Genomic DNA, 144,179 nt, shown 5'->3' on the forward strand with positions numbered 1-144,179 from the left:
CCTCATTGATGACCTTTTCCTGTTTTTGTTTTTTTAACTAGTGGAAAGAAATGATAATTAAATTGTCTAGTGGTCCACTGGAAACGAGAAAATGAGTAAAAATATATGTGGACCATACCCTTCATGTTTGGGGTGTGTATCCTGCTTTTGTGGAAGGTCAACTACTTATCAAATACATCGTGCTTGCCATAGTGTGATAAATGACTGTTTGCCGTCTAAAGGTGTGAGTGAGTGAGGCCCTGAATTCTGCACAGTCTGGATTCTGACAGCTGGCAGAGGAAAAAATTAGCCTGGCAGAAAGGTTGAAAAAAAAAGGCCAGTCAATAACAGGAACTCAATCAAACTAGGCTGGTTTCCGGTAAGCTTTGCACTTGGAGCCTGCCTGGCCTGACAGAGGCTGGCTGGCTGAAAGACTGCTTGGCATCAGGTCAGCCCTTGCACTTGGCTCGCTCAGACCGACCGCCACGCTCATTTGTACCTCGTCTGGATGAGGTTTCACTTTAAATTCGGCCGGGCGAAAGAAATGTGCCCGACACTCTGCTACCATGTGCCAAAGAAAGTATGAGCCTCCAGTCAGGTTAGCACCACACAAAGCTTGCTTTTTTTATTCAGCGATTAAAAATAGATTGCATTGAAGTGAATGAAAACCTCAGGCGTTGGTGAAGTAAAACACAACATTGTGAAACTGCTTAATTATTGGATTTAAAGCAAAGGCCAATATCAACATGTTTTAAAAGACATCCAAACAAACAAATGAACATGTAAAACCGCTTTTCCCTCTCTGCCAGTTTATACAGGACTTTGAAATTGGGAAGAAGAAATACAAGTGTTCACAATAACATGGATTACGGCTCCATTTGGTTTTAAATTCAGAGGGTAAAGGAAGCCTCCGACTTAAAGCGGTTGTAAAATTTGGTGTTCGGATGTTTTGCCATTATTGTAGAGGTGGTCCTTTATTGATGACAACTCAACATGAGGTTATATACAATGCTGGCCAAAAGTATTGGCACCCCTGCAATTCTCTCAGATAATGAGAAGAAAATTATTCCAATTACAAATGCTTTGGTAGTAACATCGTCATTTATTTTGCTTGCAATGAAAAAACACAAAAGAGAATGAAAAAAAACATTAAATTATTATCATTTTACACAAAACTCCAAAAATGTGCCGGACAAAAGTATTGGCACCCTCAGACTAATACGTAGCACAATCTTTTAGACAAAATAACTGTAAACAACCGCTTCTGGTATCCATCAATGGGTTTCTTACAATGCTCTGCTGGAATTTTAGAACATTCTTCTTTGGCCAACTGCTCCAGATCTCTGAGATTCGAAGGGTGCCTTCTCCAAACTGCCATTTTCAGATCTCTCCACAGGTGTTGTTGGGATTCAGGTCTGGACTCATTAGTGGCCATTTTAGGTCTCCAGTGCTTTCTCTCAAACCATTTTCTAATGCTTGTTGAAGTGTGTTTGGGTCATTGTCCTGCTGGAAGACCCATGACCTCTTAGGGAGACTTCAGCTTTCTACCACTGGGCCCTACATAATGCTGCAAAATGTGTTGGTAGTCTCCTGACTTCATAATGCCATGCACACGGTCAAGCAGTCCAGTGCCAGAGGCAGCAAAGAAGCCCCAAAACATCAGGGAACCTCCGCCATATTTGACTGTGGGGACCGTGTTCTTTTCTTTGAAGGCCTTGTTTTTTTCCCTGTAAACTCTATGTTGATGCCTTTTCCCAAACAGCTCTACTTGTGTCTCATCTGACCAGAGAACATTCTTCCAAAACATTTTTGGCTCTCTCAGGTAAATTTCCGCAAACTCCAGGCTGGCTTTTTTATGTCTCTGAATCAGAAGTGGGGTCTTCCTGGGTATCCTACCATAGAGTCCCTTTTCATTCAGACACTGACGGATAGTATGGGTTGACACTGTTGTACCCTCAGACTGCAGGACAGTTTGAACTTGTTTGGATGTTAGTCAAAGTTCTTTATCCACTATCTGCACAATCTTTTGTTGAAATCTCTCGTCAGTTTTTCTTTTCCATCCACATCTAAGGAGGTTAGCCTCAGGGCTTTACACTTACTCCTTGGAGATGGACTTGTAGCCTTGAGATTGCCCATGCTTCCTCACAATTGTGCTTCTCAAGTCCTCCGACAGTTCTTTGGTCTTCTTTCTTTTCTCCATGCTCAATGTGGTACACACAAGGACACAAGACCGAGGTTGAGTCAACTTTAATCCATTTTAACTGGCTACAAAAATGTGATTTTGTTATTGCCACCACCTGTTATGTGCCACAGGTAAGTAACAGGTGCTGTTAATTACAAACATTAGAGAAGCATCATATGATTTTTCAAAGGGTGCCAATACTTTTGTCTGAAACAATTTTGGAGTTTTGTGTAAAATGATATTGGTTTAATTTTTTTCCCATTCTCTATTGTGTTTTTTTCATTGCAAGCAAAAATAAATAAATATCTTACTACCCAAGCATTTGTAATTGCAATCAATTTCTGGGAGAAATTGAGCATTATCTGACAGAATTGCAGTGGTGCCAGTACTTTTGGCCAGCAGAGTATCTATGGCCTAGAAGTGTTTTTGATCAAAATATTTACTGTAATTATAACTACTACGACCTATTTGGGAAATCTGTGAAAATATTTTAACAAAGACAAAATGTAGAAATTATGTAGTAATTAATCTTCCAAAAAATCTCAAGTACATATAACAAATTTATTTGAGCAACTGAAATAAATGAATGATTGTCTATCTAATTATTTTATCTAATTTCCTTAGATGAGATTAGCACATTTGCTTGTTTAACAAATATTTTGTGTCAGAGATTACAGTAAACAACATTAAATTATTCATAAGTGTGTTAATGAACTCAATCAGTTCATTGACGGTGATAGGCACCCAATCCATTTGAACTGGGAACAGGTCAAATACCTTCGAAGTCACTATGAATTGCACTGAAATATGATCATTCACTGCCAGCCCTACCAATTCAATTAGATTGAAAAATACTGTATTCAGTGGCCAACTTTTGAACATTGTCAGAGATTGCACGGCCGCTGTCACCACCCAAACCCGCTTTGTTTAGTCTGAGTGTCAGTGGCTATCAGCTCACCACCACCCGGAGACACATTAGCACTGCAAAATCGAAGCAGAAGTGAGAAACATGAGCCCTTCAAGGCCACATTTCACCTGTTAGTCAAACAAATAAACATTTAAGTACACATATCCTGCTCAAAAATGTTTTAAATTTTATTTTATATATTTTATTAACTTTATTTATTTATTTATTTATTTATTTTTAATAATAATTTGCTCCTGTGAATAAAAAGTCCTTTAGATTTTAAACTCAATAAAGGCAAAAACACCAATAAAATCAAGTGGACAGTCAAAGTTTAGAGAGGCATTTTAGTTTTAGTTTGACTGTCACACAAGTCAGTGTAAAACTAAATAAATAAATAAATGATTCACTATTAATAATAAAGAACATAACAGTTGAACATTGGCACTTCAGTTTGATAACAGATGGCATATCACAGCCATTTAAAAACACCTGGCAGTCCTTTTAAATGTGAACAACTCTGCAATATCTCCCTTAAAAATGATTCCGTGCAAGTACCTTGTGGACAATAATTGACTTCCAATGTTTAATAATCTGTAAACCATTTCCCCCCTTTTTTTAAGGCGCTTCAGGTACCTCAATGAAATGACCAGCAGCCACTCAGTCCTTTTAAAGCTCCCCTAGGCATTACGATCATGGCGTGTCATGTTGGTGCCACCCACAGGCCAAAAAAGGCATGTGCACTTTGACACACAAAGTCAACTTGCAGGACTACAAAGAGTTTATAAAGTGATCAGAATGTATCATTGTCAATCAAAAGTGAGTTGCTTATAATCAGTTTTGCATGAAGTAGACATTTATGCAAAACAAACAGGAAATAACCAGAAGTTTATTCTAGTCAGCTTTACTACTCTTTTTGTCCTAGTCAAGTTGCAACCATTTCCATCCCGTCACTTTCTCACACTCTTCAGTCGGCCGTGTTGCAGACTTCAAACTAATTGAATAAGCGGCGACCCTGCGGACGGCCTCTCCGAGGGATTAGGATACGATCTGCAGAGAGCGCTCCTCTGAGGGCAAACACAGCCAATTTACAGCCATTTCATGCTCTGCGCTTCAGCACACTAAAAGATGGAGGCCACACACACACCATCACCCACACGCACACCAGAGAGTCATAGATTAAACACTTTTTTAAATGACTTTTCTCAAAGATGAAGGTAGGCCTTTCACTGAATTAAAGGATTCTGTACGGTCGTTAAAAATGATCATTAGAAGTTTATATACAGTGAAAGCACGAGTTAAACTCAATTTAGCAATTGAAAACTTGAAATGCTCAAGTTTCTTGAGTGAAAGGTGCGATCTTGGAAAATTTCTGCTCCGAAGTTCCGGTTCAGAAAACCTCATGAGTTGCGGTTGAAGTAAGCAATGTGTTCACGAAGTTAAAACAGCAAAATCAAGCCAGAGAAACCCACGGAATATCCGAAAATGGATTCAGCAAGACGTAGATGAGACGTAGATAAGAATGCATGATTGTTCTTATCACTTCCTTCATCATTTGTGAACAAAATTATCACAACCTGTCAGCCTGTGTTGACGTGAGGTATAGATTGATACCCTGGCCACTTGAGTGAACCAAAATGACATGAAATTATTACACATTATATTAAATTTGCCGAATGCAGAAGGGCTGACACGGATTTTGTTGTTACAAGGAAATACTACAAGGTATGTACACATAAACAAAAATAGTATGTCATTCTTTTTTATTGCAGATATTGATTGCAATAAAAAATTTTTGGACAACATGATTCCATTTCTTGTTTTATTTAAAACGATCGGCGCATGTGCAAAACAGGTTAAAAAATCAGAATTTATAAATTAATAGAAAAAATAGAATACGAGAATGTGATATCAGTCAGCAGAGCTCCGGAGCTTTGAGCCGACATTGCGCAGATGCTCGGTGGCTCAGTAATTCCAGCTACAATAGCAATTAAAGTTGCTGCAGTTAAAAAGCTCGTAGTTGGATCTCGGGATCGACCTGGCAGTTGGCTGCGTGGCGAGTCTCCGTCTCCAGCCACAGCCTCTCGGCCGCCCTCGGGGAGAACGCATGTAGTCTTGATATATGTCTATCAATGTGCAGTAAGGCGCATAAACTTATCTTCCCTTGCCTAACAATGTTTTCCAAATGTAAAAAAACGAACAAAAAACTTCATGGTCATCATTCAGTCATCATGGTAATAACAACATCAAAGGCAACAAGTTGTTTCATGCGTAAGATTTTAGCTTTGGTATTTTTTGAGCACCGAACACTTGAAAATGCAGGGTTAGGAAGAACGTACCTTCCGTAACACAGCGGCAACGTGGCTACAAAACACCCGGTTTTTGTTATGGCACGACGCACGAGTTTGGTTCCACATCTGCCTTCATGAACATGTTGTCTTCCCCTGTCGTGATGATGGCAAATGGATGCGGTATTTCCAATTATCTTTTTTAGGAATTTTGATGAGTAATGTTACTCCAGCTCCACTGTTGTTTTGAATGGAGAAATTCTAAAACAGAAGTTGCTAGCAGAATTAAGGAAGTAAAGCGGAAGTACCTCGGAAACTTGTCTAATAAGAATAAAAATGAACTACTCAACATTTTACTCAATTTACTCAATTACAAATTGGTAATGTTTAAAGTATTATGGATTTTCTTTTAAAGAAACACAAACATTGTTTTCTATGAATATATACAGTACGTCTTTTTTCCCCCTCTGGGATTTTGTATTCTACTTTTTTCCATTCAGTAGCAGTGTTGTTTTCGTCGACGATTACTATAAGGAAAATATTTCGTCAATGAACAATTTTTTCATGACAATGATGAGATGAAAAAGAACTAAAAACGTGTTTTGGGAGACTAAAACATACCGAGACTAACGGCAGTTTTCATCTAAAGAGACGACAACGAAACAAAAATGCACAACAGTTTTCGTCACATGTTCACAATGTTTGACATTTTATGTGTAATTAGCTTGCATTGTAGCAGTATTTGGTTGTGTCGCTCATGTGACATGCTGCTGCTCTCCAGTCTCTGTGCTATGCACACACGGTACGATTTGTTTTCTTATTTTGCCAGAGAGAATATGCAATGTTGCTTTAGTCTTTAAGGCCGAGTTATGCTTCTGCAGCAGACCTGCGCCATCAAGGAAAACCCGATTTACAACCCTCCGTCGTAGCCTCTTTTGTTTCTTCACAATTTTCTGACTTCGAGTCACGTCAAAGTGTGTGACGTGGTGGCAATGGCCTGTGATTGGTCCGCTCAGACTGTTGTTTCCGGTTCAGCGCGAAATCACCGCCATTGTCAAACATTATTTTGCTTCACGCAAAAATGGACCAAACCGACGGGAGTATGTTGGCTTCCACCCGAGGCTAGAATTCGTATTGTGACGGCATGTCCGACAGACAGCCTCCGAAAGTCTTCTGCGTCGCCTGCGCCTCAACATTTGTATGATCAAGATTTGTTGTTCAATGTTGATGAGCTGAAGATCCACATTCAAACGTTTTATCTCCGTTAGCATTTTAGCATAGCAGTGTAACCGGAAGAAAACTAGAAGTCGTCAAGAGTCCCCCAAAACCCTACAAACACAATGGCACACTCCTCTAGTTGCTTGATGGTGAATTACAGAGCAACGCTGCAGAAGTATTGAATGCTCATTGACGCCGTAGTCGCTTCGCCGTCACAGCAACGCAGTAGCATAACTCAGGCTTTAAAGGTCTGTGCTGAGTGATCATCACACTATAAATGTAACTCATAGCATTAGCATTGCCTTCATATTAGCATTAGGCCAATGCTAATGGCAAGTGTCCTCTTAAAATCTCGGACAACTTTTTTTACATACAGTTCGTGGCGTCTAGGTGGGTATAATTAACTGAAAATAATGTACTGTTTTCCTGCCGAGTGTGTATTATCACCAAATCGGTGTTGTAGACCCTACAATATGTGCTCATATGTCAATGGTCATTCAAAATAGTTGGAATCGTTTATTCATTTATTTATTTTTTGGAGTCATTTTTTTTTAATTTTACAGGCGAAAACATTTTTAGTAAACGTTAAATACAACTAGACTAAATTAGTCTTGCGCATTCGTCTACAAAAACTAGAAGAAGACAAACACTTTTTGAGATGACTAAAATATGACTAAGACGAATAAATGTTATCGTTCAAAAGACTAAGACAAAAACTAAAATTAAAAGGGCTGGCAAAAACAACACTGTTCAGTCATAATCAACAATAGAACTTGGTTTAGTTGTATCAAAATGTAACAATTTCTCAAAGAAACCTTTTACGTGGACTCACAAACTGGGCTGATCATTTGATGGATAATTGTGGTGCATCGCTGCCATCTGCTGGTTGTTGTGTGGCAGTAAAATTGTTTCTGAGCTTAAAAATCACAGTGATGCCCCAGGTGAAATGTCAATAAACATTAGGATTTAAGTTGACCTATACCATGACGCATGACTAAATTACTCCTTCACTACCACAGATGGAGATAAGCGTCCAATCCATCTGAACTGGGATCACTTGCAGAGGTCAGTCACTTTATTATCTCAATATGCTACATTAATATCTTTGAAAGATTTCTTTCTTCTACAAATGCCCACTTGAGTAGCGTTCGTTGATTTTTATGCGGCCTGTGACGCTTGAGTTTTGAGAGTAAAGAAGCAAGTCAAGCAAAGTGTGTGTGTGTGTATTTTATTACATGCCTCGGTGATCCAGGAAAGGGAAAGCACATGTCTCGTTGAAACATGATCTAATTCGCTTTATCTGCGGACGCCCCGTTTAACCCCTCACATAAAATGAATCATATAAAAGTCCGTCCTAATTCCACGTGTTATATGTTATACAAATGTCTTCTTGTGTGAGCGCAAATCCACGCCTTCAAGTCATTTTACAGCTGCCAAGGAGGAGCCATGAGTTGACCACACGTGTCATTGTGTGGATCTGTTGGGTCGCTTGGGTGCATATTAGGGAAGAGAGACCTCGGACGCCATCCGTGGCGCAAGGATGACAAACCCCTGATGACTTCTTCTCAATCTATGTAAACACACATTTAAGTGCACTGCTTTGATAGTGGACTTTAAAAACCACATTAGTAAAAAAACGTTATTCCGTAATGTGAAGACTTTCAGGCTGCACGATGGACGAGCGGTTAATCTGTCTATTTCAGTTCTGTGGTTCTAGGTTCAAATATGTAATAGATGGATGGACTTTCTACCATACCAGCTGCATTGCAATATATTTCCCCTTTAGCAGTTTTAACCTCTGCACTACATCATGGTTTACTTTCATCTTTTTCCACAAATGAACTAAATCACTTCCCCCTCGGCCGCCAGTGCAAATCTCACCTCATCCGTCTTGATTGCGATAGAGCCAACACAGTCGGAGCCCATCTATGGTAGTTAGCGATGGCTACCTCAAGTAGCAACAAAGACGTGTAATAAAAAGCGCGCACAGGTAAATCACTTCTCAGCCTGTCATCGCTCGCCGCCACAGCAGGGATATTATTGGAAACAGGCGGCGAGCACAACATGTGGATACCCGTGCCTTTATGTCTTTTAACATTAGATTTTTTTTTTTTTTTTTTTTTTGCGTTCAGAACACAATGTTTTATTTGGATCATTTTCAAATTTCAAATTAGAGAAGCAGTGCTTCTCAAGAAAGACCCCAAATGGTTTTTAGGATAGTAATACAAATTTTCCCATGAGTGATGTATGGTCTGTATGCAGTACACGTGCACACACAGTGCAACCTACATGATATATGAAGTTATCTAATGGCTAATTATTAACAGAGGTGGGTAGTAACACGTTACATTTACTCCGTTACATTTACTTGAGTAACCTTTTGCGAATAATGTACTTTTAAGAGTAGTTTTACGAAGCCATACTTTTTACTTGAGTAGATTTGTGAAGAAGAAACGTTACTCTCACTCCGCTACACTAGTCGTTAAATTTTTCCTCTTTATTCGACATATTAAATTTGAGTTTTTTGCCAGAGATGCCAACAGTAGCTCTACGAGTTTCACCAATGAGATGTCGCAACAATAATCACATGACTCCATTATACCATTCAGAAGTGTTGTAACTATTGTGTTACTGATCTGATTAATTTCTTTCAACAGTTAGTTTTAAAGTTAGTTTCCTTAGTGTCTGTGAGTTACTATTATGTTATTGCCTCATAATGTATGTAGAATGAAGAATACTGTAGGCATGTACGAAGAGCATTTTAAATAGAAATATTAGAAAGGTTAGCGCTACGTGTTAGTTTCCATTCTTACCGCTCATAGGTCTTCCTGTTTTGGTCTCGAGTCACACGCGCCAGGTGTTTTGGGGACTGACGTGTGCCAGCGCGGGTACACATTCAAGCCGAGTGCAGCTACTTGCTGAGATATGCGAGGGAATGTTGATGTACGTATGTGCGTCCATGAATGAATGTGTGTATTTTTCCTTCACTCTGGAAGTTTCCAGCGATAGGTCAGAGCCGGTACATGTGCGGCCGTTTCGTAGCTTTGCCGTTGCAACGCTGGGTAGTCCTCACTAGAGATGTCCCGATTGCCGATCGATCGGGTCCAATCACGTCATTTTCAAAGTATCGGAATCGGGAAAAAAATATCGGACATGCCTTTTTGTAATATACAGTATATAAATATTTTTTAATTAAATCGTTTTCTAATTGTATTTAACGTTACAGACATAATATGTTACACTCATCCCGAGTCTTTAGTTTTGGCTTAAGGTAGGGTTATCAAATTTATCCCGATAATGGCGGTAATTAATTGTTTTAAAAATGTATCACGTTAAAATATTTAATGCAAATAATGCATGCGCTGCACGACCCACTCACGCATTGTCACGCTCAATCTGTAATGGCGCCGTTTTACCTATATAGAGAGCTAAAAGACAGCGTAAAATGAGTAGAGTGAATTTTGGAAGCCTTTGGAGCCTTTTTTTTAATTGGCTAAAGCCTTACAATCCCTCTCCCTACGATTAGAAATATCGTGGGAAGCAATGTGGGGAAGCAAGGTAGTAATTGATCTTTTTCTTAACACCCTATGTTATTTCCCAACGCAGAGAAGATATATCAAATAGTAGCACTAGGCACAGTCATGGTTCCACTTCCCATCATGCATTTGGGCATGGCTACAGTATCATTTACTGAAAGCTCAACAAATACACTAGATGGCTATATTTAGTCACAATATACAAAGTCACATTTGTCCTTTAAGAATTACAAGTCTTTCTATCCGTGGATCCCTCTCACAGAAAGAATGCTAATAATGTGAATGCCATCTTGAGGATTTATTGTCATAATAAACAAATACAGTACTTATGTACTGTATGTTGAATGTATATATTCGTCCGAGTTTTATTCATTTTTTTCTTAATGCATTGCCAAAATGTATGTCATCGGGAAAAATTATCGGGAATGATTGGAATTGAATCGGGAGCAAAAAAAAGCAATCGGATCGGGAAATATCGGGATCGGCAGATACTCAAACTAAAATGATCGGGATCAAATCGGGAGCAAAAAAAACATGATCGGAACAACCCTAGTCCTCACTCCCGTATGTCTTTGCAAAGTCGCCGACCATTTTTTACATAATATTCGTGTTGCACATTCATGCCGTGAGTTGACGTGTTTGTTTAGCATCTTTGGGATGTGTTGTAAGTCCGATTGTGTGAAAGTGTTGGGGCCAAATTGACCGTGTGTACACCGTACTTCTGGGTTGTGCGTGCACATCCCAGACTTTTGTGTTTTTTTGCACTGTGCAATTCATTCGTGTGTTGTTGATTACACGGCCGGCCCAGGCCATTTGGGGGCCCTAAGCAAAATAACGCAAAGGGGCCCATATTTTTGGCCCACCATTTCGTCACAGTGTACTGTGAAACCCATACATGCAATCCAAGCCATACGTCCATACTTTGTATATTAATCAGATTGTGTTGCACTGCATACTTCAAACTTCTCACCCCAAATGATTGTCAGTACTTACAATAGATAGCGCCAAACCTTTTTCTAAAAGAGGAAAGAAAGAAGTTAAGGAATAACATATTTTTTTAAGCTTGTAAACAAGTATCAAAACTCACAAAAGTCAAATAAAGCAAACTGTAGTAAACAAAATAGAATATAAATTAAACAATTGCCAGATTGGGGGCCCCCTAGTGATCAGGGGCCCTAAGCAGCTGCATAGTCTGCGTATAGGCTGGGCCGGCCCTGGTTGATTATTGTACAGTCAATTGCCAGCTGCCGGGGTTTAGTTAGTCGGTGGAGTTGATTTCAACAAATTCCATGCAGTTTGTCAGTTATTTGTTAGTTTCAGGGGCTCCAGAGTGGCCTAAACTAGCGTGAGTAAATGGTGTTTGAAATCAACTCCATAAACTAATTAAATCCCCGTTAACTCAAAGACTAAGCCTTATGTGAAAAATTCTGATGTTTCCACTTAAATTCAATTATCGGAAAGTCAATTGCATGCAATGACATTTTTCTGTTGTCATTCTAATGTAAAGGTAGCAAAGGGAGAAAAATTGGTAAAAAGTAACTGATAAATTACTTTTACAGTAACTGAGTTACTTTGATAATAAAGTAATCAGTAAAGTAACTTGATTACTTTTTTGAGGCGTAATCAGTAATCAGTAATTAATTTACTTTTCAAGTACAACAGACAACACTGCCAATCAGACTCAAGCTTGTGATCACGCCTGCCTGTTCAATCGCGTGGCGCCTTTAAAGCACTATGAAAAATTCGGTATTTGACATAGTCGTCAACATGACTCTAGAGAGCAGATTTTAACCTCCCAATTTTTATTTGGCATCAATTGGCCACGGAGAACTGGAGATATTATCCTTATAATTTCATAATAGGAACTTCGAAGGAACAATTCACTAATCAAACTAGGAACTACTTTCTCCACTAGAGGGCACTTATGCTCTTGCGACGAATGATGCTTCATTCCTGTAATTTTTTCTCTCGCCGGAATTCTATATATATACATTTTTTTGTATTTATTTGTCTTAATATTGTTATGTAATGGGATCAGGTGTACAGTAAAATACTAATATATAGACTGTACAGTATATTGTATGGATATACATTATAATATAATAATAAACAGTTCATATAGATAATGATAGTATATGAATATATTAGTATAAAAAAATACCAATGTTTAAAACAAATCTAACATCGTAAGCAGTTACTCACAATGTTACTCATTATTTGAGTATTTTCACCAAATACTTTTTTTTACTTGTACTTGAGTGCATTTTTTTGGATGACTACTTTTACTTTTACTTGAGTAATATTATTTTGAAGTAACACTACTCGGGTAAAATTGTTGGCTAATTTACCCACCTCTGATTATTAAGGAGCTACTACTAAGCAATGTTTTGTTTCACAAGGCACAATCAATTGTTGATTATTGCATGCTGGATCATTACAAATGACTTCATTTGACAAGATAACCAATTAATTAAGCGGCGTGAGGCAGGGAAGAAAAAGTTTCATCGACAAAAATTTATTCAGGACGTCTTTGACTTCCTCCTCCATCTGCTGGCCTAAAAGCGAAGCTCTCACGGTGCTCAAGCTTTCCTGGCTTTCCTCTTCCCACGGCTGCTGACACGGCATTTTCATCCCTCTGTCCTTCCGCCATCCCTCCATCCTCTGGTGTCCTGTTTACTCACTGTGGCTCTGCCACCTCAGAGACAAGCCAGACCACCGAGCTCCTGCGGGCTTGAATGCCCGACGACACATGTCACCATTGAGAACAATGGGGAGTTGGATGTGTTCTACTCAGTTATGTAACCCCAAAAAGTGAGCATTGTGCAGCATTTGCTACAATAAGTAAGCAAGCATTCACTTTTCTTATGAATTTGTGATGAATATTCCTTCCATAGTAAGTAATAAATGATCAAAGGCATGATTACCTCAGCTTATAGAACAATACTAATTTTTTATTACATGATTTTCTTTTTTCTTTTTTAATTCACTTTATTTGTCATAAATCACTGAAGGGTTACAAGTGACAGGGTTGTATATCCGTTCAGCTTATTAACAAGAGTACAACCCTTAGCATAAATTATGGAATCACAAGTCTCAGATGATGCTCATGCAATTGTTTACATTTGTAGAAAAAAAGCAGATCACAAACATGACACAAAACTAAAGTCATTTTGAACAGCATCATTCTGGCTTTAAGAAACTCTACTATAAATCAGTTACCTATTTAGACCAAGCCGAGGAAAAAATTCTGGAATCACTCAATTCTGAGGAAAAGATGGAAACAAGTATGGAAGAAACAACTAAAACAAAAAAACACTTTGTACTTTGTAGCACCACCACTGGCTTACAGTTTCGGACGCATGGACTTGTTGAGCGACAAACAGTACTCTTCATCAATCTGGCTCCAACTTTCTCTGATTGCTTTTTCAAGATTAGCTTTGCAGGTTGGAGCCTTGTCATGGACCATATTTTTCAACTTCCACCACAAGTTTTCAATTGGATTGAGATCTGGACTACAGTGTTTGGAGGCCATGACATTGACCTTATGCGTCTTTCTTGAAGGAAGGCTTTCACATGTTTTTGCTCTATGGCAAGAGTCCAAAATATCAATGTAAAGATTTGCATTGATTGAAGATGTGATGACACTCATCTCCCTAGTGCCTTTCGCTAGCATGCAGCCCTATATGATAAATGACTGTGGAAATTTACATGTTTTCTTCAGGCAGTTGTATTCATAAATCTCACTGGAACGGCACCCAACAAAAGTACCAGCGTTGTCACCTTGGTCAATGCAGATTTGCGATTCATCATTGAATATGACTCATCCAATCATCCATGACTGCTTTTCTTTAGCCCATTGTAACCTTGTTTTTAATGTTTAGGTGTTAATGATTGCTTTCGTTTAGCTTTCCTGTACAGTGGGGTAAATAAGTATTTAGTCAAGTTCTCCTACTTGAAAAGCTTGAGAGGCCTGTAATTGTCAACATGGTTAAACCTCAACCATGAGAGACAGAATGTGGAAAAAAAAAAAAAAAACAGAAAATCACATTGTTTGATTTTTAAAGAATTTATTTCCAAATTACAGTGGAAAATAAGTATTTGGTCACCTACAAACAAGCAAGATTTCTGGCTGTCAAAAATGTCTAACCTCTTCTAACGAGGTCTTACGAGGCGCCATCTGTTACCTGTATCAATGACACCTGTTTTAACTCATTATCAGTATAAAAGACACCTGTCCACAACCTCAATCAGTCACACTTCAAACTCCACTATGGCCAAGACCAAAGATCTGTCGAAGGACACCAGAGACAAAATTGTGGCGTGGCGTCAAAATGATAACAAGAACGGTGAGCAAAAATCCCAGAACCACACGCAGGGACCTAGTGAATGAATTACAGAGAGCTGGGACCACAGTAACAAAGGCTACTATCAGTAACACAATGCACCGGGGACTCAAATCCTGCACTGCCAGACTTGTCCCCCTGCTAAAGAAAGTACACGTCCAGGCCCGTCTGCGGTTCGCTAGAGAGCATTTGGATGATCCAGAAGAGGACTGGGAGAATGTGTTATGGTCAGATGAAACCAAAATAGATCTTTCTGGTAGAAACACAGGTTCTCATGTTTGGAGGAGAAAGAATACTGAATTGCATCCGAAGAACCCCATACCCACTGTGAAGCATGGGGGTGGAAACATCATGCTTTGGGGCTGTTTTTCTGCAAAGGGACCAGGATGACTGATCTGTGTAAAGGAAAGAATGAATTGGGCCATGTATCGAGAGATTTTGAGTGAAAATCTTCTTCCTTCAGCAAGGGCATTGAGGATGAGACGTGGCTGGGTCTTTCAGCATGACAATGATCCCAAACATCGTAAGAAGCATTTCAAGGTCCCGGAATGGCCTAGCTTTTCTCCATATCTCAACCCCATAGAAAATTTGTGGAGGGAGTTGAAAGTCCGTGTTGCCCAACGACAGCCCCAAAACATCACTGCTCTAGAGGAGATCTGCATGCAGGAATAGGCCAAAACAGCAGCAACAGTGTGTGAAAAGCTTGTGAAGAGTTACAGAAAATGTTTGGCCTCTGTTATTGCCAACAAAGGGTACATAACAAAATAATGAGATGAACTTTTGGTATTAACCAAATACTTATTTTCCACCATTACTTGCAAATAAATTCTTTAAACATCAAGCAATGTGATTTTCTGTTTTTTTTTCTCCACATTCTGTCTCTCGTGGTTGAGGTTTACCCATGTTGACAATTACAGGCCTCTCTATTATTTTCAAGTGGGAGAACTTGCACAATTATTGGGTGACTAAATACTTATGTGCCCCACTGTATGTAAATCAAGTTTCCTTATTCAGTTTCTCACCGTTTGGTCACAGACATTGACTCCAGTTAACGATCATTTGTTTCTCATTTATTTTGCTGTGCTTTTGCTGTTTTCAAGACATACTGTTGTGAGTTTTCTGTCTTGACACTTTGATGTCTTCCTTGTCTACCAGTATGCTTGCCTTTAACAATCTTCCCATGTTGTTTGTACTTGGTCGAGATTTTTTTTTATATATTTATTTTTTTAACCTGTCCTATTCAGCTGCTTCAACACAGAGAACAGGAATCTGAATCCTTATGGTCTGAACAGTTTTAATGAATCACATGGGAGCATAATATACTCTCATCGTGGTTGTTCAGTCTGATTTATTCATTAGGAGAAAGCAGCGAACGGGAAGGGGTTGAGGGGAAGCAGGTAGAAGGGAAGAACAAACAACAACAACAAATAAATTTTTACATGCCTATGCTACCTATGAACATAGTGCTGCTATCATTAGCTAATTATTATTACCCGTGGACACCATGTAGGGGCCTGATAACCGAGGAAGAAGAGGAGGGGAAGCAAGTCAAAGGGGACGGGATTAGGCAGGGTGCAGTGTACACAAATCAGCAAAGTGAGGTGTGAAACCCAGTATTTAGTGAATCACAAGTAAGTGTGGATATGTTGATATCCTATTCTATGCTACCTGATTGCTAATCCCGGCAACGACAATCTCTCGACGTGGCAAATTGCACCCAGTCATGCATGACCCCACTCAGATGTTGGTGTTGGTGTTATACTTATATAGCGCTTTTCCACCTTTCAAGGCGCTCAAAGCGCTTTACACTATCTCGCCATGTGATAGTCTTGCAGAAAAAAAACATCTGTGCCCCCATTAACCGGCCGTTGGGGAAGGGATGAGGGTACGCGCCACCGCCTGCCTCACAACCACCCGTCCACCCAGAACCCCAGCCACCACTGCGGCACACCGCGGGACCCCCAAAGCCCACAAGGCTTGGGGCAGGATATGAGTCCCACCTGGAGGAGGCGACACAGCTGGCAATCCGTGCTTTCTTTTGCAACACTTCATGATGATACTTTTTCACTTGTACTTGTGTACATTTTTTGGATGACAACTTTTACTTTTAATTGAGGAATATTATTCTGACGTAACGCTACACTTACTTGAGAAGATTTTACTCAACCCACCTCTGCATTTAAAATGAGTTACATGCGGTAGACTGAGACATTCAATCAAGGCTGACTATTTATATTCTATCCATGGCGGAAAACACTCAGGTGACTTGAAGTTCTGCTGTGAGACCCCCATTTTGGCCAAATTTCAAAACTGTCCGATATGCATGTGTGATACATCATTGGAAAGCTTAAAATCTCAATTTTCTGGAGAAAGAAAACTTTTGAACAGGAGGACATTTAAAAATAATAATAATAAAAAATAAATTAAACAGCAAAACCCCATCTGGAGGCTGAGAGCACACGAGAGCAGAATTACAGACGCCATGACTTTAACGAGATATTATTGCGTACTTACCTTGTTTCGATCCAAAAACTCCATGTAACATGTATCACTGAGTGTCAAGACACAGCTGTGAATGGCCACAGTTGCATTTTGGGGGGATTTTATGGGTGAAAAATGGTAATATAACAAGGGTCGCGATGCAGAAATCGCAGACATCAATGAGTGGTTGAGATTTTCTTTTTCATATATTTACCCTTTTAAACGTTTCAATTTTTCTTTGTTTGGATCAATTATTTATCATCTAACATATGGGAGAAAATGACAATAACAAAAAAAAAAATACAATTAAGCAATAGTTATGAGGCAGATGTCCGTGACTTTTTTTATAGACATCATTTTTTTCATTGTGACAAAATTTGTTTAAAAGTTTAAAATATGCGAGTAAATAATTTTTTTAAGTCGTTTTTTTTTTTTTTTTTTTTTTTAATGAAATACTAGACATTAATTAATGATTCTAAGCTGAAAATGACATTTTGAATAAGAAATATAATAAATTACCTTCGTTTTATGGCTGGCTTGAAACAAAAGCGGTTGCGTGACGTCTGTAAACGGGGGTTTCCAGGTTAAAACGGACAAATTAAAAATTGTTCGGGGGCTTAATGCGCCATGAATCTGCTATGGCAGCATATAAACATATAGTTCTTTCAAACACAACAGTTGGTTTGGCTTAAAAATACAGCAGTTTCTTTTAAAAAGGAGTGCAAGAGCAGAAACTGCTTTTTCAGTCTTGTCTGTGTTTTCCGCCTTATATTAACAACAAATCTATATATTGAAAAAATAAAAGCGAGGACAAATTTGGTCAATTCGTTGTTTTGGAAGACTGTCGGGTGGTGTCAAATCCATCATATTTTGCGACTGACAGCTTTTTTCGTCTTCTACCATGATAAAGTTATGATAAAAGAGTGTGGGACACACATATGGGACACACATTCCATGAATAATTATTATTATTTGAAATATTAGTTTTGTGCAAACAAATCTTACCGTCGTTAAAAGAGACAGCAATGAAACAAACAACACACAAACATTTTATTTGAGTTTCCATTTGAAGTGATGGGACAAGAAAAGAACATAAAAGACTTATTTAATGTTTTTAAAATAATATTTACATGAATTATTTATTTCCTGTGTTTTTTTTATTTTTTTATTTTAGATTTAGTGTGAAGACAAGCAAATTTACTGAAAAAAATCTGCTTTTTTTTTTTTTTTGTGAAGGGTAGGATGTAAAATATCTTCCAATTCAAGAATGACCCATATCATGATATATTTCAGACTATTTACTCAATATAACTAAAAATTGGCAGCAGAACTCAGTGATTAGACGTCAGCTCTAAATGTCTTCTTCCTGCAGATTCTACTGTTGCATTTTCAGTACATTCTGCTTGACTGGAGATTTTCTTACCATCCTGCTCGAGTTTCCTCTTTACAGTAACGAAGGTCATGAGATATGTTGTTTTTGACTGAAAACTGGCAGGTGACAATCGTTCATTCACCAAGTTTCAGGCGCCCTCTGCTGCAAAAAGGCACCTCTTGCAAGATTGAGAATGATGGCATCTATATTTTGTCAGGGTGGTCCTGGCGTTGAACTCTGTGACAGCGAGCCATCGTAAATGTAAGAAAATAGCGACGGCCCCAATTTGGGGGTGGTTAAAGACGTTCCGCTTGGGGTCCGTCTGTCAGCGAGGCAAAGCAGCGCACCCGCCTATTGAAGGCCTCTCTCAAGAAAGCTCACTGCCAGGACATTGTATTCCCTGCAAGAGGCCCGCCACTGCGGAATGATGTAATGCAGGGGTTTTCAACCCAGTCCTCAAGGCACACTGTGGGTCCTGGTTTTTGTTCCAGCCGATCCAGCAGAGACAGTTGAACCAATGAGGCTTCTGCTAAAACAAGCCACACCTGACTGCAATCAACTGATTGCACTTGTAAAACACCAGATTGGGGAAAAAGTGTTGTCATCTTGTTTGGTAAGAATGAAATCCTGCACCCACAGTGTGCCTTAGTGGAATAGGTTGGGGACCCCTGATGTAATGAGTGGTGTACCCAGTGGAGTCAAATAGGTCGTTGTATAATAGGTGTGCTGTGGATAGTTTCGCTGGAGTCGATGGCTATTTGAGGTTAAGGAGGGACTGCTGGAGGAAGTCGAGGGTGCTGAGAAGGCTGGGTGGGGAGGGGGTCCAGGTGTCTGTGTCTTTGCACTAATTTTCTGCTGAGTTTCAAGAAAGTGGTTTCCTGCTTCGGGGCAATCAGAGGCATTTTGGTTGTGGGTCTGCTGAATGCTTATGATGGGTTCTGCTTGTCAGACTCGAGGTCTGCTTAGAGGAAGCCAGTTGGATCATGTGGGGGAGGTTTAAGTGACCAAAACATACTTCTGTCCTGAAATGTCTCTGTGAACAACACCATCACTAGAGCACAGGTTCTCAAGCTTTGGGGTCCACGGACCCCCAAGTAATCCTAACTGCATCTTCTACTTCATGCGCCTTCACTCCCAACTCGTTCGCTGGCATGTTCAATGAAGGCAATGATGATCATTCACTGCCAGCTCCTCCCACTTCAAATAGATTGGACCCTTTTTGCTGCCATTGCACTGATACATAATCATTCAATGCCGACTCTCCAAGGTCAAATGGACTGGACATTTATGGCGGTTAATGCCATCCAATGAGTTAATGCCAATAAAACTATTAATTTTTGTTATCTTTTAACCTAAATTTTCATGAACTGTTGAATCGAAACAAAGTTAACCGAGTTAAACAAAATCAATTTCAGTAATCATCCTCGGTAATTAGCTCAAGAAAGCAGAGGCTATATCATACCTGTCAAGTTGTACGGTTTCGGCATAATTTGTACAAGTGAGCACTGATTTTTAAAAGTGTACGCCGTACGTTCAAAATCTGTACGTTTTTCGTGCATTACGTTTTTTTTTTCTCCATTCGGATTTTGTCACCGTTTCAGCAACGAGACAATGTGCATTACGATGCGTTTCTACGTTGGTTGAATGACGCGAGAAAAGTCAGAGACACTGAGAGAGAAGAGTGTTGTGACGCTGTAGCAAACGCGATGCTAGGCTAGGTGGGTCCAATATTTCCTGACTGTAGCCGACAGCCTACAATTTATGCCTAGATATCAAATGCTTATAGAACTACATACGAAATGACAGACGGCGGCGTTAATAAACAGCCTCCATTTTGAAGTAGTAGACTTCTCAGAATGGTTCTGTTGTAGTGAACCTTCCTAGCGAACTTAAGTAACTTTTTATCTAAAATACTCCTAAATCGGCAAAATCTTGACTTGAATCTATCTTTAAATGATGAAACGGTTTTAAACTTTAACATGTCGAAAGTAGACAGAAGGCAACTAATGCAAAAACGGGAGCAATTTTAACAACTTTAACAGTTGCTTCACAACATTAAATGACATCCAAATACAGCAAAGGTTACAATGGGTTTTTTTTGTTTTGTTTTTTTAATGAAAAGAAAAAACATGAAAGGTAACACCAGTTACTTTGCCAAGTAACTAATTACTGAGTTACTGACTCAATTACTTTTTGGGAGTAGTAATTTGTAACTGATTAATTACTTTTTCAAAGTAAGATTAACAACACTGGTCATAAAGATGAAGTCTGCCGAATGAAAGTGACGAAAGCAGAGATTTCATTCTGCCACTTTGTTGCCGAACACAATTTGCCCGCAACAATTGCTGATCACTTCTCAGGATTATCAAAAGAAATGTTCTCTGACTCAAAGATTGCATCGGTAAGTTAATTTTATCAACTGACCTTTTTAATTTATAATTGGACACACTAACGAACTATCTTCAAGTCAAACTGAATTGCGAGCCGAGGTTCCATGAAGTGCAGCCATCAAGACGTGATAGAAATGGCCAAAAGTGCTGCCTGCAATTATAACAAAAGTCGGTGTTAAATTTTAGTAATCATGATGTAGCTGAAGATATTGATTGTTCTTTGACTGCACCAGGTTATATGTCACAATGTCACCAATAAATTTAGATTATTTTAAAAATTGAGGTTTTTTTTTTTTGTTTGTTTCATATTGCACGCTATATACAATGTTGTAAGATTAGTCACCAATTTGTAAGTGCATACGTCACTATTTGTAACATTGACAGGTATGCTATTGTTAAAAATAAGTGTGTTTCACAAACAAGGTTTTTGTGGAAAACAACAAAAGTGAGCCCAAAAAGTGAGACAAAAGGTGGAACAAGCACTCTAATAAATGTTTGCGTTGGGTCCTTGACAGGCACAGGATATAAGCAAACCATTGTTAGTCACTCCAAGTGGCACCTTATTGGTACAACTTCCTCCTCTTCCACTGGCTTCCAAGCACATGCACTCACATACAGAAACAAAACAAATGCTCAATTACTGCATTCTGCATTTTTATGAAATAAAGAAACACATCTAAATTATGACTGAGACATTTTCAAATATTTGACTTATTGCAATCAAAATCTCTCAATAAACAACCAGTCAACCTTTCACACCATCACAGAAAAGTATCATTTTTTCAGGGGCGTAAACTACTCAGGATACTGAACAGAATTAATAACCAATATATATTAATGATGCACTTTACATATTTCAAAGATTTCAAAATATATTTAATATAAAACAGGTGTTAATAAGAAATATTAGTCATTTAAAAATTTTATCATGTATTTAATATTGTATATATTTTTTAATGTGTGATTTTACATTAATATACATACACTGTATATAAAGCAGTACAGAAGATGAATGAATGAACAAATGAACAAACAAATGAATGTAAACTGTTGTATTTTAAGCCAAAAAAAACTGTTGTTTTTGATAGAACAATATGTCTACATGCTGCCATAGCAGTTTCATGGCGCATTACGCACCCGCACTATTTTTAATTTGTCCGTTTTACCGTGGAGACCCCCGTTTACAGGCACCACGCTACGGCTTTTATTTCAACCCAGCCATAAAAAGAAGGTAAGTAATTATATATTTATCATTTGAAATGTCTGTCATTTTTAGCTTAGAATCATTATTGATGTCTCATATTTAGTTTTAAAAAACACTCGCAAAATTTAAACGTTTAAACAAATTACATCACAATGAAAAAATTTGTGTCTAAATAGGTCACGGATCTCTACCTCATACTAACTATCACTTAAGTGTATTTTTTCTTTTGTTACTGTCGCATTTTCCCTGAAACTTTAGATGATAAATAATCGATCCAAACAAAGAAAAATAAAAAAATAAAGTTTAAAAAGGTAAATATTTGAAAAAGAAAATCTCGACCACTCCCTGATGTCTGCGAATTCTGCATTGCGACCATTATTATATTACCGAGTTTCACTCATAATATCCCCAAAACGTCCTGCTATGACCATTCACAGCTGTTTTGACACTCGGTGAGACATGCTACACGTTTTTTTTTTTTTTTTTTTTTTTTTTTTTAATCGAAACAAGGCAAGTATGCGATAATATCTCGTTAAAATCATGGTGTCTTTAATTATGCTCTCTCATGCTCTCACGTCCAGTTAGGGTTTAGGGGTTTAATTTTTATTTCTTTTTTTATTTTTTTTAATGCCCTCCTGTTTAAAATTTTCCTTCCCCCAGAAAATTGAGATCTTAACCTTCCAATGATGTATCACACATGCGTGAAGGACTATTTTGAAATTTAGTGAAAGTCTCAGTGCAGGACTTCTTTTCCGCCAATAGTATGAGTACTCTGTTGGAAAGTAGTTTTACATTGATTAAAGTATGTAAACATATATTTCAGTCTGTAATAATTAAATGTAGTATAACAAATCATTTTCAACCTACCTGTTATGATATTATTGCTGGCATTGACATATTTAGCCCGTCTCAACTTCATCATCTTTGTCATTCTAAATTGACACAAACATTCACTTTTACATTGTCAGCACACATACAGCATCTACATTGTCAGCACACATAAAGCATGTACGTCGAACTCGCTGTGTGGTCAAATGGATTTGGGCTTAAGAATGCAACGCTCCAATTTGACTATTTTCCTGTTTCCTCTGACTAAAAAGCAAAGTGGGCTCAGACGATGGCAGATGCAACCAGGCCAGACCCACAGCACACTATTATTTGATTTAGGTGTTTTTGTAGGTTTAAGAACAGACTGCAAATATAGCTTTACATTTTAATGAGACCAACTAGCCTATGTGGTTCTGCAGATTGGACTTGAAATTATGTCTAAACACAGTTTTTTCTCCCAGGAATTTAGTAGGCTTCCATACTTAGTAAGTCTTACTCTGTAATTAGTATAAAATTGACATTTTTATCATTGAATCCTATGAAAATAATATGCTCCAACCAATTTGAAAATGTATCCATAGAGGGCGTTTTCACTTCAGCGTGTCCACCAAATTTGTGAAGCATTTTACAGGACTACGGCTGTCCTATGCTGGCATGTGCAGGGGGGGAGTACTTGAGTATTTGCCCCTTTGGCCCTACATGCCCAAAGTGCCCCTTTTGACTGGGCTTTTTTTTTTTTTTTTTTTTTTAATGCATATGTGTGTGCTGGCAAACTGTGCAGGGACACCACCGAGTACTTGAACACCGAAAACACCAAAAAAAAAAAAAGCCTTCTGTGTGCCACTAAGCCAAGAGAGTCTAAGCCGCCACATAACCCTCCCCTGGACATCTGGTGGTTGGAAACAAACAGTGTTACACTTATAACCAGGGGTGCACATAAGTGGTCCGCATGTGCGCATGCGTACTGGACGTAGACAAACGCGCTGGCCCTCAATGGCTTCCATACGCTTTTGCGTACCGATGGCTGACCACTGTATTTGCGGCGGACACAAGAAAATAACTTCTCAAAATGTCGAAGAGGCAGGCCACACTGAGTAATTACTTCCGTGTTCCCCCACCCCCGTCAAAAGACAGACAGATGACAGAGACGTCACCGGAGCTACCGGAAAATAAGGACTTTTGCTGAAAAGTGGCTACAGGAAGTACCATGGCTAGAAGCAAATGATGCTCGCACGGAAATGCGGTACAAAATGTGCCGTGAGAATCCCAATGTCGCCGATAAGAGCAGCGCATTTTATGTAGGGTCAAAGAATTTCAGCCATCCAAACTTTGAAAAGCACGAAAAAAACAGAGCGCATGTGGCAATTAAGCAAACTATCGATGTCAAACAGGACCCCACTCGCCCTATGGACAAGCGGCGGAATAGGGCGGAATGAAGGTAATGAACAGCGACATGCACTGACAAACGTGTTTTTGCTCGCATTTTACAAAGCTAAACATGCACGTTCAATGAGGTCTTTTGAGGAGGACATCCCACTTTTAAAAAGGCTTGGAGTTAATGTGGGAGCCTCATAATGCCCTTTATTTTGAATTGGTGCTTTTTATTTCTTTACATTTCACTTCAAAGTAATGGCAATTTTGTTGTGCCAGTTGATGTTAATCAAGCATTAATTCTTAATATAATTAAGTTAATTGGCTCTAAGTAAAGCTTGTCATAAGTTTATCGCATCAGGCGGGTCGGCTCTCAAGCTCAATAAGGACCAAGTCACATCTCCAGGTCCTCCTCTGAGAACCTGGGCAAAAAAATTATGTGCACCCCTGCTTATAACCCTTGTTTGAGCAAATATTGAAAATTCATACACCAGGTTTATTGTGTTGATTTTTTGAGAATAATACGTAATTTCCTCTCATATAGTTTACTAATTTAATAAATGTAATAACACCCCCCCTCCCCCGCACCCCTTGGCTATTTCGATCCGTCTCTACTCTCAATCATATCTGTCTGTTCTTTTCATAACGATGTCTGAAAAAGAAACATTTCACACTTGATTTTCCCGAACATCACTGAGCTGCTGAAGACATATGGCACTCCTCCAGTGTCCACTGTGACGGTGGAATGTTCTTTCTCAAAACTAAAACAACTGAAGACCAAACTTCACGGACTTTGCTCAAAGGAGTGGTTGTCAGAGCTTCTTTTACTAGCAATTGTGAAGGATATTTCAATCAACAACAATCAACAACAGTGACATGGCCAACAGAAAGTTGCTGTTTTCATAGACTTCATAATATATTGACGGGGCGCGGGGCCGATTAATAGGGGGCCTATCTCCATCAAAGCTGACCCAGTGGAAATACAGACAAAGAGCTTTTTATGTAGAAAATTCTTGTTAATGAATGCTTAAATCCCTGAATTCTTTATAGATATGGACGTTGAAGGGAATAGTATCAGGTGAGGCCTGGGTCCCTCTGTGCTGTAGGATTGCTGTTGACTCATAATAAATTGTCAACTTGTGCTTCGAAGCCTTTTTCCAGCTTTCAAAATGGAGTCGGTACAAGGGGTTAAGACTAAGGTGAGCGCGCGGAGTTTGGCCTTTTGGCCGGGTTGTTGGATTTCCACCAGCACAAGTCCAGTGGTTCAGCTGGCGTGGTTCCGGCAATCTGGCTCAAACGTCAGATTCCTTCAACGTAAAAGTCTCGATCTTTGGTTAAAAACCAAGCAGTTAGCATTTATTTTACGTAAATATGTTGAATGTGCTGCTACTCTTTAAGCCACTGTGGCGCCGCCTTATCACCACAAAGACCTTTTTACGTTGAAAGTTCTTGTGAATAAATGCTTAAATCCCTGAATTCTTTATAGATATGAACGTAAAACAGTCTCGATTCTTGGTTAAAAGCAAAAAAAATGGGCAGTTAGCATTTATTCTACGTAAATATGTCGAATGTGCTGCTAGTCTTTAAGCCACTGTGGTGCCGCCTTATCACCACAAAGAGCTTTTTACGTTGAAAATTATAGTGAATAAATGATTACAATGCCTGAATTCTTTATAGATATGAATGTAAAACAGTCTCGATTCTTGGTTAAAAGCAAAAAGACGGGCAGTTAGCATTTATTCTACGTAAATATTGCGAAATATGAGGCTAATGCCGTAGCGGTTTATTTCTCCAATTTATTTTTTTCACAAGGTTTCAAAATGCATGCATTGTACGAAAAATATTAAAATAACCTTGAATCCACGAACAAATCACTCCTGAGACAATCTTTCCTATTTGTATGCGGTACAGCTTTCATACTTTTTCAACCTGAATCCGGTGTTGGATCGCTGCATATGTTTGACAATAACTGTGACCGACTGAAGCAGTGTGGGGTAGCCCCCTACTTGAAGGCGTGGCACAGTGTCTTGGGAATGTGTCCCGCCAATATCATTATGACGTCTATGCTGTTATAACTATAAGGTAAGATTAATGCTACTATGCAGTGTGTAGTAAGTCCCCCTCCCTCATTCCCTCACTCACATACATATAGAGGTGCTACTGTCCATATTTTTTTTTTATTCACTATTTGCCCGTCCCAATTAAGGTCTGACACAGTCACAGACAGTTATACTGTAAAGCTGGTTAAACTGTAAGTTATGCTGTTGTGAGGTGTGTTAAATTCTTGTTCATGTGCCCCTTTTGGTCAATTAGGACTTGCCCCTCTATTGGTCTCTGCACAGCCCTGGTCCTATGGTGGCACTGCTTTAACTTTTCACATCAGAACACATTTCCCAATGACTTTAGTTAGAACATAAAACTTGTATCTCATTGGATCTTTTTCTATTGCAAATGTCATAAAATTCTTAGTCTACCGATGATTCCTGTGTGAATTCAGATGCATCTTTATACTGTATTTCACAGATGAGGGGGTCGAGTTCATAATTCAGGGATGAGAGATTGTTGTGAACTCTGTAAATCCTGGATGACAGTTTGACGAGATGTCCATTTCTCAAGGTTGAGAGCTCAATGAAGAGTTCACAAGTCATGGATGAGAATTTCAGAATTTCATATGTCATGACTTACATTTCAAGATGTTCATACATCATGAATGACGAGGCGATGATAAGTCAATAAATCATAGATAAAAAGTCGAGGGCGAGTTCATGTGACATGGTTGAGGGCGATCAGTCAGATAAATGGGAACGGAATATTTGGATGGACGTTAAAAAAGAAAGATAGAGGTAAGGATCGTTGAAATGATGTAGTTGGGTATTGATGAACTGACAGTTCGATGAGATGGATGAATGGAAGGAAGGATGGATAACTGATGCAGAGTTGGATGAGTTAATGTAACGCGGACAGTTTTTATTGGGGGAAAAAAACCTTCAATCTTTATTTATTTGCCCCCTGAATTTGACCTTCTTTTCTATTTCGTGGACTGCATGTTGAGTTGCATGGTGGGAAAGCCATCACACTATGACTTCGGGTGGGTCGTGATGCTGCTCCAGTGGCCTTTGGGCTGCCTTGTGCTCCATCTTCCATGGCCTCTCCCTGCTGCACCGCCGTCATGATGCTGCTCATTCATCAAGCAGCGCTGCGAGGGAGGACATACACAGTGGGTGGGACAGGCGAACATGATTACATATAATGTACTGTACTGTTAACATATCCAAAATGTATGACCCATGTGTGCTGAACTGTGATGCTTGAATGTTGTGTGGGCGAGTGATTTGGAGATACAGGGGACCTAATAAAACACAACTGTGAGGATTTTTGGGTGGTGCACTTATAATGGTACAAAAACTGGATCCTGAGGTTAAAGAAGGGTACTACATGATGGGGTGGACGAATGGTTGAAGAGTGTGTCATGGATGAAAGGCAGAGGAGCATATACTACATGACTGATTCATTAACGAGGGGCTCCTGAGCCAAGGAAAAGTTCATGCATCATCAATGAGGGGACCAACAGGAGTTCATACGTCATGGATGAGAGGTTGATGAGGACTCCATACACTATGGATGAGTTAAAAAAAGTCATCCATCTTGGTTGAGATCTTCAGGAGTTTATACATCATAGATAAGAATTCAAGGAGTTCATTTATGGATGGGAGTTTGAGGGTAGTTCATATGTCATGGCTGAATGGTCGAGGGGGAGTTTGCATGTCATAGACAATTCATTAACCATGAATCAGAAGTCAAGGAGTTTGGTGGTTATTAATGGGAATTCAAGTAGGAGGTCATACATCATGATTGAGTTGGACTTAAAACATAATTGCTGAGTGGTTGATAAGGAGTTCATGCATGACAATTGAAAATTTTAAAAGGAGTTTATGTGTCATAGTTGATGTATCACTTTCTCCCCAGTGCCATATATTAAGAGGGTTACGACACTCCCATAGGGATCCATTTTACGATTTTACTCCCGGGTTTTTCGGGTAGTGTAGCCACAGGTAGTTCCAAGCATGGCTTCGACGAGGGCGGACCGCATTCATACGAATGGCTGGCTTCAAAGTATATTCGGAGGTAAGTTGATGGAAAAAACGATCCCTTTTGAATTTTCGACAGTCAGTATTCTAACAGAGGCGCTTTATGATGCATATGTTGAGCTTTATTTGTATGTGCGTGGCGTAATAATGCATATACTGTATTTTATCTTGGTTGACGAGCGATTTTCTCCTACTTTTTAAGCTGAGTCTGCTATCTAGGAATGTATCGCCAGGGATAGATTCATTAAGTCACGACCTGTTTTAAATTGTCAACTCTTTCAGAGGCCGTTTGTGACGTACACACTCATTTGTATTTATGAGTATTGGTAGACGACCGGCTTTCACGTGCTTATTAGCCCGATTTTGTAAGCTTTGAACTAAGGTATCCCCCTCATGAAAGAGTACCAAGTCAATGCATGACAACCTGTATTCTTTACACCAAAATGTTTGACATGATTATATTTCAGAGATGTGTACAGATTGAAAAGAGATGTCAACAAATATTAGACACAATTTTTTAATTAAAAAAACTAATTTTTTTTTTTTTTTTTTTTAGGTTACATTTTCATGATCCACATCAAGCTGTTGTTGGTGACGGCTGGCTGTGGGCACTAAGCCTATTTTTAAATGGCAACAAACACACAACAAAACCTTTTATTTCATGTTTTGATAACTGACCATTGACATCCATTTTTTCTGCTGCTCTTGGTCCTTGGGGAAACCATGCTGCACAACCAACCATCACAGGCCACTGATCTATAAAATGTTAGGTGTAAACAATGAACCATGACACCAGTTTCACCTATAGTTCAATAAATAATTTTTCTAGATTCTTTCTAGATTTTCTTTATCAAAGTTATTGTTATACATTACACCATGGTTGAGGAAAATCATAAAATGTTGTTCCTGTCTTGTAATCATTTTGTGATGCTTGGGTCTAAAATGAAAAATGCCTTTAAAGAGGTACAGGTTTGGTTTTGCTAAAATTAGAGGCTATATTCAAAATTTAGTTAAGTTATGCAGGAAATATTTGTTAAATGCAATTTATTTGTGTTTCAGGTCAACCTAAGTCTATAAATTAAAAAGGAAAATGTACAAACACACATATACAGTGGGGCAAATAAGTATTTAGTCAACCACTAATTGTGCAAGTTCTCCCACTTGAAAATATTAGAGAAGCCTGTCATTCTCAACATGGGTATACCTCAACCATGAGAGACAGAATGTGGGGGGGGGGCGAAACAGAAAATCAAATTGTTTGATTTTTAAAGAATGTATTTGCAAATCATGGTGGAAAATAAGTATTTGGTCAATACCAAAAGTTCATCTCAATACTTTGTTATGTACCCTTTGTTGGCAATAACAGAGGCCAAACGTTTTCTTTAACTCCTCACAAGCTTTTCACACACTGTTGCTGGTATTTTGGCCCATTCCTCCATGCAGATCTCCTCTAGAGCAGTGATGTTTTTGGGGCTGTCGTTGGGCAACACGGACTTTCAACTCCCCCCTCACCCCGTGGAGTCAAAACGATAACAAGAACGGTGAGCAAAAATCCCAGAACCACACAGGGGGACCTAGTGAATGACCTACAGAGAGCTGGGACCACAGTAACAAAGGCTACTATCAGTAAAACAATGCGCCGCCAGGGACTCAAATCCTGCACTGCCAGACGCGTCCCCCTGCTGAAGAAAGTACATGTCCAGGCCCGTCTGCAGTTCGCTAAAGCGCCTTTGGATGACCCAGAAGAGGACTGGGCGAAAGTGTTATGGCCTGGACGTGTATTTTCTGTTTTTTTTTCCCACATTCTATCTCTCATGATTAATGTTTACCCATGTTGACAATTACAAGCCTCTCTAATATTTTCAAGTGGGAGATCTTGCACAATTAGTGGTTGACTAAATACTTATTTGCCCCACTGTATATAAGCAGCAGAAAGTGGAAAATAGAATTTTAAAGTCGTGACCACAAACCCAAACCTTTTGGGAAACAAGTGTTTTTATATGTCAATGCGACGAAACAAACTTGGAACTACCACTTACAACTTGGGAACAAAATATGTTATACATTGTGTTATCTTTAATTTATTACCACATGTAGGTGAATCAAGGAAATCTAGATATTCTCTGGAAAAATAGTATTCTAGTAGTGAAAAAAGAAAAACCTCAATCATCTTGCATTTCAATGTAAAAGTCGATTTCCCTTGCTCATGCTAACAGAAACGTGATATGATCATTCCACAACATGAGAAAGTTCCCTTCTGCGTTACAGTTTACATAGTTTTTCAGTTGTCGCCTGATCACTCCAAATGCAAAACTAGCACTTACAAATATGTCATAATGCAATGACATAATCAAACAAGTACTTAGATACGCGATTTTATCAATTTTTCCATAAATGTCACAATTACCGCTGTCAGTTCCATTCCAAACCACTACAGCGCTGGTTTTGCTTGGAACTACTCACGCCCCACATGAACCACGTGACCACCGGCGGCGAAAAAAAAAGACTGTCACGACTCTCTTTATACGGCTCTGGTCCTTTCCAAATCTCAAGAAATTCATACGTCATGGCTAAGACGCTACGAGTACTAATATAAATGAGTGGCTTGAGTTAGAGTTTGTAATAACGGATGAAGTGCAGTGGACAAGTTCATACGTCATGAATAAACGGTCCAGAAGTAGTTGGTACGTCATGCCTGTGTAGTCAATTTGAAATTCAGACATCATAGCTGAGCGGTCATTTAGGAGTAGACATTTTAGAGGAGTTTATACGCTACAGATGAGGGACTAGGGGTTGGAAAGGCATTCATATATGGTCATTGCTGATTGGCCAGGAAGGAGTTCATACATCATGGTTGACAAATCAGGGAGAAGCTCATTCATCACTGATTGGGGACCAAAGTTCAAGTTCATACTGTACAGAGTTCATATGTCTGGAGAAAGGTATGAAATGATGATGTGATCATCTTAAAATGAAAGAAACTGCAGACATAAGAATAAGATAGTTAAGTCTTGTTTTTAAAAAGCAAGAGCACCAAAACACAAATTGACGACGTGCACACACTGCAGTGGTCGTGATGGATGGCGTCTCTCTTTCAGCTACAGAGACCGCTCAGCAGGGCTGGCAGACCGAACAGAGACCCCATGCTGACATTGGGGTGAGTCAGAGGGAACAGTAAATAGAACCCCAATGGAAAAACGGCCGCCGGCGTGGGAGCGCCTGACCAGCGGCGTGGGCCCGACTTGGAGATGACACACAGGCCGAACTGATGACCCGACTGCAGAGAACCTCTGAGAATGTTGGAATCTTTACTGCGGCTATTTGATTGCACCTAAAAGCGAGGAGTTCAAACATTCCGTGAAAAAAATCTCCACTATGTACAGTACATTCGGCAGATGTATAAAGCTCGAAAAACCAAAGTGAAACTTTCCACATTGGTTGCCATTGACGGCGATTGATATCTAGTCCATTTTAACTGGAAACGCTCGCCAATGCCATTTATTTGAGTTGAATTCTGAATTTTGATTGACGCTGTCGTAAAAGTCAAGTCTTTGTCAGAATCAACATGGAGGGGGAAAAATAGCATTTACGCATACAGGTGTGCCAAGTGTTATGGGCAGCGAGTGCACGTTGGTTTGTTGTCATGTCAGTGTGGGATGACACAGGTCCAACAGCTAACCCAATCCCAACCTTCAAATCAGAACCACCTGCCCTTCTTCAGACTCTCTCTGGTTTTGTGGACCTCTTCGCAGCAAGCAGGCGAACACTCATTGTTTGGACTAACGTCAGTGTCTGCTCCAGGGATCTTACATGAAACGTGGAATCTCACCCTTCCCACACCCTCCTACAGCTCCTCCTGGCCCCTTCTCCTCCCGTCTGCAGCAGGGGCCTCCATCTTTTTTAATTACGTACAGGAAACTCCTGTTACAAAGGACACTTTCTTGGTGGATCTGCAGGGGGAGGCTGTGAGAATTTTTCGTCTTCCAGTGGCCTCTCCGGTGTGTGGGTGGTACAGGCTAAATGGCTTGTACCACCCATAGATTTGGGTCAGCGGTGATATTTTCCCCAATGCCAAGATGCCTGACTGCAACGTCAACGTCTATTCTGCACATCTCTTTTCAATTCGTAATATCGTTTTATACAGCTGGATCAAGATTTCCATGTCAGCAGGGTTTTTTCCCCTGTTCTAGCTCTAAGAGTTTTTTTTTTGCTCTGGTGGTCTCTAACTGACAGGAACTCAAGCACTATTTGTTATTTTTAGGCCCAATAAGTCCATCTGGTTTTGGTTTGGCTCTTGGAGATCGCCCCTGGAGATGTGGATGGAGGAGATGGCGGGGTTAAGCGAGGCGGTAGAGGGGCAGTACGTTCTTTCACTCTCTCTTTTTCTCTCTATCTCCTCCTAAATTGAATTTCTCACCATTCCAAAACTGGACTCGGACCAGGGAGTCCAAGCTTGCAGCTGGCTTACAGGCCTCAGGCTTTTGAAAATAAAATTTGCAAGAAATCAGTATCACCTGTTTTGTCAATACCAAACAAAAAATGTGTATGTGTGTGTGTATACACTTTCTGCACAGGTGAGAAACTTTACAATCAATACGTTATGTTCTCAAGCTTGTAAATAATGATAATAGGAAAAAAATCAATCCAGCATAAACTACTTATTTCCTTCATATCTATATGTATCTTGGATGATGGATGGATGGATGGACGGACGGATAGCCATGCACACCAATTTGACGTAGAGTGCGACGTATGGTCTGAGCACTAACAGGCTGACCCCCACCTCTTCAATCTCTGCAGCAATGCTGACAGCACTCCTGTAACAAGTCACATGACATTTTGGAGGGAAAATGACAAGCAGTACTCAATTTGGACATTTAGGGATGTACTGTACATAGTTCTCATGTGGTGTACTCACTTTTGTTGCCAGGGGTTTAGATATTAATGGCTATATTTTGAGTTATTTTGAGGGGAAAATAAATTAACTCTATTATATTAGCTGCACACAGACCACTTTTCATTGTGTCAAAGTGTCATTTTGTCAGTGTTGTCCCATAAAAAGATATACTTAAATATCTGCAGAAATGCGAGGGGTGTACTCACTTTCGTGATACACTGTACAAGGAATTCGGGGATTTTAGCATTTTTCACAAGAATTTTCACCGGAAAAGCTCTGTTTACATCAGGCGGCCGCTAGCTACATTCACTAACAGACTAGCATTGTTCTTCAACATATTTACGTAAAATTAATGCTTTTTTTTTTTTTTTTTGCCTTTAACCAAGAATCGAGACTGTTTTACGTCCATATCTATAAAGAATTCGGGGATTTAAGCATTTATTCACAAGAATTTTCACCAGAAAAGCTCTGTTTACATCAGGCGGCCACTCGCTACGTTCACTAACAGACTAGCATTGTACTTTGACATATTTACGTAAAATAAATGCTAACTGCACTTTTTTTTTTGCCTTTAACCAAGAATCGAGACTATTTTACGTCCATATCTATGAAGAATTCAGGGATTTAAGAATTTATTCACAAGAATTTTCAACGAAAAAAGCTCATTGTCTGTGATTCCACTCGGTCAACTTTGACGGCCTCGCTAACAGTGCAGGCCCCCTATTTATCGACCCTGCCCACCATGTCCCGTCAACACGTTATGAAGTCAATGAGTCAAAGTTTGTAACTGTATTCGACTATTAAATGTTTTCCTATTAATTATTTATGATATGGCATTATACATTGTTTACTCATTTATTGTGGATTTATGTGTGCGAAAACAAAATTTTGCGGCATGCACGGAGCCTAAAGACACCCTAGCAACACCAGTGGTTACAGCAAAGTTGACAATAAATAGCTGGACACCTCAGAGCGCCTGTGCTATCGAACTTCATCGACACGCAAACTACAACTACGTATGCATATGCAACCCGGCAAAAAATACCTTGATTTTATTGACACGAACACAAATGCCTGCACAACATAATATACTGTAGATGAAGAGAGAGAAATAAATGTTTTGCTGTTGTCGTCACAGACAACTGAAACCTTATTCCAAATGTCATGTAAACACAATATGGGTTCATGCATTCATGTGTGAAGGCTGTCACAAAATAATGTGATCTTGTATGCTCGAATGTCAAGTGGATGTGTAGCAAGAAAAAAAAAAAGTAGAATGTATAACGCATATATCATAGCTATACGTATCACGCAAAGTCAACCAGCAAGTATATGGCGGAAAACACAGACAAGACTGAAAAAGCAGTTTCTGCTCTTGCAGTCCTCTTTAAAATAAACTGCAGTATTTTAAGCCAAAACAAATTTTGTGTTTGATAGAACAATATGTCTATATGCTGCCATAGCAGATTCATGGCCCATTAAGCCCCCGAACTATTTTTAATGTCTGTTTTACCCTGAAAACCCCCGTTTACAGACGTCACGCAACTGCTTTTGTTTACACCTAGCCATAAATAGAAGGTAAGTAATTATATTTATTATTCAAAATGTCTGTCATTTTTAGCTTAGAATCACTAATTGATGTCTAATATTTAGTTTAAAAAAAGAAAACCACTTAAAAAAAAATATTCACTCGCATATTTTAAACTTTTAAACAAAATACGTCACAATGAAAAATTTGGCGTCTGTAAAAAAGTCACTGATATCTACCTCATAACTATCGCTTAATTTTTTTTTTTTTTTTTTTGTTACTGTCGCATTTTCCTCGATATGTTATATGATAAATAATCGATCCAAACAAAGAAAATTTGAAAAATAACGTTTAAAAGGGTAACTACAGTATATGAAAAAGAAAATGTCAACCACTGCTTGTTGTCTGCGATATCTGCTTCGCGACCCTTGTTATATCACCATGTTTCACCCATAAAATCCCCCAAAAATCTGGCTGTGGCCATTCACAGCTGTGTCTTGACACTCGGCGATACATGCTACATGGAGTTTTTGGATCGAAACAAGGTAGGTACGCGATAATATCTCGCTAAAATCGTGGCGTCTTTAATTCTGCTCTAGCGTGCTCTCGCCTCCAGTTAGTGTTTTGCTGTTTAAAATGTTTTTTGTTTTTTTTTTTAATCCCCTCCTGTTCAAAATTTCTCTTCCCCCAGAAAATTGAGATTTTAAGCTTTCCAATGATGTATCACACATGCATACAATTTTGAAATTGTGCCAAATTGGGGGTCTCAGAGCGGAACTTCAAGTCACCTGAGTGTTTTCCACCATATGCAAATCACTGACCTTTTCCAGCGAGTATATGGCATAGACTTCCGTATCATGTAGCCCAGTGATCCCGAGACACAGCCGAAACACAATAAATAATTTCTTAATGACCGCAATGTGGCCTTTGCCGCTTGACTAATCCGAGTAGAGAGTTGTGTATGTCGCCCTCTAGTGGTTGGCCACATTACTGAGGTGTTTGCACACCTATAGCAGTCCTGCATCAGTCAATGTAAACAGCAACGTTAGCTGGTGTTGGCATGTGCTGCTGGCGGCGAGGTCTTTGAACAGCTTTTTCCATTCTGCATAATATATGGCTAAAAGCAAGCAAACGAGGCAATAAAAGCGAATGCACTGAGAGCATCATACCTCGTGGCTAACCGTAAAGCCAAAGCCAAGAAATCTTTTACAATTGGAGAAAAACTCATTATACCTGTGACCAAGGATGTTTGCTGTCAAGTTTTAGGAGGGGCCGCTGTTCAAAAAGGTTGATTCAGCGTTTGGTGTTACGTTTTCCCTGCACTTAATGTTAGTTTTTAACTCCGTTGTGTTATTTTATATGTAATGCAATTTTCTGCCACACATTGCCAATCTGTGAAAAAAAAGCCCACATCACACTGGTCCGTGGTGCAAAAATGGTAGGGGACCACAGATGTAGACTACAACACTGACTTTGAGGTTTCAGTCCATTTCATTCCAAATTTGGAACAGATCACTGTTGTCTGTTACTTTGTAATACAGTACTTCAAATGAATATACTATATTTGATTCCCTCTATTTCATGTCATACAACTTCGACCCCAGTTAACAGGAATCAAACATTAAAGGCTCACAACTTCCATGCAATACGTTACATTCAATTTGCGTCTCCAGAGCATTTTTTGTTATTGTTGCCGTTTCATGAATTCCTCCTTCTCTCTGGGGTGTATTTAATTCTTTGACAACATACAAACTCCTGCGTGTAATCTGAGCTGCGATCTGTTCAAACATGAAGCACATAAACACTTCCTTATAGGCACGAGATGAAAGCGGATGACTAACTCCTGGAAACTAATAAGGAGCATCTGAGGGAGCCTGTTGTGTGTATGTGTGGGTGCGTGATACAATTTATTCACCTGAGCAAATAAACGGTGTGTGTGTGGGGTGGTGATAGTTTCGAAAGGAGGCTTTGACTGAGATACAGTATACTGCCGGAGAAGCAAAAAAAGTTGGAAGAGGTCACAGGAAGGGCAAGAAAATGCCAGAGTTTGGTGAGGTGAATGTGACGATTTCAAGCTACATTGCCACAAAGTATACATTCTGTTCAAGGCACCCGTGTCCTGCAAAAAAAGGACACTAAGGTCTTATTTTATGCTAGCCACAGCATTAGTCAGGGATTGCTGCACACTCAGTGGTGGAGAACCACGGGAAATGTATATTTATTTGTACAGAAATAGAAAAGCATGCAAATGTCCTAGACAATGCATGAGGAAAAAAAAGAGACAATCAGAAACAAATGTCTATCGAAAAAACACTAGGCCAGTGGTTCTTAACCTTGCTAAAGGTACCGAACCCTAAAAGTTTCCCATGTGGACTCACCAAAGCCTTCGGAATTAAATAATAGCATTTTTTTGGTCAAATTCAAAACCAATATGTATCTAAGCTAGCAAGCTAAAAATTTAGCAAATCCCCGTTCAAAATTCTTATTTTTGCAGCATGTTTTATAAACAGGTCAAAGTTTAAGACCACACTGTCCATTGGTCTGTTATATTCCCCCATTCTAAGTGCAAGACAACCTTCCACTGAGCAAACTAGTTCCTCCTTCCATCAATTTGATGACTAGCAGTTAAAAGAAATGGATTAGGCCTGAAAATTGGGAGCAAACCAGTCCAAGACCTGGTCCAAAAAGCCACTTTGCCTAGACTTAATAAGCGTACGAAAATAGATATTTGCGTTTACCTCCGCCGAACCCCTCAGACTTACTCACCAAACCCTTGGGGTTCAATCGAACCCAGGTTAAGAACCACTGCACTAGGCATACATTAAGCATCTAGAAAAAAAATAGCTTCAATGTTTTATTTAAACATTTATTTATTTAACTTTTATTTACCTTAAATGGTTCAGGTTGGAGCTACATTAAAATGACGGTAATTATGCTATTTCTTGGAGTTTGGTGAAACTCAGAAGTGCATGAAAAAATGTCAGATCCACCCATCCGATTTAAATTAAAGTATATAAAGCCACCCCACAACAAGAGGGTTAAGTACACAAACTATTTCAATGATAGATTAGAAAATACTTAGGTTTCGTATGTTTACAACCACAATGAACCTATTAAATCTTTTAAAACCACTCGTATTTGTAACTGCAGGTCTTGTATTTCACCCTATACAATAGTGCAGGTGTGCCAAAGTGTTGCATGTAGTCATGCTTCATATAATAAAGTAAGACACAGGATCAAGTATAGTATCAGTTTAATGGGTGTGTACACTCAACAAAACAGAAAACATGCTGTCATGTCAGAGTAACGTATTGAACTTCAACAATCCACTCATACGTGACATTTAAACAAACCTAAGTGTCATCCAGTTACTCGGCAACAGTAGGTAGATAGTGTGTTTCTTTGTTATACAGTGAACCTTCACAGAAGGCGAATCTATCACGTAGTGGTGACAGTGAAAAACAAGCATTTAATGGCTAAGTGGCACCAAGGTGGCTTGACAGCTCATGCATACAGTACAGTTTTTAGAAAACAGATATGACATAGAATTCAGCTAATAAGACATACAGTATATTTTTAATTACAAAATACAGACTACTGGTGAAACCTACAGAAACTACTCTACTGGTGAATAAATACAAATAATAAAGTGCACATACTAGACACCAACAAGATTCATCAATAAAAAATACAAATGTATCTTAGTTATTAACTACATTATATGTAAAATGGGCATTTGTTACTAAAACGTTTCAAATGAACCACCCTGCACTGTCTTAGTTCTGCATTTTTTGGGCCTTCAAGGAAGCGGCATTTGCGTGAAGATGTTCAGAACACTGAAAACACTCCATTAAAAATGTCACACCAAGAAATGCTCGTGAAGGATGCTGTTATTGCAAACTAAATTAAAGGGTGTCCAAATACCATCCACATATATAGTACTACGTATAAATATCCTTTCACTTTTTATTACACATGCCAAAATCAATCTATTGAATGACCAAATACACCTTTTGTCTCATCCAAAAAGTGTCACACTCGAATCTCAACACAAAAGATTTGTATGTTCTACCCGTCCTTACGAGGGTTTTCTTTGGGTACCATGACTGCCTCCCAAATTTTTAATATGCATGTGATACAGTGTTGTTTTTAGTAGCCCTATTAATTTTCATCTTCGTCTTTTGGATGATAATACTTATTAGTCTTAGTCATATTTTCTCATTTGAAAATATGTTCGTTTTCATCTAGTTTTTAATGAAAACTCATTTCGTTCCGTTTTAGTCGACGTTTACTCAATATTTTCGTCAGTAAAATTCAAATGTTTCACTCCAAAATTAAATTAAAAAAAAGGTTTCCAACTATTTCAAATGAACATTGACAAACGGGCAAATATTGTAGCATTTACAAGGGTCTACAAATCTATCACTAGATAATACACATTCAGCAGGAAAACAGTGAGCTACATTATTTTCAATTAGTTATACTCAACTGGACGCCATGAGCTGTATGTAAAAAAAAAAAAGTCCTAGAGTCTAGGAGGACGCTCACCGTCAGCAATAGCCTAATGTTAACGGGAATGTGAATGCTATGCTAATGCTATGAGTTACATTTAGTGTGAGATCACTTAGCACAGACCTTTAAAGGCTAAAGCAACATTGCATTTTCTCTCTTACCAAGATAAGAAGACAAATATTACCGTGCGTGTCTCAAAACAAGCAATGATGAGACTGGAGAGGACACTAGACTAGAAGGTGAGTTGGGGTGGCGCAGCATGTCACATGAGTGACACAACCAGCCAGGCTAACTAAACTTAAAATGTCACACATTGTGAACATGTGACAGAAACTATGGCGCAAAACTAGCATTTGTGACATTATGTTTTAGAGTCCCAAGAGACATTTTTAGCTTATTATCGTCTCTTCATCGTCATGAAAAAATTGTTTGTCGATGAAATGTTTTCATTACAGTCATCGTTGATGAAAAAAACGCTGCATGTGAAGTACACTGACTACTCTAATTTGCTCAAGTCCATGTGAGGGTTGAACATGACCAACAGTGGGGCCAAGAGCTCCGGCTCACGCAAATCTTACTGTAAGTGCCATAAAAAAAACAATAGATGAATGAATGATGAATGTCAATGTGTGCCTAGTTTTGACGAGTCCTCCCTGTCCTAGCCTAAAGTCAGCTTCGATTATATCCATGACACTCGAAATAAATTGACGGATGGGTGGTAGGGTTATAATATGTTGTGATTTTTTTTTTTCCCAGTTAGTTTATATTACCTTTTAGAGCAAGTTTATTAGATTCTATTATTCTTTTTTGGGTGCTGCTGAGTATTAGCATTTTTTTGCAACCGTTGTTGCATACAGCCTAAGTACAGCTGTTGTAAAAATTAAATAAATGCATTTAAAAGCATTGAATAGTAGAAGCAGAATAGTTAGTTCAGTAACGTTGAAATGTACTTTTAGTTTGTATTTTAAAACCCCTCGTTTTTCACGTTCAATGTTTTTTTTTTTTTGGTTTATTTGTTTGTTTGTTTGTTTTTTGCTTTTGTTTTTTACATTCCAAGCTTTAGTCATTTTTTCAGTTTTGTTAACTATAATAACCTTGACTGATGGATGGGCAGATGGCTAGCCCCTGAAATGGCCACTTTGGACACCCTTTAGAGTGCAATCTATCTGTTTTTGTTGTGTTTTTAATACATCAGGATGATTGTTTAAGGGCTGTATGACAATAAAAAGTGTTTAATCCTATCCATAGAAGCATTTACAAATAAAACAGTCATGTAAAGTGAGTCATTGCAAATCTGTTGACATGACGGTCGCATTATTGGAAGAGGAGGCTTGGTCCAAAATGGCCCGATCGTATCCTGTTGGTGTCCTGACAAGAGAACATATTCTTAAATACAAAGCCACTGACTACTCCTACTGCATATCTAACATAAAATGCTGCTGACTGCACTTGCTGATGTTCAATTTCACTTACATATACAGTACAAAACATTATTGTAGTCTATTGGCCTTCCTAAAGTTGACTGGTGCTTCCCTCTAGTGGACAGTCTTAAAACGTTGCTTAGAGCATTAAACATACAAATGCAAAATACAAAAACTATGTTCTCTTAAAATGTTTGTGTGAGCTTTCCATGGGTATCACAGCTTTCACATTTTTCAAAAGCAGAACAGTAGGTTAATTAAAAGGACTCAAAAGTTTATAGTCTGGATATGTGAATGCTAATGTCCACTGTGACGAGCTGGTGACCAGTCCAGGGTGTACCCAGCACTCACCCGTAACCCTTCGAGTGTTTTATCAATAAATTGTATAATCTCATACTCCCCAATCCTGTTGATAACTATACTTACCTCAACTGTCTGTTGAGGGTACACATGATGACCGACGAGATCGGCACATGGTTTTCTAGAAGAGAAAAAAAAAAGTCTCATTCTTGTTTATTACTCTTAATTGTGCATGAACTGTTAACCCAGAGCACATATGTAACTCATTGGCTACTTATTGCCGGTGCTAGACGTCCAATCCATTTGACTGGGAGAGGCTAGCAACAGATAATTACTTAGTGTGTTATTGGCCATAACCAGAGTGTATTTATGTTTATGTTGTTTATGTATGTTAGGGTTTGTGCTGGTTTTCTCCTAGTGTGACTTGTCCCTCTGATTGCCCATTGATTTCACCTGTCGTGCCTTCTCCTAGTGTACCCTCTAATCTGCATCCTCCTGTGTTACCCAGCTGTTCCTCGTTGTCTCGTTACCCCTTGTCTGCGTGTGTGTGTGTATATAAGCACCCAGTTTCTTGTCGCTCCTTGTTGCGTCATTGTCAATGTACTTGTCCACGTTCATGCCTGCGTCCCCCCCACACACAATTTTTTCTCTGGTGTCTTTCGAAAGCTCTCTGGTCTTGCCCACAGTAGCCGTTGGATTATGACTGACTTTGGGGTGCCCTGGTAACAATAATGAACTACAACGGGGTAGTCGGTTACTCATAGGGTAAAGGTGGACTTTTTTAAGGTAGACTGACAACTCTTTGAGTGTCATAATTATTGCTGATTCTCAGGGGTACAAATACTTATGACCCCCATTAAATTACAAATATATTATTTAAAAAAAACATACAATGTGATTCCTGGATTTTTTTTAGATTATGTATCTGTGAGTGGAAATGCATCTATGATTGAAATTTCAGACCTCTACCTATTTTTTAAGTGGGTAAACTTGCAAAATCACAAGGGGTGTAAATACTTCTGCTCCTCAATATATATACATAGGCTACACTTTTATACCAAATGTCCATCATGGCCTACATGTCCAAAGATCTTTACCGAGTTAATGTTTTGTATTGTATTTTTTAATGCCAATAATAGTCACTTGCCCTTGTTAAAATCATGCAGTGGCTTGTCAGCATCACACAATGTACAGTGGGGCAAATAAGTATTTAGTCAACCACTAATTGTGCAAGTTCTCCCACTTGAAAATATTAGAGAGGCCTGTAATTGTCAACATGGGTAAACCTCAACCATGAGACAGAATGTGGAAAAAAAAAAACAGAAAATCGCATTGCTTGATTTTTAAAGATTTTATTTGCAAATCATGGTGGAAAATAAGTATTTGGTCAATACCAAAAGTTCATGTCAATACTTTGTTATGAACCCTTTGTTGGCAATAACGGAGGCCAAACGTTTTCTGTAACTCCTCACAAGCTTTTCACACACTGTTGCTGGTATTTTGGCCCATTCCTCCATGCAGATCTCCTCTAGAGCAGTGATGTTTTGGGGCTGTCATTCGGCAACACGGACTTTCAACTCACTCCACAGATTTTCTATAGGGTTGAGATCTGGAGACTGGCTAGGCCACTCCAGGACCTTGAAATGATTCTTACTAAGCCACTCCTTTGTTGCCCTGGCAGTGTGTTTGGGATCATTGTCATGCTGAAAGACCTAGCCACGTCTCTTCTTCAATGCCCTTGCTGATGGAAGGAGATTTTCACTCAAAATATCTCGATACATGGCCCCATTCATTCTTTCCTTTACACAGATCAGTCGTCCTGGTCCCTTTGCAGAAAAACAGCCCCAAAGCATGTTTCCACCTCCATGCTTCACAGTGGGTAAGGTGTTCTTCAGATCAAATTCAGTATTCTTTCTTCTCCAAACACGAGAACCTGTGCTTCTACCAAAAAGTTATATTTTGGTTTCATCTGACCATAACACATTCTCCCAGTCCCCTTCTGGATCATCCAAATGCTCTCTAGCCAATCGCAGACGGGCCTGGACGTGTACTTTCTTGAGCAGGAGGACACGTCTGGCAGTGCAGGATTTGAGTCCCTGGTGGTGCATTGTGTTACTGATAGTAGCCTTTGTTACTGTGGTCCCAGCTCTCTGTAGGTCATTCACTAGGTCCCCCCGGGTGGTTCTGAGATTTTTGCTCACCGTTCTTGTTGTCCTTCGACAGCTCTTTGGTCTTGGCCATAGTGTAGTTTGGAGTGTGACTGACTGAGATTGTGGACAGGTGTCTTATACCGATAATGAGTTAAAACAGGTGCCATTAATACAGGTAACTGTTAGGGCCTCTGCCCCTCCTTCCTAATTACAGGTCAGACGGGTGGAGTGGCCACAGCTGTGAGCAGTTACAATCAGCCAGCTTTAAAAGCCCAGTGGACGCACCACCACGTCGCCAGATCAACTTGTCTTTCTTCTCAGTCAGTTGTATCCCGCACCCCTATTATACACATTGATTTTGACTCTCGGCTCATGACCTCTTTGTCTCGCTTCCAGGACCTGATCAGCGCGCCCCTCGTCGGATACCTCAGCTTATCTTCTGACCCGCTAAACCCGACAGCCGCCGACATCCCACGAGAGATTCAACTTGCAACAACTCCTCCTTCCGTCTAAGTAATCATCGTGTGTTCATGAAACTTGGCATCTCCCCACTCACGTTCCCTGTTGTCTGCGTTGGGATCCCCCACCACTTCCGCGATCCTTAACAGTAACGAGTGGAGCCTCGTTAGACCTTGTTAGACCTTGTTAGAAGTTATACCTCTTTGACAGCCAAAAATCTTGCTTGTTTGTAGGTGACCAAATACTTATTTTCCACTCTAATTGGGAAATAAATTATTTAAAAATCAAACAATGTGATTTTCTGGATTTTTTTCCACATTCTGTCTCTCATGGTTGAGGTTTACTCATGTTGACAATTACAGGCCTCTCTAATCTTTTCAAGTAGGAGAACTTGCACAATTGGTGGTTGACTAAATACTTATTTGCCCCACTGTATGCAATCTTGACAGGGCTGTCAACAGACTTGCAGGGGCCCAGGGAAACGAGACCATTATATGTCCCCCCCACCCCGCCCCTGCCACCACCTTGTCACGCCGACATACGCAGTACTTTTAACACTTTGCAAGCAATGACAGTGTAAATTTTCAAATTATTTAATTTGAGATGAACAGTTCAATTTAACAGACCGTAATGTGATATGACAAAATATAAACAAATAATTTCCATGGACAATCGATCTCTCTCCATTGCCTGCTTTCCTTCTGACTCCATACAAAGCCTTACATCATTTTGATCATTCTCTGTAAAAGATAAGTCTTCATTACTACTAATATAACAACAGCATTCGTAATGAATACAGACTGACTGACGCACGTTCCCTACCGATCTGTGGCTGCTGCTCTGAGTGGGACCCGGGATGTGCCCCCTCCTCAGCTCTGACTGTGGGCTGCCTGACAGCTCCCTGTCTCTCCCTGACAGGCTCCTCTGCTGTTCAACTGCTGCTCGTTTGTGCTGTTTCGGTGATGGATTCGTATTAGCGTTTGCTATAATACACAGTGGGTTGTAAACCCAAGATAAATCCAGCCGCCGGGCCCGAGTCTATTCAGCCTCGCGCACATGCTCCCCACAGACTAACATACTAGTATATCGCTGATCTCCCATCACCTTCTTTCTCCTCGGCTCAACGCGAGTAGCATGTCTTGTCATAACGCAGCTCAATAGGCTACAAGGGGCCGGTGACAGACTTGAATCTGGCTTTGGTCACGGTGATCGCGAATGTAAACGTTCAGACAGTGTAGTGTCTCGTTCACCTTTATGATCTTCGTCTTTTTTTTTTCTGCGCATCAGATTTATGACGACTCGTCATGTTTAGTTTATAACAATGTCAGATTTTAATTTCCCGCTTAAGGGCACGTACGTAGTGTACGGCTTGTTGGCGCGAGAACGGGGTCCAACCATTCTCTGCTAAGACAGAGGGTGGGAGGGTTGTGCAAAAAAAGGAAAACATTATATATTTATATTTGAAATATTTAATATGTTTTTCAGTATATATCGAGTAGAACATAATGTTTAATCAGACAATGATTTAAATAAAAAAGAAATATGTGAATCTAAAGTAAAATAAATTAAGGGTCATTCAGGGGCCCCTATGGTCCTTAGGCTGGGGACAACACACCCGGTTAACCCCCCCCTGTCGACGGGCTTGTACCTTGGTATTCAATTTATGATGAAGGCTGGCATCAGAAAGCCAAGGATGTTTTAGGGCGTCGGACGCTCCCATCCTCCAACTGAAGAAATAGGATTTTACACATGAATCACAGTTTAGGAGGCAAAAAGACATTCCGCTGAAAGTGACAGTCTACCTTTTATTAACGACTAGAAGTCTAGTGATGAAATCTTTGGCCTCTTCAGATGTGTCCAAAAACTCTTGCTCTTCAAAGTTCCACTGACAGGCCAAGATGTTGTTGAGCGTCTCATTGTCATCGTCACCCAGAAAAGGACAGAGGCCGCTTAGACTAAGCGGGGACAGACAGGCATGTGTGTTTATTTTTGTTGTACATATCATTACATTCATCAGATGAGGGGCCTATCCCTGCTGTCATCAGGCCAGTGGAACAGAATGAGCTGGCCGGGAGCCAATTACATGGCATATATAGACAAATAAGTACTTAAACACTCCACACTGGAGGACAATTTATTCTATTCATGAAACTTAATATGCTTAATTAGAATGATTTTAAGATTAGAACCAAGAACCTCTCCAAAGTTAGGCAGATGAGCTAACCGGGATTTAATGTGTTTGTATGTGCAACATTAATATTAAAATGAAATTAAAATCTGAGCAAATTTTTCTGTTACCAGGAAGAATTAGTGGTGCCAAGTGATTTGTGCTCTCAAACCCAACTTCTGTCATTCGCTGTCACTGGCAGCAATTGAAATTCAATTCATTTGAACTGGGAGGGCAAACAGTAAATGATCATGTTCCAGTGCCATTGATGGTGATAGATGACGATCACTGCCATCCCTCCAAGCTCAAATGGCTTGGACATTTACCGCCATCAATGTCAGCCAATGTTATGCTCACCCTCCAATAATTTTCAAGTACACACTAGAAATATGGATAAAACGACAAGTGGACGGAACATGATAAGTCACATAATACCATATTGACCCGAATATATGACGGTGTTTTTTGCATTGAAATAAGACTGAAAAAGTGGGGGTCGTCTTATATTCGCGGTCTAGACATAACCATTCACGACACTAGATGGCGCCAGATATCATTGAAGTGATGTTCTGTCATGACAGATCTCAGCTACTCTCAAGTTTAACCAGTTTGCATTATTTTATTGCAGTGTTTTTCCTTATTCAGATTTGTTTCAAGACTACAGTTACAGTTAGACTTTACTTTGATGGTTAATGCAGTTATTGCAATTTTGTTGTTTTATCACAATAGATTGGTTTATTTACATTTCAAAAACCAGAGGCCATTCATTTATGAATGTTGATGCGGGAAAATATTACATTATGTTTTTGTGATGTATGATTGCTTCTGTGACATAGATTGTTACAACTTCTATTGTTTTTCACCGTGTTCCCATAGTTAGGAGACGCGCTTGAGAATCTCACGAGATAACTTGTTTTGCACCATAGTATTATTTTACTACACGCCTGGGTCCCATAGTTACACGCCTGGGTCCCATAGAGATAACTTGTTTTGCACCCGTAATATTTACCATTTGTCGGCATCTGTTGCAGCACAGCTCATTTGTCCCATGTGAAAAGCCCTTTTTCAAGGGGGCTGAACCAAAAGTAGCTTAAATGTTTGTGATTGGACGGGGCCGCGCCGCTCTGGGGCGGAAGTTGGCCTCTCCGCCTCCGAGGGGTGCGTCCTTACAAAACCGGACATTTCCGGGCGACCCGTGAGGTCTACCAGCGGGTCACATACGGATTGTCTGGCCTTTGTCCCTTTGCCGCTTTACTGGAGTGTTGTTGGCTTCCCACTCGTTTGTCACGGTAAGCGATTTTCATTGCTAGGGGACACTTGGTTGTGCTGTAACGTAGGGCGGGGATTCTGGGGTTGACAAACTCAAATCTAGCATCACGTTACCATTTGTTTGCTTGTTTTTTATATCTATTTGCTTGCTCTTGTGGGATTGTAATCAATAAATCTCATTTATTCTGCATTTTCTAATCAATAAACATCGTCTATTGAGCAAAAGTGTGCCTGTTACTGATTCACAGCGAACCTGGAAATTTCGGAAAACAAATGTGATTGCACTTTAGTTTACATATTTAAATGTTCAGATATTAAGATTTGAATGAGGCAAAATAACATGCTTTTTCTCTCAAATATATTGTTATAATCATGTTTCAGATGTACTGTAATTATTTTCTGTATAAAAAAATAATTTGGTGTTCAAAAAGTCTTTTTTTTAAACTGGAGTCTTGAAAAAGAGGGGGTCGTTTTATAATAAGGGCCGTCTGAAATTCGGGCCAATACGGTAATTACTGCAATAATGTGGTTCCGTGTTTTAATTGTAGAATGAAATGAACACAAGTTGTGAGATGGTACTGGAAAAGTTATTATTGTAAAAACCATGCTTCAAAACATTGATTTCAACTAAGTGCAATATAGTGGGTTAGCCATTCGTCTTTTTACTTCATCTAAGGAACATAAGAAGCCTTCGATAAAGATACCCCAGAACCCTGAAAATGTTAAGTGATTGCTTAATGGAGCTGTTTCGACACTTACAGCATGTAGGTGATGACACCAAGGCTCCACATGTCTGTGTTAAATGACACAAAGTCATAATTGATGACTTCAGGGGCCAAAAACTCTGGCGTACCAAAATTGACCCGCAGCTTTTCCCTCGGTTTGTATCTATTTGAGAATAGAAATGTACTATTAAAGTTAAAGAAAATGTCAGCAATATTACAAAAGCAAAAGTGAGCACTTACATCCTAGCAAGGCCAAAGTCGATGATCTTGACTTTATTTGTGACTCTGCTTACACACAGGATGTTTTCTGGCTGCAGTTAAAGAAAAATCTACCTTAGTGTTCATTTAATGAAATCAAGAAGTTTGTATTCACATTACCTTCAAGTCCAAATGGAGGATGTACATTTTGTGCATGTGTTGCAAGCCCTCACAAATCTGCCTGATGAATACTACAGCATCCAACTCCATTAAAGTGTAGTTTTCATCGATGATTCTGTCGAACAGCTCGCCGCCTCCGACGCTGGCAAATCGAGAAAGTGATTGATGACAACCTCTACAAGCATCAAATTAAATAGACTCGAAAGGCACGTAATTACTAGTCGTATGAAAAAGTGTCTGAACCTTTTACAATTTCTCACATTTCTGCATAAAATCACCATCAAATGTAATCTGATCTTTGTCAAAAAGACACACAGATGTAAAAACTGTCTGCTTTAACTAAAAACACCGAAACATTTATAGGTTTTCATATTTTAATGAGGATAGCATGCTAACAATGACAGAAGGGGGAAAATAAGTGAACACTCTGCCTAAGGAGACTTAAAGAGCAATTGAAACCAATTTTACCAAACAATTTAAGTAAGTGTGCCCAATCACTAATGAGTGGGTTAAGGCTGCCCTGCCCACTATAAAACACACACCTGGTAAGAATTGTCTTGATGAGAAGCATTGTCTGATGTGCATCATGGCTCTGTCAAAAGAGCTGTCTGAAGACCTGTGATCAAGGATTGTTGATATGTATAAAGATGGGAAAGGATACAAAACCATCTCTAAAAGTCTGGATGTTCATCATTCGGCAGTCAGAGAAGTTGTCTACAAATGGAGAGAGTTTGGCACTGTTGCTTCTCTCCCAAGGAGTGGCCATCCACTAAAGATGACGCCAAGAGTTCAGCACAGAATACTTAGAGAGGTAAAAAAGAACCTTAGAGTGTCTGCTAAAGACTTACAGAAATCACTGGCACAGTCCAATATACATCAATACAACAATACATCAATACATCAACTATATGTAAAACTATGGCCAAGAATGGTGTTCATGGGAGGACTCCACGGAGGAAGCCACTGCTGTCTAAAAAAAACATTGTTGCTCGTTTAATGTTCACAAAACGGCACTTGGAGAGTATTCTGAGAGAAGAATGGGCCAAGATTAGTCCTGATCGATGTGCCAGACTGATCTGCAGCTACAGGAAGCGTCTGGTTGAAGTTATTGCTTCCAAAGGGGGGGGACAAAATATTAAATGTGATGGTTCACTTACTTGTTTTCCCCTTTCTGTCATTGTTTGCATACTATCCTCATTAAAATATGAAAATCAATAAATGTTTGGGTGGTTTTAGTTAAAGCAGACACCGTTTTTTTCATCTGTGTGATTTTGACAAAGATCAGCTCACATTTGATCATGATTTTATGCAGAAATGTGAGAAATTCCAAAAGGTTCAGACACTTTTTCATATCACTGTACAAGATGGAAACGTACTGTTCAAGTACAAGAATAATGTCGTTCCTGGACTCGTAAGCTGCATATAGTTGGATCAGGTTGGGGTGGTCCAGATTGTTCATGACCTGGATTTCATTCTTCACCACTTCCTGGTTAGGAAACACAGGACAGGAGTCCGAAAAACAAATACACAGAGCAGGAAGCAGGGCGACGGCAGCTGTTCTCAACTATGATGATGCAACACAATGCCTCATCATCATTACTCCTAGGTCAAATATTTCACACCTCGAGGGTAAGGATCCCTTCAGTGTCTCCTGTTATACTAGTGCGTGCTAAAAAATTGTAAATGAGCCTTGCGCTTTTAATATGGCGCACTCGAGTAACCATCTTAGTATCTTGCTGGGCTAATCCATCACAGCGGTGATGGCGTAAGGCAGGGTATTACCTTTTCTTTCTGGGACCTGGCCTTGATGACCTTGGCTGCCAACGTCAGCCCAGATGAGTTTTCAACACATTTGTGCACTTGGCCAAAACGACCCCTTTATAGAAAGGGACGGAAAATGGCATAAGAACTCAACACAGTAACCTCTAGTTTACACTCACTGAGCAATTACTGAGCAAGAAATACCAAATTGATGAATCTCCCACATGTTCATTAAAAATAATGATCTCTGTGCAAACAAACAAGCCTAATTGTGTTACTTCATTATAAAGCAGCTCGCTGGTGCCTCCGCTTTGAAGATGCAGATTAACACTTGGTGATTAACAAGCAGCTGGCACTTGGGATACAGTTTCACATACCACTCAGTCCGACAGTAAAAATAGACGAGAGTTATGAAGCAGACAAGGTGTTGGGAGGGGCAGGTTATACAAGGCTTCATCATGGACAGTGGGAAGTAAGAACCCCACACACAGACCCATAAACATGCCATCATCCTTCATACTGTTTTCAACTCATACTGGATTTGAAGAGCATGTCTCACCCGCCCAGGACCTCCTGCCAGTTGATGGTGTAGAAGTTGCTGATCTGGTTTGGCTTGGCCGACACGATGCGGTGATTAAATGGCGCTGGCGGGGGAGGAGTGGTGTCTGAAGACAGAATCCATGCTCAGAAATCAGCAGAGAACATTCTGTTGTCATTGATTGTCAATCCTTTACATTGAGTTTTTTTTTTTTTTTTTTTTTTTGGTTTCCTGTTCATTTTAGGATTTATACATTTTAACAGTCACCTGCATGTTCCAAGTGATCACGTTCTTAGGTCACCTCGGACTTTCCTTAATTAACTGGTAGTGATAGAGCATGGCAGTCTCGAATCTGTTGCCCCCAAAATGGTCATTGGGCATCCTTTTCCTACCTCTTCCTTTCTTTTTTCTCTTATCACGTTCTTTGGTCCCCCTCCCCCAGTCAGAGATGATTTTGCCAAGTGGAAGAATTCAATTAAAGTGTGTTTTTCATGAGTCAGAGAGAATGAAGTGGAAGATTGAATTACCTCAGCAGAGGTTGAACCGACTAGTTGTGCAATGACAGTTATAGCTCAAATTTGATTTTTCGCCAAGTCACATCTTACCAATGAACTGTCCACCAAGCTCAGACTCACCAATCAAATATTGCTGAACATCCCCAGGCTCATTTTTTTCCTCACTTTTGGCTTGGTTTTCCATCTTCTGTAGCTCCAATCTCTTTTTCAGGTCAAACTGGAACTCAACCCCGTCCGCCCTAAAGACAGCCCAGTCCGCCTGCTCCTGATTCTCCTCCTCAGCACCCTCCTTTTCCTCCTTCATCTCCTTGTCCTCTTCCTCCTGAACTTCCAGGACCTCGGTGTATTCCTCCACCACCAGTTCTTCGGTCTCGAAAGAGTCGGCGGCGGCGCTAACCTCAGGCTCGGTTGCGGGAGAAGCTGTGGTGGCCTCACAATCATCACTGAAGGAACAATATATATGCTCATACATGATGCTTGACTTATGACACAAACTGAGATGTTACCAATTTATTTATTTATTTATTTTTATTATTCCTGCTGCATCAATGCTTCATTTGCTTCTTTTGATGGTGTTATTCCATGAACAGTATTTCCTACCTTGCACCGTGTGCTACAGTGGTAAGAAAAAGTATCTGAACCTTTTGGAATTTCTCACATTTCTGCATAAAATCACCATCAAATGTGATCTGATATTTGTCAGAATCACACAGATGAAAAAAACTGTCTGCTTTAACTAAAACCACCCAAACATTTATGGGTTTTCATAGTTTAATGAGGATAGCATGCAAACAATGACAGAAGGGGGAAAAATAAGTAAGTGAACCCTCTGCCTAAGGAGACATAAAGAGCAATTGAAAACAATTCTTACCTAGCTATCAAGCAATTTAAGTCAGGTGTGTGCCCAATCACTGATGAGTGGTTAAAAGCTGCCCTGCCCACTATAAAACACACACCTGGTAAGAATTGTCTTGATGAGAAGCACTGTCTGATGTGCATCATGGCTTGGTCAAAAGAGCTGAAGACCTGCGATCAAGGATTGTTGACTTGTGTAAAGCTGGGAAAGAATACAAAACCTTCTCTAAAAATATGGATGCTCATCAATCCACAGTCAGCGAAGTTGTCTACAAATGGAGAGAGTTTGGGACTGCTGTTTTTCTCTCAATGTGTGGCCGTCCACCAAAGATGATGCCAAGAGTTCAGTGCAGAATACTCAGAGGTAAAAAATAACCCTAGAGTGTCTGCCAAAGACATACAAAAATCACTGTCATAGTCCAATATTTCTGTGCACACATCAACTACTGTATACGTAAAACTGTGGCCAAGAATAGTGTTAATGGGATGACTCCACGGAGGAAGCCACTGCTGTCTAAAAAAAGCATTCTTGCTCGTTTAATGTTCGCAAAACGGCAGTTGGACACTCCACAGAAGTTTAGGCAAAATATTTTGTGGACTGATGAAACCAAAGTTGAATTGATTGGGAGTAACACAAAACATCAGGTGTGGAGGAAAAAATGAAACAGCTCATCAACATCAACACCTCATCCCCACCGGGAAGCATTGTGGAGGGAGCATCATGATCTGAGGCTGCTTTGCTACTTCAGGGCCTGGACAACTTGCAATTATTAATGGAAAAATGAATTCTAAAGTTTATCAGGATGTTTTGCAGGAAAACCTGAGGCCGTCTGTCAGACAGTTGAAGCTAGAAATAGGATGGATGCTGCAACAAGACAATGATCCAAAACACTGAAGTAAATCAACTTCATAATGGTTTCAGAAGAACAAAATACATGTTCCGGAATGGCCAAGTAAAAGTCCAGACTTGAACCCCATTGAGATGCTGTGGCATGACCTAAAGACAGCGATTCATGCCAGACATCCTAGGAATCTTACTAAACAACAGTAGTTTTTTAGAGAAGAATGGACCAAGATTAGTCCTGATCGATGTGCCAGACTAATCTGCAGCTACAGGAAGCGTCTGGTTGAAGTTATTGTTGCCAAAGCGGGGGCCACAAAATATTAAATATGATGGTTCACTTACTTACTTTTCCCCTTTCTGTCGTTGTTTGCATACTATCCTCATTAAAATATGAAAACCTATAAATGTTTGGGTGGTTTTAGTTAAAGCAGACAGTTTTTTTCATCTGTATGATTTTGACAAAGATCAAATCACATTTGATGGTTATTTAATGCAGAAATGTGAGAAATTTCAAAAGGTTTAGATAGTTTTCATACCACTATATATTGGATTGGATGCTGCCGTTAAAAAACATCCTACCTTGCTGTTTGTTCTTTTGTACTGTCAGACTTGCAGCTTTGTAATTCTTCTTCAAAAGTGATTTCCTCCACCACTTCTTCCACCTCTTCACCCACTGCTTGTTCCCCTTCTTTCTCTATGACTTCCTCCTCCACTAATTCCTCAACAAGCTCCTCAACAAGCTCCTCAACAATGTCCGCATCTTCATCAGAAACCTTTTGCTCAAGATCTTGGAAGCGTTGGCAATCTTCCTGTAGGTTGCCAACTAGACCACTGTCAGGATGTTTATCTGCAGAAATCATGATGTTATGTTGCTGAGGGGACTTCTCTGCATTCTCTCTGTTGAGTTTCTGCACATGTGCAATATCTAATAAACACATAAGAAAACAAGCATTACATTGCAACACTCTGTTGGAACATAGCAAATCAATAAAAACAAACAAACATGCATTTAACTTTTAAGCAGTTAGAACTTTGTAAGAACAATGTACCTTCAGTGTGTGGATGTTTCATTGTATTTTGGGCTTTTGGAGTCAAAAAGGGCCTTTCTGTACCATCTTTACAGCGTTCCTTCAACTGTGAAGTATAATAAAATACATTTACTGACGCTTTAAAATGTGCAGTTTGTCAGTGGATTTTATTTGAAGACGTCTGCAAAATCACACACTGGCACAAAAAGTAATGTCAAAATAAGGAAACTGAAAAGTGTAGTTTACGAATATAGACGCGCAGCTCTCCGTAAATGCCAGTAGACTTACAAAAAAGTTCAAAAATTGCGAGTCCCGTCGAAATGCTTTGGTCCGTGACGCTTTTTCGTGTGAGACGGCTGTATAGAAGGGGGATCACAAAAAGCAGTTTCTCCTATTTTAGCTGTGTTATAGGCAGTTATCGAGTAAAAAAATATGATGGCCGCACTTAGTAGTGTTAAATCGCAAATGAAGACAGATGAGTCACACAGGACAAAGGAGTTCAACCACAACTTTGGAATAGTGATTGATACTGTAGATATGGTAATTTGTAAAAGGCTTTCACTTGTATTCTGCTATCCTGCATTCAACATACGCGTCACCAAACCTTTTCACCTACGGATGGCCTTTGCCAGCTCTCCAAGTCAATTGGACGCCTATCGCCATCCACGGCAGTCAGAGAATTAATCACAATGGCTCATAATATCGGACAGAAGTACGACCACTACGATATTATCCATTATATGATCGATAATATTTATCGATTTTATTTCAGTAGCGTTGGTTTGATCCAGTTCAAATCTTTATCAAATGGGATTGCTTATTTATATTTGCATTTACAATTTTTTCAGTGTTGAATATTTCAAGTCATTGTTGACACAGAGTAATATTTTTGGCACACAACACACTTGTGTGAATGCTTTTCTTTTTCAGTAGTCAATGACAGTGGACTGAGGTGTAGATGAAAAACAACATTAAGGCAGCTCAAAACTAAGCAACTTTTTTTCAGCATCACGGACACTCTAGGGATGTCCAAACTTTTTGCAAAGGGGGCCAGAATTGGTGTGGTAAAAATGTGGGGGGCCGACCTTGGCTGACGTCCTTTACGTACAACAATATATTTAGGCAAATTTTAGCAAGCCATTCCGTGTGTCACATTTGCTTTATTTATTTATTTTTTTTAATTAATAATTTCAACAATCTCGCAACTAGCCTTTGTGGTGTTCTCTTTCCACTCTCGGGCTCTTGTGAAATACTGCAGCTGTAAAATTAAACTAGCTTCAAGTTGCTTGAATTTCTCGGTACGTATCTTCTCTGTAATCTTGTCATACAAGTCAGCGTGTCTTGTTTGGTAATATCGCCTCACATTGAACTCTTTAAAAACAGCGACTGTCTCTTTGCAAATGAGGCAGACACAGTTGTTGCGTCTTTTAATGAAGAAATAGTCCAATTTCCACCTATCCTTGTAGCATCGGCTGTCGCAGTCAACTTTCTTTTTTTTTTGTTGATTGTCGCCATTTTAGAAAATTGGGAATTGGGAAAGGGGTCACCCGGGGTAATGTTGTTTAGAGTGCTGCTGCCTTTTGGTGGGTAAATGAGGAGCAGCATTTAGTGTGTAAGCTACTTCATATGCTGGTAGCAGTACTGCTGACCAATTTATTAAGTCTGTGTGCGGGCCAGACGTTATTGATTTTATGACAGAGGCTGGGGGCCGGATGAAATTTGACCAAGGGCCGCATTTGGCCCCCGGGCCGGATTTTGTACGTGTCTGCTCTAATTGATACGACAGCATGCCTTCAGTTATTTGAAGCAGATGGACCAATGGCAGCAAGCCAGAATTCATATACTATCTTTTGTAGCACTCAGCCACAGAATGCAACGTGTCAGACTGTGACCATGAGCGGAAAATATTACAAGTGACCGTAGGCCAAGGTCCAAATTTCCGCAACTGAAGTAACTCACTAAACACTGGGTTCTCAGGTTGACATGGAAAAACCTGTCTTCAACCCACTGTGGATGGGGGCACACAGGATATATCCGGTGCCTGGTCTCTACGGTGACAGAGACACTTACTGCATACCAAATCACTGATTGGGTGACGCAGGAGTCGGGGAAATTCCTCGACAGAAATTTAGGAATGTCACACCTCAGTGGTAGACAAGGACAGTGTCAAAGTGCTCTGACGACAACAGAAATTCCCTGAAACGTGAGTCACACTCGACACGGTAGCCGCACAGTTAGTATTCCCGATGTACTACTTGTCGCCTTGGATTTATTATGTGCCTTATTTGGCATTATGTTCATATCATGCTCATTATTATGTACAGTGTTGCACCGTGACATAATAAACATTTCAAGCAGGTGACAACCATATCACTTGCTTGTTTCTTGATTACCAAAGCCCTGATAGACATGCACTGATAACATATTTTAGTGCCAGTGAATGCCTCTCCTGATGCCAAAAAAACACTTAGAGATCTTTCAATGAGGTTCATAATTAGCAGCAACTTGAGAACACAAACACAGGCTTAAAACTTGTTTAGATTTTTCCAGCATTTCAGTTGCTCTCCAAGGGAAATTTAAAGTGCAAATTTTGGGAGAATATTACTTGCAGATACAATTTCTCACTTTTGTTGTCATCATAGCAATCCCTACAATTTACAAATGCAATTCATGTTTACTTCATGATTGTAGAGCATTTATTTATTCATTAGAGATATCCTAATAGTTTTTTCTTTGATTCTAAAGGAGAGATTCAAGTTTGGCCAAAATCTATGATTTTCTGGAAAAGCCATCACATCATTGCCAGAGTATCGCACTGTGTTTCAGTTCATTTTCACACCCTTTTCATGCCAAAGTTAAGAATCGTTGTTTGGACTTTCCAAAACAATCATATTATATATATAACATATGTTGACATATTAGTTAAGTCAGAACTATACTGTAAATGCCCAAAGATGCAACATAATAAAATAAGAAAGATTAAGTACAGCGCGTCTTGTTTCGCGTGATAGTGTATTCTAACACCACTGTATGTTATTCTTAACCTGGACACTGATTTGTTGAGACCATTGTAAATCAAGAACACTGAGGGTCAATGCCTGGTTTTAAATGCATGGTAAGAGATTTTACAAGGTCCCTTCATTTCTGTATAAATATAAGTGCAAATAACAGAAAAATGAAGTTCAATACGTCCAAACAATAACTGAAGTTAAATGCATGAGATTACCGAAGAATGCATGGATTCAAACTAGGATTAATGGCTTTAGCTTGCTGACTGACTGACTGAATGCCATTGTAGTTCATTGTGTGCTGATTATGACAGTGTGCATGGTATGCAAAGTACTGTGGCTCTGCAATCATATCCATTTTTACGGTGTCATAGTACGGTCATTTTGAAACAGTCACCAACACCCATGGTTGACAGTATTAGGTATCGATATCTTGTCAACGAACATCAGTGGTGAAGAAGACCAAGTGTTTAAAGAAAGGCCCAGAATTTTAGACTCCTCTCCTCACACTTGTCTGACATCGGACTCCCAATGTGTCAAAGTGATTCTTACAGCCCTTTTAAACCGCACACACTGTGCCCAGAGCCAAAAACTGCTTTTTTAATTCATATGAGGCCGACCACATTTCACCCTTGCCCAGCTCAGAGTTCCACTGGCTCAAGTCATTTGACAGTCAAGCCAAACCCTAATAAAGGTGTGCTTACGAAATTAAGCCCAACAAATTTACCTAGGGTTGCCGCTAGAGTCATTTTCATGTCTTCTCCCAAATCGAGACCTGACCAAATCAGCCAAATGATGTTAGAACCTATGGTTAAACTGTAATGGCTACCAACATACAAGAGGGTATTATTTCATTATTTCTCACCTTCTGTGGCTTTTTGATTGTGTCTGGTGATCTTCTCTTTGCTACTTGCTTTCCTTTGTTACCCTTGTTTGCAACGGGCCCTTTGAACATGAATTGCATAACTTTGGAGCTCTTGACCGTCTCCCCGAGGAAGCTGATCACCTGCTGCATGCTAAGGACCAGTTTCTCCATTCCCTCCAGCTTCTGAGCCTGAATCTCAGACCGCTGGTTCACCGCCGACATGATTGTGCTCATTTCCTGGTATATGTCCTTGACGTCTTTTCCCTGCGACTGGTTGACTTCCCAACTTGGTGTGAGGATCTTCTGGACATTTTCATTCCTTTCATTGGCATTGGACTTGGCATCGAGCTGGTTGAGGACCTTTTCTTGAAGGTGGATGAGCTTGTCCATCTTGCCGCTCAGTGACTCGATGCGGTTCTGGAGGAGGTCAAAGCAGCTGTTGTCGCCCAGCTGTTGGCCTGGCCCCGTTATCTTCATGGAGGAACTCATGGCTCCTTCAGTGAAAAAAATCACGTCAAGACACCAACTCGAGAAAATTGCGGGATCGGTAACGTCCGTGAAACAGACGGGTAGATTTTTGTGACAATCGGAGCCAGCTCTACCCTTCAGTGGTACCGACAGGTGTGCAAACTTGTTGATTAAAACTCCGGAAAAAAGAGGTTTAAAGGAAGAAACTGATCGATTTCAATTATTCACTGCTGCAAAAGGCCAGTGAAGGAACTAAAAAATTGATTGTTGCAACAAACCAACGAAAAACCTATCGTTCTTTCATGCTACATATGTTCATAGTGTGTGCTCCTGTCCACACTACCGGGATTGCAATGAGCCCGTGGCCCTAAATGTAAAACGACAGACTGCGTCAGCATGGGTCAAGTGTTTGGGGAGGGGGCTTGGCACTGCTCGGGCTATGAGACATTTGAGAGCCTATAAGTGCTAAGCCCACAAGCATCACTCGCATGCCCAGTGTCAAAATGGTCACTGTACACACTACTTGAGTGGCACAGGAGGATGATAAAGCTTGTTTGCTGATAACATGAAAAGATAAAAGACACCAAGTGACGGCTTGTAATTCTGTTCATACCCACTGAATACAAGTGCCAGAACAGAACTTTTAATGAAAATAGACATTTAACCCGGAGTGCTGGTAGTGAGTGATTGTCCAATATACCATCTCAATGGCAGGCAATGAGCTAATCAAAACACAGCGCTTAAACTGGCAGGGGTAAAAACAATGTTTTCCTGTTATAGTTATCATTCTAGGATATTAGTCAGCATGTGAACAAGTTAACTTGTTAGGTAGTATGAACAATATGAAATCAAAATGCCATAATCCATCCGTTAGTTGAAAAAGAATTGGACTGAAAGGATGACATAAGCATAAATCTAAATAATAAATCCAACTAAAGTAAAGCATACAGAGCATTCAATATAACATTCAATAACATTCAATACCAATGTAGAGTTAAGTAGCACGAGCTGTATTTTTTTTTCTGTCCCAATATTCTAAGATTTTGACATAAAGTAAATCAAGCAAAGAAAAAAAAAAACCACTGAGCTTAGTAGGCTGAGCACCACCTAAAGATTCAAGACATACATTAGTTTCCTTTACTTTTCATGCATGTGAACAAGAATAACACAAGGAGTCAGTCTCTGAACGAAGCTAAAAAATGTATGTTCCAAACATTAAAAAAAAAAAAACATGTTGCAAGCCAGACACTGTCGGAAGAATGTAATCAGGGACCTGTGAATCAATCCATCTTTAGAGGACGTAGAGTACAGTGAGATGATTGGCCTGCCTGCTGAAAAGGGATAGCTGACACAGATGATTTATTATCAGCCAGCACACTGACAAACACATCCACTGATAACCACCAGGAAAGAGCTAATTTTAACTGCACTCGCAATATGAATGCAATCCACATTCAATAAAATGTTATATACTAGTACATATAATAAAATAATACACATGACAATTAACACTTAATCATTGATGTTTTAGTACACGTTTGCAAAATTTGCAACGAAGGGGACTAAAATTTTACTTCTGCTTTGTGCTTTAACAAGTTTGTCTTCACAGTACACTCAGTTATACTATAACACGAAACACCTGCAATAATTAATAATCTATTTTACTCATCCTTTGTACTATTCATCCTCTTCTGAAGATGGATTTTGCAGTACTTTTATTGTATTTGTCTTTCATTTATTTTTGTCCCTTTCAATGTGAACAAGTTAAACTGGGGGCAGTGCCCTAGCGCCATCTATCAACTCACTGCCACTGGTGCTGGTATATCCAAAGAAACTTGCCTCACAGGTTAGAACTGGATATTGACGTCATAAAGAAAAACCTAACCTACATACTGCAGAAGCCATAGTCTGACTGACTCAAATAATCGTAAATGCTTAATCCCGATAGAATTTAGTGGCAATATGGCTCGCTCAAGCCACCGCGACGACACCTGACAATGCCAGAGATGACGACTGCAGATTTAGCCAGTGACCCTGGCCAAATTTGCCACACTTCAGTAGTCCAAGCCAAGATCCATGGGCTGAGCAAGCTGACAGGGCATGGGAGCTTGGCAGATCAAGATGAGCATGACATTTGATTCTTATTCAATCATTAACAAAGGTACACAGCATATAATCAAAACCCTTACTTTTCTGAACCTGTATTTGTCTTGCTTCTCTAATGCATAGGAACAGCTGTATTTTATATTTCGGTTCACGGGTCAGGCAATTATAAGGGTAGAGCGGGACCCAGAGGGGATGTAAACACAGACTTTTGACAAATATATTTTATGTATCACTCACTAATTACAGCAAAACCATTGCCAAAGAAACTGAGTATCATGATCACATCTCAGAAAACCTCACCTCATTCACTCTCTGTGACAAGCACTCACACGCACGTCCACACACAAACTACACAAAAGCTGAACACATAGTACTGCAGCTGTTCAATCAGTTGGTGAACAGGCAACAGGACTGTGAAATTCCTACATTAAATTCATCATACACTGTCCTCAACTTTAATTCATGTGTCGCCATTATGAACATGCAACCATCATATTTTGCCAAAACAGTAGAAATTGCTAAATCATTTTGAATTTTCTGGTCAATGAATTGTAGCTGCTTCGTGAGGTCTCTTTTAAAAGTACACTGTAAAACACCACCTATAGAATATACTCAATAAAATTGCGGTAACAATTAACACTCAGTTTGATTGATAACGCCACTGTTCAGGCTAAATTTACGTTGAAGTGTGCCTCCCCCAAAAAATGTAATGCCCCCCCGTAATTTCTTTCTGCAGCCGGGTCTGGTTTGATAGTGTAAAATTTTAAACAATTTTTAATGAGTGAATGTTACCTAAATGCGTCAACAATGATATACTCGTATAATCTAGGTAAGGTTTACTTAACCTTTTGAAACCGATTATATCATGTAATACCTATTAAAATTGAGTACTATTTACTCAAGATTTTAGCATATTTTATTGTATATTTCACTGAAAGTTTTTTAATAATATTAATTAAAATATCTACTTAATTATTACTATTATAGGTAAGGATTGTTTTACTCTAAAGCCTAAAGTCATTGCACACAAGAGAAACATTTGATTGGCAACTGTTTTATTGACAATTTGCTCATTAAACATTGAACAAATTGTCTGCACAATATAAATTGCATGCAAATATTTCCTCATAGTATGAGTTTAAGTACAGTACAGTATTAACTAATGAATGAAAAACATGAGCAGGGGTCATTATCTCCGGTACTCGAGGGCAGTCTACTTTCCATGTCTCCCTCCTTGGACACACCTGAATAAAATAAGAAGGATCATTATCGGGCTATCGGATAGCTTGCAGATGAGTTGTTCCTTAATACAGTGGGGCAAATAAGTATTTAGTCAACCACTAATTGTGCAAGTTCTCCCACTTGAAAATATTAGAGAGGCCTGTAATTGTCAACATGGGTAAACCTCTACCATGAGAGACAGAATGTGGGGAAAAAAAACAGAAAATCACATTGTTTGATTTTTAAAGAATTTATTTAAAAATCATGGTGGAAAATAAGTATTTGGTCTATCCCAAAAGTTCATCTCAACACTTTGTTATGTACTCTTTGTTGGCAATAACGGAGGCCAAACGTTTTCTGTAACTCTTCACAAGCTTTTCACACACTGTTGCTGGTATTTTGGCCCATTCCCCCATGCAGATCTCCTTGCAGAGATGTTTTGGGGCTGTGGTTGGGCAACACGGACTTTCAACTCCCTGCTCACCCCGTGGCATCAAAATGATAACAAGAACGGGGAGCAAAAATCTCAGAACCACACGGGGGGACCTAGTGAATGACCACAGTAACAAAGGCTACTATCATTAACACAATGCGCCGCCAGGGACTCAAATCCTACACTTCCAGACGTGTCCCCCTGCTGAAGAAAGTACACATCCAGGCCTGTCTGCGGTTCGCTAGAGAGCATTTGGATGATCCGGAAGAGGACTGGGAGAATGTGTTATGTTCAGATGAAGCCAAAATAGAACTTTTTGGTAGAAACACAGATTCTCTTGTTTAGAGGAAAAAGAATACTGAATTGCACCATACCCACTGTGAAGCATGGGGGTGGAAACATCATGCTTTGGGGCTGTTTTTCTGCAAAGGGACCGGGGCGACTCATCTGTGTAAAGGAAAGAATGAATGGGGCAATGTATCGAGAGATTTTGTGTGAAAATCTCTTTCCATCAGCAAGGGCATTGAAGATGAGACGTGACTGGGTCTTTCATCATTACAATGATCCCAAACAGCCAGGGCGACAAAGGAGTGGCTTCGTAAGAAACATTTCAAGGTCCTGGAGTGGCCTAGCCAGTCTCCAGGTCTCAACCCCATAGAAAAACTGCGGAGGGAGTTGAAAGACCGTGTTGCCCAACAACAGCTCCAAAACATCACTGCTCTAGAGGAGATCTACATGGAGGAATGGGCCAAAATACCAGCAACAGTGTGTGAAAAGCTTGTGAAGAGTTACAGAAAACGTTTGGCCTCCGTTATTGCCAACTAAGGGTACATAACAAAGTATTGAGATGAACTTTTGGTATCGACCAAATACTTATTTTCCACCATGATTTGCAAATAAATTCTTTAAAAATCAAACATTGTTATTTTCTGGGGGGGGGTTCCACATTCTGTCTCTCATGGCTGAGTTTTAACCATGTTGACAATTACAGGCTTCTCTAATATTTTCAAGTGGGAGAACTTACACAATTAGTGGTTGACTAAATACTTATTTTCCCCACTGTACATTTTGGCTAATACGAGTTGTGGTTATTAATAATTAAAATAATAATAAATAGTTGTTATTAATAGTCATTGCTGGATGTTTTAACACCACCGTAGCAGCTTAGCGTCATTGAATGGAAAAAGTATCGCTAGCTTGCTGCTGCTGGCTGTGTGCTCCGGGCGGGTTTAAGGTAGGGTTGCCACCTTTCAGAAATAAGAAATACAGGACACCCCCCTCGCACCCAAAGCTGTACAGGGACATCCCCAAAACTCCTAAAATGCATAGAAATGTATCTATTCATATTTCATATATTTTTCCGTATATGTTCAATACGGAACGCAACGTATAATTCCGAATTACGGATCGTTCCTTATTTCAAGGGACAGGTGGCAACCCTAGTTTAGGGTACTTCCAGTCGGGGACTGGGGGAGGCATGTGCCACACAATTATACTGTAGGGCAAAACATTTGACAATACTGTACGCCGTAACTGTAACGTTAATTAGAAAATAAAGTTAATGGTTCAAATTAAGCCACATTATTACCAGCAAATCATGTTGCTAAGCTCTGAAGAGCATTGTTAGCTAGCTATCAGGAAACCCAGGAATGTCGAACCCGGGAATAAAATATACAAATACATTTACCTCAAGGGTTTCATAATCTAACACACAGCATACCAGGGTTGTTAATGTTTTGGCATTGTCAATTTTAAAAGAAACTAAGTTCAAACGTACCTGCTACTGGACGTTGCCATCCAAGATGGAGTGTATCGTCAAATCAGTTTCAAAGAAGACGCATTGGCGTATGCGCGGACTTGAGCACACACCTAACATTTTTGGGTAGATATTATCTTGTTTGTTCAAGTTGAAGTTTTGACTGATTAAAATTAGGTAAAGGGAGTTCATTTTAACCACTTTCATTTCACTTGCTGACCTAAATCATTTTAGTATAAATTATACAATATACTGTATATGGATCATAATTACTACCAACAAAAATCATTTTTTTCGTTTAGATTGCATTGATGAAGTAGTTTGCTTCCTTGACATCTTTTTTTAAAGTCTTTGTTAATATCAGCTTTTACTCCGAAAGTCATCTTATCTATGTAATCGACTGCATATGCTACTCAACTGCAACTTGAATGGAAATCTCCTTTTTCGGTAATAAGTGTGCGACCTGCTTGAACCTCTGGTATCAGGCTATTTGGCAAATGGTCAATGCGATCAGTTAAAAATGGAGCCTGCCTCTTGGTCAAAGAACAAAATGTCCCAGGGGGCGAAAGGCCACTGATCTGCGTGGCTACTGTCCAGTAGGCCTCGCTCTGGAAGCACCATCTGCCAGCCCTGGCTCTAATTTATCTCGGAAACTTGTGCACTTAAACATGTGCGCGACAATGCTGCAGCCATGAAATGCAATTCCCCACGCTAATGTCTCTCCGGTGTCCTTTGCTATCATCCGTTGTGTTCTCGATATGCTTACATTTTTTTCCATTTCAGAAACAGTTGCAGTCCCGCTTACCATTATTGGAAGCCCTTTATTTCATTTGTTTCTGCATCTCTATTTTCAGGAATAAACAGAATTTGATGTAATCAAGACTTTCTAATTGGAGGTCCAAAGTACTGTAACCAGGGGTGAAAGTGGTTAGAATTTCTTGCCGGAACTCCCCGACGTGAAGGTCGCCACAAAGCAAGAAATTGTATTTATTTATTTATTTATTTTTTTTTTTTTGGGGGGGGGGGGGGGGTCAAAACTACTGAAATACAAAGAAAACCATCTTGGTCAGTTATTTCTATAACACATACAAAAACTGATTTTCATTCAAAATTGTATTTTTTCAATGATTTGCAAAATAAAAGTTAACAAAAACAGCAATAACCCCAACCTCCATCTCCTAATTTTCATTTTCCCTTATTTCCTCACAAACTAAATGCCAAATCTCAATTTTAACGACTTAAGAACTTGGGATGTATATTAAAATTGAAGATAATGTAAACATTTACTTTTTGTTGTGTTTTTTAATAATAAAGATACATACATTAACATACATTAAGAAAAATAAGTACAAATGTCTTTTATTATGCATTATTATATTTTTCTTTTATGCGGAGTGAAATGGACTATATTTTGAAGATCACGCAAACATTGACTTATTAAATCATAAGGAAATTAATAAGTAGCCTAACATAAATGAACAAATATAAGTCCAAAGTGCACATTGACACCTAAGATGTTCTGAACCTCCCCATCAGAGCAAATAACACTAAATAAGATAAATAAGCCTCCTGAACTCTTTGCTTGCTCTTAGACTTAAATCCATTTTCTGTTGCATTGCCCTTTTTTTTTTTTTTTTTTTTTTTTTTTTCTGTGATCACGTGTCAGTATGTCAGCCAATTGAACGGATAAATGAGTCCAGGCGTTTTGCTTTGCTGCGTGCATTCGCACATTGACGTGACTCGTCATCGTCAGACTCAGATAGCTGCAGCAGCTGGGGAAACCTCCATGCCGTCTGTGGAATAAAATAAATAATAAATATCGGTGGAAACGGATCACGCTACACAAGCACTTTATTATGCTTGTTGTTAACACTTGTGTATGTAAATCTGATGTTGGTAGATTGTTTTCTTCTTGGAGATGAAATGTACAGTGGGGAGAACAAGTTTTTTTTTTTTTACATAGCATTTTGACAGTTGCCGTCATATTTTCGGAGTCAAAGCAGTGTATACAGGAACTGCGTTCTGGCCCTGAATCTTATACCGGAACTGCGTTCCGGCCCTGAATCTTATACCGGAACTGCGTTCCTGACCGTTCTGGCCCACTTTCACCCCTGACTATAACAGGATTATTTTTACCAAAATTATGTGTACTCTAACTTCACGGGTGCTAATAATGGTGAGCAGGACTGAATATTGATGGGATGCATTCATTCCCATTCCAAGCCATTAAGATCTACATGTTAATTATAGATACGCTAACTGACCAGTAAACAACAACAAAAACCCACAAAAAAAACAAAAACTTCTAAATACAGATACTTTCAGATATTATTGGACTTAAGAAGTGTTATTGTGTGAATGAAAAACAAAGGCGCATGGCCACAATAAAATTGTTGCAAAGTCTTGGGAACAGCAATGTAGGCAACATTTATTCCATAATTATGGTATCCAATTTCCAGACACATGTGAGGATGCTACACGAGACACTTAAGGTCAATGACAGAATGCGAGAGGTCACATGGGAAGAGCTTAGACACATAGTAGTGTATCTGCTGTGGTAAATGTCATTGTAGAGCTCCAAAATGTCAAAGGACGAATGGAAACAAGAGAAGGGAACAGAAGAGCGGCTTGTCTGTGGTGGCGCCCTCTAAAGGCTTTAACCTAAATAATCTTGTTTAGTGCCTTGCTTAAAACAATGCATGTGTCGAAACTATTCTTGACTAAACCTCTAACCTTTTTATTTTAATTTATATAAAACAAACACATCGATCACTGTGTTAGCCTCTTAAAAGCATCTTTAGTGAGAATCACTAGATGACAGTGAACACATGTTGCAAAATCTTTACGGTAAAATCCCACAAGGCCACACACACTCACTCATGCCAGTGGCCTAGTTAGCTCACCAAGTTACAGTCCTCCAGTTGTTGCGGACAGTATGTCCAGGATAGTTACACACATGCACACAATTTATTGCTTGTGGCTTTGAAAAGGAGTTTGGGAAGATGATATACCACATGTTAAAGTCTGTATGGAAGGAAGCTTGTTGTGACAAGTGATATGGGATCAGTATTCTTTTTTTATTTAGCACATTAACTCATTCACTAACATCAACAGTACTAGAACCCCTTCCAGGCAAAACGGATTTGACATCTACCGCTGTCAATGACAGCCATTGAGTTCAGAAGGATCATTTTTACATTTATTTACAATGTATCATTGTTATGCATGTTTTAATGTAGCTTTTTCTGTTTTCTGACTAGTTAAGCTAGTGATTTTACAATACAAAGAGTAATTTTTGGGGGGCTGCTGTGTCTGTTCTAATGGAAATGTGCAACTGTATGAGATTGCTTGGTGAGAGTGTCTTATGTACAGTGGGGAGAACAAGTATTTGATACACAGTCAATGGGAAAACCCATTGGCAGTGTATCAAATACTTGTTCTCCCCACTATAAATGAGGACAGCCCAGGCCCGAGGTTACTCCAAAACACCTAATGTGAAAATGTTTAACATGGTTTAATGTCGGAAAACTGTGATTTTCACCAAAATCTACGTGGCCATCTATACTCATGTAACACACAGTAAATGACATTATAGCACAATTGAGGCTGTGGGTGCCTTGCTCAAGGGCACCTAGAGCATCCATATTCGACACCCATTATCCTGGTCAAAGTCACAGGGTGCCAGAGCTTCTTCTAGATGACATCTAACGAAAAGCAGTCTACATCCAGAACTGGTTGAGATTCATATTTCTTCTTTTGTTCATTTTTTTTTTTTTTCATTTAAAAATACAAAAATGCAAATGACTTGTAGTTTTAAGTGGGGAAAAAATCCACCATTCCTTTCGTTTAAAAGAGTGTTGCTCCAAGTATTTAAGTATGAAAATCGTGAATTTCTCAGACCTGATAATGGAGGGAAAAAAGTGAAAATACAAAAAATGACACCGCTTTCAGGTACAGCCATTTTGTAATGTCAGTTGTACCCACATGTATACACACAGAGAAGACGAGCACAGGTGCATGAAAGTGTTAATGACATAATGGGCAATCTTATATACTCACAATTGATTGGCTATAATGGTAAAGGTACTGATCAGCCCCCATTTCGGGTGGCCTGTCCTGGAAATACTGGCATTTTGTTCCCATATTTACATATCAGAAAAATCTTATTCTGCATTTTTTAAATTTGAAAAACATGATTATTTCACATGGGATAAACATGATAAAGATGTTCTTCATTTTTAAACAGTAACATACAACACTGTTACATTGTTGGATTAATGTTGCCTAGCGACCGTTGATGTTATTTTAAATTTAAATCAACCTTTGAAGAGATGATCTAATCTAAATGTGAGACATATGAAAATTCAGTATAATCTAATCCAGGGCTGTCCAAACCGGTCCACAAGGGCCGCTGTGGGTCCTGGTTTTTGTTTCTACCAATCGAGCACAGACAGTTTAACCCAGTACTTCTCAAATATGACACGCCTCTACAACATCACGTGGACATCGGGGACAGTGCCTCTGGATTGGCAGACCGGGGTGGTGGTCCCGGGAGTACGGGGTGCCAAGCCCCTTGGTAAGGGCTGTTCGGTCCCTGTACGACCGTTGTCAGAGTTTGGTCCGCATTGCCAGCAGTAAGTCGAATTCGTTCCCTGTGAGGGTTGGACTCCGCCAAGGCTGCCCTTTGTCACCGATTCTGTTCATAATTTTTATGGACAGAATTTCTAGGTGCAGCCGAAGCATTGAGAGGGTCCAGCTTGGTGACCTTAGCATTGCATCTCTGCTTTTTGCAGATGATGTGGTGCTTTTGGCTTCATCAGGCCATGACCTCCAACTCTCACTGGAGCGGTTCGCAGCCTAGAGTGAAGCAGTTGGGATGAAAATTAGCACCTCCAAATCCAACACCATGGTCCTCAGTCAGAAAAGGTTGGAGTGCCCTCTCCGGGTCGGGGATGAGATCCTGCCCCAAGTGGAGGAGTTCAAGTACTTAAGGGTCTTGTTCTCGAGTGAGGGTAGGAGGGAGCGGGAGATTGACAGGCGGATCGGTGCAGCATCTGAAGTAATGCGGACTTTACACCAGTCCGTAGTGGTAAAGATGGAGCTTAGTCGAAAGGCGAAGCTCTCGATTTACCAGTCGATCTACGTTCCTACCCTCACCTATGGTCATAAGCTGTGGGTCGTGACTGAAAGAACAAGATCCCTGCCGAAATGGGTTTTCTCCGCATGGTGTCCGGGCTCTCCCTTAGAGATAGGGTGAGAAGCTCTGTCAGCCGGGAGGGACTCGGCATTGAGCTGCTACTCCTCCGCTTTGAGAGGAGACAGCTGAGGTGGCTCAGGCATCTGGTTCGGATGAATTCTGGACGCTTCCCCGGAGAGGTGTTCCGGGCATGTCCCACCACCGGGAGGCCCCGGGGACAACCCAGGACACGCTGGAGAGACTACGTCTCTCGGCTGGCCTGGGAACCCCTTGAGATCCCGCCGGAGGAGCTGATTGAAGTGGCTGGGGAGAGGGAAGTCTGGGCTTCCCTGCTAAAGCTGCTGCCCCTGCGACCCGACCTCGGAGCAAGCGGAGTATGGCTCGGAGCAGGCGGAGTATGGCCCGGAGCAAGCGGAGTATGGTATGGTATGGTATGGTATGGTATGGTATGGTATGGTATGGTATGGTATGGTATGGTATGGTATGGTATGGTATGGTATGGTATGGTATGGTATGGTATGGTATGGTATGGTATGGTATGGTATGGTATGGTATGGTACTTCTCAAATAGTGGGGCGCAGTGGCGCATGTGAGGACGGGGAAGTTACTTTTTTGCCTCATAAAAAAAAAAGTATAATTGCACATCCACTCAGTGGGTGGCAGTGGCGCTCTCATTTTCAGAGTGTGCGCAGTATTTTTTAACCATACAAAAGCACACAGCAAAGGGCACTGGAGATATGAAGAGCTAAGACGAGGCAATATGACAGAGCATATGTAGCTTTTGGCTTTGACTTTGATTAGAGTGGGGGACAAGGAAAGACCAGTCTGTTTAGCGGACAGCCAAATCACTTAAGACATCACTTAAAGACATTAGACCCCAATCACATTAATAAGCCGATTGATTTTTTTTTCAGCATAAACGTTCCGAATATTGCCAACATTCGTCCCACTTTGTCAGTGTTAAATCAGTAAACCAGCGAGCACTGTTAGTATCATATAAAGCGGCATACAAAGTTGCTCAGTGCAAGATAACCCCACACCATAGCAAAGGAGCTGATACTGCCTGCATCAAAAATAAAAACTTTCCCTCAGTCCAATGACACTGTCGTTTTTGTTCTATTATTTTTTGTTTTTTTGGTCAAATTGTTTGGCCTCTTCAGTTAATGTTGCTCATCATTTTGAATTTTTTATTATTTCTTGATTTTAAATGTACCTTGAGTGTATTTATACAGTTTGCATGTGACTTGTTTTTAATTCAGGAAAATCGATGTGCTTTAAGTATTTTCTGTTACAAACAATTTTAATAAAGTTATACTTTATTGTAAGTTGATCTATATTACTTTTTTCCTTTAATATAAGAAATGACACAATGTTCAGAGGAGGTGTCCTTATAATCAGAGGTGGGTAGAGTAGCCAAATATTTTACTAAGTAAGAGTAGCGGTACTTTAAAATAATATTATTCAAGTAAGAGTAAAAGTAGTCATCCAAAAAATGTCCTCAAGTACAAGTAAAAAAAAGTATTCAGTGAAAAGACTACTCAAGTAATGAGTAACATTTTGAGTAACTGCTTATTTATTTATTTATTTATTTATTTATTTATTTATTTATTTATTTATTTATTTATTTATTTATTTATTTAAATGGTATTTCTTCTCTCAGCACAAACTTATTTTTGTTACAATGATACTGTACAATAACCCATTACATAACTACATTAAGCCAAAGAGGAAAAAAATAACTAAAGAGAGAAAATAGTAATAAAGTAGTAATGAAGCATTAATCGTCAAAACAGCATGTGTGTCCTGCCCTCTGGTGGAGAATATAGTTCCTAGTTTGAGTAGTGAATACTGTAATTCCTTCACAGTTACTATTATGAAATTAAAAGGATCTATTATGAAACTAAAAGGATCATATCTCCGATTTTCTGTGGTCAATCGGTGCCAAATAAAAACTGGGAGAGAGTTTTAAATCCACGATTTCGATTAATGTTATGGGCAGCGCTCTATGTCAAATACCCGTATTGGCCCGTATAGGACGGTGTTTTTTGCATTGAAATAACTCTGAAAAAGTGGGGGCGTTTTATATTCGCGGTCTATACATTATACCCATTCACGACACTAGATGGCGCCAGATATCATTGAAGCGATGTTCTGTCATTACGGATCTCAGCTACTCTCAAGTTTAACCAGTTTGCAGTTTTTTATTGCAATGTTTTTCCTCATTCAGATTTGTTTCAAGACTACATTCACAGTTAGACTTCACTTTGATGGTTAATGCAGTTATTGCAATTTTGTTGTTTTATCACAGTTTATTTACATTTCAAAAACCAGAAGCCATTCATTTACGAATGTGATTGCACTTTAGTCTACATATTTAAATGTTCAGATATTAAGATTTGAATGAGGCAAAATAACATGCTTTTTCTCTCAAATATATTGTTATAATCATTTGTTTCAGATGTACTGTAATTACTTTCTGTATAAAAATTAATGTGGTGTTCAAAAAGTCTTTTTTCAAGCTTGAGTCTTGAAAAAGAGGGGGTCGTCTTATAATCAGGGCCGTCTTATATTCGGGCCAATACAGTACTTCATTTGTTACGGTGCTTTAAAGACGCGTAATTGAATAGGCTTGCATGATCATAGAACGGCAAGGTTGCGTCTGATTAGTGTAATGGAGTCATGTGATTATTGTTGTGACGTCTAATTGGTGAAATTAGTAGCGCTACTCTTGGCAATAGCATTGCTAGCAAAAAAAAATAAAAATAAAAATCTAATATGTAGAATAAAGAAGAAAAATGTAACAACTCTTGTGAAGCCCAAAGTAGCGGAGTAAGAGTAGCATTTTTTCTTCACAAATCCACTCAAGTAAAAGTGAAAAATGTGTCTTAGTAAAACTACTCTTAGAAGTACATTTTTCTCAAAAGGTTACACAAGTAAATGTGACGGAGTGCATGTACCGTGTTAGTACCCATCTCTGCTTATAGAAATATTATAGACAAGTGATTGCCTGGTACACCAGACTCATCGCTGCTCCAGCTATAGAATCTGGGCACTGTTGCGTGGATCGAATTCCCAGGGCGGAGCAAGCCACAGAAAACAGACAGCGGAGTGGACCAATCAGCGGCAGGCGGACATGACGTTGCTAAAGCAACAAGAAACTCGCGAGGGAATAAACATATGAGGAGAGCGGAGAAGTTTATTCAACATGGCTAGGACGAGACAGACAGTTGGTTTTAGCGACGCGATGTTTTTGGTCATTTAAAACTGAAATTACTGTGGATTGGAACATATTCTTGGCTCTACCGTGTGCCGTCTGTGTTGTTGTGGAGACGACTTCTGACGAGCAAGAGTGACGTTGCTCGTTAAGAACATGTCACGCAAATAGGCCTGCAGCTATCGATTATTTTAGTAGTCGATTAATCGATGAACTAGTTAATTCGAATAATCGAGTAATCGGATAAGAAACATAAAAAATTAAAATACCTGACCTCAGCCTCAAATGGTATAAAAAAATAAATGTGAATACATGTACAACAAAAGAACAATTGGCTAACTTACATAGAAAAGTCTGCTAGTTTAAATGCTATAAAATGCCGACGTTTTTTTACAATGCTCTTAATAAATAGTTCAAACACATATTCTCACGAAAAACGGCTAAATATACAGTACCTTTAAACTAAATTATGAATGCATTAAAAAAAACATTAGCTGAAACAAAAAAACTTAGCTTATGTTGGTCTTAACAGGGAGCATCTGGATTCAGCCATGTGAAATGAGGCAGACTAGAGGGCAAAGTATCCACCCAAATGAATAAATGCTAACACTTTCAAATCAAACCATTACAACGCCACTTTAATTAAACGAATACTCGAAGCAGCAAAATTTAATTAGAATATTTTTTTATAATCGAATACTCGAGTTAATCGATTAATCGTTGCAGCACTACACGCAAATAAACAAATCTGATTGCACGGAGTATTTCCTTCTGGCTCGAGAGGCCATAAAGGAGGAGCTGGGTCCCAGACTCTTCTCACTGTGTTTGAAAAATACAGGGAGTATAGTCTGGCTGTGCCAGGCAAGACAAATGTTACTACAGTATTTACATTGGTAGCAGAGAGTTGGGGGGCCCGAATTTGCGTCTTCTGGGGGGGAGGGGGTGGGGGGTAGCATCTTATTATTACCCTTGTAAAACACCGGATTGGTGAAAAAGTGTCGTCTTGTTTTGTTGGAATGAAATCCAGCACCCACTGTGGCCCTATGTGGAATAGTTTCGACACCACTGATCTAATCTGAGTGTGAGAGACACGAAAGTTCAGAAAGGATACATAATTTATATGTACATTTATTCAACTATATTGTATACCAGGGGTGTTAGCGGGGAGGGCAGTGCCCACCCAAAGAAAACTGGATGTAGTACTAACGGCAGTCTTGGCACCGCGTATGGTATCCTATTCACATCGTACTGATGTGTTCTAAGTTTTAACCGTTGCGTTGTTAACTCCTCTTTCACCTTAACAAAAAAAAGAAAAAAAAGAAAAAAAAAAAAAAAAAAAAAGGAAATGTTGGATTTATTCCTAGGGGGCGCTACACACATTTACGCATATTTTGATTTTTTTTTTTTTTTTTTTTTTTTTTTTTTTTTTTTTACATGTTATCAAATTTTCACCAGTGTTCACCTGGCTGTTGAGTTTGGTGAGTTTTGAAGCATTCTGAGGGGGTCAAAGTAGGGCACAAAGCGTCGGCGGGACAAAGAATGACTGCTAGGGGGCGCTATATAGTGTATTTGGAATTTGTCTTTACATGGTATCAAAGATTGCACCTGTCTTGACCTGCGTGTCGATTTTGGTGCATTTTACAACATTCTAAGGGGGTCAAATTGAGCTCAAAGGGGCTGCGGAACAAAGAATAACTATAATAATAATAATAAAACCAAGGAACCACAATAGGTTACCTAAAAAAAAAACATTGTCACCTGCATGTCCATACTGTTCAGTTATGAATGTGTTCTAAGTCAAATAAAACCAAATCAACTTTTATTTGTTTAGACCAAATCACAATAACAGTTATCTCAAGGAGAAAACAAAACATGTTTTAAGGTGCAGTAGCCCTACGCCGGATTTCGACCTACTTGAGCATTGTAGCTTTTATTTATTTATTTTTACACCCAAAGGGTAAGTCTAATACCCACCCACACCTGGCATCCTGGTAACACCACTGTTGTATACATTTATCATAGATTCACCTTTGTTTGCACTGTCCGTTTGAGTTGCTTTTTTCATTTTAATTTATTTATTTATTTAATATGGACTGTACACATTCAACATCTAAAAAATATGCCAGATTGTAGGTTTTGTTGTGCTTCTTGGCCAATTACAATACTGTAAATGTATTCTGATTCTGAAACTAAATGAAGACCAAATTTATTTTGAGACAAAAAAAATATTGAGCCACTGCGCAAATTGACATATCTGAAGCACTTCCTTGTTGTAACTTTGCTGATTAAGATTTTCGATTTACTAAAACAACTTTTCAGGATATTCAGGATATTTGATGATCTCTAACAATTCATACATGTAAAACAAATCTTATGTAAAATGCACGTGTTTATTATACTACCTGCGGTGATGCTCTGTGACTCCTGTGACTCCTGCTGCAGGTTAAATTCCACTGGTTGTGGCAAAAATAGGCAAACAACACACACATGCTGCTAACCAACCAAATACTCCAACTGCTCGCAAAGTCCACTAACGTTTTAACTAGCCCCCACATCTTCTTAGCGCTTTGCTGCAATCTTTTCAAGACCTGTTGAGTGCTGAGGAGTGGACCGTTTCAAGTGACGGTTTTGAAGTGATGACAGCTAAAGTCACGTGTCCCGCATGAGACACCCAAATATGAATGTTGTCTATAGAGCCTCTGTTAATTCAGTCATGCCCTCTCGGCTCATATCAGCACTTAGAGCCCAATGACGATTGGTTTGTCCCTGTGACTAAAGAGTGACAGGTGCCATCAAGAGGTGTGTGTGACAACTCTGACGCGCGTGCGTAATCCCGCGTAATCTCTCGTTTGCACGAGAAAGTGGCCCTTTAATAAAACTAGCCCTGTTTTTAAGCAGCTCAATTTAATATTCAACAAATGACTGGCATTGAGGAATGAGGAAGTCACGCATTCGTGGACATAACACACGCGTAGGCGCACTGAGGATGTGGTGGTGGTCTCATACGAAGGGACAGGGGCGTCACTAGATTTTAAGGACAAGGAGGCGTTTAGCCCCCAGGATGTAAGTGAATATAACGTACAAAAACTTCACAAACAGCTAAAATAGACTGATAATTTATTCATTATTATTATCATTGTTGTTGTTATTTCAGTCTATTTTTAATACACTAGAACAACAGGGGGAAATGGCTACAGTTGGAGGGTTACTTGGTAGATGGAAGCATCAAAGAATGCTGTCCGTTTTTAAGGGTTGCAAATTGGTCTATCACTTTGCTCTGACTTACAGGTCAATAAAAGTGGTGGACTGATTATTATTAGTGTATTTTTATGAATATCCATTGATGATAATAAAATGTGAATGAGCTCAGCTCCTGCACTCATCTATACGTTAAGTGAGAAACACAGCTGATACTCCAGAAGGAAGTCACCCCAAAGATAAACTGACTATTTATTCATTATTATTATTATTATTATCATTGTTGTTGTTATCTCAGTCTATTTTTTAATACACTAGAACAACAGGGAAAAAATGGCTACAATTGGAGGTTACTTGGTAGATGGAAGCATCAAAGAATGCCGTCTGTTTTTAAGGGTGGCAAATTGGTCTACCACTTTGCTCTGACTCTCACAGGTCAATAAAAGTGGTGGAATGATGATTATTATTAGTGTATTTTTATGAATATCCACTGATGATAATCAAATGTGAATGAGCCCAGCTCCTGCACTCATCTATAGAGCCTACCCACGTACCACGTGCTCGCTGTATGGTTCCGCCCACTTGTCCGTCATTTTGACTCTGTATTAGCATTGTTTTCAATTGATGGCGGAATTTAAAATGCATTTCATGGAAGACCCGGTGCTTTCTGATGCCGCAAACTCACTGGATCTGTTGCATAAAAGGCGTTATGAGGAAAAGCTTCGTTCTATACAGTCGCCAGATCCATATTTGATGCCCAAATCGATGTTTTTTGACCCACTGTCTTCGCCCTGTCTGCCTGACATCTGCTACGCAGATATTTACAATAATCTTGTCCACACTAAATCAGCCTATTCTCACGAAAATATGAAAAACTTCAAGAGCTTGGAGGCTTATAAATACTTCGTTGCTGGTTGGGTGAAACAGGTCCTCGTCCACGAAAATTCGGCAGGAATCTATCTTGTGCTTGGAAAGGTGAGTTACGAAATTTTCAATTCAAAATCTTTTGTTATTGCTAACATCCACTGTCAAGTCTAATGTATTTCATGTCGTTTGTCAATGGAGTTAAGGCTTTTAATGTTTATATGGTTTAGCGATAGCACTCTCACTACATACATACGTGTATGTTGTCGGCGATTAGCCTAGCAATGATCTTAATTGTGGTTATTTGTCAGCCCCGTAGACGAGGCCAGTTTCTTTCACTTGGTACCAGCTAAATATTATTCAAAAAATAACGATGGTGGAAGAAAGGGAAGTCACAAACATCTTGAATTTGAAACTATGTCGTACTACGTCGTATGTTGTCGGCGATTAGCCTCGCAATGATCTTAATTGTGGTTATTTGTCAGCCCCGTAGACGAGGCCAGTTTCTTTCACTTGGTACCAGCTAAATATTATTCAAAAAATAACGATGGTGGAAGAAAGGGAAGTCACAAACATCTTGAATTTGAAACTATGTTGTACTACGTCGTATGTTGTCGGCGATTAGCCTAGCAATGATCTTAATTGTGGTTGTCAGGCCAAAACCCTCTAAATATATATTAAATGCATCTTACCGGATATAAAATGACTACTACATAGTCTGTGGTGATTTTTTGGTGTCCAGTTTTCACGTCGAATTGCAGCCGTCCATTTCGCTCTCCTCTTTGGATCCCTCGGAATATGGTAAAACTTCAAGTCTCTCCTTCCATCTTCTCTGTTAGTGCAACCAACAGCCACACACGCCTTCACCATTTTGATTATTAATGTTAAGGAGCAGAAAAACACGCCGTAAATAGGAGAAATGTACGTAGCCGTAACAGGTTAACACTATGTTTTGACGGACAAGTGGGCGGAACCATACAGCGAGCACGTGGTACGTGGGTAGGCTCTATACGTTAAGTGAGAAACACAGCTGATACTCCAGAAGGGAGTCACCCCAAAGATAGACTGATAATTTATTCATTATTATTATTGTTATTATCATTGTTGTTGTTATTTCAGTCTATTTTTAATACACTAGAACAACAGCGGAAATGTTATTACACTAGAACAACAGGGGGGAAAATGGCTACAATTGGAGGTTACTTGGTAGATGGAAGCATCAAAGAATGCCGTCCGTTTTTAAGGGTTGCAAATTGATCTATCACTTTGCTCTGACTCTTACAGGTCAATAAAAGTGGTGGAGTGATTATTATTAGTGTATTTTTTTATGAATATCCACTGATAATCAAATGTGAATGAGCCCAGCTCCTGCACTCATCTATACGTTAAGTGAGAAACACAGCTGATACTCCAGAAGGAAGTCACCCCAAAGATAGACTGATAATTTATTCATTATTATTATTGTTATTATCATTGTTGTTGTTATTTCAGTCTATTTTTAATACACTAGAACAACAGGGGAAAAATGGCTACAATTGGCGGTTACTTGGTAGATGGAAGCATCAAAGAATGCCGTCCGTTTTTAAGGTTTGCAAATTGGTCTATCACTTTGCTCTGACTCTTACAGGTCAATAAAAGTGGTGGAGTGATTATTATATTTATTATTAGTGTATTTTTATGAATATCCATTGATGATAATAAAATGTGAATGAGCTCAGCTCCTGCACTCATCTATACGTAAAGTGAGAAACACAGCTGATACTCCAGAAGGAAGTCACCCCAAAGATAGACTGATAATTTATTCATTATCATTACTATTGTTATTATCATTGTTGTTGTTGTTTCAATCTTTTTTTTAATACACTATAACAACAGGGAAAAAAATGGCTACAATTGGAGGTTACTTGGTAAATGGAAGCATCAAAGAATGCCGTCTGTTTTTAAGGGTGGCAAATTGGTCTACCACTTTGCTCTGACTCTTACAGGTCAATAAAAGTGGTGGAGTGATGATTATTATTAGTGTATTTTTATTAATATCCACTGATGATCATCAAATGTTAATGAGCTCAGCTCCTGCACTCACCTATACGTTAAGTGAGAAACACAGCTGATGCTCCAGAAGGAAGTCACCCCAAAGATTGTTTATTTGTCAAACATACAGGAAAGATTGTTTGTCAAACACGCAGCGGTTGGTTTATTAATTAAATGGTACTTTCTGCTATTAGTCGATGGGTGTAGCTAACTGTTACTACCAGCAGCGATAATTACTCACTTTCTTGGAAAACCTTCTTATGTCCATCCTTCATATATCTATTAGGCTCTGCTCTATCCAGACAGCTGTCATCACGCGTTTCGTTCAACTAAATTGTAGCAACATGCCCCTTCACATCCTCAGTAACGGTAACTGTGTTGCAAAGATGGGAAAATTAATTAGATTACTCACTACTGAAAAAAAAAAAAAAAAAAAAAAAACGCAGTCATACTCTAACGCCGGCCCGATACTGATTTAGAGCAAGGTCACAGGGAAAACGCGAAGTGGATTTTCAGTTATGTGGGCGTTCGCTATATGAACAAGTGCAATGGATTGAATAATTATTCACTGAAGGGGCTCTCTTCCTTACTCTATGAGGTGAGGGGAAACTGACAGATTTATGATCACATTTAAGTTAATAATGAACGGTTATATGATTATTGATTTAAATTAATATTCTGGGAACTTCATAATGAATATGTCAGCATTTTTTTTTTTTTTAAACCAAAAAAACGAAAATAAAACAACACCAAATTATTTAGACGGGCTTGAGAATAACGATGCCAATGCGAAGGGATACTGCATTGTTGAAAATAAACAGCATATTAAACCGTTACTGTGTAAATTTCACGCGAGGGAATTAGCAACACATACATTTTTTTAATTTGTTCACGAGTTATACGGGTTCCGCCTTTTATTTTGAAATTTGCGAAGGAAACGTGGAAAACTATTTAAATGAATTACTTTATTATTATATTAAATCATGCTACTGTGTAAATGTCACGTTAGGGGATTGGCAACAGAAACCATTTTAATTTATTTGTCAGGAAACGTGGAAAAGTGTTTTTGTGAATTACAGACGACAATTTCTGTAGTTCTTTAGATAAAAATAAATAAATACATTTTTTAAAAATGGCGTCAGTTTTTGTTAAATGCAGATGTAACCTCCAAGTAAAATGTATTTTTGTGGCTGTATTTTTTTAGGTTTTTACACAGTTTTGATCTAAAAGGTTTCCGTCTCAGTGGTTTTGTTTGTACTTTAATCAGCAGACTGTGATAAAAGTAATCAGAATAGAAATCATCAATATAGCAAGTAAAAGCTGTCAAACGTTTGTGGTAAATGCCATTCGTGGCCTACACTGCTGAGAAATCCAGCATAAAATACCAGCAAAACCAGTAACAAAACGACAAATCCAGCAAAACCTTAATAAACCCTATTCACAGTGATGTCACTCAACTTCTGGGTTAGCGATAGGAGTGTATCTTGAGTATTTCTTCATGGTGATTGTGTGCACTGCTCTATAACACAACAAGTCATTTTAATTTGAAGGGTAGTCAAGGTTAAGGTAGTTAAAGTTAACATTAATACTTTTGATAATATTATCTGTCTTTCATGCTTTACCATTTGGAAATTATTTGAAATTTGCCTGGGAATTTATGCTATAAACCAATGCTAGTGATGTTGTTGTCTGCATGTGTGCATCACAACCTTATTTGTGGTATTATTATTATTAATAATAATAGAATAATGATAGAATCATCCAAAGTACCCTTGACATTTTATTAGATGCATGGTGATTGATCATACATTGATATTACAAGAAAATCCATAACGAAGTGAGGCTTTACACACAGGTAGGTTGCTAGCATTATTAGCGTTACTTATCCTCCACTCCCACGGTCCCACCTAATCTAGAAATGCCATGAAAAACCATGCAGGAAGTGGTGGGTGTCGTTGTTATGTTCTGTGTAATAAAGTGTGCTCTCTTGAGGTTGTGCAGTGTGTTGGGCACAAGAGCTGCAAGTGAAAATATAAAAACTCTCTCTCTAATTCTTCTCCACGTCGCTCGCCACAATACATATAACAAGACAACTTAATGCCTTGTCATAAATAATTAACCTTCATTAAATCTTGAAATTAAATGTATTTTTTTCTAATAGATTCTGTTGATCCATATAAACCAGGGGTGTCCAAACTATTCCACAAAGGGCCGCAGTCGGTGCTGAATTTCATTCCAACAAAACAAGACGACACCTTTTCACCAATATGGTGTTTTACAAGGGTAATTAATTGATTGCAGTCAGGGCCTGCTTGTTTTTGCAGAAACGTCATTGGTTAAACTGTCTGTGCTCGATTAGTAGGAACAAAACCAGGACCTCAGCGGCCCTTGAGGACCGGTTTGGACACCTTTAATATAAACTCATTAAGTTTCACAAAGGGATACACTCCCATTGGCAAACTCAGAAGAGGCTATGGCTATGACGTCATGTGAATAAAGCCTTGTTTGCCTCAGTTGAGCTACAAAGTTCTGCTGGATTTGTTGTGTTTTGGTACTTGTTTTGCTTGTACTGAAACTACTATATACTGGATTTGTTAGTTAGGATACTGTGCATTTTTTGTATTTATTTAACCTTAAACTTCTAAGAGCTCTGAAATTAACTTTCCAAAAGCACTTGTATGTCTACAGTCCTGTTTTCAAATAAATAAATGAATAAGACGTACAGTATTTCATTTTGCACATTGCAGTTTACTGTATGGTGTTACATTATCAGTATTTGGCATTAGCAGCCTCTGCTGGTACTTCTGAAAATTATTTCACCAACATATGTACTGTATATATTTTTAAATATAGAATGCCTGGAATGCAAGGGTATAGGTCTACCTCTTGTTTTAACTTCATTTCCCAGAAGGAGCGCATCGTTTTTACCTTTTCTAAGTCTGGGTACGTGGTCATGCTTCGGCTGTCAACACACTGAGGTATTATTTCTTGACCCGGCTCACTTTGTAGAAGCAATCAGTTTGGGGCTTCAGATGAGCAGAAAGACAATTAGAGTTGGTGCAGTTACAAGTAAAAGGGCAGCAAATGTAGCTGTGTTATACAGTATATCTTCCTCTTTGACCACCTTTAAAACCTCAGGTCATACTAATTTGTTAAGACAAATGAAATTCCAATTTACTTAATTACTGTACAATGTACAGACCTTTAAAAATATATTTTAATATATGAAGGTAATCGGATAAAACATTCAAGCATATTTTTTTGTATGTGTATAGGTTTGTTTGTAGTTTTCAATATGAAATATGTTGTCTTCTGTGTTTCATGTGGATTAAACACAAGATATGCATGTTAGATTGTATTTATTCAGTGACAGTACAGAAAAGAGCACATAAGCACTTCCGAACGTAAAGAAAAGTAACATAAACTACTAGGCCTGCAAGCAGGACTGAACGGGCCCTCGCAATCTAGCGCAACTCGGACGTCACGCAACTCGGACAGTGTGTAGGTCAGGGTGGTGGCAGATCGTCCTCTCTAGTCATCTCATTAGAACCAAACATGCTCGAAAGTCGCCTCTTTACATTCACACACCTAAGAGATAAAAACCCCTATTGGAGAGAGTACTACAAAAAAGAAGCGAATAAAGGGTCGTCACGGCAACAGACAGAGACATGTGGACATGGGCCATAAAATAAGTATTTTAAAAGGTCTTGAAACTACAATGACCAACCTAAAAAGAACTGGACAAATGTTAGAAAAATGAGTGACTTTGTATTGCCACTAGTTGGCGCTATAGGGTTGCTGTAAATGACCCCTACAGGACCCTTCAGAGTATGACTCAACAAGCACGAGATGTTTGGCGCAGATATGTTGAAGTTATGACTGTTCAAAACTTGTGGTGAGACGAAATGGCTTCAGTCATTTTCACTTCTCCTGTTGGACTCTTCTGCTTCAACCAAACCTCAGTATTTTTCATCAGGCACCTGAACACATGTCTTATGGCTCCCCTGATGCAGGTTTCAGGTGAATATTTTTTTTTTCCTTGGAGGAGGAGGCTGTTTAGTAAAAAAAGGCATTTCCTGTTCCCACTAGGGGGCGCTAGGCCTAATGGGTCATGTTTCAATGCACTCGTGTTAAGGGTGGGATCCCGCACATACATGTCAGATATGAAAAAGATTGAACGTTGTGTCAAGGAGCTATTAGTCTTTTACTGAATTTGTCATTTTGCCGAAAAAATGGCCGACTTTGGCACCACGCTCAGGTCAGACCCATGAATGAAAACGCACCATTTTGAAAATTTTAGATCTCCTATGTCTCCTGAATAGTCTCACCAATTTTAAAGATGATCCAACTAACTCCCTCTGTGACAAGGGCTCAATTGTGCACCCTGTTAATTGATAAAAATTTCACATTCGATCCAAAATACCTGATTTCCTGTTGGGTTTGGAATATGGGTTCAAGAGACTTTTTGGAGCAGTTTTGCACAAGGTATCAACTCCCCAAATTTCATTGCTTTACGTTAAAAAAAAACTAATAGGAAACGCCTTTTTGAAAAATTCAAGGGAGCGCCACTGAGCCATTTTGTTACATTTTTTTGTAATGTCACAAGATTATCAAAATCCACGCAAAGCCGCATGTATGTGCAAGATTTGGTGAGTTTTCGTGCATGTTCAGGCCTCCAAATGTAAACTATACTACAAATGGATAAAAATTTCACATTCGATCCAAAATACCCGATTTTCTGTTGGATTTGGAAAATGGGTGCAAGAGACTTTTTGGAACAGTTTTGGATAAGGTATGGACTCCCCAAATTTCGTTGCTCTACGTTGAAAAAACCCAATAGGAAAGGCCTTTTTAAAAACTCCTTTCTGTCGCCATTAGTTGGCACTGTAGAGTTGATGCAAATGACCCTTACAAGACCCTTCAGGGTATGACTCTCAACAAGCACGGGAAGTTTGGTGCAGATATGTTGTATATCTGCTGAGTTATGACTGTTCAAAGTTTTTTGCGAGGCAAATTGTTGGTGGTCATTTTCACTTTCCTGTTTGGACCCCTCCGCTTCAACGAAACCCCAATATTTTTCATCAGACACCTGAAGACAGGTCTTAAGGCTCCCCGATGCAGGTTTGAGGTCAACAGATTTTTTTCCCTTGGAGGAGGAACCTGTTGCGTAAAAAAAGGCATTTCCTGTTCTCACTAGGGGGCGCTAGGCCTAATGGGTAATATTTCAATGCACTCGTGTTAAGGGTGGGATACCGCACATACATACCAGATATGAAAAAGATTGACCGTTGTGTCAAGGAACTATTATCCATTTACTGAACTTGTCATTTTGCCGAAAAAATGGCCGACTTTGGCACCACGCCCAGGTCAGACCCGTGAATGAAAACGCACTATTTTGAAAATTTAAGCTCTCATATGTCTCCTGAACATTCTCACCAATTTTGAAGATGATCCAACTAACTCCCTCGGCGAAAAGGTCTCAATTGTGCACCCTGTTAATTGATAAAAATTTCACATTCGATCCTAAATACCTGATTTCCTGTTGGGTTTGGAATATGGGTTCAAGAGACTTTTTGGAGCAGTTTTGCACAAGGTATCAACTCCCCAAATTTCATTGCTCTGCGTTAAAAAAACCTAATAGAAAACGCCTTTTTGAAAAATTCAAGGGGGCGCCACTGAGCCGTTTTGTTACATTTTTTTGTAATGTCGCAAGATTATCAAAATCCATGCAAAGCCGCATGTATGTGCAAGATTTGGTGAGTTTTCGTGCATGTTCAGGCCTCCAAATGTAAACTATACTACAAATGGATAAAAATTTCACATTCGATCCAAAATACCCGATTTTCTGTTGGATTTGGAAAATGGGTGCAAGAGACTTTTTGGAACAGTTTTGGATAAGGTATGGACTCCCCAAATTTCGTTGCTCTACGTTGAAAAAACCCAATAGGAAAGGCCTTTTTTAAAACTCCTTTCTGTCGCCATTAGTTGGCACTGTAGAGTTGATGCAAATGACCCTTACAAGACCCTTCAGGGTATGACTCTCAACAAGCGCGGGAAGTTTGGCGCAGATATGTTGTATATCTGCTGAGTTATGACTGTTCAAAGTTTTTTGCGAGGCAAATTGTTGGTGGTCATTTTCACTTTCCTGTTTGGACCCCTCCGCTTCAACGAAACCTCAATATTTTTCATCAGACACCTGAACACAGGTCTTAAGGCTCCCCTGATGCAGGTTTGAGGTCAACAGATTTTTTTCCCTTGGAGGAGGAACCTGTTGCGTAAAAAAAGGCATTTCCTGTTCTCACTAGGGGGCGCTAGGCCTAATGGGTAATATTTCAATGCACTCGTGTTAAGGGTGGGATAACGCACATACATACCAGATATGAAAAAGATTGACCGTTGTGTCAAGGAACTATTAGCCATTTACTGAACTTGTCATTTTGCCGAAAAAATGGCCGACTTTGGCACCACGCCCAGGTCAGACCCGTGAATGAAAACGCACCATTTTGAAAATTTAAGCTCTCATATGTCTCCTGAACATTCTCACCAATTTTGAAGATGATCCAACTAACTCCCTCGGCGAATAGGTCTCAAATGTGCACCCTGTAAATCGATAAAAATTTCATATTCGATCCAAAATAATCGATTTCCTGTTGGGTTTGGAATATGGGTGTAAATGCTTTTTTGGAGCGGTTTTGGACAAGGTATAGACTCCCCAAATTTCATCGCTCTACGCTGACAGACCCTAATGTTATAGGCCAATTTTAAAATTTCAAGGGGGCGCCACTGAGCCATTTTGTTACATTTTTTTGCAACGTTGCAAAATTATCGAAATTTACAATTTTCCGCACGTACAGGGTGACCCAAAAAAACGTTTACACTGCCATAATACAACTTAAATGCCATGCTTATTCAGTTTAGAATTAGAATTTAATCACAAATTATACATTATTGTAAAGAACATGTACAGTACACTCTATTTTTCAATGTGTCCTCCCTCAAGTGTCACAACAGCCTCCAGGCGCCTGCGGAACGCTTGACAGGTCTTCTTTATGTAGGATGCTGTCATCTTTTCCCAAGATCTAACAATGGACCTCTCCAAGGCTGCCACAGAAGTTTGTGGCTTCTTACAGGCACTGTCCTCCACAGTTGCCCATATGCTATAATCCAGGGGATTGAGATCTGGACTCTGGGTGGCCACATATCACCTTGTCAATCAACTTTTTGGTCCCCACAGATCGGGCACTTCCAGACCCAGGTTTTCGTGAGGCTGTTCCAGTATCTTTCAGCTTCTTTTTAACTTTGTAGACTGCACATCTGGATATTCTCAGATTTGCTGCAATCTCAGTAGGTGTCAGACCGGCACGCAGCAATTCAGGTACAGCTAAAGTTTTCTTCATTTTCAGCAGAAGCACAGGAATTGTAGAGACGAGAGATTACCAGCTGCATTGAGTGACCTTAATGAATCACTTAAGCATGACAACCTATTTAGATATGTTTCAATGGCTTTTAAAGAAGCAGTCAACTGAGTGTAAACTTTTTTTTGGGTCACCCTGTATGTGCAAATTTTGGTGACTTTTCGTGCATGTTCAGGCCTCCAAATTGGCCGTTTTCATTTGCCCTGAAAAAAAAAAAAAAAAAAAAAATGATAATCCTTTGCAAAACAATAGGGCCTTCGCACGCTTAGTGCTCGGGCCCTAACAAGGTGTTCCAAAATGTTTGACCCCATTTCCTAGGCCAATAATTTTGACAATTTTCGTTGGAATGACCTCAAATTTTCACAGCTTGTGTAGAAACGTTTCAAGTTTTTGTGTGTAACGTTTGGCATTTCTATCTTTTCAGGTTAAGAAATGCCGTTCACTTCAAAAGAAGGCATCTTGCGTGTTAGAGTATGCTCGGACTCAGTCACCGAAGACAGTGCAGCGTTCCTTCTTCACAAATTTTGCAAAGAAGGCACCGACTACAAAACAAATTAGGACTTGGCACCAAAAATTTCAAGAAATTTCAGCAAGTTTGGAACGCGCTCGAATACTGACTTGACATGTTCAGAGTCACAGGCGGCGCTCATATTGAACATTTATGAAAATCTGTCATAGAACCAACAAATATTTGTACTTTTCTTTGTAAATTTAACCAATAAAACTTATGACCTTCAACATAAAGTCATTAAGATCCATCAAGTAGTTTCCGAGATATGGGCATTTAGAATGGGGTCAACCATTTTGGAACACCCTGTATATTGAAACAATAAAGCCAGCAGGTTCATTTCCATAGTGGTCCTCAAATGTAAAACACTATAGAGACATGAAACAAGAAATTCAAGTTCAACATAAAGTATCAGAAAGGCAATATAATTCAAACAATTGGGAGGGGGGACTATTACAATGTACGTTTGAAATTATGAAAACAGTATTTTCCTTCCCGCAGAAAGGGCAAAGTCCCCCCCCCCCCCAAAAAAAAGAATCTAAAAATGAATAAATGTATACAAAAAGAACGAATCGTATATTGGTTGTTTGCAGCTGCTTCTTGAGGGCTCCTTTGGAAGTACTCAAGTACTGTACATAGGCGGAGTTTGACTTTTGGGGCAGGGGGGGCATAACATGTTCATGACCCCGAAACGCAGTGTCAGCAATAAAATTAACTTACAAGAAATTTTATAATAATACGTTGACAATGAGCGTTTTTTTTTTTTTTGTTTCCCATCATTCTTGAGCAGAATTCTAAATCAGGCTGCTTAGGCAACACTTTTCACCAAGATCATCATCCATTGAATATGGTACGCCCGCCGGTGTCGTGCCAATGTAGTTACCCCAGTCAAAAATTGTATCCCCTGGGCGGAGCCATATGGAGGTAGATACGTGTCTTTATTATTCAATCCCACCAAAAAAGTTGCTTCAATTAAAAAAAAAAAAAAAAGTTGCTTCAATCAAAATATTTTCAATCAAAAAAAGCTGCTTCAATAAAAAAAATGTGTTTCAGTGAAAAAATAAATTTCAAACTCAGAAAAATGCATGTGAAAGCTATTTTTCTTTGATTGTTTTTTTTTTGACTGGAGTCAAGTTTTTTTTTTAATGAAGCAACTTTTTTGATTGAAGTAATGTTGATTTGTGTCTGGGCCACATTTTGGCTAGGAGGTTTTTGTCTTTTTTATTCATTCAAAAAATAAGTTGCTTCAAAAAGAAAAAAAAAAAAATTCAAACAGAAAAGTCAATCAAAAAACTTTTTTGAATGCGAAAAAATATTTGAGATTGAAAAATTTGCATTTCAACAATAATTTTTCATTGAAAAAGTTTTCTTTGATTGAAGCAATCCCTTTTGTGTTTGGGCCATATTATGGGTAGGACATTTGTGTCTAAGTCATTCAATCCCCCCAAAACGTTGCTTCAATCAATCGGAAAAAAAATATTTTCAATCAAAGAAAAAAATTATTTGAAAAATAAAATTGCCCTCCCCTATTGTTTATTTATTTATTTTGAAAATTATATGCAAAGCAAATGACCGTGTAAGGTGCTAGTCACATGATCTGTTTGAAAAATAATTTTGACCCACGATATAAATATATATATATATATATATATATATATATATATATATATATATATATATATATATATATATATATATATATATATTAGTGATGCACGATAATGCATTTTTCAACCGATAACCGATAATTTCCTCCTCATTCCAACCGATGACCGATAATGTCAAGCCGATAATTCTATTAAAAGATTTATGTAAAATTTTAAAGTATACACAAAAGAAAATATTACTGTGCAAAAATATAATTTATTGCTCTTTTTGTCGACATAAAGTATGAACAAGTTGTCAATTCAAACATCTAAATAATGACAGATTGTCTGACATTGTGTAATGGTAAACCTTTGGCAACAATTACTTACAGAGTAAATACCTAAGTTGCACAAAAATGCGTTTAAAAGCCATTCCTAACATATATAACATTAATCCGCTGCAAAACACACCTCCTTAAAACTAGTCAGTTTTAAGTGTAAATCTATTGGCAATAAGTGAAGTTATCTGCCATCGCTTCAAGTGTATTTCTCTCAGATTTTTTGGAAGAAAAATAGCTAGCTGAAAATAATCTTAACAGCCTTGTTTTAAGCAATACATTATTATACTTAATCCTAAAAAAAAAAAAAAACTTGGAAGAAGGAAAGATTTTGAATAATATTTGTGGCTACATAATATTGATTTAAGAATTTGATTATCTGCTGTGACTGTAATTGAGCAGAGAAATAAGTTAAATAATTTGAAAAGTGATTGCTAATGTTATATGCTTTGTTGCACACTGTGAAAATGATTACCTCAAAAGCGAGATGTCATGTACCCATTCTGCAGCGCTTTGTTTACATTTGCGGCTTTCACGACATTTGCGTTACAGCAGCTAAACTGCTACACGGCAGTACTATTTGGACGTAGTTGGAGCTCGCATCCGCGTGCGTGTTGTTTTGTGCCTGAGTTTTATTAAGCCGAAAATAAAGGCAGCGTTACAAAGTCATCTGACCGCTCGTCATTTCACATTCTGAATGCATTATTGACTTGCTGACTTCGTTTTCTCCATGTTTAAATTATCTTATAACCACTGTGCCGTCATGATAAGCTTGCTTACCGGACATCACTTTTTCATGAAGAATGGTGGTCGTATAAACTGTATTTCTTTTATCCAGGGCTTTGGTTCTCGGGTCATTAAGGTAAAAAAAAAAAAACGTGTCTCGTCTCGGCGGCAGCTACGTTCGTACCGGATAATCCGCCCGCCCCGGCCGGTTCGCCACGGCGTATTTGGGTCCTGGCTCTGCTCGCACGCCGTGGGGGAACGCTCGAGAAACCGGGGTGTTCGCCGGAGGTCCCGAGGCCGGGGAACCGGGCTCGGCCCGCCCCGCCTATGGCGAGGCGGCGGCAGCCTGCCGGGACTGGCCAGAGCGGCGGGCTCCGTCAGAAGATGGCTACTTGCCGACTATCGGTCTCCAGTAGTGCCGGTGTTTAGCCTTAGATGCGAATTTACCACCCGCCTTGGGCTGAATTCCCAAACAGCCCGACTCTGTATCGTCACAAGTCCTGTAGTTTTTACTTAGTGTTTACAATAGCTTTAGCATTCCTGCCAGCAGCAGCCTCGTATTTGTTCCAAAATTCTTTGTGATGCAGTTTTAAATGGCTGCTGGGTTAGTGGTTTTGAATGAGGACGCGTTCTTTCTGCCTCGTGGAACTTCTACGGTACATGTTTTGCAGATGGCGAGAGCGTCGTTTTTTTAGTAACAGCCGCCATAATATTCAACTACTTCTTGTCTTGTAACTCCGCCCCCTCAACCCCTCCTCCCTCAGGGGCTTCAGAGAGGGGAGGGGTTGAGGAGGCGGCGTGCTGAATTCTTCGGTTGCACACATTTGGAGGCAAAATCAAGTATATAATTATCGGATTGCATTATCGGTTGAATTTTTTTATTATCTGGATTATCTGTGTGACGTCATAATTGCCATTATCGGCCGATAATTATCGGTGACCGATATTATCGTGTATCTTTAATATATATATATATTCATTTCATTCATTTTTGTTGCAGTTTTATTGCTTTACAACTTACTGTATATAAATCCTTAAAGCAGAAATGTGAAGTAATTTCATAACATGCCAAATAGGGTCACATTTAAAGTAATTAAACATTGTCCAACAAATAAAGCATGAAAAAATAATTTATCTGTTGTATATTTGACAAAATAATGGCGTTTCCGAAGTTCGAACCTGAAAGGGGACGAACCCGGAAGTCATACGTCACACCGGGAACAGCGATGGTAGCTCCATACATATGGCTGCCATACAAAGCCCTTCAAACAATGATTCAAACAGCGATATAAGCGATAGATCGAGCGCAAGGGAGGAGATCCAAGTTTTTGAAGAGTTGGAGGAAGAAGAGGAGGTTGGAATTGTATGTTGGACCTAACTTGTATTATAGCCAGACGCTAATCAGGATGCAAACAATGTGCCTAGACTACCTGACATGGAATGGATACAAGACCCATCGAGATTACAAGATTGGTAAGATATAGGCTGTTATTATTTTCATGATTTGAAGATTCAGGCATTTGCACATAATTTTATGTTTTTGTCTATCTGATGACGTTGTTAAAAAAAAATAATAATCAGACTTCATGTTCATTTTGGCAGATCCGGCAGCTATCGTGCATATAAAATAATAATATAAAAACGTTGGGGTGAAAGTAGGAGAAGAGTCGTTTATGGCTTTCTCCACTTTATTGTGGCAACAATAAGAAAACAAAATAATAGCGTACTGCCGCCACATTCGACCGTGAAGTTTTGCTTCTCGCTGATCTCCTCCTCGTCTCCTACTACTCCAGCGTCTCTTAAACGGAACGTGCATAGTGTCTTGTTATGAGCTTTTTGTTTACAAATGTATCAAACACACGACGTGCTTACAACTTTGTTTCTTTATTAACACATGGAGCTAACAGTACGAACACAGCTTGGGGCTCTCGCCAGGAAGTGAGGTCTAATGGCGTGAGGAAATGTAGTTTTTTCACACAAGCGAACAGATTACAAAGCACCACTTCAGTGTTGTCCCGAGACTACATTTCCCATGATTCACTGCGTGACCTGCGCGCTCGCTGATTCGCTGCCAGAAATTAAAACCAAAACGCTTGTTGTTGTCACCTGTCAGCGGCTCTCGTACGTAAAACACAAACTAGAGGGCTATCAAGCGATCACCATGAAAGAAACGCCGAACCGTACAAATGCAATGCAATGCAATGCTTGAAGCATGAAGGTGGAAATACATAATACAAATACAAATAAATGTGCACAAACTCACCGGCGGTGTGTGTCTCTTACGGCAACGTGACCGTGAATTACCGCGACGCCGACCCGCTTATATGCACACACCCCTTTCCCGATTGACAGTGGATTAACCCTTTCGGACAAGATCGTAGATGACGCACAATTTAAACACGCTTAACCTAGCGAACGCATGATCGAGGTTTGCCACGAGTTAACTTTCGGCTAACGTCGCTAGCTTATACTGTTCATTCCACAACAGTTGGCAGCTCTGCTGTGACAAAGTCATCAGTCATCTATCCAAAAATCACACTTACTTTTTGGCAAATCCTTGATCATAAGCAGAACGGTTAAGGAAGCAGGCATCTTCGAAGTGTTTGCAGCATAGAACACTACTCGATGATGTTTTGAAATTCATTCGCTTCGTGCGAACGAAAGATGTCCATTTACGCGCCCTGCTATCCTTTGGCCACTCATACAACTTTTCGTTTGAGTGAGAACAAAACATCGCCACACACCGCCGTGGCATCTTACCGAGAAGCAATGCAACAAACAATACTGTTCTATGGCGGACTTCCCTTGCACTTCCCGGTGTAATGTAATTTCCGAAGATTTCCGAAGAAAAGCATTTTCGTTGTCAAGGGCGTTGCCATGGGTTAAACAAAGAATCTGGAAGGGTTGCGTTAAAAAAAATAATGAAAATATGCTTATAATTGTTTAGCCATCAATATTATTCAAAAACATGGTTGGCCAACCTTAGTTCACATTTCCGCTTTAAAATCCGCTTATGCTCAAGTAGTGTTCTTTCCCTGACCTTGGTTGATTCCTAGGACCTACAACACAACAGTGCCCAATTCCAACATGTATATTTCCACGACTTCACGTAATATCCTTTTTTGGAGGAGTGTCCACCTAATTAAATATACTGCACTTCCCATTGTAAGCATTTTAAAGTTGTCTGTGTATGTATTAGAAAGCGAAAGAGCGAGAGGCACACACGCGCCACCTGTCTGTTGCCTGACACTGAAACGTCCCACTAATGGGCAATTACCCTGAATCTAACTGAAATTATTGAACATTGAACAAAGAACATGAATGTGGAAACTAACGCTACAAACCATTAAAAATAATATCACCGACGTTATATCAAAATAGAACAGAAAATATGACAGGGATGGTATTTTAAAGTTTAAAGTAATTTTATTTTAAAGGCGCGTTTTGGTCACGTGACTACGGGGCCAAAGTTTAGTGGGAAGCAAGATGGCGAGCGACACGGTGCAATGTCCGGTTTGTTCTAATGACTTTACCTCCGATGAGATTAATGGTCATCTCGACGTTTGTCTACTGAAAAGCCACACCGAGAACAGTCGTTTGTGTCAGGACTCTAATGATGGACCATCAAAAAAGAAGTTTTGTTCCGAAGTAGCGCCAAAGCGATCTAGTGGAGACCCGGAGACCCCTTCCTCCTCGGGTGTTTTCTCCATGTTTCACCAAAATAAAAGTAAAAGTTCAGCTCAAATTGATATAAATTCTCCTAACACAAAACCTTTTGGCGGCGCTGTTAACAAGGGAATTAAACGTACTTTTGCGGTCGGTTCTGAAGCAGAACCCGAATGTTCGGGAGCACGAATTAAGAGTGAGGGAGTGACCCTGAACGCAACACGTACCCTGTGTTTACGGACCCTGTTATCATCAAACAAACCACTTGCGGAGGTCTTGAGGCCCAACACGCTGGAGGAATATTTTGGTCAAAGTAAAGTTGTCGGCGAACAAACCCTCCTCCGATCCCTGTTGGACTGCCAAGAAATACCTTCTTTCATCCTGTGGGGACCACCAGGATGTGGCAAGGTGCTGGTGACGTTTTAACCTTCAGGAATTGCTGCAGTTACACTTTGTACTCAAGTAAAAGTATAGATTATGTAAAAATTAATTTGGTTATGGTAGCTGTGCTCTTGATATAATTGTTAAATTAAAATCAAAGGCAGATGCTCCGAACTAAGCATGCACTTTATAAAAGAAAAAAAAAAAAAGTTCAGTTTTACTCATTGACTACCATTACAGCTAGACATGTGCCGATTACCGGTTTCAAGGTATACCGTGGTATGAAAATGTCAAGGTTTCAAAACCGCAAAACATTTCCGTCATACTGTCCCTGAGGTATGAGCTATTTTTTATGTCCCAAAAATGCATGGAGAAATCCTTCGCTTTCAGCCGTAAGGGTCAAGACCGACGGCCGCGACTTGGAATACGAGGGCCAACTGACATGTAAAACATGTTTGCGGAGGGTGGCTGCTGAGGAGGCAATACCTCCAATATGATTATGCATTTATACAAAATTAAAGGTTAGTAAACACTGTCATGAAGGTTTTGTTTTTTTCTCACCCGGATATCTCAAAACATTTTAGAGCTGTAATACTGTGATACTGTGAATCTGATATTTTGGCTTAAGGTTATCATACCGTCAGAATCTCATACCGGCACATGCCTAATTACAGTTATTGACCAATCCATTGTAGGCGGGTTGGCAGTTATTCTCCATTGCTGTCAGTGGGAGCCAATGGATTAGATTGATCCATCCATCCATCTATCCAGCCAACCCTCACTCTACCGCTTAATCCGGGGTCGGGTTGCAGGGGCAGCAGCTTTAGCAGGGTACCAATGCTAGCATGCATGTTTCTAATACAGCATTTTCTCTGTTTTAGACCACTCTGGCTCACATCATTGCCAGCAACAGTAAGAAAAAGGGCACGTCTCGTTTTGTGACGCTCTCCGCCACCAGCGCCTCTGTTGCCGATGTGCGAGAAGTCATCAAACAAGCACAGAACGAGTTGCGGCTATGCAAGCGCAGAACTATACTATTCATTGACGAAATCCACCGCTTCAACAAATCCCAACAGGTGGGTTACTGTACATCTGTGCCAGAAATCCACGCTACTATCTGTGCTGTCGTATTCTCTTGTAAAACTACAGTGAGGCAATATAATGCCTCCCTGAGAGGGCCAATCCAGTCTGGGCTCCGGTGGAGCAAGAAATGGAATAAATAAAATTGACTGTACCGTAAATATTCAATGGACTAATTGATAGGATGACACCTTTAAACTAATTGTTAGCGACTGCACCTCTCGTCAAAGTGATCAAAATACGAAACATTGATCAACTTAGTCATCTTTTAGCTACACCATTTTATTAAAAAAAATGTTTTTATTGCTTTACATGAAATGTAACTGATTGTCATTTAAATGAAAAGCCTACAAGTGTATTTTTTGTGCGTAGATTTAAATTCAACCTGGAAGTTATAGCTTTTACAACCAAGTCAAATAAAGCAAATACTCACTGGGAAAGATGTCACCGTCACTTCAGATGGTCACCGTTACATCCTTATAGATTTACTGTATATCGCATCTTCTTGGGTATTCCAGGACACGTTCCTTCCTCACGTCGAATGCGGAACAGTGACTCTGATAGGTGCCACCACCGAAAATCCGTCCTTCCAGGTGAACTCAGCTCTGCTCAGCCGCTGCAGGGTGCTGGTCCTTGAGAAGCTCTCGGTCGAGGCAATGGGCTCGATCCTGGACCGAGCGGTGACGGCACTCGGGATCACTGTGCTGGAAGGGGATCAATCCGACCTCGAATGGCCAGACCACCGAGCGGATGGAAATGAGTGAGTGCTCCACATGGTATGCCTGTAGTGTCTGGACAACTAGCCACAAATCAAAATTCTTTGCCAGAGTGCTCTCATCTTCTGTTGCTGGCTCACAGGGCCAGGTTAGATCATTTATGGGAGGAGAGTAGCAGGAGCCAGCACAATCCCCTCGGCTCTGCTCCTGTATGATGTGTTGACAGATTAGATTTGCGCACAAGTTGTAGCCCACGAGGCCTTTGATGGCTACTTGCTCGGGGCGGAATGCGACACGGCACGTCGGCTAGATTTGTTGACCGTATTGTTTGCCATGCATGGAAAGAACGCAGCAAATCACAAATCACGTATGTCCACATTAAAAGCTTGGACTAGGTCCACACTTTGGTGGTCTCATTTAGCCAAGCTGATTTCCGTACAGCAGCCTTTACCAAAATGGCTATAGTATCAGTTTTTAATGGTTGTCAGAATACAATACTCCCAAGTTACAGTAGTGCCATGACATGCTAGTTGAAACTATATCTGCAATTTCGCTAATGACCCAAAACACTTGAATCTTAAATTATCTTCTTAATTGAAATGAATCAGAATTCCAATAATTGTTGAATGTTATATATCAACATGTTCTCAGATTGAAAGTTTATATCGAGCAAAAAGCTCTGGACACAATCGCCCACCTGTGTGACGGTGACGCTCGGACGGGGCTCAACAGTCTGCAACTGGCCGTTCAAGCTCAGGTCAGGTTGACCCAGGATTCCACCCAGGAAATTCTTGTGAAGGAAGAACACATCAAGGAGGGTCTCCAGAAATCTCATATTCTTTACGACAAAGCAGGTAAACTGCACCCGAAGCAAATCCTCCCAACACAAAAATTCATGTATCAAAAGAACATCATGATAATATGATCTTTGCTTGGCGTAACAGCTTACATATACAGTGGGGCAAATAAGTATTTAGTCAACCACTAATGGCCTACAGCACGCATGCTATTTTTAGACCGTGACGTTGCATCGTAAAGCGGAAGTAAAGTAGAAGTGGGACATCATAGACCCGCCCTCGCAGAGAAGCAATGTAAATTCTGCTACTTTTCTCCAGTAATCTTTCAAAAAACGAACATGCTGATCACACATTGCTTTTTTGGAACTTGTAGAAACGACTCTAGACATTACGACATATGAAGGATGTTTTTCTTCATACGTTTCCCGAAACTAAATACTCTGAGGAGAAAATGTGAAGACTGAATCAACTTGCGCGGACTTTTAACGCCAGCTCGGCAGTAAACATTTATGCGGTAAACATTTTGTTGGGTTGGCATTGTCTTTCAGAGGACAAAGTGGTAAGCCATTTTGATATTTTTAACTTATATTTTTTAGCGTGACGCGCCGTGCTGCATCTGTCTGACAATGAATGACCTGAAAAGAATTAAAATGGTATCTGACTGCCACTGTTACATTTTCTGTTGTTAAAAAAAAAAAAAAACTTTAGTAAGGGGGAAGTGTAAGTAAGTTATAGAATTAAGATTTGTTAACAATGAAAAAAATTAAAAGTGTTCGTTGGGTGTCACTGAGTAGCATTTGCTATCGCTACACAAAACTAACTAAATTACCACCAAGAACGGTAGGGGACGTAGGACAACCAGAGGATATAATATATAAAGACAGGGCTGGTGGTAAAGGATAGCTTGTTGAAACAGGAGAATGTCATTGTCAGTTGCGTCGATAAAAAAGCTAAGGCTATGCTTAGGTCGGCTCGGTTTTTTTTTTCGTCTTTTTCAGCCTTCGACACTCAAGCCATCTCTTTACCTGAACGTTTTTATGTTCTTCCACATCTTTGCCAGTGAATTTGGCACCAGGGACATCATTTTCAGAGAGAATTGGTAGGTTTAGCTCTGTAAACATCTCCTTCATAAACGATTTCCATTGATTTCCTATTAGGGACAAACGGTGGCTTGTCCCTACTTAGCAACAGTGGCTAATGTCATGAATATTAATGAGCGGAAGTGACGTGTTGCTTGCGGTACGCCATTGTGCAAGTTCTCCCACTCGAAAATATTAGAGAGGCCTGTAATTGTCAACATGGGTAAACCTCAACCATGAGAGACAGAATGTGGGAAAAAAAAAAAAAATCACATTGTTTGATTTTTAAAGAATTTATTTGCAAATCATGGTGGAAAATAAGTATTTGGTCAATACCAAAAGTTAATCGCAATACTTTGTTATGTACCCTTTGTTGGCAATAACGGCGGCCAAACATTTTCTGTAACTCTTTACAAGCTTTTCACACACTATTGCTGGTATTTTGGCCCATTCCTCCATGCAGATCTCCTCTAGAGCAGTGATGTTTTGGGGCTGTCGTTGGGCAACACGGTCTTTCAACTCCCTCCACAGATTTTCTATGGGGTTGAGATCTGGAGACTGGCTTGGCCACTGCATGACCTTGAAATGCTTCTTACGAAGCCACTCCTTTGTTGCCCTGGCTGTGTGTTTGGGATCAATGTCACGCTGAAAGACCCAGCCACGTCTCATCTTCAATGCCCTTGCTGATGGAAGGAGATTTTCACTCAAAATCTGTCAATACATGGCCCCATTCATTCTTTCCTTTACACAGATCAGTCGTCCTGGTCCCTTTGCAGAAAAACAGCCCCAAAGCATGATGTTTCCAACCCCGTGCTTCACAGTTGGTACGGTGTTCTTCGGATGCAATTCAGTATTCTTTCTCCTCCAAACACGAGAACCTGTGTTTCTACCAAAAAGTTCTATTTTGGTTTGATCTGACCATAACACATTCTCCCAGTCCTCTTCTGGATCATCCAAATGCTCTCTAGCGAACTGCAGACGGGCCTGGACGTGTACTGGCTTCATCAGGGGGACACGTCTGGCAGTGCAGGATTTGAGTCCCTGGCGGCGCATTGTGTTAATGATAGTAGCCTTTGTTACTGTGGTCCCAGCTCTCTGTAGGTCATTCACTAGGTCCCCCCGTGTGGTTCTGGGATTTTTGCTCAACGTTCCTGTTTTCATTTTGACGCCACGGGGTGAGATCTTGCATGGAGCCCCAGATCGAGGGAGATTATCAGTGGTCTTGTATGTCTTCCATTTTCTAATAATTGCTCCCACAGTTGATTTCTTTACATCAAGCGTTTTACCTATTGCAGATTCAGTCTTCCCAGCCTGTTGCAGGTCTACAATTTTGTCTCTGGTGTCCTTCGACAGCTCTTTGGTCTTGGACATAGTGGAGTTTGGAGTGTGACTGACTGAGATTGTGGACAGGTGTCTTTTATAAAACGGGTGCCATTAATACAGGTAACGAGTGGAGCCTCGTTAGACCTCGTTAGAAGTAGTTAGACCTTTTTGTCAGCCAGAAATCTTGCATGTTTGTAGGTGACCAAATACTTATTTTCCAATTTGGAAATAAATTCTTTAAAAATCAAACAATGTGATTTTCTGTTTTTTTCCCACATTCTGTCTCTCATGGTTGAGGTTTACCCATGTTGACAATTACAGGCCTCTCTAATCTTTTCAAGTAGGAGAACTTGCACAGTTGGTGGTTGACTAAATACTTATTTGCCGCACTGTAGGTGGAAAAACTTGTTGTGAGGGTGGTTATTATGTAATGTGATATCACGACTGGGCTAAATTCAAGACAGCTAACTCACAGGCACATTTTAACTGTAGACACCTATCTATTTATAAAAAGCAACTGAAAGTCCATTTTGATGTCCCCTTTAAACGTCAATTTCCAGCACCTTGTCATGACCATGACTGGAGAACACCTGCCCACTATTTCTCCCTCTGGCCTCCTCAGTTGTCTAGTTACATAATACTCAGCTGTCCAGAAACTTTGAGATTTACTGGTCCCAATTTTATAGGGTGATGAAAAGCACTCAGCCTGCTTGACAAATGGCTCCGATTAAAATGATGTCCAACGCTGTTTATCTCTTGGCGTCGTCGTATTAGCCTTAAGTATGATGAACAAAATTCAGTGTACTACTGGTTACTGGTTACAGTTATCGATTATTTTATACTCGATTAATCGATGAACTATTTAGTTTGAATAATCAAGTAATTGGATGAGGAACATAAAAAAATTAAAATACCCGAGCTGAGCCTCAAACGGTATTTAAAAAATTTTGTATAAATGAGGCTCTAAGTACAACCAAAGAACATTTGGCTAATTTACATTGCAAAAGTCCACTAGCTTAAATGCTATAAAATGCTAACTTTTTTTTTTCATTGCTCTTAACAAATGGTTCACATATTCCTACCAAGAACAGTCAAATATACCTATAAACAATGAATGCATTATAAAAAACGTTAGCTCAAACAAAAAACTTTTGTTGGTCTTAACAAGGAGCAGCTGGATTCAGCCATGTAATATTAGTTACAGAGGTACCTCTACATACGAAGTTAATTGGTTCCAGGACCTTGTTTGTAAGTCAAAATGCTTGTATGCCGAGTAGGATTTTCCCATAAGAATACATTATAATCCATTTACTTTGTTCCACTGCCCAAAAACCTACACTGAATCCTAAATAAATACTCCTGTTACTAATAAAAATGGCAATTACACATAGCAAAACAAATAAGTTATAAATAAAAATCGGAATAATAATAATAATTCCTGTAATAGCGTAACGAATCGGGTTGTAATGTGGCGGACGTTTTTTTTCTGTACCTGAACGCACTGCGTAGCTGACGTGACACAGAGGGAGCGGCGCGGCTGAGAGTTTACTTTGGCTTTCAATGTTGTCTCAACGGTGACGGTGTTGTCAACACTATCAACTTTGGCAGTCAGGAGGCGATTTCTTTGCCGATGTTACCACAATAATAGTGATCTTAACATGTAAAGACTGGCGAACGGTGGTCGGAGGAGGACCGTGGAGATGTATTGTTCAGCCAGTTCACGGATACGCACCCCCACGCTCATATTTTTCTATAATTTGTATCTTCATTTCAATGGTGTCCCCAATGGTGGTAACCCTTTTCCTTGTTTGACCATCTGTATAAACCTTTTTGAAACCTGTGTTGATTTCTCTCACAAGAAAATTTGCCGTTCGTCCATCTGCGGTGCTGTCATGTCGTCGTATTTCGAGCATGTCATTGGATGTTGAAACAAATGGCAAGTCCAATTTTACGTCAGGTGTCGAAAAGATCGTGTGTCGAAGCGATCGTATGTCGAGGTACCACTGTATATCATTTTCACTTTTGCCACTAGAGGGTTGTGTATCCACCCCAATCAGTAAAACTAAATGCAAACATTTACAAAACCAACCATTACAACTGTACTTTAATTAAACGAATACTCCAAGCAACAAAATTTAATTTGAATCTTTTTTCTAATCGAATTACTCGAGTTAATCGATTAATCGTTGCAGCACTACACTCGCTATATACAGCTACACCAGCAAACATTCACATTAATACTTATGGCCATTTTAGAGTAGTCAATGAACCCTTTTGAGAAGGTGTTTTTCTTTTACCAATGCTCAAATCAAAGTTTGATATGTTCGCTGTGGGGAAAAAATGAGAAAAAACCTACAAGAATTGTTATCCTATAACAATGTGTATATGTAACTTTAAGGCGAAGAGCATTTCAACTGCATCTCAGCATTGCACAAGTCCATGAGAGGCTCCGACCAGAACGCCGCCCTCTACTGGCTGGGCCGCATGCTCGAAGGTGGGGAGGATCCGCTCTATGTGGCTCGCCGGCTGGTCCGCTTTGCTAGCGAAGATGTGGGTATGTAAGATGATTATTGAGTCATTCACTGACTACCATTGATGACAATAGACCAACTGGGAGGGTTGGCAGCCTTCAATGGCAGCGAATGCGTAAAGTGAATGATTCATTTTTTATCATTCTCACTTGACTTTCTTGTCACTCAGGTATCGCAGATCCCCTCGCTCTTCCTCAGGCTGTGTCCGCTTTCCAAGCCTGTCACTTCATTGGGATGCCTGAATGTGAGGTATTTGTTTTTTTAAAACAATATACTTTACATACTATCCATACATAAATATTTCATTCCGTTTTTAATTGAAGTACTTAAATAAATCAACTTTTGTACCATATTATAATTTATTGAGACACACCTGTTCTTTTCCAGGTGATCCTGGCTCAGTGTGTGGTGTATCTTTCCCGGGCAGCCAAATCCGTGGACGTGTACAAGGCCTACAACAACGTGAAGGCATGTCTGAGGAACCACAAAGGTCCCCTTCCTTCCGTTCCACTCCACCTACGCAATGCACCCACACGTCTTATGAAGCAGTTGGGCTACGCCAAGGGCTACAAATACAATCCTGCCTTCTGCACACCAGTGGAGCAAGAGTATCTACCTGAAGAGCTGCGAGGCATTGACTTTTTCACCTGGACGCCATCAGAAGCATGATCACCCCTTGTCACTCATCCGCTAATGTGTACACATCTAAAGGTAAATTACAATAAGACTGAACATGACATCCATAAGCATATACCTTTTCCTTATATTTCAGTTTAACTACTCTATTGCACTACTGGAACGATATTAACAATTTTTGTCCTTCTGTGCAAACAAGTTATGTGTAAAGTGTAAAGACTTAAAATATTAAACATTATTGAATGATTTAAATATTTTCATTGTACATTTTTCTGCATCATTGAACAGGACGTCTTTTTTTGGGAGAGGCAGACATTTTAGGCTAAGGCTTTCAAGATGCCCATTTCGATGAGCCGCCAAATTGGATACTGTTGGGAGAACTTGTTCATCGTTGCTCTCAGCTTTGCGATTGTAGTTTGCTTTGTTCAACAAAAACAATGCCCCGTACTGGAAGCTCTTTCTAATATATTACACCACACACAGATTTGTGAGGAGGAAACTAAAATTCAACATACCCTTTTCAGGTAAACTTAGGTCATTGGTTGTCATTGAGGACAATAGACATTCAATCAATTTCAAATTGAGGGGAAGGTGGAAACAATGGCGTAGGTTTGCATAGGGACGGTAGGGACATTACACTACCAACTTTTCAGGATGCTGAAATTGTCCCCACCAACTTCTAAGCGACATTATTTGCATTATATAATGGCTTCAGTATATAGGTCATTTAGATTGTCCTCCCATAAGTTGAAAGGATAGAATTGACCCGACCTAAGACCTTAAGAGAATTACAGTACTTTCATTAAGATCAGACTTACATCGACCCGTTTTCACTTGCTGAATGTGCCATTCCATTTTTCTCCCTCAAACCCACATTTGATTGGCTGATGACTTGCCCCCCCCCCCACACCCCTCCAACTCACCTATTCAAAGCCCGACAGAAATACAACATGCCGCCTCCTCCGCCCCCTTCGAAGACAAGGGATATTAGAAGTTTTTTTCCGCCAGCAACAGCCACTGTAAGTAATGTAAAAAGACATCAATGTTGTGGAGGTGAGGAACACACCACAAATTTTGCTACTGAAAGTCAGACCTGCATCAGAGTTAGTATAGCATTAGTCTGTGTGAATTTCTCAAACTCGAGGATAAAGTTGCGTTGAAATATCCTGTATGTTTTCTTCTGTTAACATTAATTAAACAGTAAGAAATGTAGTGAACTAAGGATTATCTCCTTGTAGATAGTTAATTGCTGCTTTAAAAGTTTGTATTTTTTAATATAATTTGTGTTCAAATATTGCAATTTAAATTGGCTAATAAAATCCAGACATTTATTCTGGAAGTTTTCAAAATGTTTCTTTGGTAGTTTTTGAAAACGAAGGTTTGAATCGAACGGTGTATCACCTGAACCAATACACATGAAAGTTACTACAAGTCAAAACAGATTTATTTTGCATTGATCATTTAGCCTGTCAATTAATTAGGTTCATATTAGTGAGAAATGTATATGTGTTGTCTGTTTGGTCTTATAAATGTCCCGTCCCCAGCAAAAAGTGTACATGCAGGCTGTGCTGTTATGTCGTCCCTACACATGTTGAGATCAAACCTATGCCCTTGGGTGGAAATGAGCTAATTTGACCTTATCCAAACTTTTTAATGGATGTGTCTAATTCAATTTTCAATGTAGAAGTGCTTTCTGAACAACTTCATGTTCTGGAACAAGTTGCTGCACAGCAGCAGTCCGAGTGCATAACTGATGAAGTATAAAAGACAGTGATGCTCTAAAATGTGATTTTTTTTTTTTTTTGGACACAAAAAGCATTCAGTTTTGGCCCATTGTCTGCAAAGACATCAAATGGAAATGTCAAGTGACATTTATGGATAAACAGAACTTTTTAGTAGCTTAAAATCATTTCGGAGTCTGACTTGTTCGACCGAATAGATGAAGGAGGCCGTGCGGGTAAAGACGGTGTGTCTACTGTCTACGAGGACTTAAGAGTGTTACAGCTGTCACTTCTTGGATTTACCATTTGCCATCTCTGCTTTCATTCTGAAATCACAGTGAGGAGATCATGTACTCTGATTTGGAATCCTGGGCCTCAGAATTGCAAAACAGACGTTTTCATTACTTTGCCTGCTACTTACTAATGTCCACCAGGTGGTGCTAACATATTTTCTGTCTTCAAGGGATGAAACTGGCAAAGTTTGCCTCAAATTATGAATACGAATAAAATATATATTATACAAATATACATCATTGATATTAAAATGGTCAGCATAATGCAATGGCTGACTCAGTGATAAATATGAAAATATTTTTTAATACAAACCTACATAATAATGCTCAGGATAATGTAAATCGTAAATGGACTTACACTTGTATAGCGCCTTTCCACCATCAAGGCACTCAAAGCGCTTTGACACTATGCGCTCGTTTACCTACTGATGATGCAGCATCAGGAGTAATGTGGGATTCATTGTCTTTCTCAAGGATACTTAGACAAGGTCACCACCTCTGAGTTGGGGAACCACTACTCTACCACTGAGTTACACCACCAATGTTATATATAAGCTGTATATGTATATGTCATTGAATATGCGTTGTAATCCATGTACTTGAGACATGACCAGACCACTAAACAATAGTTATATGTGTGTGCTATGCATGACTGGACCTCCTCTGATTTGGTGGCCGCCCCCTGCTGGCGTAACAATGGAAAGGCTTTTAAATTTTGAAACATTTCATTTGTAATGCATGTTGTATGTGATATGAGAATGAGACCATGTTCCAAAGAGTTAAATGAGTTTAAAAGCTGGTTTCTTTTTGTTAGTGTTTTCCTATCTTACACATGCAGGATGTTCTAATGTAGGCTAATTATATTCCTCCAAAAGCTATTTGGAATCATAGTTCAAATAAAATATTTTGAGAACAACGTTGCAGCAGTCTTCGTTTCTCGACAATGCACTTGATGAATGTTGTTGCCTATAGTTTTAGTAGGGTTTTTTCCAACTCACAAACTTCCTTATGAAAAATTTGTATTGCACCTGATGAGGAAAAGTGGAATCATTCCTAAAAAAAAAAAAAGAAAAAAACAGACGTCAATAATGGTCCTAAGCAATTCACACATATTTATTTCTGCATTTTAGAAGCTTCAAGCCAGGGAGTGAAATCCGGACAGGTTGTTATAGCTACGCAATCCGTGGGGGTTCCGATGTCTATTTAAAAGCCTCTCGCACCCTCCCCTCTTGCCCCCCTTTAAACTACATTATATATCACACGCACTGCAATTCTCAATGAGCTCAAAAAAAAAAAACACATCTTCAAATTGTCTCCTTGAGCGAGTGAGGGAACATATCTCAGTTCACCCTTCCCCATGATTGGGTCCTAACACACGCACACACATACAAAAAAAAAAAAAAAAAAAAAATAGAAGCGAGCTTTTTAACTTTTTTTTTTTTTTTTTTTTTGATATATGACTGTCAGCTTCAGCTACAGAGTGATCGCCACAACACGCGAGTTGAGTGGCGTAAAGAGATAAGGATCCAATCATCGCCACTGGTTTTTGCGCCCCTTTGGTTCCGACCCTCTGCGCGTCAGGCGAGCGCGCATCATCAGGCTTCATGCTGGAGAGGTTCGGACGAACTTTTTTGAGGATGATATTCTTTGGATGTTTCCTCCTGTTGCTCTGCGGGCTCACGCATGTCATGGCAAGTTATCCTATCTGGTGGTAAGTCATTTTTGATGCAATACTTAAGACATGAAAGGTGTGCGTTGCATTATTGCATTAAAAATGCTTGGGGATTTATTTTTTATTTTTTGCACAACGGGCTTATTCTGTTTTTTTTTTTTGTTTTGTTTTGTTTTTTGTTTTAAAATCAAGGCACATGGTTTGTTGGCGGTTTGTTTGTTTGCTTTATTTTTCACAGTTTGACAACCTCTAATTGATGTTAATAAATATGGAAAACTGCCTTATTTACAAAGCATGCTTATAACCAATATATCTGCCATGCAGGCAGGTCCCTATACCTTTCCTATACTGAGTGCAGCGGGTGGGTGAGAAATGGTCATCCACATTAAGGATGCTTGGACATGTTGATTCTACCATTCATACTTGAAATAACTATTAGTAATTCCATTCTTTTAATTACATATGCAGGCATACTGTACAAACACTGAACATACCGAGCTGCAAATTGGATGTTGAGGTGTCAATACATTGCACCAAATTACATCCCATCATGTCTTTTTTTTTCCAGTAAGGAAGTTATATTTTCAGAGCTGTCCACCTTGTTAACTGCCACTTTTAAGAAACCTTCTGGTGTGTTCATTAATATTGTCTTTTTTAATACATATATTTTGTATTTTTATATTTTTAGTCCTGGAATTCATTGTTACACTTATAGGTCTTACTATTTTTTTTATTGTACTGTATTATGCGTGCAGTGGAATATTGTCAAGTTTAACATGTCCTCTCTGTCATCGTTAAATAGACTTTCAGGAATTGCATACTAACTCATTTTGTTAATTGAGGGTCTACCATGTGCTCATTGGCTGCCTTTGACTGTGAGAGACATCCAATCCACTTAAATTGGGAGGGTTGGCAGTGAATGATTATGTTGCAGTGCCATTGATGGTGATAGCGTTGCAATCTATTCGAACCGGGAGAGCTGGCAATAATTCAGCCTATATGCATTGTCGGCTAATATTTGATTTTAAAATATGTGTGTGTGGGAAGGGGAGGGGTGTACAGTGCTCAACCAATATGTATCTCTAACAGTAGAGGAGACTGGGGCAATGTGGGCTTCCTATAGCAATTGAAATAATCAGATGCACTCAGGATGAATCTTATTGTAAATATAACTAGTTAAAAAAAAATGGTATTGAGTCTTTACCCGATCTAAAGTGCAAACTTAGACTAGAAAAATTTAAGGAGTAAGGTGAACCAAAGAGGGGTGAACGGATTCAGTTACTTTTTCCATCTTAATATCAAAAAATCATAATAGCAAATGTTGTGAAAGTTGACATGACAAAATTACCCATGGCCAGATCTATGTTTCCTGGACCACTTCTTTCATCTACTGAACTCTCATCGGACAAGGATATCAATCTCCTCAGAGCTGCTAACTACAAATTTCTTTTTCGGGTTGGTGTTTACTTTCCAACTTTGTCTTTTCCAACCAATTTCTGACTGGGACCAAATGGCACATGAGTCAGCTGACCAGGCATATCCAGGTGGACCATGTGCAGTGGATGGATTAGTATCAGTTACAAAATTGTCTGAAGCAAGTAGTTCATCTGCAGGTGGATCATCTGCCTGGGTGGGCCATCCAGATCTTCTGTAGGGGCAGGCTGCAGCTCAGTGTTTGGCCTGTCTGACACCATGCATGGTGCAAATGCTTAATCAGAGAAAATCTAGTAGATCTAAATCCAGATGTGATGTTGTGTAGTGTCACTGCTGACATGAAGGAGTGAAATGAGACATCTCACTTTACCCCATCGCCACAATTTTGTAAAAATAAAGTAAAATAAAACTTCTCCTAGCAACACAGGCTAATCTTAAGATAGCATCATTTATATGTTGTTAATTCATCAACATGTGTGATCAAATATTTTCAAGCTAGATCAATTTGCTTTGGCACAAAAGCTGATTAAGTTGACAGAGGCAAAATTTACTTTTACATACAAAAAAATTATTTTTGTGGAAAAACCTTGTTTATCACAGGAGAAGGAGCTCCTCAAGGCAATTTTGTAGGAGCTTGAGAACATGATGGTTGCATGATCACAAATGTGCTCCCTCACTTAGGCTAGGTTCATACCACAGGTGTTAATGCACAAATCGTTTTTTTTTTTTTTTTTTTTCTCCGTGTTTTTCCAAATGGAGTCAGGCATTAACTTTACGGTCTGAACGGAACAGATCTCATAAAAGTTGACCATTTCAAATCCGATCTTGGTCTCTGTCATCTGTGGTTAAAATCTGATCTGGGCAACATTTTCCAGAATGTGGCTGCGGTCTGAACAGTCAAGTCCCCCAAATCGGAATTCATGTATCAATCACATCAGCAAAGAGTGAGAGAGACAGGGCGCTACGTTAGTATTCGAGCTGTGCATTAGCATTAGCATCTAGCTTGAACGTAGCTTTTAGGGAAGAGGAAAGCTTGACAACAGTCATAAAAAATAAAATGGGGCGGGGGTATGTGTGCGTCATGCAAGCTTTGAATATAAAACTAAACAGGGATTATTTACTGTATCTGTTATTTATGTCCTCTTTTTGGAAATAAAAATATGATCACCCTAGAATGACATTGAGCCAGGATTTGTTTTGATGCTCCTGCGCATGCGGGTCAGTTTGCACAGCGCACCTCGGACTGCGAATTAGTGCGTATGCGTGATACTTGAAGGGACTCAAAGAACAAAGGCAGTCTGAACAGGCACGCCAAAAAAACAGATATGACAAAAAATCGTAATTGTGCACTAACACCTGCGGTATGACCCTAGCCTTAGATACAGAGGGTGTCTCACATTACCCTAATGTCTTGCCCCAGTCTCCCCTACTTAAAGCAACAAAGATAAATATTAATGCAAAATCCCAACTTTTAGCGCTAAATGAGGAAGTCTGAAAGGCAACTGATAGTGGTATTTACTCACCCGTGACTAACCCATTTTTAAGATTTCATGGTGGGCCAGATCAACCGCTCTCACAGGATGTGTATGGCTTAGAAGCCATATGCTAGCCGCACCTTTATGCAATAGGCAGCAAATAGTTTCTGTATAAAGTACAATCATTTTAGTACTGAACAATTTTATAGCGCGGTTAATAGTGTGCTTTATAACCATCGATATGATCTTGCGAAGTGTAATAAAATCCCTTCTTCAGATTTAGCATAGGCCTTGTGGAATATCCCAAAGTGTAATATCTTTTTATTATGATTCAATATTTGTGCATGGTTGTATAGGGAGTGTTATCTTTCTGTAACAGATCCCCAGGTGCTGAGCGTGATGAGGATGATGACCATGATTATGCTTAGCTGAAAGGAAATCCTGATATAACATTTGGGCCTTGGATGGAAAAAATGCAGACCCACATCAGGACCATTGCACTTGGTTCTCAAAAATTGTCCTATTTCATCCATTATCATCTGACTGTTTATGGAAAACCAAGCAGACAATGGAAGAATTTTCCACTGAGTCATTCTAACAGAAGTACACTTTGAAGTAGATCCTTAGCTGACACTTCGATTTTGGAAGGTAGGTCTAGTTTAATTCAAAGAAAGGCCGACAAGGCATCAGAACAGTTTGCTTCATGACTGCTACCAAAGCAAACAATCACCCCTTAACAAATAGTTTTCGTCTTCTTTGAAGTTCTTATTTGTTTCGTGGCAACTGCTCCCAAATCAAATAATATCGTATTTGTAAAGCATTCAGTTGGTCTCCATCCAAGCAAGTCCGCTGCGTCACTCTCCGGCCTCGGTGCCCTGAAGTTGCACCGTCTCCTCTCAACCTGCCATGACATAGCCTGGCTGCAACCGCCAAAAAAAAAAAAAAAAAAAAGTCACCCGCCAACCCCTTCCCCCTCAAGTCCACCCCACCTTCAGAAGATAAATACCTGGAGGTGAAAGCTCGCCGCACATTCCTTTTCCCAAACATATTCTCTTGATGTCAAAGTCGGCTCCAAGGCCCCGGGGCCCACGAGTAAAGTGGTAATTCTGAAGAGCCCTGCTTGGGCTTGCTGAAATATGCATTAAACCTGCACTGGATGCACATATATGAGAGGGGGGGACAAATGTGTATACCCAGACAAATAATTGTGTGTGATGTATTTTTTTTCTTAAGTATTTGTTTGCAACCAGTGTTTCCAATAATGGCTACTTGTTTCCTCAGAGCTTGTGAGCAGGATCAATGAATGTCTCCTGGTAAGTGTCCAAGTGTACATCATGTTGTGCTAACATCTATATAATACGGTAAATTGACTTAATTCTGGATGAGTCAATCAATTCATTCACTACCATTGAGGAGTGCAGTGATCACTGCAAGCCCCTCCAAGTTCAGATGATCAGACATCTATGGATGTCGATGGCAGTAAATTAGTTCAATAGGTTGGGATGGACATTTTGGATGTTTCCATGCTCCCAACTTAGGCCAAATGGCTTGAAAACTGTTTTTAGCTGTTCCAGGTGCACAAAGCAATGTCCAAAAATGATGAGTTTGGTGTGAAACAGTTAAATCAACCATCTTTACGATGAACTAGAACATAAATAACAATCCAGTCTTTCAAATCCAACCTCAGTGACCACTGACCTAAAAAATTCAGAGAAATGGACAGCAGTTACCACATATGTACTCAAAAATCTTATAGCAACAATGCAAGATGTCGATTGTTATGTCATGTTTCATAAAGGACAGGTGGTGCCTTAATACTTTTGTCCATAAAATATGCATGTAAAATGTAATGCTCATTTAGAAGTGGTGGACCAACACTGTTACAGACATCGTACATATTCCCAAATACAAATTTGTGGATTTTTTTCAGGAAGATTTCGTAAAAGTAAGCTACACGTAAACGTCAGAGGCGTCAGGTTTTTTTTTTTTTCACCTGCAAGGCAACTGAAATGTAGGAGGTTCAGGATGTGACTGACAAGGGGCTCTTTAAAAATGCGAGCCTGCGGCGCTTGTTTTCACCTCCCCTGCAGTATCTCAGTGATGAGCCTGTGATGAATTGGTCAACACGGGCTTCCTTTGCATTTGCACTCTTTTGTTGTGCGAACCAAAAGTCTGCTTCGCTCTAGGATGTGGACTCTGGGTTTCTGCCGGGAGTGATGTGCTGTTAAGGGGGAGGGAGAGGTGTATGGAGTGACAAGGGCCAAAGAGAGGTCAATTTGGGATAGCATTGCTCTTGTTTACTGGCGGATGCTGCAGACGACTGCGACTTCCTCTGGGGCCATTTTCAACTTGCTCACTTTTTCTGTGATTTACTATAGAGGTCTAGTCTGTAGAAATGAGGAGAGGGATTCTGCCAGAAACAGTATGACAAATAGCTCTGACATCGTCCTGAGGGCATAAAAAACACAAAATTGCTGACTGACACACTGTGACGCCCCAAAGTATTGAAATGTAATCTTGAAATACCAATTTCAACAAGCAATTTATATGTCATTATGACGATCTGAATAATGAGTATAATGGAGGTATTCAAGGTCAACTTGTTTGGAGCTGTCAAACAGGGGGTCATTTGGCTTTCCACTGGGAGGTTTTACAGGAAACAGCCTCAAGCCAGTGTCAGGACTTTTGCTAATCTTGTTGTGATTAGTCTCTGGACAAAAGGTCAACAGATAGTGAGCTCATCGTGCAGCCAAACATTACACACCTGCACAGGTCCTACCTTTGCGTGGAAGCTACAGTATCTGCTATGACTTGGGTAGATCATAAAACGAGGGTCATATTTAATTAATGCCAATTGATTGAAGAGCAAACATGCTAAAAAGTCACTTTGCAGCTTAACTTCAGGGCATTTAATATCCAAAGATAATTGTTAGGGTCTGCTTTTAATAAGTTACAATGGTATGAAAAAGTATCTGAACCTTTTGGAATTTCTCACATTTCTGCATAAAATCACCATCAAATGTGATCTGATCTTTGTCAAAATCACACAGATGAAAAAACTGTGTCCATTTTTTAACTAAAAGCACCCAATCATTTATAGGTTTTCATATATTAATGAGGATAATGTGCAAACAATGACAAAAGGGGGGAAAATAAGTACGTGAACCATCACATTTAATATTTTGAGGCCCCCCTCCACCCTTTGGCAGCAATAACTTCAACCAGACGTTCCCTGTAGCTGCAGATCAGTCTGGCACATTGATCACGACTTATCTGGGCCCATTCTCCTCTACAAAGCTGCTGTAGTTCAGTCAGATTCCTGAGATGTCTGGCATGAATCACTGTCTTTAGGTCATGCCACAGCATCTCAATGGGGTTCAAGTCTGCACTTTGACTAAGCCACTCCAGAACGTGTATTTTGTTCTTCTGAAACCATTCTGAAGTTGATTTACTTCTGTGTTTTGGATGCTTGTCTTGTTGCAGCATCCATCCTATTTTTAGCTTCAACTGTCTGACAGACGGCCTCAGGTTTTCCTGCAAAACATCCTGATAAACTTTTGAATTCACTCTTTCATTAACGATTGCAAGTTGTCCATGCCCTGAGGCAGCAAAACAGCCCCAAATCATGATGCTCCCTCCACTATGCTTCACGGTGGGGATGAGGTGTTGATGTTGCTGAGCTGTTGCATTTTTCCTCCACACATGACATTGTGTGTTACTCCCAAACAATTCAACTTTGGTTTCATCAGTCCACAAAATATTTTGCCAAAACATCAGTGGAGTGTCTAAGTGCCTTTTTGCGAACATTAAACAAGCGACAATGTTTTTTTTAGACAGCAGTGGCTTCCTCCGTGGAGTCCTCCCATGAACACCACTCTTGGCCGTAGTTTTACCTTTAGTTTATGTGTGCACAGAGATATTGGACAGTGCCGGTAATTTCTGATAGTCTTTTGCAGACACTCTAGGGTTCTTTTTTACCTTTCTGAGTATCCCGCGCTGAACTCTTGGCGTCATCTTTGGTGGACGGCCACTCCTTGGGAGAGAAGCAACAGTGCAAAACTCTCTCTATTTGTAGACAACTTCTCTGACTGTCGATTGATGAACATCCAGACTTTTAGAGATGGTTTTGTATCCTTTCCCAGCTTTATACAAATGAACAATTCTTAGAGTGTTTGTTGCCAAAAAGCTCAATCTTGGTCTCATCTGACCAAAGCACACGGTCCCAGTTGAAGCCTGGAACCGTGTATATTTTTGTGTGAGACCAAGATTGAGCTTTTTGGCAACAAACACTCTAAGTGGGTCTGGCGTGCCACGAAAGATGTGCATGCTGAAAAGCACCTCATACCCACTGTGAAGTATGGTGGTGGGTCAGTGATGCTGTGGGGCTGTTTCGCTTCCAAAGGCCCTGGGAACCTTGTTAGGGTGCATGGCATCATGAATGCTTTGAAATACCAGGACATTTTAAATCAAAATCTGTTGCCCTCTGCCTGAAAACTGAAGATGGGTCGTCACTGGGTCTTTCAGCAAGACAATGACCCAAAACATATGGCCAAATCTACACAGAAATGGTTCACCAGACACAAAATCAAGCTCCTCCCATGGCCATCTCAGTCCCCAGATCTTGTTTTGTTGGCAAAAGGGGGTTGTACAAAGTAATAAGGGGTGCTAATAATTGTGACACACATTATTTGATTTTTGATTTTGATTTGATTATTGATTTTTTCCCCACTGAATGTATGCACTTGTATTGAAGGTTGGATTTTTCTCTTTTTTTCCATTAAGGTCCCATATTATTTGAATAAAAAAAAAATATTAGAAGCTAAAAACCACATCTTTTTCAGGGGTGCCAATAATTATGGAGGGCACTGTACTTATTTTTCCTCCTTATGTCATTGTTTGCATGCTATCCTCATTCAAATTTTCATTTCATTTCAGTTTTGATCTGTGTGATTTTGACAAAGATCAGATCACATTTGATGGGGATTTTATGCAGAAATGTGAGAAATTCCAAAGTGTTCAGATACTTTTTCATACCACTGCATCGCAGCTGTGACTTGTGTCAAGAACTCTGAATATTGGTTTTAGTAAGTCAAATAAAGTCACTATTCTGGTCGGTAGTTTCATTTATTTATTGAAATCAGCATAAAATAGCATTTGATGGATGAGAAGTTTATCACTCCCCCATCCCTCCACAGTTGAAAAAGTTTGGATGCCTTTTGTCGTCAATGGCAGCTAATGAGTAAAAATGTTGACAGCAGGGATTCAATTTTACATAATTACTATTACTATATAATTATCACTAAATTTAATATTACGTAATTCATCCATCCATCATCTACCGCTTGACCCTGGGTCAGATTCAATTAAAACAATTAAAATTGCATAATAATGCATTTCTTTTCCATCGCAAAATCCTTCAATGTTAAGGCTTCTTTGACCCACCACACGGCCCTCAACAGTGTTTTGAAGAGGTTTCTTTAGAGTTATACTGCTGACAAACAAATGTAGACAAAAACATTGAGTAACCTCTTGCCTCACGCATTGCACTTGGCAGAACTAATGAAGATAGCAAGATAGATGGAGGGCAATCGAAAGCAAAGATGTCAAGAGTTAACCAAGTTTGCACTTGTCTCATCCTAAGAGGAATACAGGGAAGGCGGAGAGGTGGGGTTACTGGGTCATGTGTGTGCGCTTGATACACTCGCTGAAGTTTCGATGTAGCATTTGCACTCTTATTAGCCTAAGCTGAGAGCCTGGTAAGTGTGCGGACGACTAATAACAAGGTGTAGCTCTCCTGCTTGTCAGCTTAAGTCTCTGAAGATTTGAAGATGCATAGTGGACTTTCATCCCAGACAGAAGGGCTGCGCTGGCAGGCCTCCAATTTCCATGCTCACAAAGGCCAGGTGTCTGCAATGTGAAGAGCAGATCATCTGATAGCCTAATTAGAAATCACACATCCACAGACTTGATAACTCATTGGCTGCAACTCACAACATTAGACGTCCAGTCCATTTGAGTTAGCAGGTTTGGCTGTGATAATTCACTGCTAGCCCTAGCAGATCAAATGAATAGTTATAACAGGTTAGCAGGTATAACACTTGCAAAAGTCTATTTGTTTTGTTTTGTTTAGTTTTGCTAAAACTCAAACACTTATGTGTGTAGGTCACTAGCAGTGGGCCACCAGTACTCGTCATTGGGAACACAACCCATTCTCTGTGGCAGCATTCCAGGCCTGGTCCCCAAGCAGCTCCGCTTCTGCCGAAATTATGTGGAAATCATGCCCAGTGTGGCAGAAGGGGTGAAAATCGGTATCCAGGAGTGCCAACATCAGTTCAGAGGGCGGCGCTGGAACTGCACCACGGTCAATGACAATCTGGCCATTTTTGGACCAGTGTTGGATAAAGGTAAATCTGGTTTGTGTGCATGTACATATTTAATTTGTTCCTAGCTCAACCTGACAATTTAGTGATGCCTTCTGGCAGTGAGACTAATGTACCGAAAATGATTTTCTCTGACGCGTTGTGACCTCTGAACAAACTGTTGACAAGTGTTGCATATGATTTTCATTACACATTCTAAAGAACACCCTGAGGAGAAATAGGGAAAAACCTACCCTTCTCGCATGCATCAGCCATTACGCTCATTCAAATCCTTATTTAAATAGACAACACTACGCATGAAATCTTGCATACAACTGAACAACGTTCAGTCTTGTTGGAGTTTTCTTTAAGAGGGAATCCCCGTTGGATGTTCTGCTATTGATCCTCTGAAGCACCTTTTACAACACTTAGTAGCCAAATGTGACATGTTATATAATATGTTGACTTTTCGTGATGATGAATTGCAACTTCCAGACAAATGTCAAGTCTCATCAAAATAGCTCTTAGGACAAATCTTTGCAGTATTGTTTTCATGTACATCTACAGTATATTGGTTGGATGGGAAATTTTCCAACAATTTAACGTCAGTCAAACATTTTCATGCTTTCGGAGGGTTGGTCTTTACCTATTACCTAAAGTTTTAGTTTTAACTTCCAGAGATTAGTTGACAGGCCTTGTTTAGTTGTGAAGTGATGCTTGTTTATGCTTCTTTAGTGACAAATATTAAGGATAATGGCAGAATAATTCCATAGAGCAACATTTTAAAAAAGATAACTGATAACTTGTAACCGATATCAAACCTCTAATTACATTAGCCCCAATGTTCCCAAGGTAACCACTGTTTTATTGTCCCTTCAAAATAGAATAAAAATCAAAACAATATTGGTTTTGGCATGATACCTTGACTGTGATCGATAAGCCTAATGTTTTTAAGGCTCTGCTTTTTGCCATTTGGTTTTGAACTAGTAAATCTGGGTTGCCAAATTAGGCATATGGGTACTTTAAAACACACACACAAGTGATTCAGTTTATACTTCAAAACACTCCGATATTATGTTTGCTTCACATGTAACTAATGGACGCTCTCCACTTTTGATTATTTCTATACATTCATGACTAATGTGAAGTGTTAAAACGACCTGCTCTCTTTGACAATTGCAATTTTAACAAATATGTATGTCTATATTCAGACAGTAGATTTATATTTTGGCCGTTCCTGGAAATTTGTGGTTTTGGAGACACGAAGTTTCGCTGCGATATGTTAAAAAAATATCCGTGTCCAAGTATAAAAGCAAAACAGGCTTTTTATGACGATGGTCAATTAAAATGCCGATCACGTTTCTCTAAGTTTATAAAGGAGGCTGACAGGGTTAAAATGAGGTGTCCAAAGATTAAAATGTGCATTGATACTAAAGTTCTGAAATTATCACCTAGATACCAGAAGTATGATTTAAACATGTTGAGGAGAGACTGACCCACTGCTTTAATCTCTCAACCCTTAACACTTATTGAACTGTTGAGCCGGTAATAAGAGAAGCTCGAGGATGCGTAGAACGTGTGAGGTATTCTCTATCCGAGCTGCTTTTGTGCAGCAAAATGCCACCGCATCTCCCCCCATTGGTTGCTTCCTCCCCAGGCCCAAATTGTTAGGGCACTGAGTGTTAAAGGGGAGGTAGCAACTAGGCTTCAGTAGATCATTTTGATTGGATTAAGGTCAGTGAAGCCTTTAATAATGTGAGAGGTCAAAGTGGCTGGATTAAGTGCCTTTGTCAGGGGCCAAGCAAAATGACTCGGGAGCTTCCAGGCCTTTGATAGGGCTTAGTAGGAGAGGGCTTCCATTTCATTGGATTTGATTGATGCTGGTGTTTGTCTGTGCTACGGACCCATTGTCCTCACTGGTGTCTGTTTGTCTGTAATTCAGACTATAGTGTGTCCGTTTCCTCCTGCTTCTTTTGGGGCCAAAGGGTAGCAGGCGTCTTTATAGGGCTCACTTGCTACCCGTAACAGGCCTCGTAATCCTCACTCTCTCTCTACACGGAGGACAATTTGAGGCTGGTTATTAGACGGCATTTTAGCTGGTTGACCTCCTTTTTACGATTAAATGTGATCAGACACGGGAATGACGACACATGTCATTCGGTCATACAGTTGCCATGTTGTTGATCGTCTATCCTGTGTTTCTCGCTCACTCCACACCCCGAATCGCCAGCCCTGCCTGCGGGCTGTGTCTGCGTCAGCACTCGTTAATTTGCATTAAGTAAAGTGTCAAAACATGCACTACTGGAATCTACTCTTGATGAAAGGTATCAGATAGTCGTGCAGGTGTTCTCAGAGCAACAAGCCGATCCCGGAGCTGTTTCGGCATTCCTAGTATTTACAGAACACCTCCCTGCCGTCACCCTGCGCTTTGTGAGTCACTTGACAGAGTTACGGAGGCCTCTTTAAAACAAAATGAGGCAACAATGGTAATTTTGCAGGTATTACAGGTATAGGTGTGCACAGTCACTCCTACCTCAAACCATTATGAGCTTGATCGGAAACTCGACTTACGTAATGCATACGTGATGCGGATGAAACGCTTCCACATTCCAATGAACAGCAATCTTGTCTTCCTTTCCCCACACAGAGATGAGGTTGGTGTATTTGAGGGATGTACTGTGACCTGAAAATGAGAAAGTGTAAGCATTTGGGATGAGCTAAGATGTTTGTGCCTTTCACGAGACGTACGTGCATGTCATCGTGCTGGGGGAGGAAAGCTAGCACGTCGGTATATCATTAACTCTGGGCAAGAAAGAAAGAAGGGGTGTGGCAAATGGAGTTGATGGGGGGACCTTAGCCCCACTCCCTGCTGTGCTCCGCTCAGAGCACAATATCTTTGCAACCATGAGATTAAGCAGGAGAAAAAGTGCTTTTCCCCATTCACACGCCCTTTAGATTGTTTTATTAAACCATTTGAATAGGGATTTCCCCGTCTGCCGACAAGCAGGGTCCAGCCAATGCATAGTTCTCTGTTGCTATGACTTAACTTGGTCCCCACTAATCACTGGCCAGGGCAAATTTCATATAAAATATCTGGAGCCATTGTGGGGATAACGCAGCGTGACAGTGGAGGCACAATAGGGGATTCAACCCCCCAGCAGGTTGTAGGGACCACTTGGCCTGTCGGCGTTTGGCAGAGTTTGGTCGGGAAGCACTGTCAGGGATGCAAAGTGTCATGAAACCCCATCAATTGGTCCTAAAACCAAGCAGTGGAACTAATGCCAGAGCAGGTGAAATAAATGTTATTGTCAGTGTAATTGGCCCCAAAGGTCAACCCCATGTTGATCGCTCAAATATCTTTACGAGGCTTGTGAAGGCCACCTCACTAGCTCTCAATGCTGCTTGCTTTCCAGTGGAAATTCAACCGCTTTTACGACAAAGCAAATGCAAACAAACAAACAAATGCAAAGCGAGGGCGTTTTGTTTTCCAATAACTTTTAAAACAAATCACTAATCTTTTCACCCCATTTTTCAGGTTTGCGCCTCAATGTTCACTTTGGGAAGCTAGGGCCTGTTTAATTGGTTCCCAGGTCAACCCCTATGCTTAGTTTGTCCCGAGATAATCCTCTTTTCCTCGCCCCGTTCATCCCTAAACTCATTTATCCTTTGCAGTACTAATGAAAAGCTGCCAAAGGAGTTCATCAAGGCTCAATGTTAGAGCCACACTTGGTAGAGCTTTAGTAAGACTAGACCCTTAGAGGCGTAACAATAACATATCCTCAAGACCAATGAAAACTTATCATTATATTCCACACATTGTCTAGCTAAAAACTATGGAAGTTTATTTAATTTTACGTGATGTGTGTGATGTTATATTTAGATTTATTCATTAGTCTTTCTTTTTCTCTTGCTATGTCTTTCTTTCTTTCTCTTTCTTTTTCTTTCTTTCACCGCCCTGACAGTTAATTTGATCAACAATGATGTCTTCCATTCTCCTAAAATCATCAGCCTGTATTTTTTGACAGTTAGGATTCTGTTACATTTATGGCAGCCAAGTGAGCATACAGTAGCTCTGTGGAGTGGGTGGTGGAGAGAGTGGGCCTTTTCTCTTGCGTCATTATTGTCTAATGCCCTTTGGTCCTTAAACTGGTTGGAACCTGCTGTCAGGGAGGAGCTCCTTCTGTATTTAGCTTTGTACTCGTCTCTTTCTGTCTTCTCCACCACCTTCACTTTTGATCTCCAACGGAAACATGCGATAATGAACTTTTTTTTATGATAAGTATCAAGGTGTGATCACACTTATACATCAATTTTAATCGCTTTTCCTTGATATCTCCACATCCTTTACTGCAGTCCGTTTCCTAACCTTTCAAAAGCTTAATTGAGTCTTTTAATGATAGACCTGTCAGGCCAGTGTCTTCCTCTCGTGATGCCTGATGAGTCATCAGTTAACTATGTCAGCCCACAGACAAAGGTCCTTGCTGGCCCTTTTCACAGACATGACGATTGATGTCTGGGATGAATACAGCCCCACGCTGGCATCTTTTGTGGATGCACCTAAACACGTGGTTGATACCAGTAACGAACTCTGGGACATAGGTTCACCACTTAAATGTGTTTTAAGTGGTTTCATTAGTGGTGTTTGAACCATGTTTGTTCCTGTAGTTGAGGAATATTTTTAATCAAAGGTGTATATCGGTCCACATGCAGCCACTCGAGAGTCAGCATTCGTCCACGCCATTGCTTCGGCTGGAGTAGCCTTTGCGGTGACCCGGGCTTGCGCCGATGGCTCAGCCACCATCTGCGGCTGTGACACGCGTCACAAGGGACCCCCTGGCGAGGGGTGGAAGTGGGGCGGCTGCAGCGAAGACGTGGATTTTGGCGGCATGGTGTCCCGAGAGTTTGCTGATGCCAGGGAGAACCGCCCCGATGCCCGCTCAGCCATGAATCGCCATAACAATGAAGCGGGACGGACGGTGAGCTCATCATTGGATTTGGCCTTAACATTTAAAACTAAATGCGTATTTACAGTACATTCTCTTTTATACAGCTTAGCTAATTCTGATGAATAAATAAGTGACCTATCGTCCCCAGTCTCTCAACGACAACATTTTCCTGAAGTGTAAGTGCCACGGGCTGTCGGGCAGCTGTGAGGTGAAGACGTGCTGGTGGTCTCAGCCCGACTTCAGGGTCATCGGCGACTACATGAAAGACAAGTACGACAGCGCCTCAGAGATGGTGGTGGAGAAGCACAAGGAGTCTCGCGGTTGGGTGGAGACCCTGAGACCCCGCTACAACTACTTCAAACCCCCTACAGAGCGCGACCTGGTCTACTATGAAGGCTCGCCCAACTTCTGTGACCCAAACATCGAGACGGGTTCATTTGGCACCCGCGACCGCCTCTGCAACCTGACGTCACACGGCATCGATGGCTGCGACCTGCTGTGCTGTGGGCGTGGCCACAACACACGGACGGAGAGGCGCAAGGAGAAATGCCACTGCATTTTTCACTGGTGCTGTTATGTCAGCTGTCAGGAGTGCGTCAGGGTCTATGACGTGCACACCTGTAAATAACACCAGCTTTGCCGTCTTGAAGTTTCAAACTTTGGACCAGACCTGTCCGTCCGCGGGGTCCGGCAGGTGGGACGCTGCGCTTTGTTCATGGGGGCCCAAACAGTCAGCACCCTCCTGTGAGACACTTCACGAGGAGAGCGTTATGAGCTGATAAGGACCACTGGTTTCTCATGACGGCTCACAAAAAAACTGGAAAACATCAAACACCACATTGGTGTTATTATTTTTATTTCTTTTAAATGTATTTGTCATCTGCGTAGTTTATCTGAGAAGAGTACAATGAATAGTCTGATCATAAGGGCTGTGGAGACTTTGCATAACCTCCGGGTGCTCAGTGGCCCTCACACATTTGAAAAACATGCTTGTTAGATACAGTGTATCACAAAAGTGAGTACACTCCTCGCAATTCTGCAGATATTTAAGTACATCTTTTCATAGGATCACACTGACAAAATGACAGTTTGACACAATGAAAAGTAGTCTGTGTGCAGCTTATATGATAGAGTTAATTTATTTTCCCCTCAAAATAACTCAAAAGATAGCCATTAATATCTAAACCCCCGGCAACAAAAGTGAGTACACCGCATGGGAACTACGTACATCCCTAAATGTCCAAATTGAGTACTGCCTGTCATTTTCCCTCCAAAATGTCATGTGACTCGTGACAGGAATGCTGTCAGCATTGCTGCAGAGATTGAAGAGGTGGGGGGTCAGCCTGTCCACAGCCCACAAGAAAGCCCGCAAACAGTTTGCTGAAGACATGTCAACAAAGCACATGGATTACTGGAACCATGTCCTATGGTCTGATGAGACGGGCGGGCTTTCTTGTGCACCATCTTCAGAAGAGGCTTCCTCCTGGGGTGACAGCCATACACACTAATTTGATGTAGAGTACGGCGTATGGTCTGAGCACTAACAGGCTGATCCCCCACCTCTTCAATCTCTGCAGCAATGCTGACAGCACTCCTGTAACGAGTCACATGACATTTTGGAGGGAAAATGACAAGCAGTACTCAATTTGGACATTTAGGGATGTACGTAGTTCCCATGCGGTGTACTCACTTTTGTTGCCAGGGGTTTAGATATTAATGGCTATATTTTGAGTTATTTTGATGGGAAAATAAATTAACTCTATTATACAAGCTGCACACAGACTACTTTTCATTGTGTCAAAGTGTCATTTTGTCAGTGTAGTCCCGTGAAAGATATACTTAGATATCTGCAGAAATGCGAGGGGTGTACTCACTTTTGCGATACACTGTATAATGAAGACGGTCAATTGTTTATATTGGATGCCATTGACGGCGATCCAGTCCATTTAGAATAGGAAGACCCTCCTGGCCGGTTGTCAATGGCAGCCGAAGAATTATTTCTGATTCTGCTGATCAGTACACGCATAGAGGGATGAACCACAATACATTATTGCTCGTACTGTAGATACAGTAAACCAATTTTTTTGTGATAATGAGATGGATAAAAAAAAAATTGTGTGTTCCCCGCTTAAGTGGCACTGAGTGATTGTAGTTATTGTCGTATTTGTATGCAAAAACTGAGTTAACATCATTATTCAAGCATTCCAAGAACATTCTCTAAACTAAAAAAATATGGAATTTTTGAGCCAAAGACAACTGCAGGGAAACCCCACACACCCTCGCCCCCCACAAAAAAATACACGAAAAGGCCAGCACTGATCATCAAGTCTTATGAAGCACATGTTCTCTTCTGTTTTTATCAGTATTAGTGATGTCTCATGACTGGAACGTGCTAGTGACCAGGGGGCAGATGTTTAAAGAAAAGTACTTTTATTTATTATGAGGGAATTTTGAGACAGCAATGAAAAGGTTAAGATCCCAATTTTATTCTTAGAATATTCCAATTTTAGTTTTTTTTTTCTAATTATTACAAAACAACAACCTTATTGTCATAATTTTAGGATATTTCTCTTTTTTTATTTTATTTTTTTTAGAATTTTGTATATAATGTGACTTGTTTTTACTTTTGAATTGATGAATTTGGTGGGAAAAAAATACATTTACATCCAAGCAATATATTCGGGTGAATTTACAGGAATGCTCCTGTCCAAACTGTGACACACGCGAACTTTACTCAGTGAGAACATCATATTGCAAATTGTGTCAATTCCTCATTGTGCCGAACACCACTTCTTCTAACTGTTCACTTTCCTGTAAATCTCACTATTCAGGAACGTTCTAGGGCCAATAAAAGACTTAGTGTTAATATTTTTCACTGCACTAATGAATTACTGACTGCTTGTAAACATAGCCAGTGTTTGCATAAATTCTTTAAAAAAAAAAAAAAAAAAACTTTATTTCAGTTTATATTTCAACATTCCCTGCAAACTCGAAAAACTAAGATGCGTGTTGGGGGTTTGCTTTTAGTGCACAATTGTGTGTTCCGGTTAAAAAATGAAAGAAAGGTGTGAGCATTTCCTATTCTGTTTTTTCTCCTGAATGCAGCGTCACAGAGGCTATCAAATGTTCCTATCGTTTAATGCTGCTAAATCAACAGATTTTGTGTCTGTTTTTACGTTGGTTCTTGCATAAAGTACAATATGTCTTGGTATAGGTTTTGTTGTTTTGGATTCTTTCTGTGAAAGAAGTGCCTTTTGTAGTTTGGGAAATATGAAGCTTGGACTAATTGTTTATCTTCTACAGTTTAACCAAGATAGATATTCATGTTTTAGATGGCCGTTGCTTTGATTAGAGCAAACTTGATGTGACTTGTCGCTCCTCTTTTAATTTAAGATGACTCACAAACACTCATCTGTTTTTTTTTTCAAGTAAAGACTACTGAAGACTAAATCGCGAGGTCATGGGGCCATTTATTGAGCACACCTGCACAGTTTGAGGCTTTTGTAACATTTTTCATGAAAGTTACATATTCTTTCGCAATAAAATTCAAGATTACATTTTTTCACAATATGACTTTATCCTCATAGGGTTATGTAACCTCATTTTTCTTTTACGTGAAAGTATTAACTTTTAGACTTCAAAATTATGACATAATTGTCTTGAGATACAACTTTTTTTCCCGGGCCATAGACCTCATAATGTATTGACGGGACACAGGGCACGGGGCCGATAAATAGGGGGCCTGCATTGTTGGCGAGGCCGTCATAGCTGAACGAGTGGAATCACAGACAAAGAGATTTTTTTGTTGAAAATTCTTGTGAAGAAATGCTTAAATCCCTGAATTCTTTATAGATACAGATGTAAACAGTCTCAATTCTTGGTTAAAATAAAAAAAAAAAAAAAAACATGCAGCAAGCATTTATTTTGCGTAAATATTGCCAACTATGATGCCAATGTCCTAGCAGCTAATTCACAGCGTTTCAAAATGCATGCATGGTACGAAAAATATAATTATTACAAGGAATCCTCGAACAAATCTTGCCTGTTTGTATGCGGGACAGCTTTCGTACTTTTATCCTGAATCCGGCGTTGAATGCTGCATGTGTCGTTGCTACCGACTGCAAATAACTGAAGCGGATTGTGGGATACCTGGCCTCCTGCTTGAAGGCGTTGCGCAGTGGCTGGCCGAATTGACCCATCAATTCAATTATGAAGTCTATGCCTGGGCTTTTTCCCCCACTGAATTAACCTTTTCACTGAAAATGTTCTTTTTTTTTTCTTCAACAAAATACAATGTTTTCTCATATATCATGTTTCCCATAAGGGCATAAGATCAGAAAGTATTGTTGTTGTTTTTTTCTAAAATAGTCAAAGAAAATGTTGGAAAGGGACAAACTGTGCACTGTCACTCAAAATGGATCATTACTATCTATGTTCAGATTGAGCGGGTTCACCTCATAACTCATTATTGTCATTGATGGCCATTTTGATAAGCAAGGAGCAATCGCTGCTAATCCTTACAAATTCAAAAGGTTTGGTTGTTTATTGCCGTCAATGGCAGCCAATGCGATAAAAACATATTGAAGCATAAATGTCATCTTATGCATATCTGACAATTTATGTGCTAGTGTCAATTATGATATACAGTATATTAGTGTAATATTTTGCCCTAATTTCCTTTTCAAAGTCCAAAGTTTTGTACATACTAATGTTTGTTGATTTTTTTTTTTTTTTTTTTTTTTACAATTATTTATTTTTTGCTCTGTAAATAGTATTAGGAAGTAAAAGTATATATTGACAGAAATACTGTAGTGTTATTTTGTGTAGACTGATTTGCCCAACATACATATATAAATATATTGGGGGTGTGCCGATACAAGTTATGCTGCAATGCATTGATTTGGGTATTGAAACCTGGTATCAATTTGGCACCGGTTCCAAAGCAGCTCATCGTAACCGGACAGAATATAAACAAACATTTATGTACCCGAGTTTTCTTTGCTTACCCCACCCGCTTTTATCGGAAACAAACACGACATCAGTGGCGCTATTCACTAGCTACAGTCAGGCAGCACACAATACATGTACAGTATTATGTAAAACTGTGTTATGTATTAATTATTTATTAATGTCATGCAACTATTTATAATTGTTCTGCTCTCGCAACTCCCCTGCTTTCATGAGACAGACAACTCTTCCAGTAGATATCGTTGTCTCTTTATTCGCCTTTAAGTTGAATCAAAAGAAGTGTAAAACTTTTAACAATAAAGAGAAAATAGAAAACCTTTTACATGCTTTCTTGAAATTAATTACAGAAAACGCTGGGACCATTTGGTCTTCCATGTTATTTAACAATATAAACAGTCAATTGTTACTCAAACGCTGTTAGCTTGTAATGCTAATCACTCACTAGCGTGAATTCTGCACCTGTCCGACCAACTAACTACTTATACAAATTATACACACATGATGCAGCATTTATGCTAGTACATATAAACCATTTAAGCAAGGGAACCATTTTAAAAAGAGCAGCATAATAACGGGTGTTCTGTAATTCCCCCCCACCCCGTGAGATGTAAGCGCACATCGGTTAAAAGTGGCGAGTACTTACTATTTTTGTTTTTAATGAGTCTTTTTTTTTTATTCTTTTCATTGCCTCAGAATATTAATAACATTTGGGGGTGTTTTACTGTCATACCTTTTAAGCATTGTTTTTTCTTGTGGTAGCTTTAAAGCAGTGCTGATCTGTTGACCACATACAGAAAGTCATGTAGCGTACTAGTATGTATACCACCCTTATTTGATATTACTGCATTTAAGTATTTTCTTGAGGCATTTTTTAGGGAAGGGGTACATTTTTATTTTGAATATTCCATATGTGGGTACCAATAATCAGTGACAATAATCTAAAAAAAAGAAAAAAAGAACAAAATATGAGTATTCGAAGCGGAGTGAGAAGTAAAACTTATTACCACCCCTTGTCCTTAGTTCTAACATATCAGTTCCAGTCCTTACATTCAAACGTATACATTCTTATTTATCACGTATTCAATCCCACCATATAACCCTACATGTATGTGCTTTTCGATACCATCATGTTCCGTTGTGATGCATTCAGTAATGTCTATCAAATGACTTAGTTGTCAAAATTACTGATATTTGAATTTGAGTGTTGATATTTCTTTACCATAAAATTGACTGCAAACTGTTGTATTGTATTGTATTTTTGCATATTTTTCGTCTGGAAGTTGAAATCCATGTTGAGCAAAGTCTACACACAATCTTTTCAGTTTTAGGGTTATGTTGAAGAGTCTTTAAACTCATTGCCAACAATAGATTCCATCTGAACTGGGAGCAGTTCAAATGGATTGTCTGCTGTCACCATCTATGGCAGCCAATGAGTTAAGCAAAGCTGTAGTGCCGGTCCATAAGATCCACAAAGAGAGATAAAAGATGCATCAATAATTGTAAGAATCATGATTGTCATTTATATGGTGATAACTGTCTGATAATTGATCGCTCCCCTAACTGAAATCAAAATTGAATCATCATGTGGCACACCCCTAGTATACGTATATCAGCGTATGCTTCCTTACCCTATTTTTGGTCTCATACCCATCACCTGCAGACATCAGGTTCTCATAGATCTTTAACTCTGTAACAACAAAATAAAACATGAACAGGTAAAAAGTCTATTGTTTTCTTTTATTTTCCAAAAGAACATCTTTCAAATTGATGGTATTTAAACTATTTTGCATCTGTGCTCTCTGTATAATATGTGTTTTAATAACAGAATATTTAGTACACAACCCTTGTATTATTTTTCCATTAAAAGGTAAACAAAATGAATCTCAATGACCCTCAGTGAATCAAAACAACTTTTACCCTTAGCCCTTATTTATAATGCCTCCCATGGAATGGACACCTGCTATTTGTAAATTTAAAAATCTAAGCCTGGCCACAAAGAGCTAAACACCTCTAATTATGGGCACTCAGTTATAAGTGATTATATCAGTTTTTAGAGATGTTTATTTTGGCTGAAAAACTCATTAATGTGTGCAAACGGAAAAGAAGTTAAAAAAGTTGTAAATAGTGAAGATTTACTCTACAAGGTTTTTAGCAATTCGCATTCACTGATACATGAATGAACACATTTCTCAAAATAGCACGTTATTCTAACTACATTATGATCTAAAATAACCATTTAGTTCATTTAAAACCCAACAAAAAGCGATTTTCAGTGGGTAGGTCCCGGTGGACACATGAAGAAAAACGGTAGTTTATGAATAGATTAGTGGAAGAAGAAAATGAAGAAAAAGATAACAGGTCCAATGTAGTGAACAGAGCCCACCTGTGCTCCAACTCAGCTTGCAGAACCCTAATAGTGGGTTTGGAGGCTTACAACAATGTCACCACCAGAGGCCTGATCTCACCATTCTGCACTCCATTCAAAAAGTCATATAGACCTTCTCATTCTTTACCTCTACAAAGAAGCAAAAATGTAACCCGGCACAGCAAAATGAGTCATAGTTATCAAAACTAAGGATTTGGTATTATCATAGGGAGCATAATCTCAATTTTCCAGTGACATACAGTGGGGCAAATAAGTATTTAGTCAACCACTAATTGTGCTAGTTCTCCCACTTGAAAATATTAGAGGCCTGTAATTGTCAATGGGTAAACCTCAACCATGAGATACAGAATGTGTGTGTGTGTGTGGGGGGGGGGGGGACAGAAAATCACATTGTTTGATTTTTAAAGAATTTATTTGCAAATCATGGTGGAAAATAAGTATTTGGTCAATACCAAAAGTTCATCTCAATACTTTGTTATGTACCCTTTGTTGGCAATAACGGAGGACAAACATTTTCTGTAATTCTTCACAAGCTTTTTACACACTGTTGCTGGTATTTTGGCCCATTCCTCCATGCAGATCTTCTCTAGAGCAGTGATGTTTTGGGGCTGTCGTTGGGAAACACGGACTTTCAACTCCCTCCACAGATTTTCTATGTGGTTGAGATCTGGAGACTGGCTCGGCCACTCCAGGACCTTAAAATGCTTTTTATGAAGCCACTCTTTTGTTGCCCTGGCTGTGTGTTTAGGATCATTGTCATGCTGAAAGACCCAGCCACGTCTCATCTTCAATGCCCTTGCTGAAGGAAGGAGATTTTCACTCAGAATCTCTCGATACATGGTCCCATTCATTCTTTCCTTTACACAGATTAGTCATCCTGGTCCCTTTGCAGAAAAACAGCCCCAAAGCATGTTTCCACCCCCATGCTTTGCAGTGGGTATGGTGTTCTTCGGATCAAATTCAGTATTCTTTCTCCTCCAAACACGAGAACCTGTGTTTCTACCAAAACGTTCTATTTTTGTTTCATCTGACCATAACACATTCTGTCAATCCTCTTCTGGATCATCCAAATGCTCTGTAACGAACCGCAGATGGGCATGGACGTGTACTTTCTTCAGCAGGGGGACACGTCTGGCAGTGCAGGATTTTAGTCCCTGGCGGCGCATTGTGTTACTGATAGTAGCCTTTGTTACTGTGGTCCCAGCTCTCTGTAGGTCATTCACTAGGTCCCCCCATGTGGTTCTGGGATTTTTGCTCACCGTTCTTGTTATCATTTTGACGCCACGGGGTGAGATCTTGCATGGAGCCCCAGATCGAGGGAGATTATCAGCGTTCTCGTATGTCTTCCATTTTCTAATAATTGCTCCCACAGTTGATTTCTTCACACCAAGCGTTTTACCTATTGCAGATTCAGTCTTCCCAGCCTGGTGCAGGTCTACAATTTTGTCTCTGGAGTCCTTCGACAGCTCTTTGGTCTTGGCCAGAGTGGAGTTTGGAGTGTGACTGACAGGTGTCTTTTATACCGATAATGAGTTAAAACAGGTGCCATTAATACAGGTAATGAGTGGAGCCTCGTTAGACCTCGTTAGAAGAAGTTAGACCTCTTTGACAGCTAGAAATCTTGCTTGTTTGTAGGTGACCAAATACTTATTTTCCACTCTAATTTGGAAATAAATTCTTTAAAAATCAAACAATGTGATTTTCTGTTTTCTTTTTTTTTTCCACATTCTGTCTCTCATGGTTGAGGTTTAACCATGTTGACAATTACAGGCCTCTCTAATCTTTTCAAGTAGGAGAACTTGTACAGTTGGTGGTTGACTAAATCCTTGTTTGCCCCACTGTATCAACCATTTGACGACGATATTGTCAGCTCAGCTCGGTTTTCTTAAACTGGGGAAAACGACATTTTGAAAAAAACTAAAGATTTGGTATTATCAAGAGGAGCATAATCTCAATTTTCCAGTGACATATCAACCATTTGAGTATGATATTGTCAGCTCAGCTTGGTTTTCTCATACTGGGGGAAACAAAATTTTGACAACAATCTCTTACTTGACGTAGCAAGCAGCACATTATTGAGCATAGATAGCAAAGAAACTGGACATACTGACAAACAATTAATTGTATGTTTTAGTCATAATATAATGACTTTATTTATTTATTTTTATTTTTTTACTTCATTTCACTTTTAAAATATATTCTGAAGTAGTGCAATAGAACATTATCAACAAGCATAGGGTAATGATTGAGTTTCCCTTCAAATGAGGGGTGTTCAAACTGTCTTCTCTGAGGGCCAGACAAAATCGAAGGATGCAGGGGCCAACTTGAAAACTTAAAATGTATCTATTTTTTATATTAAGTATTGACGCAATGACTGCCGATGACGGCAATAGACGTCCAATCCATTTTGACTGTGAGGACTGGTAGACATAGTTCGATCGAAAAAAAAAGATAATATTCAATTATATTTTAATAATCTTTTTTTTTTCATGTTAAAGATTATTAGTCAGTTTCCTTAAAAAAAAATTTTAATATTAAAAAATGTACTGTACAAACAATATGTTTTTGATGATTGAAAAATATTTGAATATTTCTGCACTGAATCTCTGAGGAATCTCAAACTAACATTGTGTGGCCCGTTTGACAACATTCACTCCAAACGAATAGCGATACAAACAGAAAGAGTTGGGGGGGGGGGGGACATGAAACAGCTGTCAGAATGGACGGAACACTCACTTGCAGCCACTGAAGAGCCTACAGCGAGCCTCCGCCTCGCCGCTCCTTTGTCACCCACGTGAGACGAACATTGTTAGCAGATAGTTGCCAAAGGAGGAATCTTGTCCTCCCGACTGTGAGAACTTTAACACGGCCAAAGTGAGAGTGGTAGCAGCCAATAACCATATAAAAGCAACACAATGGACCTAATTGCAATCACTGGGCCTGTTTTACTTGATGTCCTTTTTGGGGGGAAATGTGGGGGAGATTCTCTCTGACATTGTGACAACAGGCTACATTTCAAGGTGAGGCTGACCTAAGGGACATATTGCAAAGTGAAAGAAGACATATAGCGAAACATATCAGAGAAGCTGTAAAAAAATATATATATATATTAATATTAGGGGGTGTCAAACGATTAAAATTTTCAATCGAGTTAATTACAGCTTAAAAATTAATTAATCGCAATTCAAACCATTTATAAAACATGCCATATTTTTCTGTAAATTATTGTTGGAATGGAAAGATAAGACACAAGATGGATATATACATTAAACATACGGTACATAAGTACTGTATTTCTTTATTATAACCAGGGGTGCACATAATTTTTTTGCCCAGGTTCTCAGAAGAGGACCTGGAGATGTGACTTGGTCCTCATTGAGCTTGAGAGCCGACCCGCCTGATGCGATAAATTTATGACAAGCTTTACTTAGAGCCAATTAACTTTAATTAATTATATTAACAATTAATGCTTGATTAACATCAACTGGCACAACAAAATTGCCTTTACTTTGAAGTGAAATGTAAAGAAATAAAAAGCACCAATTCAAAATAAAGGGCATTATGCGGCTCCCACATTAACTCCAAGCCTTTTTAAAAGTGGGATGTCCTCCTCATAAGACCTCATTTAACGTGCATGTTTAGCTTTGTAAAATGCGAGCAAAAACACGTTTGTCAGTGCATGTCGCTGTTCATTACCTTTATTCTGCCCTATTCCGCCACTTGTCCATAGGGCGAGTGGGGTCCTGTTTGACATCGATAGTTTGCTTAATTGCCACATGCTCTCTGTTTTTTTCGTGCTTTTCAAAGTTTGGATGGCTGAAATTCTTTGACCCTACATAAAATGCTCTTATCGGCGACATTGGGATTCTCACGGCACATTTTGTACCGCATTTCCGTGCAAGCATCATTTGCTTCTAGCCATGGTACCTCCTGTAGCCACTTTTCAGCAAAAGTCCTTATTTTCGGTAGCTCCGGTGATGTCTCTGTCATCTGTCTGTCTGTCTTTTGACGGGGGTGGGGGAACACGGAAGTAATTACTCAGTGTGGCCTCCCTCTTTGACATTTTGAGAAGTTATTTTCTCGTGTCCGCCGCAAATACAGTGGTCAGCCATCGGTACGCAAAGCGTATGGAAGCCGTTGAGGGCCAGCGCGTTTGTCTACGTCCAGTACGTATGCGCGCATGCGGACCATCTATGTGCAATCAACAAAATGGCATTACCATTATTAACATTCTGTTAAAGCGATCCATGGATAGAAAGACTTGTAGTTCTTAAAAGATCAATTTTAGTACAAGTTATAGAAATTTTATATTAAAACCCCTTTTCATGTTTTCGTTTTAATAAAATTTGTAAAATTTTCAATCAAAAAATAAACTAGTAGCCCGCCATTGTTGATGTCAATAATTACTTAAACAATGCTCATGGGTGCTGAAGCCTATAAAATCAGTCGCACCCAAGCGCCAGCAGAGGGCGGCAAAACCCCGAAAAACACAACAAGCACAGCTTTCGCTGTGCTGTCATTTTAATCTGTTTGAAGCCTCTTCTGAAGATGGTACACAAGAAAGCCCGCCTGTCTCATTAGACCATAGGACATGGTTCCAGTAACCCATGTTTTTTGTTGACATGTCTTGCGCAAACGGTTTGCGGGGTGTACTCACTTTTGTGATACACTGTAGGTGAACCGGTTATCTGATGTTTTATCTTAAAATGTTATGAACTTCTCCTCCTCTAGCACTGTATCTGCTGCTTTTAAGATACACCTCATTAATCTCTAATTAAAAAGATCCACTCTGATAGTTTTTGCATGAATTCTGGACGGACGGACGGACGGACGGACAGGACAAGATCTGAGGTGATTGCTTTCCAGAGGAAGATTTTGCATTAATCAACCATGGCAAGTCCTGAGGGAAAAAAAAAAAAAAACCAAGGCAACCTGACTTTCGTGTTTTCCTTGCCCAGTTGAGGATTTTAGGATAAGGGATATTACTAAACATTTTTTGAGGGAAAAAAAAAAAAATATATATATATATATATACATAGTACTGTGCAAAAGTTTTAGGCAGGTGTGAAAAAATGCTGTAAAGTAACAATGCTTTCAAAAATGGAACCGTTAATTGTTTATTTTCATCAATTAACAAAATGCAGTGAATGAACAGAAGAGAAATCTAAATCAAATCAATATTTGGTGTGACTACCCTTTGCCTTCAAAACAGCATCAATTCTTCTAGGTACACTTGCACACAGTTTTTGAAGGAACTCGGCTGGTAGGTTGTTCCAAACATCTTGGAGAACTAACCACAGATCTTCTGTGGATGTAGGCTTCCTCAAATCCTTCTATCTCTTCATGAAATCCCAGACAGACTGAATGATGTTGAGATCAGGGCTCTATGGGGGCCATACCATCACTTCCAGGACTTCTTGTTCTTCTTTACGCTGAAGATAGTTCATAATGACATTGGCTGTATGTTTGGGGTCGTTGTCATGCTGCAGAATAAATTTGGTGCCAATCATACGCCTCCCTGATGGTGTTGCATGATGGATAAGTATCTGCCTGTATTTCTCAGCATTGAGGACACCATTAATCCTGACCAAATCTCCAACTCCATTTGCAGAAATGCAGCCTCAAACTTGCAAGGAACCTCCACCATGCTTCACTGTTTCCTGCAGACACTCATTATTGTACCGCTCTCCAGCCCTTCGGCGAACAAACTGCCTTCTGCTACAGCCAAATATTTCAAATTCTGACTCATCAGTCCAGAGCACCTGCTGCCATTTTTCTGCACCCCAGTTCCTATGTTTTCGTGCATGGTCGAGTCGCTTGGCCTTGTTTCCATGTCGGAGGTATGGCTTTTTGGCTGCAACTCTTCCATGAAGACCACTTCTGGCCAGACTTCTCCGGACAGTAGATGGGTGTACCTGGGTCCCACTGGTTTCTGCCAGTTCTGAGCTGATGGCACTGCTGGTCATCTTCCGATCTCGAAGGGAAATAAGCTTGAGGTGTTTTTCATCTGCTGCACTAAGTTTCCTTGGCCAACCACTGCGTCTACGATCCTCAATGTTGCCCGTTTCTTTGTGCTTCTTCAAAAGAGCTTGAACAGCACATCTTGAAATCCCAGTCTGCTTTGAAATCTTTGTCTGGGAGAGACCTTGCTGATGCGGTATAAGTACCTTGTGTCTTGTTGCTGTGCTCAGTCTTGCCATGGTGTACAAACTGTGACATGATACTGTCTTCAACAACCTCACCTTGGTAGCAGAGTTTGGCTGTTCCTCACCCAGTTTTAAGCCTCCTACACAGCTGTTTCTGTTTCAGTTAATGACTGTGTTTGAACCTACATGTGACATTGATGATCATTAGCACCTGTTTGGTATAATTGGTTGATCATACACCTGACTATAATTCTACAAAATCCCTGACTCTGTGCAAGTGTACCTATAAGAATTGATGCTGGTTTCAAGGCAAAGGGTAGTAACTCAAAATATTGATTTGATTTAGATTTTTCTTTTGTTCACTCACTTTGCATTTTGTAAATTGATAAAAATAAACAATCATTGTTTATATTTTTTAAAGCATTCTTAGTTTACATCATTTTTTCACACCTGCCTAAAACTTTTGCACAGTACTGTATATGTATATATATATATATATATATATATATATATATATATATATATATATATATATTAGGGCTGTCAAAATTATCGCGTTAACGCGCGGTAATTAATTTTTTTAATTAATCACATTAAAATATTTGACGCAATTAACGCACATGTCCCGCTCAGACAGTATTCTGCCTTTTGGTAAGTTTTACAGCAAGGCTTTTTGTGCTGTCTAACAGCGAACTCTTGTGGTCGCTTTGCGACATGGTTTATTGTTTTCTTGCCAGTTCAATATGGCTGCATGACGTCTTGGGCTGACGCCTACGTTGTAATGTTGTGCTTATATGATCCTTGGACATGATTTGTCCGTAAGTATGGTTGTTGTAAAGAATGTACATACTATGTTAGTAAGCGAAATTTTATATTTTTTGTATGAGACGCTTTTTGTTTATGTTTAGTGGACCTGTATAGCGTGCTAAGCTAACGTTGTTGCTAATGCAATGCTTGTGTACTTTTTTTTGTAGTTTTACGACGGTCTAAAGAGGACAGTGGTTTGAGGCCATTTTATTAATAAATCAGATGAAAAAGGAAGAAGTCTGATTATTAAGGCGTCGTTCACTGTTTGTCTTGCTTTGGAAAAAGTAGACGGTTCAGAGTGAGAACAGCATAGACAGATTTAAATGACAGTAGAGTGAAATGCCCACTACAGTCCTTATGTACCGTATGTTGAATGTATATATCCATCTTGTGTCTTATCTTTCCATTCCAACAATTTATTTTACAGAATATATATATATATAATTTACAGAAAAATATGGCATATTTTATAGATGGTTTGAATTACAATTAATTAATTTTTAAGCTGTAATTAACTCGATTAAAAATTTTAATCGTTTGACAGCCCTAATATATATTTATAGGAAGGAAATATATTCCTTCCTATATTTGTTTCCTTTCCTTCAAATTTAATTCCAAAGTTTATTCTCAGAAGATACTCGTTTTGTTGGGTGATTCTTTTTTTTGCCTTTCCTGTGAACTGAATATTTCTTAAGGTAGTGCTGAAAGGCTACACGTTTATGCAGGCATATTTTGCCTTTTCAAGACAAGGAAGGAAAGGTGTGAAGCGCATCTCCCGCCTTGAATGAAATGGATGTTTATCTGAATGAAATGTGAAGAGAGGTGACACCTGAAAAGTCGTTTTTTGAAGTGCCTGTTGGTATTGTTGCAGCCAACAAAGACCTTTCGACTTACAAGAGGACATTAGCGAGATAATAAGGGGCCATTGGGGGTTGCGATACAGGAGACGTATTGATGTAGTGGCTCGGTGCACGTGCACTTGTGTGTGCATGTATGTGTGTGTATCAATCACGTCACTGTTGACGTATGATGCGGTCAGGCCCTGACGCGGGTTTAGTGGGACTGCCTGAAGGGGATGGCATGGGGTCATCAGTGGAAGAGCGGTGCAATGGGGAGGAGACAGACTCATTAGTCACCTTTTCACCTCTGTATGTGTGAGCGGGTGGGTGCGTGTGCGTCTGTGTGTGAGTAGTCCCAAGGAGTCCAACAGGTAAACTGAGCTCACCTGCATTGCCAGAAGCAGTTTCACTTGTCTCGTCACATGTTTTTTCTCTCATCCCAGTGGGCAACACCACTGAGGGCGACTGAGAACAAGGCCAAGGTTCTGTGGGACTTCTGCTTCCAGACTGAACAACAGCTCCTGGCTAACCCACCAGACATGGTGGCTGTGGTCAGAAAGCAGAAGAAAGTGTGATATATGTGGCAATAGGAGCTGACGTCAATATCAGGAAGAAGAAACAAGAGCAGGTGAAGAAATACCAAGGGCTGAAAAAAACAAATGAAGTAGATGTGGAGGGTGAAAGCTAGCGTGGTTCCCGTGATAGCGGGTGCACTCGGGGTACGAACCCTCAAGCTGGGAGAGTGGCTCCACCATCTTAAGCTTCAGTCCAAAATAGTTTACTCCTAGGAGTAGGGATGGGAATCGAAATCCGATTCCAATTCGGAACCGGTTCCGAGTGTTTCGAGGCCTCGACATCACAATGAAAAAGCCTTAACGATCCCTTTAACGAATCCTAAAGACGCGTATTGCGTCGTGACGTGTCTTGTTGTCCAGACGCATCAAACTAGCATGGCGCCAAGAACCACTCGCTCCAAAGTTGGACTACACTTCACCAGGAAAGAGAGTGAAAATGAAAGGTTACGGCGGGTAAGCACGAGCATTGCAGCCATAAACATAACAATGACAGCACGTAGGTTCAAACGCTCGAAAGTGTGTCTTCACTTCACGAGGAAAAATTACAACAAAGCGACTTGCAGTCATTGCAAGGTGGAGATAACTGCATCGGGAGGGAATAGACTGCAAAGTCCTCATCGAGACAGCTATACAGCTAGCTAAACTCCGAAATGACGATACAGAAGACGTTGGTATAATTTGCTGACTTTATTCAACCATCACTTGAAGAGTGAAACTAAATATAGAAATGAAACAAATCAATTTCGTCCCCAATAACAAACAGGTTTGCATCAACGTAAATCAGCGATGATTAGCTGCTAATAACAGTATGGTTAGCATTCGTTCGCTAGCATTAGCACATCGTTCAAACCACTACACAACTGGATTTAAGTGTCCGATCGCGAGTGGAAACACAACAACAACAACACAAAAGATGATACATACAGGCGTTGCCTCTGTAGATATTACCATTAACAAAGAACGTAGGCTCGTAGAAGTGTTTCCCTCTCTCACTTCGCACGCTCACTCGCTTGGATGCAGCATTTCTTCGGGTGCCCAAACTGCGGCCGCGGCCCAAATACAGCCCGCCTCCACATTTGGTCCGGCCATTTTGAATTTTTTTTTTTCTCAATCGTGTTATTTATTTCCTGGCCTTTTTCCTTGAAGAATTCAGAGAGGGTTATTTGGTTATTATCTATTTAATTAATAGTGTTTTTAATATTAATTATTATATTATTATTTTAATTTTATTTACTTTCATTCCGTGAAGAATCCAGAAAGGGTTATTTGATTGTGGCTTTCTGAAAAACAATAATTTTTAACATTTATGCACTTCTGCAATTGTCACACTTTTTCTATTACAAACTGACCCCGGCCCCTCATCAGAGAAGGGAAAAGTTATGTGGCCCTCACAGGTAAAAGTTTGGGGACCCCTGCTTTAACACATATTGCCAAACGCAGAACAACAACCTATCTGCCAATATATACCAATATTTTTTATTTCTATTAGATAAATGTTTCCGTAAAATGTTACACATTCTTGTGTATTTGCCACTTATTGCCACAGTTAACATTGAGGCTTTGGGCCTCTTTTGATCTCGGTGTGAGTTTATAAGGTTGTGAGTTCTGATTAAACAAACTCGATGCCAATCAAAACGTTTGTTGTTCTTTTTCCCCAAATTAGAATGGATAAGAGAATCGATAAAGAATCGAATCGTTAAGCAATATCGATAATGGAATCGGAATCGTAAAAATCCTATCAATTCCCATCTCTACCTAGGAGCTAAACTAATACCCAGAACCCTCAAACTCCCAGGCCTCTGGTCATGGCTAGTCCCTTGCCGCAAATTGCAAGGCCCTAATGTACTTTTGAATATTTTCTGTGAAATACTTAATGTGACCCAAATTGACCCCTGTTTTAAAATGTCCATAAAATCCAGGTTTTCGGGGTCATTCTTGTTATATTTTCAGAGGTTTGAGTAGTCTAGAGAAGATACATATGTCCACATCAATTGTGGCGATGAACGATCATTGCTTTTGGGCACCAAGACACATTACAATATGGCAGCCGATATTATAGGGAGTAGCAAAAAAATGTAATATATAAGAATTATTAACATTAGACATACAGTGCGACTGATTTAAAAAAAAAAAAAAAAAATTGGCTTGTCGCTACCTACAATAAATATCACCCGATATTTTGCACTCTGCTCTTGAAATTAAGATAATATTAAACGAAAATCATTTTTGGCTTGACTACCGACCTCTGTGCACGGTGGCCGTGACCCTAGCGAGCAAGATGAACCGTATCAATGACAAGGTGACGAGCAGGAGGGAGGGAGAATACGCGTTGGCGGGGGTGTGAAGGAACGGGGTTATCATTAGCGGGGCCTGGCGCTGGCCTCGGCGAGTTCCAGTAATTAGCTCACAAAGGGCGGCGCTTGCCTTCCCACTGCTTTTCCCACACTACACTGCAGGCTCAGAATTCCAATCGGCCCCAGACCTGCAATCTCCTCGCTTTTTAGACGGCAAATTACTGACAAGCCCCATTCTTCACAGCACTGTAATTGCTTTTTAGTGTTGTTTTTATTGAGGCCAGCACATACCCCCTTGACCGACCCCTCCCTCCCCGCTGCCTCAATAAAGTCAAGCAAAGGAGGGTTGGGGGTGGGGGGTAAAGGGTTAATATAGATAACATTAGCCCCTAATTGGAAGGTCTTGGTCAGCAGGGGGGGATTACATTTTGGGGGACTGATTTTGTCAACTTTCTCTGATTTTTGTTGTGTTTTCCTGTGCTGTAAATATAAAAATGACCTTCTAGTAACAAAAGAGATGATCATGTCATCGCCCAGCCCATCATGTCTTGCATATCACCAACTCTCATCTATTCTTTGCGGAACATCATCAGTGTCACAATGCAAACCCACTTGCGCTTAGAAAACATCTCATTATGGCACTTTTAAAGAGACACCCAACATTCTTGGCTTGCACCAAGATGTTTTCCTCCATATGACACTCCATCACTTTTCACTGGTTGGACAAATATTCCAAACTGTTGCCATTTTCAGTGGCCAGGGAATAAAGGATAAAAAGCAGTTGAGAATATGTCGACAGCAAAGCTTGTTGCACAGACGAGTTCACACTAATTATTCGAATGCAGGAAAACCCAAGACACTTCAAATGAATGTGGATTACATTTTTAAATTACATTTCTAATGTTGTATCAATTAATTAATGCATATGTATACTAGGGATGCACCGATACAGTTAAGTCCCGGTTCGGTACAATTTTCGATATGAGGGACACGATATTCGATTAGATTCGATACAGTTAATGCTCCGAAACCAAAATTACAAGTGTTATTTTTTTTTTTAACGTTTTTTTATTTTATTTTGATAACATGCTAAATAACAATGCCATCATATAAACATGCATTTTAGTGCATAATATTTGTGTGCTTACTTCTTACTGATCCGAAGAAAATTTGTATAAAAGTGCTGAGAACAATCTTTGCTGTTTGTAAAGTGAGGAGGGGAACACTGTTGATTGTTACAGTAGGCTATAGACCCCACTCACATGATGTCACAACCACGCCTCCGCGCCATATTGTCCGTCAACTCGTCATGTTACGCATTACCCCCACGTAAATTCCGCCTATTATGGTGTGTTTTTCTGCTCGTTAACTTAATAATCAAAATGGTGAAGGCGTGTGTGGCGGTTGGTTGCAGTAACAGAGAAGATAGACGGAGAGACTTGAAGTTCTACCGTATTCCGAGAGACCCGGAGAGGAGAGCCAGATGGACTGCTGCAATTCGACGAGAAAACTGGGCACCAAACGATCCCCACAGACTATGTAGTTGTCATTTTATACCTGGTAAGATGCATTTAATATATATTTAAAAGGTTTTGGGCTGACAACCACAATTAAGATCATTGCGAGGCTAATCGCCGACAACATAGTTTCCAATTCAAGATGTTTATTTCTTCCGCCATCATTATTTTTTTTAATAATATTTAGCTGGTACCAAGTGAAAGAAGCTGGCCTCGTCTACGGATCATCAATGAAACAGGGGTGTCCAAACTTTTTGCAAAGGGGGCCAGATTTGGTGTGGTAAAAACGTGGGGGGCTACCTTGGCTGATTTACGTAGAATAATATATTTAAACATATTTTAGCAAGCCCTTCTGTGTGTCACATTTGCTTTATTATTATTTTTGTTAATTCATAATTTAAACAATCTCGCCTTTGTGGCGTTCTCTTTCGACACTCGGGCTCTTGCGAAATACTGCTGCTGTGAAATTAAACTAGCTTCAAGTTGCTATAATTTCTCGCTGCGTATCTTCCTTGTAATGTTGTCGTACATGTCAGCGTGTCTTGTTTGCTAATATCGCGTCACATCGAACTCTTTGAAAACAGCGACTGTCTCTTTGCAGATGAGGCAGACACAGTTGTTGCGTATTGTATTGAAGAAATAATCCAATATCCACCTATCCTTGAAGCGCCGGCCATCGCAGTCAACTTTTTTTTTTTATTGATTGTCGCCATTTTAGAAAATTGAAAGTAAAGGGTCACACGGGGTAATGTTGCTTAGAGTGCTGCTCTTAAAGTTTTTCAATGTTTCGTGAGAATAGGCTGAGTTTCTGTGGACAAGATAGTTGTAGATATCAGGGTAGCAGATGTCAGGCAGAGACGGCGAAGACAGCGGGTCGAAAAATATCGATTTAGGCATCAAATATGGATCTGGCGGATGGATAGACTGAAGCTTTTCCACATAACGCCATTTATGCAACGCATCCAATGAGTTTACAGCGTCTGAAAGCACCGGGGCTTCCATGAATTGAACAACAAATTGAAACCATTGAGAATACGGATAAACAATGACGGACAATATGGTGGCCGGATGCAGCGACACGTCATTGTGTGACGTTGGTGAGTGGGGTCTATACTAGTTTAATGCCCCCAGAAGTGTTTACCAGCGGGTAACCGGAGTTGTCAAAACCTGGTTACCTAGTTTGTGGTCAATCGGTGCTACATTGTTGATTAGTCGAACCTGCGTCAACCCAACTAGACTTACTGCGCGTTTACGTAAAATGGGGCGAAGACCAGAGTCAAACACTACTTGTGACGATGGCACAGGCACCTTACTTAACGGAGGAGGAATGCGCGATAATCATTCAGTGTTATGAGGAATTAAAATCCACCCTCACCGCGAAATCCAACACTGCTTCAGCGAGTAGAGAGCGACTGTCTGTTGGCAGAATTACAGATCGTGTGATTTGTGAATGCGTCAATATGCCAGTTTAGTTATGTCCATGAAAAGAAATAAAGCCTGCTGTCAAGACAATAAGATTTGGTACGTTAACTGTAAAAAATAATCTATCGCATGTGCATCACCACATGAAGCAGGATGATTGTATGTTTAGTCCTATTGACTGTATGAATATGTATGCCCTTTGAACTCTCAGAGTAGAGGTAAGATCAGGCCTAAAAAATCCAGCCCGACCTGGCCCGAACCCGAGCCCAAAACCCCACCGAAATTTTGTTATATTTGTGAGGACTCGGGAGAAGAAGGAAATGCGGAGATGCGATGCGTGGTTGCTTTTTATGTGATCACATTTGTGACGAAGGGGTTAGGGTTAGGTCTTTTGTAACGAATTCTCACAGTTAAACAAGCCTGTAAGATGCATATTCAATAAACTTTTATATCTGTTATATTTGTGTGTCTGTTCTATCAGTAGATTTGACATTATTTTAATCTCTTCGAGTTGGCAAAAAAAAAAAAAAAAACGAAAAAAGTTTTCTCCATGTTTAAAGACCAAATGTGAAGTAATTTCATAAAATGCCAAATAGGGTCACAATTAAAGTAATTAAACATTGTACAACAAATAAAGCATGAAAAAATAATTTATATGTTGTATATTTGACAAAAAAATCGCGTTTCCGAAGTTCGAGCCTGAAAGGGGACGAACCCGGGAGTGATACGTCACACCGAGAACAGCGATGGCACCGCTCCATACATACGGCTGCCATACAAAGCCCTTCAAACAATGATTCAAACCGATATAAGCGATAGATCGAGCGCAAGGGAGGATATCCAAGTTTTTGAAGAGTTGGAGGAAGAGGAGGAGGTTGGATTTTTATGTTGGACCGTACATGTATTAGCCAGACGCTAATCAGGATGCAAACTATGTGCCCAGACTACCTGACATGGAATGGAGACAAGACCCATGAAGATTACAAGATTGGTAAGATAAAGGCTGTTATTATTTTTATGATTTGAAACATGTCAGGTAAATAAACCACCTACTATTACCTGGGATAAAAGAAAGGTTTTGACGAATCCCCGATCATGTTGTGGAATGAACAGTAGAAGCTAGCGACGTTAGCTTTTATTTACCTGACATGTTTCGGCCAACATTTCCACCTTCGGACCCTCTGACGAAGGCGGAAGTGTTCGCCGAAACATGTCAGGTAAATAAACCACCTACTATTGCCTGGGATAAAAGAAAGGTTTTGACGAATCCCCGATCATGTTGTGGAATGAACAGTAGAAGCTAGCGACGTTAGCTTTTATTTACCGGACATATTTCGGCGAACACTTCCGCCTTTGGACCCTCTGACGAAGGCAGAAGTGTTCGCCGAAACATGTCAGGTAAATAAACCACCTACTTTTGCCTGGGATAAAAGAAAAGTTTTGATGAATCCCCGATCATGTTGTGGAATGAACAGTAGAAGCTAGCGACGTTAGCTTTTATTTACCTGACATGTTTCGGCGAACACTTCTGCCCAGGGGCGGACTGGTAATCTGTGGGTTCTGGAGGATCACAGAACGGCCGGTGCCCTGGACGGCCGGCGGCCGCCATTCATTATGCATCACTGTTTTTATCCCCCCTATCCTCTGATTATCTACAGTTCGCATCCAATCCGACAGGTGGCAGCAATGCGCCTGGCTTTTCACCGCCAATCTGATAGACTAGGAACGACGAAAGCACAGAGTAGCCTTCATTAGTTCCTTCCTTGTGGAAGCAAAATAGCGACGAATGTTAATGCACAATATGGATGGTGGTGGCAAAAAAACTGAAAAGAGCAGGGTGGCGCGGAGAAGGTTAGAGAGAAAAAATTAAAGAAACTGGAGAGTGAAGCATTAAAATGTCATAAATCGAAAATGTCATAAATCGACAAATATTTTCGCAAGCAGCAGTCTGGCTGCAACGGCCACGTCGGGTAACAACAGCTCAGCTCCCGGCGATGGTGAGAGGGAGCTGCAGCCGCTCTGACGTGCAGACGGTGCTGGGAGAGAGAAAAGAAGAGGGAGGGGGCAACGATAAACTGTTGGAAGTTCCCCAGACAAGCGCAGGGCAAGTAAATTGGGATGAAGAGGGTTACTTGCTCTGTAAACTGGCAATTGTTATCCATCAGGTAGCTACATTTTAAATCAAATAAATGACAATTAAAGGGTTAGTGCCAGCTAGTCGTTTGCAATCGTGTCAAGTTACAGTATGCTAGTCCTACTATCCCTCTCCTAAGAAAAAATATTTTAGCCGTAAAACAATGTATGCACACGCAGCATAGCAATATTAATTCAGAAGAAATATAACAAAATATTAATAAAATGAATGGTTTTACTTTAAAGTTTAGGTAGTTAAATTGATGTTATATACATTATTAATCATTTATATATCGTTTTGTTTTCTGGTTAATACTTTCCAATGAAGTTTATGTATACAGGATTTGTCTTGAAATGTGTATTGTATTTTCATTGAAATTTATTATTTGTATGGCAAGATTAATTATGGCAGGGGTCTCCAAACCGGTCCTCAAGGGCCGCTGTGGGGCCTGGTTTTTGTGTTAACCGATCGAGTACCGACAGTTTAACCAATGAAGTTTCTGCTAAAACAAGCAGCACCTGACTGCAATCAACTGATTACACTTGTAAGACACCAGATTGGTGCAGAGGTTTTGTCTTGTTTTGTTGGAATGAAATCCTGCGCCCGCCGCAGCCCTATGTGGAATAGTTTGGAGACCACTGAATTATGGCATAAACAATGAAGTCATTTTATAGACAGAGATCTATAGAGATATATTATAATCAATTGGATACGTAAAACTTGCTTTGAAAAATAAATTCTTTCATTTGTTTATTCAGGTTGATCATAGAGCTAGTACAGAAATTGAATCCAACTCCAGTTCAGCCTTGCAGTACTTTGAGCGCCCGTAGTCAGACAGTCACAGTCTAGACACATTTTCTTCATTTTTCTCTCAAAGTACACGAAATTGGTGCATTTTACAATAAAATGTAAAAAAAAAAAAAAAATTTCTCCCGGGAGGGGCATGTTCCCGGACCCCCCTATGGGGTCTGTGTTTCCCTTCGTATAGCGATTCTTATGGGCTGGGCTGAGTCAAAGTCCAGGGCTGCTTTTTAGTCCCAGTCCGCCCCTGCTTCTGCCTTCAGACCCTCTGACGAAGGCGGAAGTGTTCACCGAAACATGTCAGGTAAATAAACCACCTACTATTGCCTGGGATAAAAGAAAAGTTTTGACGGATTTATAAGTGTAGGCAAAATGAACTCAATAGGGAATGGGACGAACTACGTCATTGTTTGGACCCGCCTCCATGCTGGCAATATAATTCACTTCCGGGCCGGCAGAGTCAATGCGGATTGTAACGTGTGGTAGTGCTAAGCTAACTCTTTCGGTGTTTTAGAAAGAAAATATGGGTGCTTATTGTTGCGTTACCGGGTGCAACAGCGTCTCCTACGACAAAAAAAGGGGTTAGGAAAAATGGACTCACTTTTCACCGTTTTCCTGCATGGAGAACCAAATATCAGATCACGAAGGTACGACGGATGGCTGGATTGCAGCGGTTCGTCGGAAAAGCATTTCTTATGATCATATTTCTGCTGGAATGAGAGTGTATTCCCCTCATCTCTACTCTTGTAAGTTGAACGATTTATCCGTTTTGGTTTCAATACGTTTTTTGTTTTTGTTTTTTTCTTTACTGTTGTGTAAATCTGCCTCGGTAGCAATGCTAACCTACTCCTCCTCATCACCTACCTGTTGTGTTACTAGGAAAACCTGCATATGAAATGCTGACAACACATCCCGATTGGTCACCATATCTCTTCTTGGGTTATTCTGAGGTCAAGCGCACCACATCGGAGCGTTGAGAGGTTGGAAAGGCGAAGAGTGCACGCTGAAACTTCAGTTTGCTCTGCTCTTACAAACACGATCCCAAGTGTTATGAAAAGTCAATAAAATATGAATACCAAAACATGACTTGAACAACTTCTTGACAAACTGTAACTGCTTGTTGTTTACTTCAGGTCTTCATAATAAACAGGTGTAATAATTACAAAGTCAGGTGACTTAATTTTGTTATTCTATTTGGAATATGCATTGACAATTTTTGGACAGTGTTGTAGACAAGAACTGGGACTGATAAGTTGCAATAGATTTATTTCAAGTAATGCAATTTCTCCAATACGATATTTGAATTGACAGTTTAAAATCTTTAAATTAGTGCAAACAAGGCCCACCCTCTGACGGTGGCAGCAAATATTATATAATTATAAGTAATACACAAATACAAGATCACAATAAACGTGTCTTTGTCAAAGCAGTTTAAAACACTATTTACTGGCCTTGGGTAAATTGCCAGACAGGATAAATATGTGCTTTAAAGTTCTTGCATTTCCATTTTAAGTATTGCAAGTACTAGTCTCCAACACAGTATTTGAACTGACAGTTTAAAATCATTTTAGTACAAAATGGCCCACACTCTGGCAGGGGGCAGCAAATATTATAATACATAATACATTATAAAAAGCTATATACTATATAAATACAAGATCACAACAAAACCTGTATTTTTCAAAGCAGTTAAAAAACATCCAGTCGCCTTAGGTA

The 144,179-nt window shown here is 39.7% G+C and overlaps 4 protein-coding genes across 9 annotated transcripts; 3 read left to right on the forward strand and 1 right to left on the reverse strand.

Moving 5' to 3' along the window:
* Positions 1-37,845: 37,845 nt before the first annotated feature.
* On the reverse strand, positions 37,846-74,387 carry LOC130929518 (myosin light chain kinase 3-like). 5 transcript variants are annotated; one of them, XM_057856703.1, is made up of 14 exons: positions 57,405-58,990; positions 53,553-53,637; positions 53,083-53,428; positions 50,925-51,247; positions 50,311-50,416; positions 49,773-49,866; positions 49,367-49,476; positions 47,991-48,132; positions 47,853-47,923; positions 47,647-47,775; positions 45,254-45,406; positions 45,100-45,178; positions 40,969-41,023; positions 37,846-40,489 (listed from the first exon to the last, which is right to left on the reverse strand). In XM_057856703.1, the coding sequence occupies exons 1-13, from the start codon at positions 57,891-57,893 to the stop codon at positions 40,970-40,972; spliced, it is 2,181 nt and encodes a 726-aa protein (XP_057712686.1). In that variant the 5' UTR covers positions 57,894-58,990; the 3' UTR covers positions 37,846-40,489; position 40,969. The 5 variants fall into 5 exon arrangements, with proteins under 5 accessions (XP_057712686.1, XP_057712688.1, XP_057712687.1 ...); XM_057856705.1 differs by lacking the exons at positions 37,846-40,489; positions 40,969-41,023 and adding exons at positions 43,977-44,402; positions 57,267-57,314 and having other exon boundaries at positions 57,405-57,495; XM_057856702.1 differs by lacking the exons at positions 37,846-40,489; positions 40,969-41,023 and adding exons at positions 44,024-44,191; positions 44,274-44,402 and having other exon boundaries at positions 57,405-58,994.
* A 17,552-nt stretch (positions 74,388-91,939) lies between these two features.
* On the forward strand, positions 91,940-103,510 carry wrnip1 (WRN helicase interacting protein 1). Of its 2 annotated transcripts, none has more exons than XM_057856709.1 (7): positions 91,940-92,539; positions 93,394-93,588; positions 94,111-94,352; positions 94,960-95,162; positions 99,906-100,061; positions 100,208-100,287; positions 100,426-103,510. In XM_057856709.1, the coding sequence occupies exons 1-7, from the start codon at positions 91,952-91,954 to the stop codon at positions 100,705-100,707; spliced, it is 1,746 nt and encodes a 581-aa protein (XP_057712692.1). In that variant the 5' UTR covers positions 91,940-91,951; the 3' UTR covers positions 100,708-103,510. The 2 variants fall into 2 exon arrangements, with proteins under 2 accessions (XP_057712692.1, XP_057712693.1); XM_057856710.1 differs by having other exon boundaries at positions 99,906-100,057; positions 100,426-100,572.
* A 782-nt stretch (positions 103,511-104,292) lies between these two features.
* Positions 104,293-119,268, forward strand: wnt3a (wingless-type MMTV integration site family, member 3A). Its single transcript, XM_057856718.1, has 4 exons — positions 104,293-104,399; positions 113,432-113,673; positions 118,339-118,604; positions 118,723-119,268. Exons 1-4 carry the CDS (start codon positions 104,293-104,295, stop codon positions 119,200-119,202), a joined length of 1,095 nt encoding a protein of 364 aa, XP_057712701.1. The 3' UTR covers positions 119,203-119,268.
* Positions 119,269-134,667: 15,399 nt separating this feature from the next.
* Positions 134,668-143,801, forward strand: LOC130929531 (THAP domain-containing protein 5-like). Its single transcript, XM_057856730.1, has 4 exons — positions 134,668-134,748; positions 138,004-138,149; positions 140,472-140,519; positions 143,089-143,801. Exons 1-4 carry the CDS (start codon positions 134,732-134,734, stop codon positions 143,160-143,162), a joined length of 285 nt encoding a protein of 94 aa, XP_057712713.1. The 5' UTR covers positions 134,668-134,731; the 3' UTR covers positions 143,163-143,801.
* The last annotated feature ends 378 nt before the right edge of the window (positions 143,802-144,179 follow it).

The sequence above is a fragment of the Corythoichthys intestinalis genome, chromosome 14, assembly GCF_030265065.1.
Source record: "Corythoichthys intestinalis isolate RoL2023-P3 chromosome 14, ASM3026506v1, whole genome shotgun sequence".
NCBI classification, from domain to species: Eukaryota; Metazoa; Chordata; class Actinopteri; order Syngnathiformes; family Syngnathidae; genus Corythoichthys; species Corythoichthys intestinalis.

Bases quoted from the DNA above. Each gene is read 5' to 3' on its own strand.
- LOC130929518 (XM_057856701.1), bottom strand. From the start codon at position 57,893: ATGAGTTCCTCCATGAAGATAACGGGGCCAGGCCAACAGCTGGGCGAC. The intron at 49,477-49,772 runs GTAATACCCTGC...TTTCCTAACCAG, and splicing joins CCAGGTCCCAGAAAGAAAAG to GAAGTGGTGAAGAATGAAAT. The intron at 47,924-47,990 runs GTAATGTGAATA...CTTTAACTGCAG, and splicing joins TCCTCCATTTGGACTTGAAG to CCAGAAAACATCCTGTGTGT.
- wnt3a (XM_057856718.1), top strand. From the start codon at position 104,293: ATGCTGGAGAGGTTCGGACGAACTTTTTTGAGGATGATATTCTTTGGA. The intron at 104,400-113,431 runs GTAAGTCATTTT...TTATGTGTGTAG, and splicing joins GCAAGTTATCCTATCTGGTG to GTCACTAGCAGTGGGCCACC. The intron at 118,605-118,722 runs GTGAGCTCATCA...TATCGTCCCCAG, and splicing joins ACAATGAAGCGGGACGGACG to TCTCTCAACGACAACATTTT.
- wrnip1 (XM_057856709.1), top strand. From the start codon at position 91,952: ATGGCGAGCGACACGGTGCAATGTCCGGTTTGTTCTAATGACTTTACC. The intron at 92,540-93,393 runs GTGCTGGTGACG...TCTCTGTTTTAG, and splicing joins GACCACCAGGATGTGGCAAG to ACCACTCTGGCTCACATCAT. The intron at 100,062-100,207 runs GTATGTAAGATG...CTTGTCACTCAG, and splicing joins CTTTGCTAGCGAAGATGTGG to GTATCGCAGATCCCCTCGCT.
- LOC130929531 (XM_057856730.1), top strand. The intron at 138,150-140,471 runs GTAAGATGCATT...CTATGTGCCCAG, and splicing joins TAGTTGTCATTTTATACCTG to ACTACCTGACATGGAATGGA. The intron at 140,520-143,088 runs GTAAGATAAAGG...TCCTGCATGGAG, and splicing joins CCATGAAGATTACAAGATTG to AACCAAATATCAGATCACGA.